The sequence below is a fragment of the Camelus bactrianus genome, chromosome 1 (assembly GCF_048773025.1).
Source record: "Camelus bactrianus isolate YW-2024 breed Bactrian camel chromosome 1, ASM4877302v1, whole genome shotgun sequence".
In the NCBI taxonomy this organism is placed as follows: Eukaryota; Metazoa; Chordata; class Mammalia; order Artiodactyla; family Camelidae; genus Camelus; species Camelus bactrianus.
This window is the reverse complement of record NC_133539.1, coordinates 96,013,820-96,157,998: the sequence shown is the minus strand read 5'-3', so window position 1 is coordinate 96,157,998 and position 144,179 is coordinate 96,013,820. Positions and strand designations below refer to the sequence as shown.

General features: G+C 35.2%; 1 protein-coding gene, 1 non-coding gene and 1 pseudogene across 5 annotated transcripts; 1 reads left to right on the top strand and 2 right to left on the bottom strand.

Moving 5' to 3' along the window:
* Positions 1-4,162: 4,162 nt before the first annotated feature.
* On the bottom strand, positions 4,163-4,234 carry TRNAC-ACA (transfer RNA cysteine (anticodon ACA)). Its single transcript has one exon. It is a non-coding gene; the product is annotated as a tRNA-Cys (tRNA).
* Positions 4,235-31,887: 27,653 nt separating this feature from the next.
* On the top strand, positions 31,888-91,057 carry AADACL2 (arylacetamide deacetylase like 2). 4 transcript variants are annotated; one of them, XM_074369412.1, is made up of 10 exons: positions 31,889-31,998; positions 38,549-38,739; positions 64,932-65,032; positions 67,180-67,418; positions 68,273-68,534; positions 68,733-68,797; positions 80,463-80,685; positions 83,767-83,836; positions 85,819-85,990; positions 87,513-91,054. In XM_074369412.1, exons 7-10 carry the CDS (start codon positions 80,466-80,468, stop codon positions 88,113-88,115), a joined length of 1,065 nt encoding a protein of 354 aa, XP_074225513.1. In that variant the 5' UTR covers positions 31,889-31,998; positions 38,549-38,739; positions 64,932-65,032; positions 67,180-67,418; positions 68,273-68,534; positions 68,733-68,797; positions 80,463-80,465; the 3' UTR covers positions 88,116-91,054. The 4 variants fall into 4 exon arrangements, with proteins under 4 accessions (XP_045370419.1, XP_074225513.1, XP_074225522.1 ...); XM_074369421.1 differs by lacking the exon at positions 64,932-65,032; XM_045514463.2 differs by lacking the exons at positions 64,932-65,032; positions 67,180-67,418; positions 68,273-68,534 and having other exon boundaries at positions 31,888-31,998; positions 87,513-91,057.
* Positions 91,058-126,407: 35,350 nt separating this feature from the next.
* Positions 126,408-128,166, bottom strand: LOC105066615 (HAUS augmin-like complex subunit 2 pseudogene; annotated as a pseudogene).
* Between the last annotated feature and the right edge of the window lie 16,013 nt (positions 128,167-144,179).

Genomic DNA, 144,179 nt, shown 5'->3' with positions numbered 1-144,179 from the left:
CCCAACTACCCCAAGGCCACATCCACGACATCCAGTAGATGCAGTTTTGAAATGGCATAATAGTTGAGAGATGACACATTTCATTCTGACTTTGACCTCAGAAACCTTTGTTTAATTTTACTCTTAAGAATTTTATTTTCTATTAAAGTAATGAAACATATTTGGAATTCTAAAATCTAAAGTAACAAAATATGTTTAGATTTCAAAATGGTTGCTTTACCATTGGTGCATTTTACAACTATTTATCCTCTAATGCCTGAGCTTTGGTGTCCAAATTCAAATGCATTATTCTCTTGGCTGATGTGGTCCATGTAAATAAAAATTACATGATAGATGTTTTTGACTATTTTGGATGGATTGAACAAGTAAGATCAATGTAATAATAGTTTGAATTGAATTAATAATTTAGTAGAACAAAGTCTAGAAAGTCACTGATTTATGAAAATGTTTTGTTGGCTTGATTAAAATGTCATAACTAGTTTTGGGGTTGGTGTGTTCAGAAAGGAAATAACATAACATGATGGTAAAGGGTAGAAATTTTAGGGTCAGCCCTGATCATGTTTCTAGTTATTAGTTCTATGACCTTGTGAAGTCTCTTAATGTCTACTAAGCCTTAATATTCTCATTTCTAAATGGGGTAACAGCATTGTATATAAAGAGCTTGGCATAATGCTTGTCAAATTATAAGGGCACAGTAAGTGTTACACTACATGACAGTCACAATGTATTTGAAAATGGGTGGCAAGCAATAAAGCACTACACAGATGGGAGGTGCTGTTGCTACATAATTTTCATGAGAAATATGTAGATCTCCTGCACAGAGTTGAGATGGGGAGACTGTCAACCAAACATTGTTTATATTGCCAGTGGCTCAATAAAAGGGAGAAAGGCTTAGTTACAAGTAACAAAATTTAAAATGTGGGATATCAAAGATGAGTTCAATACAAGGGTTTTTTGGTTTTGCTTTGTTTTACCTGAAAGCATGAGCGAGCAACCAAGAAACAATGTTCTGAAAATGCCTCAAGGGGTAAATGAATCCTGTAGAGTATGATCTTCCCGAAGCAATTCTAGTATAGCGAAGATCTGGCTACTGTTGGAGCATGTATGTGGGGCAGAGGAGTGTGAATGCAAACTCCTGGGTATGATATGCAAGGCCTTCACAATCTGGTCCCTGACACCTTTCCAGTTTTTTCTTTGCATTATATTCTTCCATATTTTGTATAATCTTCATCATCTCTGATCAAGTCATACATTTGCAAACATCTTTGCTTTTGTTTAACCTAAAATATCTTCTTTCTCTCCCTCACAATTGTACTTGACATAATCAGCACTAAAAAAATCTTGAGAGTTTTTCTAGTCTCACTTTTAGAAATCATAGTCTCTCTCCCTGTGTCTCCCTATCATATTTCTTTTGTCTCCATTTGCACAAATACGTCTAATTTTATTTTATTCTTTTACTTGAAGGCCAGCTCCTTGAGGGTAAGTTCCTTGAGAGTATTCTCTATGCTTTCTAGGCTCTGTAGCCCCTCAGTGCCTGGTCCAAAGCCTTGCATAAAATGAGGATTGAGAAATGATCGTTGGATTGAGTTGAAATCGGAATTCCTTGAATAAAGTCCATTACCTATGGGAGTATTCCTTCTGAGGTTTTGGGACATAGTTTTCCAAATGGCCTTAATAGTTGGAAGTAGACTCTCTAAATCATGGTAAACTTTGCTTGTTCCAGAGAAAGGGGACTTTGTAAAAAACTTTGCTCTTATTACTGAAAATGATCAGGCTGACATCAGGTATTAGAAGACCTTGAACCGAATAATTTTGGTCAGATCACTGGAAAAGGAGCTTCTTACTAAAAACAGCACAGCTGTTCCCTTAATGATATATTACCCCAGAAGCCTGTGGCCTTCTGAAATCTGTTAACATATGCTGAAGGCAGAAAATTTTAATACCACAATTTTTGGTAAGTTTGTTTAGATACAGCTGAAGAAACATGCGTACTGAGCCTCTACTAAGGGCCACACAGTTCAGTGTTCTAGTCTCTAATGTGGCATTTGATCAAGACATATAACTAAAACCCACTGTGTTTAGAAGACTGGATGTCAGATTTTGTCTTGTGATTTAAAGCAATAAAAATTAGTTCACCTAAATGGAATCTTTCATATGTCTTTAATGTCTGTATCACCTTCTTATTTAGTAGTTTTCCTTAAAAAGTTTTATATTTATTTCATCTATATAAATATAGACTTAATTTCCTTTTAAAATTTCTTACCTATTACCAGCAGTATCTAAAAATAATACTTTTTTCTTACTGTTTCATACTGTGTTTTAATTATTCCACCTTCTTTTTTTTAACTTAAAAAAGTAAACTCCAAGGAAATTAAGAAATTTGCACCAAGGGGTAAATAAGAGGACAAAGTTGTGCTAAGCATATGAAATAAGCTTAATGAGAACCTAGCAATGCGGAATTCATTAAAAAAAAAAAAAAAGCTTTCTTTATAAGCTCTTTATGGATCAAATAAACTACAAAGGGAAGCAAATAAGTAATGCTGAAAGGAAATGAAAAAGGAAAATGGAAAATAAAACAATTAAAAATAGTGATTAAAATAGCACACAGAGGTGGAGATGAGTCTTTTGAAGGACAAAAGAGAAATACTGGCAGACAGTAATTCTTAAAATGTCAAAATATTCATTTAAATACTTAACAGTCAACCTTGGCTTCCTGAAATTGCATCAATTTATAACCACTTATCCATTTACCACACACTTATTTTGTTAATGTTCTTTCATTTTTGTTTCATTCATCCAACATAGATTACAGGTTTCAGAGATAGATGGTTTTAACTTGATGCAGTAAAGCAATGGAAATATATAAAATTTCTGTAAACATAATAGAATGGTGGCAGTATGTTTTCTTTTTCACGGACATTCATTAGGTTAAAATATTTTAAAAAGGAGGCAGTGATTTTATATCCTGGGAAAATTCTTTCATAGGAAATGTACATTTCCTGTAATAAATACTTAGAGCCTAATAAAGCTTTTAAAAATAAAATAAATGGTTATTTTTAAGGTGATACCTGTCAATAAAGTTAAGAGTATGAAGATACGAGGAAATATTCTTACCAGAGGAAACAAGTGAAAAGATTCATAACTTTAACTGTCATTTAAAAAATGAATAAAATATTTTGTGTTTTTATAAATTAGCTCATGTCTTCTCATATTTGGGAAAAAGAATAAAATAAATAACCCAAAAGTAGCTTTCCTACCTCAGATATACTGTCCTTCAAAGCTGAGTATAAGTCAAATTCCTTTTAAGGCTACTTTTGGCCTTTAACTCCACCAAAAGACTGCTAGAAACACATACTGATCAAGCAAATCTGGGTTTGTCAGACTCAGTACAGTAAGGGAGAACAGCAGTGTGACAGATTTTTAGCCAGGTCTCTAAAGGGAGAGTCCCCAGGAGGAAGTACACCAGGCCTTATGTGATTTTAAGGCAGATGTTTGCAAGGAAGGAAACTGGGATTGGCAGAATTCGTAACAAAATAGCTTTGGTCTGGTGGATATGGTAAGGAGGTTGTCTTGAAGTGGCCTATTAGACTTTAAAAGTAAGCTGTTTTGGTTGGTGCATAGATTTATCTTCCAAAGTATTTCTTATAGCAAGCAGCTAAGTTGCTTTTGCTCAGTCTGAGTTTTGTTTAGCACAGGAACAGTAAAATACATTAGGTCTTGAAACTTTTTAGCCCAGGAACAGTATTATTTCCTCACTGCAAATAACTTAAAATTAATTCAAAGACTGCACACAGATATTTTTCTTTTAGGATAAGCATGCTTCTAGATCTAGTTCATTCCTTCACCATGAAGAAATCTTAAATGACCACTGTGCCTCTCTAATGCTTTTGGTTCATAAAATATTATATTCCATCTCCTTTTTAAACAGTCAAACTCCTGTTGTTTAATTCACTTGTTTTGTTGACTTCTGTTTGCAGTGTTGTGCTAGCTGTCAGGTACATAAAATTGAATGAGTGGAATCTTGGATGTGACAAACATGTAAACAAATACATGCAAGAACTGATGACTTGTGCTGTTGAAACATTTTGCAGAGGGTACACAAAGAGGGTGTGGGCGATGTGACAAAGTTTTATGCAGGAGCTAACACTTTTTTTTTTTTTAATGGAGGTACTGGGGATTGAACCCAGGATCTCATGCATTGTAGGCATGAGCTCTACCACTGAGCTCTACCCCCACCCCAGGAGCTAACACTTGATCTGAGTTTCAAAGAATAAGGAGGAGAGGGAGAGAAAGGAAGGGAATTGTAGGCTAAAGGAACAGGTGTGAAAGTTTGGGAAACTGACAACTAAACAGAATGACAATTTTAAATAAGTATTACTTTATATTAAAATATTTCATTTTTGCTCACATTTTCTTTGGAATATAGATCTTATTCCCTCAATAAAACTGAAAGGATCTTGTACATGGGAAATCTTTTTATATCCCTCATGTCATCTAAATCTGTATCTAGAGAACATGCAATAAATACTTTGATTTATTTGTAAGTGGTAACTGAGAAGACTAGGAGGAAAAGTATTGTGGGTTGGACTATTTACTTTAACTAGTTTAGCAGAATACTATTATTTTAACAGGATTTTCAATGGGTAGAAAACACTTGGGTGATTCCTATAGTAACTCAAATGTGTAGCTCTCCTCAGCTCTACAATTATGTTTTCAACATTCAAGGTCAGATTATTAATAACATCAATTATTAATAATAATAACTCATAAGAAGAGTATTTGCCTGATACTTAGGTGCAGTAATTTTGTGTGGAATGAATGGATGCATGTGTGTATCACATTAATATTACTAAGCGTGAAAGGAAGTCAGCTAGGGGTTTGGGGAAAGCTTTTCTTCATGCACTAAAAAGACAGCCCTGTGAGATTTACTCTCCTTCTTTCTTGTCATCTGTGATGCTGATGTGATACAGTCATGCCTAAAGCTCTGATAGCTGAGTTGTTTCAATGAGGTTACAAGAGCATAAACACCAAAAAGCCCCCAAACTGAAGATGGCTGAGCAAGAGGCTATAAATAGGCTCGGGTTTTGACGAGTTTGAGTTGAGGAGCCAATTCTGGGCTTCCTAGTTTCTGACTTCTCCTTATGGAAGATTATTAAATTGCTTAAAGAACTGTTTGTCAGGTCCTAAAAGTTTTGTAGGGATAAGCATTCCTTACAGAAGTAATCCCAGTATATGTCTCTTACTAGCTTTTCAATGGCTATTTGTGTAATGAATGTTACTGAATTCAGCGGGGCTTGTGGACACCTGGTGGGCTAAACTAAATTGTGTGAGTCTGCCAGGGCTTCCATAACAAAAGATCACAGAGTGGGTAGCTTACGCAACAAATTTATTTTCCAACAATTCCAGACACTAGAAGTTGAAAATCAAGGTGTGTACTGGTTTGGTTTCTCCTGAGGCTTCTCTCCTCACCTTGCAGATGATCACCTTCTTGCTTTGTCCTTACATGTTCTTTTGTCTGTGCATGAACATCCTTGGTGTCTCTCTAAGTGTCCTAATATCTTTGTATAAGGACACTAGTCAGATTGAATTAGGGCCCATCCTAATGGCCTCACTGTAGCTTAATTACTACTTTGAAGGCCCTGCCTTCAAATACAGCCACGTTCTAAGGTACTGCAGGAACAGACTTCAACCCAGTGATCGTGAATTTGGGAGGACACAGTTAATTCCATAACATAAATATTGTGATTTAGAGACTATTACTGCTTATTTCTTCATATGAACTTTTGAATCAGCTCGTTTTATTCCAAAGAAAATAAATTCTTATTTTTGTTGGGATGCGTTAGATTTGCTGACTATTTTGGGAAAAATTAGTAACCTTATGCTATAAATCTTGTATAAGGACAGGTAGGTTTTTCTTCTGATCAAGTGCTTTTCTGTCTCTTAGGAGAATTCTAAAGTTTTCTTCTTAGAAGTTCTTCATTTTTCTTGCTAATCATTGTGTAGCTAGATTGTCTTTGTTTAAACATACTGTATATATTTTCTTTATTATGCTTTTTAAGTGGTTGTGTTTTTATTGAAATCTGATTATATTTGTACACAAATCCTTCATATAGCTTTTAACAGTTTTGATTTTGAATCTCTTGGCTTTTCAAGTACTACAGTGTTATTATTTGCAAGTGATATTAATTTTGCATTTGTCCTCTAAGTTTTACAACAGGTATTTCTTTCTTTTTTTCTTTTCTTTGTTCTTTGTCTAGGTGTTTTAGCTAGAAGCCAGTTTTCATCTTTCAGTGTTTTCTGATTAAGTTTGATGATGGATTTTGTATTTATAAATAACTAGAAAATATCCATCTGTTGTTATTTTATGAATGTTTTTAACCCAGAATAGATATTAAATTTCATCAAATGTTGCTTCAGCAACTTTGGCACTTATGCATCAGTATGGGTGCAGATCTCATGCAGTCTTTCGGTACTCAGATGAAACGTCTCTAGTTGTTAACTGTGTGAGTGGATAGAGCTATTTCACCTCTTATAATAGGCAGGCAGTATGGTCCTGCTTTCTGGGCTCACATGGGGAGCCATTTCCTGTTCCCTGCTATGTGTGTGGCAGATTTGACTTCCATACCTACGGTCCCTGAGGTACCATCTCTAGTACATGTATATGGTTACAGCTCCGTCTGGCTTTAATACTGTAATCTCTGCTATTGCTCTGGGCTCCTTCTGCTTCTGAAGCATGAAGATTTCCACACTTTTTGAGTGTGGTCCTGTACCTTTTAATATTTTAAAAATATTTTATTTCTGTTTTGGTGTGGAAAGAGAGATATCTGAATGAGGAACTCCTCCATCTTGACCCAGACATTCTATTCTCTCTGTGCATTGTCATGTCATTGAGATACTGAACAGCTTTTATCCAAAGATGGGTAACTCTAGTCTACCCAAAAATTATGAAGCAAAATGTTCTCTTCGGTCAGGCCATGTGGAATAGTGAAAAGTCCCTAAGCTTTGAGGCCAGTAAGACTTGATATTGAATCCCAGCTTTGCTATTCACTTGCTTGGGAAACTATTTTAGGACAAATTATTTAACTCCCTTGATACTGAATTTGCAAAATAGAACTGATGATAGTTACTACTGATTAAAGGACTAAATAAAATAATAATTATAAAATGCTTCCCAAATAGGAGAGGTTCAATACATTTGTCATCAACACTTGCTCCCCAGGAAGAATACATATGACATACAATTTTATTTTAATATATCCCCATTTCACATTCTTAGGCAAGAAGGAAGGAATTGAGGGCAGGGCCAGAGGGCTGGAAAAGAGAAGAGGAATAATGGAAAGACTTTAGAAGGGCAGTAAGGTAAATTTTCAAGGCCCTAATTTGCTGAACGTACCTCAGATATTAAGAACAGGGTAGTGTGGATAATTGAATCACACTGGAGTTTTTGGTGGAACTATTAATTTGATAAAATTACTCTGTTTGTCAACACTGAATTCACTGAGAATGCCCATTATGATTTTAGATGGTGGGTCCCAATTTGGATTCATGTGCTACAGTTTACAAAAAATATCTTTAAAGAGCACTAAGACCTTAAAGAATACCAAAAACATTTTGATATTTGGGGGCAATTGCTAGCAAAGGGAATCAAAGAACATATGGTGAAAAGCTGTGCTTTTTTTGCACAAACTCTGAGTAGGACTGGACTGGGAGAAATATGAGATAAAAGAAAGTGGCCTGAAGACTTCTCTTAATTCCACCAAACCCAGCAGCCCAGACAGCTCCCCCATCCTTTTTATCTCCCATCCTCTACTTACCCCTCTATCACCGTCACCAATGTCTTTTGGTTTCAGAAACAGATCTGACAAATCTCTTCACTTTGAGGTATTCTTTGTTAGGTCATGATATATAAACACTATTAGAGACTCTTAAATAAACAAAGTTTACAAAAGTTTTAAGCCAACAAATGAACATCTAACTATGGAATGCAGGCCATGAAGGAGCTGACTGAAGGAGAATTTTAGACAGTATCAGGCTTCCTACCAAAGTTTGCCTTGACCCTGGAAGATGATGATCTGAACTTCTCTGAATATACAATTTAGAAGAAAATTCAGAGAGCATGAAACCTACATGGGAAAAGTTCCAGTTGTTCTAAGTTTTTCGTGTTTCTTTTTGGTTTAGTATTCTTTTTTCCTTGACAGTTACCTGGGGAATGTTTTCTTTAGAAGGGATCTTCATTTTTAGGATACCTAAAACCAAAATTCTCTTCAGTTAAAATGGCTGCTGTGAAGGGAATGGACTGGAAGGGAGTAATGAGCTGCTTGCTTAGGGAGAGGGAACCGGAAGCTATGCTAGGAGTTCTCAGATCAGGGTAAGGAAGGCCGACAGGAGGAAGAGTCACAGGGGAATCAAATTATTCTCTCCACTTACTGTGGCTCCTCCAGTGCCTCCATCATTATCTGATTTCCACAGACTACTGTACCTCTGGGGTTTAACCAAAAGTGCTCTCAACAAAGGAATCCTATTCCTGCTCACATTACTTTGAAGGAATTAACTAGAATGTTTCACAAATAGCCCAAATGAACAGGTTGAAAGGGCAGATGTTAAGTTTAAATGCCACATATGTCTTGGTTTGGTTCTTGGAAGACCCAATGCTAAATGACATCAGATATATATTTTTTGCCTTACTTATAACATAACAACATTTCACCAACTCCTTATTGTTAATGTTACTTCCAAAGGATTAAAGAAGGAAGATCTAACCCTGCATTAAAGCTCCTTAGACTTTGAACACAGCACATGTTTTCCAAAAAGAAATCAGTAAAATTTACGGGTAGATTCAAATAACATTTTTTGCTCTGAAGCATTATTTAGGTGATTTGAAGTTCTTCATTTTAAAACTTTGCAAAAAAAAAAAAAAATCATTCAGGTCTGTGTTCTTGGTTTTCTTATTGATTAATTCAACAAATATTTATTAAGTACTTAGCATAGGCCAAATATGGTGATAAATTGTTGAAGATATAAAGACAATTCTGAAGAACTTCATAGTTTAAAGGGGAAGACTATGTCATGAAGTAACAATTAGAAATACAGTGTCATGGTTACTACCAAAAGAGGTAGAGGCAAAGTGTGACCCCAAAGGAGACCAGAATTCTGGAGGGAAAGTTAGGAGGAGCCAGGGAAGGCTTTCCTGCCCAGTCTGATGAGGAGGGCACAGAAATTAGACAACACGAGCACAAAAGACATTCAGGCTACAGGACAACATGTGCACAAACTTCAAGTTGCAGCATAACAGCAAATGCACACAACTGTATTCAGCACAGTCCTACGGCTCACTTTGTACCATCAGCTGGAGCAATGCTGGATAGTTGTGGGGCTTCTGCGTTTGATGTTATAAAGTGTTCTAAAGTTCGACAACACTGGTAGGTTTTTTGCTGTTGTCGTGGTTAAGTTGGTGATCTTGAGTGCTAGCACATGAGAGAATCAACCTGAGCTGATTAAAAATATGAAACCTGGGCCATTTTCCCAAAGGGACTGACTCAGTAGGACTGGGTGGGGCCTAGAAATCTGTATTTTTAAAATCCCTGTAATGATTTTCAGTAAAGTATTAGGAAGGTTACACTGTAAGAAACACTAGGTTAGGGCAGTTAGGAAGTAATGAATTTTCTGTTTCTTATTTAGCTTTTTATTTGCAGAAGGAAAAAGTGAAAAAGAGAAAAGATTGCTAAACAGTGTAGAAAACAGGAAAATGGAGATAGTTTGGGGGAGGAACTGAGCTTTTGGCCAGCAGGGATCTAAGAACCAGGAGATAAGTAGATGATTATTTGAGGCTGGGAGGGGGGTTTACAGACAAAGGCACATAGTGGAAGAAAACAGCGATCACACTATTCATTGTTGCAAAAATCGCAAGAGAGAAACAGGCTACAGTAATACTAAGATAAAAATAGCCTTTTTAACAAATACATTAAAAAGGGTGACCAATGATAAAGAAGAGGGTCGCTCTTTTATTTTTATTTAATATTTGGATATTAAATAAAAGGTTGGCCCCAGAAGGTTTTTTTGTGTTCAGGCACCATTTCTGCTTGCTTGCTCAGTGCTGGGAGGCATCTCTTTATGTCTGTTCTCTCACCATGAGAAGAAGGTAGCAAAGCTATTGTTACAATGCCACAACTCTTTGGGACATGTCTGCATTGAAACAATAGAGATTTTGCTTTGAAGTTTCCTAATATCATTTATTTAATTACTGGTTAAGTCACTGAATGATGTATCATCGTGAGTATTGTGACTGCCATAAATATTGGTTTTCAGTGACTCTCAAACATTATTATTCTGGTCTGTTCAGTGCCACGTATGTATTTGTGACACATACAAATACAAGTCTTGCCCACAGTGTGCAGAAAAATATGAAAACAATAATTCATCTTCTGCTCATGGTAAGTTTAGTGATTGGAACTGTACAGCATAAACTAAAGCAACATATCACTCAACCACGTCTTTAACTTTTATTTGCAAGGACTGCATTCTGAGAATGATTCTTTTCAGTGTGGACCCTGCCTGTGTCTTCCATATGCTGCCACCACTAGGGAGAGACATGCACATCCCAAGGGCAGGACAGGAAGAGCAGTCCCATTTGCATAAGAAACATCCATTCCTTATCTGGCATGGATTAAAACTGACCTAGGAGAGAACAGTATCACCACGTCGATCAGAGTCAAGCACGGGCAGTGATGACAAGGCCAGTGGGCACAGTCTCTAGAGCCCCCAAAGGGCAGCTGGATGCAGGACGCAGACAGAGAAAGGGGTGGGCTGACCACTCTGAGTGCCAGTGATGGGGCACACGGGGTAAAAGACCACTGCCCCGCCATCCTCAGGTGCTGCAAATAGTTAAGTGACACCACGGTTGAAACAGACAGGCAAGTGATGATGCAAGGACTCGTACATGTGGCTCAAGGCCAAGTATCATCAGTGACCCACAGTAGCCCTAAGCCTGGTACTTGGCCTGTGAGTAAGGAAGGAGTCAGCCATCCTATGGCCCACTCTCAGATCCCGTGAAAGAAATACTGCTCTAAGTCAGCAGGAATGACCCCCTGTCAGGTCACTGTCCTGGAACCCATTCTCTTGTTACCCAGAAGTGTGAGTTCTGAAGCTTCTCAGGATCTAGTTGATACCAAAGCAGAGCAGAGTTGAAGAGCATTTGGGAGAGAAGAAATAGGTCCAGGATCCACATGGTTCTTTATCCAGCCTCAGGGCATTTTTCCCAGATAGTACTGATCGGTCTCAGGCACTTGAGGGGAAGTTAGAACATTTTGAAGTAGCCATGCCACGGCACAGAGCCTCAAGCATGGGCCCTCCTTACCCAGATCTGTCCAGGCTCATAATCCCAATTCCACTGTTTGTAAACCCTTAGACAAGTTACTTAGCTGAGCCTCAGTTTTCTCATAGGTAAAATGGGGATAATGCCTTACAATGATGTGAAAATTATATGAGCTAATTTATAAAGTGCCCAACATGTGGAAAATGCTTGGTAAGGTTGACTATTACTAGCAATTCTTACCTCAGCCAGGGACCTGGTTGGGGTCAGATAGAATTGTTTGAGTATATAAACAACTTGCTACATTCAGGAAACTCTTCTACATAGAAAGTAATTTTTTTCTGATTATAAAAATGGTTATTTTAGAAAATTTGAAAAAATATACAAAAACACTAATTTATTCAACAAATATTAAGCATCTACTGTGAGTGGTAGTGTTGGTTTTGAACACTGGTGATCCACAGTGAACAAAATAATGACACTCTCCTCTTAGAGGAGGGATATATAATAAAATAGACATACAAGTTACATACACACATGCATATACACATAGACACATAAATTATATATAATATGTCATGATATGTCAGATGGCAATAAGTGCAAAGTAAAAACAATAAAGCTGGGAAGGGAAATATGGAATGCCAGGAGGTCCAGAGGCAGCAGTTACAAATATAGTGGTCAGGAAAGGCCTCACAGAGAAGACAAAATTTGAGCAAGGTCCTGAAAATACCTGGAGGAAGAGCACTCCAGGCAGAGGAGCAGTAAGTCCACGAGTCCTGAGCAGGATTTTACCTGGCATGTGTGAGGAACAACAAGGAAGCTGGTATGACCAAAGTAGGGTGAGTGCTTAGTAGAGAGACAGGAGTTTGTAAAGACGGAAAGACAGAGGGGTGGAAGAATGCAGACAGCGTAGGTCTTGTATGTTATTATAAAGACCTCGGCTTTTATTCTGATTTAAATGGGAAGCTATTGTTGGGAGAAACTGTCTTCTAGGATCTCTGGCACTCCGATATGTCTTGCTAAGTATGCCAAGAATGCAAGGTCCTGACCACTCTTTATCCAGGCCATTTTTCAAGGTTGTGTTTATAATAAGCAACCTTGAGGGGTGAAGCAATCTCTTTCTTCAGGACAAAGAGCAGGCTTGCTTAGTGCCTTCTACAAAATGATGGGCTTCCCCACCTCAGTGTTCCTCTCCTACAATGAGACCCATTGTCTGTGCACATATTCATTTAGGCCCATTGTGTTGCCCTCTTGGAACCTGGAGGATATGAGGAACTGATGCAAATATGCTGGTGCTCATGCTGCTTGCCAGGCTGTGAGTAATAAAATCCTTGTTTTGGACCCAGGAGTCTTTAGTCTTTTGCCAGCATCCATGAAACAGTAGCAGGCTAGTTTATTTACTTGTAAATAGGATAAAATCAGATCTCAGATGCTTCATGGTTCTTGGCAGCCATTGCAAAGTTTTGATCAGTAGAATGACATGATCTGACTCATGTTTTAAAGGGACTGCTCTGACTACCCTGTGGACTATAGACTTATGGAGCCAGGATGAAAATGGAGACCACCAAGGAGACAGCACAATTATCCAGATGAGAAAAGGTGGTGGGTACAATCAGGGTGCTTTTGTGGTATTAATGAAAAGTGGTCCCATTCTGGATATACTTGGCCAAAAAGGATTTCAGATAGACTGGCAAAGAGTTTGTGAAAGAAAGCGAATGAAAATGAACACAAGATTTGGTCCAAGCATTTGCCATTTGTAAGATGGTTTTTTGCTTTGTTTTTCTAACTAAGTGGGGAAGAATGGTGAAGGATTTTATTGAGAAGGCCTAGAAATTGAGTGTTTTGTTTTTTTTTTTACATGCTACATTTGAGTTGCTTATCAGACATTTAAATAGATATTGAGTGGACAGTTCGATATCTGAATCTGGAGTTCAGAACACAGGTCAAGACATGAGATATAAAAGTGTAAGAAGAAAAATTACTCCCATAATTCCACTTGCTGGTTTACCTCCTCCCAGTCTTTTTATGCAGAGACATTATTTGAGCAAAAAGAGTATTTAAAAAAAATAGGCCCTTAGCCAGAGGCAATGACATTTTATCTCTTAATTTGATTTGGAAAGACATTGCTGAAACTCTAAAAACAACAGTCACTTATTTATAGTGATAGAAATGCAAAATTTGCAATGATCTGTCAGGGTGTCGCCTGGGCTTACAATGCAGATATTCTGCCAGATGGATTTGCCTCTCTAAAAAGTTGGGTAACTTTTTACCTGGACCAGACTCTGTGATTTACAGCACACTGCTTGTTAGCCAAAACCATTCCAGTTGAAATTGAAAATGGGCAGATGTGGAAACCATGCTGGACAAGAAGGAAGTGTATTTTTCTCCTCTAAGCCACATACTGACAGTTTATGCCATGAACATTACCCTATTGTGGGTTTTTAAGTGAATTCCTTTCAGTAGAATCCAGGGCCTCAGGGTAAAAATTAAATCCAGAAATTCTGAAACAAGTTATCCTGAGCCCCCCAGCATGGGGATGAAATCTAACAGCACGACCTTTGTGATCTATGCATGTTTGTTACCACACTGGTGCTTCTGAGCAGGGTGGTGTGTTGCTGTATCTCTCAAACTGAGCCTGCATCAGGGTCCCCTGAAGACCTTGTTAAAACACAAATTCCTATGCTCCACCTCCTAATTTTCTGATTCAGTAGATCCGATGTGGTGTCCAGGAATTTAAATTTCTATCAAGTTCCCAGAGGATGCTGCATTGCTGGTCTGGGGACCACTCTATGAAGACCATTGGTTTAGTGGTTAAGAATAGGAACCCTGAAGCCAGACTGTCCACATTCAAATCAAGGCTTCAGTTGGGTAAATTACTTAACTTCTCCATGCTTGGTTTCCACGTGGATATAATGAAAGTAGTGATTATATCTATTTCATAAGTTAACGATGAGAATTAGAATAAATTGTGTTTGGCACACAGTAAATATGTTTGCTACTCTTATTAAGAAAAACTTCTTTAAAAATTACAGGGATTCTCAGTTTCTGGAAAAATTCCTCTTTTAATGTCTACAATTTTGGGTTAATGCTTACTGAGGGCATAATGAGAGATACGAACAAATTGCATGAAATAAGGTAAGTGGTACAAAACTTGAGAACAATCAGCTACTCAGACATTCAGGAATGACCAGACTGAAAAGGTGAAAGATCCAACTTTAAATAAAGTGAATCTGCTTCTCTTCCCACCCCCAACTCATGTTGACGATTTTAGAGCTACAACAACCACAGCATATACACACAAGATGGTACTTCTGCCTTCTGCTTCTAATCTATTCATATTGTGATCATTTAGTCACTTTTTCCATAAACTTCCCTTTATCCTGTGGCTGAAGTGACTGGCTTCACTTCAAGATCAGGTTTGTTGATATTTAAGCAGTTAAGTAATTCTTGGCTTCCTATCCTTGAGGCCTTTGCTCAACCAACCTAAAGCCAGGAAATCTTGCACACTGAGTTGCAGTAATTACTTCAGCATTTGATGTTTAATGCAGTTTTTCTGAGCCCTGCATATAGTAATAGGTAGGTTAAAATTGCCCCCAAATTTAGGTTCCCAGTGTGTATTTTTTTTTACACCCCTAACGCAAAACAAAGAGTTGCTCTAATAAGAATTTCAGTGTGAGCCACATGGAGAATTTGTGACAAGGATAGAACTGTTTTGATGGTTCACCAAATCCCCTGGAGTTTTTCATGGCTCAGTGTGCTTCCTGACATAATTCTGGGCAAAATTCAGCATCCACATTGACCCATCCTAATCCCTTAGGAATTCCGCCAGTCGCCTACTTCAAGGACATTTTTCTTCACTCAATTTTTGCAAGGCCCTTTCATGCCAATACTCTGAACCTTTTATCAGTTGTAACTTTTATCTTTGAAATCTGGAACTTTGACATTCCATCCTTTAACCAAAACTTTCCACCCCCTTAACTTGTTCTTCCATCACGTGGTGGTCTTGATTGTTACCTGCACTCTCATTTTCTCGTGTCCTCATGTCCTTCCCTCCCCAGCCTGGACCCTACAATTGATCATTTTAATCTACTTCCCAGTAATTCCTCAAGCCCTTTCTTACCACCACTGCAATCCTCAACTCACAGCCCATCAAACAATCCTTTCTCCTTGAATTGACATGAGCTGAAGAAAGCATGTATTTGGGCTTAACTGGTGTCATCACAAATTTGTGGTTTACAATTTTGGCTGAACTCCTAATAGTGCATAAACGCAAGCATGAGCTGTCAGTCACGTGAGCTGCTCCACCTCATGTGTTACACGGGAAGAGCAAAGGGCTTTACTTATTTAATGATGACTAACACTTCTCCAGAGAAGAGTTCTAGGAAGGCAGCTAATGGAACAATAAAATTAGTCACACAAGGCACAGTATTTTTGGACATGTTAATAAAATTCACTGCTTTCACTGCCAAAATTTCCTCTGCTATACAGGGACGTGGCAGCTGCCTTTTTGGAATCTGATCTGACAATGACAGTACTCTCTGCTTCCTCATGTCTTCCTTACTACTTTTCAGCAACAGGATTATACTTCAAAAACTACTTAGAAATCAACTAATCATTTTACCACAAGCATGAGACTTTGCAGGGCCCAAACCGCCTATCAGAGTAAACTGAAGGGCACAGTGTGGTGACAGATTCCGGCAAACTTAATGTTTCCTGTCATTTACCTAAGTCCTATCTCTTCCCAACTCATATTTTTGATTTATTCCTCCCTCCTAATGCAATTTCCAAACTAAAGTCAGAATATTGCCTTTAGGATCCCCTTCACCAAGGAATCTTGGAGGATTTTGGTTACTTCCTTGGCTGACAAACCATCCTTATTTGCCCAGCACTGAGGGGTTTCTCAGGGTCTGGATTCTCAGTGCTGAAACCTGGATAGACCTGGGGAAATCAGAATGTCTTGGCCCCTATATATGTCTTGTTCCTCACTGTTACCTGAAACTCACTTATATCAGAAAAAATACTCTTATAGCCTTAAAAAGCAGCCCCCTCCAGGGGTTTAACACAAGTTACCCTGTTCTCCAAGCAGTTAATTCTAAAACTAAATCTTTTTATGCTTTTTGTAAAAACCAGCTCCTGGTTACTAGTTTGATGTATGGTAGCAAACACCCTTTCATCAAATATTTCACTTCCTTTATGCTGGGGTACAGCTCCCCACTTAGGAGACTGGTGTTCTCACAACAAAAGTTGCATGCTCTTTGTATGTCCTCTTACCTCCACTCCACTCCACTCCACCGTGCCTTCTTTCTACCCATCTCCTCAGCTGAGAGGCCTTCTAGAAAGAACAAAAATGGTGGGTCAACATGGTTTCTCTTTCATGGTTTCTGCTTTGTGTCCTGTAATATCAACCTGTGACCGTCCAGTCCCCATGGCCTAATCATGCCTTTACCACTTATTTTCCTATGACAGAATTACTGGATACGTCCATACGTCCTATGAGGCCATGATACTCATTTTGAGAGAGAACTGTATCTTGCACCAAGTCTGATGTAGCACATATTTTCTTTCATTATCCTTCAAAATTTAGCAGATGTCTCCCAAATCATACACTGAAAACATGGCCGTTTCCTCGACTTATTGAAGATTATGTTTCCTTCTCTATTTTTCATTGTTTTGACCTACTCAGTGGGCCTCAAAGAGAGGAGTGGAGAAAAACACCTTTATTTGCTGTCTTCACTAGAAGAAAAAAATTTACTGATTACATTTTTCTATTTCTCCATAAATAGTATTTTCTTTCTCTTTTCTTGGGCACATATGGTATACTGAGAACCCACACAGACATAGGGTTCTTGAGGACTCTGCTGGGGCTCTCATCTCAACCTGACAACCTGGAGATGGGCTAAGCACAGATTCAGTCTGGTTGTTTTCATTACTTTTTTTCCATTCTGTCACTTCCCTTTGCCCCATGTCAAAGAAAAAAGGTATCAAATTTATCAAAATATAAATGACACTTGGAAATTCTTTACACATTGGTGGAGAAAGCCTTTTGCAAAACTCCTAGTGGTCCTGCATTAGACATTTTTTTTCCATCTCTTTTTAGAAGACAGGTTAAAAACCTAAGCTTTCCCTGACCCTAATGAAAACATTTTGTGGAAAATCAATAAAATGTTTCTGTACTTAAAAAACATAAGAAATGGCATTCTCTGAAAGACCCGAAATTTATGTTTAAAGAAGAGTGTATTAATATATACTTATTTCTTTGGTTTCTAAATAATTGTAAAAAAGAAATGTTTCTTTCTATGTAATTGAATACATGTCTGGAATTTAATGAAGCTGTTATAATTAAAAATCCACATGTTCCCCTTGTAAATCTGACATTTAACAGTTCTATGTACTAGGTTTCTAAATGTCAAACATTACTACACATTTATTACTACATGATGTAGTAGTGTAACTCTTTCAAAGATTGACCTCTGCTCTGTAAATAAGACCTAAATCCCTAGTTCAAGCTGTGTTGGAACTGAAGTATTTTTTAATTGACTGGTATGGCCCTGGGCAAAAGCAAGGGAAGAAAACTGTGAAACTACTCTAACTCTGAGACCTCAAACTTTGCAAGTCTAATGACATTAAAAATAAAAGGAAAATAGTATTTTTTCCTCAAAATTACTTATCTTCTAAATGAATCTTTTTGTGTTATGTTCAATGTTAGTAAACTCTTTTTTAGTGTCTACTGTGTTCCAGGTCCTGGGAATAAAAAGGAAACTCCTTCTTTGAAGGAGCCTACATTCGTTATTACCTGTGTGATGATGGCCACTGTGCTTTGGGGTTTTTGGAATACTCTTCAATTCAGTTGTCCCATAAATTCAAACATATTTTGGAAACCATGGTTACTAGATCTATGCTAGAAATACGGCTTTTCATCTGGAAAATGACTCTGACTTATTACTTGAGACTTAAAGATTCCACCCCTTGCTCCCCCCATATTATTACACGCGTATTTGATTTGATTACATTTTATGCATTTCTTTCCTTTGTCTTTCTTCTTCTTTTTCATTTTCCAGAACCTTTAAACAAAGCTGACCATTCTAAACACACAATGACATTGAAGAGGGTGGCAGGGTACCAAATCTCTGAGTTTTCCTCCCACCTTTCTGGTCTTTCTTCCTTAGTCACCTTTTCTGAATCCTCCTTTTCTAATTGACCTCAGAACATCAACTTTCCATAGGACTTGAATTCTCCTTTAATGACATGCTCTCCTTAAACTGTGTCATCCATTTTCATGGCTATAAATACCATTTATTGACTGACTGCACCACAGATTTCTCTGTCTCAAGATCTTTTCTCTGAGCTCAGTTTAGGAACTACCCAAATTTAAATCCTGGGCTCTGCCCCTCATCAGCTGTATTGACTTGGGCACATTTCTTAACCTCTATACACTTCAATTTTTTCATGTGAAAAGTGTGTTTAAAAATAGCATAAAACTCGTAAGTTTGTTATGAGGATTAAATGAGTTAATACATAAAAATGAGCTTAATAATAATATAAAATGCCAGGGGTTGTTATGTGGCCTGAATTACTTATGTCTTAGATTGGACTGCTGTAACACACTATCATAGAATGAGTACCTTAAACAACAAAATTTATTTCTTATAGTATTGGTATGTCTTCTGGAGGTTGTAAAGTCCAAAATCAAGGTGACGGTAAATCCACTGTCTCATGAGGTACCCCTTACTGGTTTACAGATGCTGTCGTCTTCCTGTATCGTCCAGATCAGTAAGGGAAGTTAAGCTCTTGTGTCTGTTGTCAGGTTACTAATTCCATTTGTGATAACTCCATCCTCATGGTCTAACTCTCAAAGGCTTTGCCTTTGTTAATACCATTTATTCAGGATTAGGACTTCAGCATATGAATTTTGGGGAGACATAAACATTTAGTCCATAACAGTATATAAAGCTCTTAGATCTGGAGTGCAGTCGAGTCATCAGTAACCACTGGCTATTATACCCAAATACCTACCCTACTTCTCTGCCAAGTTATATCAAAGCATCTTAAACTCCTGTTGTCCCTCTACCCTTTTGTGTCTTATTTTTCCCATATCAGGAAAGCATTAACTTTCACGTAGTTATCAAGCCAGAAGTCAAGAATTATATTGTCCTTCATGCTTGCCTCTGGTATTCTAGATGTCACTGAATTCTCTTAGTCTCAAAAATTTTTTTTAATTCACTCACTTTTCTTCATTTTAACTCTCAATTCTCTGACCAAGTACTTGTTTGTTGTTCTCTGGACTTTTGTAGAGGACTTCTAACTGCCCTGACCACCTCCTCTTCTACCTCCCACCCCTGCCCTTTTTGAACCATTGTCCATACTGCACATACCAGTACATATTATCATTGCTCTGCATGAAATTCTCCTTTGAACTGAGAAATGGGCATCTGCACCTAGGGAAGAGGAAGCTGAAGCAGGGCTAGTAACTAAAGGGGGGGTTGGGGGTGGTGAGGAGGGGAATGCCCCCTAGGTGTGCTGAACTAATCTGTAGATGTGGGTGGAGTAGGAGTAGCCAGTGGGAAACTGCGCTGGGGCTGGGTCAAAGGGACTGTGATGAGAAATCCAAAGCAGATGGTGGGATAAAGTACTGCTTGTGTCCTTAGTGGATGTAGATGAGAATAAAGCTATCTTTGGAGGGAGTAAACAGGCTGATTTAGGGATCCCAGAGATGCCTGCTTAAAGCAATCAAGAAGCCAGGCGCAATGGAAGTCATTTCAACCAGGAGAGCAGAAAGGCGGCCAGCCAATAATAGAGCCAGTCAGGCACAGTAGCTGAGAGTGTGTAATTTAAGACTACTGTTTTAACAAGCCAATTTGGCATTTCCTGGGAAGCTCTACCTTGGGTGTTGTCCCTCCTTTTTTTTTTAAAGGGGCTGTGTCTGAAAAAGAAACTGTTAAACCCTCAGGCAGGAGTAGGGCGTTGATTTTTAGAGTTCTGATTCATTTTTTTAAGTTGAATAAATGTTATAAAAATAAAAATTCAAAACCATATACAATGAACAGTAAACCTTCCTCCCACTCTTCCTCTGTAGCCACCTAATCCTCCTCCCAAGAGGAAATCACTAGTACCAGTTTTGTGTATATTTTGGAGATAAGCCATTTCACAAACTAACTATATATGCCATGTGAAAATACGTTAGGAGAATAAACACAATGCTTGATGCCTTGATTTTTCACTGTAACAGTCTACATAGATACATCTTATTCTTGTAATCAGAGGCTGATTATTCCATTGCATAGATGTGCACCACAATTTATTTAGCTAGACTCTTAGTAATAGACATTAAGGTTGTTTTCAACCTTCTGATCTTATAAACAATACTAAAATGAATAACTTCTGCATATGTTAGTTCCCAATACAAATCAGGTTGTATTTATAAAAGTGGCTTTTCTGGGTCAAAGGATATGCACATTTTTTATTTGAGTTGCCACTGTTAAATCACCCTTCTCAGTGGCTGTTTGAATTCATACACCCACTAGTAATGGATGAAAACGTCTTTTTCCACACCTTAGCAAGTAATTTTTGTTTTTTGAAAATAGTACTTTGTGATCTTTGCTAGCTTGACAAGAGGAAAATATCTGTAGCTGCATGTGATTAAGAGCTATTTGAGGTTTTATTTTGTTAATTTATTTGCCTATTGTTCATGGCTTTTGCTGAGATTCCAGTTGGGTGTTTAACACTTTATTACTCATTTGTACCAGTTCATTATCTATTAATGAAGTTAGAGCATTGTCTATGATATGTGTTGTAGATTTGTTTCCCAATTTTATTTCACCTTCTGTAGATTATTTTTCTTGGCCCTGATCATTTTTTTTTTGGTAGTTGAATTTATCAATCCTTTAATCTTGCTTCTGAGTTTTGGGTTAACACCTAGAAAGAAAATTTTTACTCCAAGTTTATTTTAAATGTTCCTTCCATATTTTCATCTTGTAGGTTTAAATTTTTTATTGTTGATGACAGCATTTACTGAATAAACTATTTTCTTCATTGATTTGAAACGCCACTTTTATTATATACCAAATCTCTTTATATGTTTCATCTATTATTATATTTCCTTTTCCCATTATCAGTTTTCATTATCATATCTAATTATATGCTTTTCATTCTGGGTTTATAACATTTATGTACTGGCTTAATTATTATAGTTTTTGTAATATGTTTGACTTTTAAAAAACTGATGATCCCTCAGTACTATTCTCTTTCAGAATTTCCCTAGTGATTTTTCTTTGTTTTCTATATGAACTTTAGAATAAGCTTGTTTCGTTTTGAAACAGACTGCTGGATGTTTTCATGGTGCTGAATCTTTCTTCCTGAGGACCTGTACTTTCCATTTGCCTCTTTCTTCCCTTGTGTCCCGCAGAATTTTAAAATTTCTTTCAGAGAGACCTTGAAGGCCTCTATTTAATTTTATTCCTATATGTTCTATATTTTTATAGATAATTTCATTTGGGACTAATTTATAACAGTGTATCTTCTTTACAGGTTGTTTTTATACGTGGGTTTAAAAATTTCTGTGCATTAATTTTATATTCACTTACTTTGCTGAATTGTCTTACAAGTTATCCTTTTTTCATTTGGTTCTCTTTGGATTTTTAGTAGCAATGGGTTTTTAATTAGGATGTATATATGAATCCCCTGTGGTTTTCTTTTTTCTTTTTAAAAATACATACAAATTCTTGTTTCCTATCTTTGGAGATTCAGTAATCCTGGGATGGGTTCTGAACATCAGCATTTTATATAGTTTTCTAGGTAATTCTCAGTCCTGCGCAGGACAAGGACTATTTTTTTAAACTATTTTTTAAATTGAAGTAAAGCTAACTTATGGTATTATCTAGTTTCAGATGTACAGTATAGTAATTTAACATTGTTACAGATGACACTTTATACAAAGTTATTATAAAATACTGACCATATTCCCTGTGCTGTACATTACATCCTTACAATTTATTTTATAACTGGTAGTTTTTATCTCTTAATCTCCTTCACCTATTTTGGCCCCCAACCCCTCTCGCCTTTGTTAACCAACAGTTTGTTCTCTGTATCTGTGAGTTTGTAAGATGTGTTATTTTAAACTAAGAAAGATGACCTAAAAATACTAAATCCCAGCTGGTTGATATTAGGGATAGCTGCAAAATAGAGAATCTACGGTTCTCTGAACATTGAATGTGTGCACAAAATTCTGAATTACAATCACAACAGTTCTTTCTTTCCTTCTTTCTTTCTTAATTCCTTGCTTCCTTCCTTCCTCCCTCTGGTAAAAGGGAAAGACTGATATTGTAACCTGGAAGTATGTATATAAATGAGGGCTAGGGCACATATATCTGTTAACTTTCTCTTCCTCAGAGTTTGTTTTTCATTAATACATTGGTTTTATGTTCTGAGAATTTGTTTTCACTTTTTTATAATAATGATTATGGTGTAGTTTTTTAATTGACAAGCAAATTTTCTGTGAAAAGGAAAAGGAAATCCAGGTTACTCAACTGGCTTTGGTATAGGTTCTGCTGTAATAGAACATCTTTTTAAAAAATTCTCTTTACACAAAATTTTTTTGATCAACTGCACAATTCCCCATTCAAGGAATAAATGTTCTGGTATCTGTACCTATTTTCCCTAAAGTCCTGAAAAATTATTACTCTTACTTTCAAGGGGAGAGACTGACAAGTACATTTGCAATTCTATATAAGATGCTATAAAAAGAGTAACTTCAGGGCACTCAGGATTTTTAACTCAGGCCAGAAGTCAGGAATATATTCTTGAATCCTTAGTAACATGTCTCAAAGAACAAACTACTGAAAACAGGAAGGCAAAACTAAGAGAGACCCACAGAAAATAAACACACATGTATTTTGCATTCCTGGGATAGTCCTGTTGTACTGTCTCGAAATGTTAATGATTTTTATTTTCCTTGAGATATATTATCCTTTCACAGTGATGTTTTGGAAAATATTATTTGCATATGGGAGATGAGCAATTTTGTCAAAGTGAAGCAGGTCTTTTGTGTTTTGGGTTGAGTGACTTTTTCTTGGATATTGAGGGAGGTTAGACCAAAGAGGGCTGAAGTTAATCTGGGTTTTTTCAAGCATGCCTTATTTACAAAGATACAGGAAAACTGTTTCCAGACTCTCTTGAGTGTTTTTTTATCTCTGTCTTTTGATTTCCAGTCTCAGAAGCTTCTTTTTCAGTCTTCTGTGTAAAGAGTGAGATTGGTGCACACAGCTCAGGTGTTTTAGGTTCTTAAAGCACTTTAGTGTCATTTGAAAAGTCCTAGAGAGCCTCTATGTCAGGCCCCTAAATGTACTGATACAACCTTGGAATACTTTGCTGAGTAACGTAACATTCATACTGCCTTTCTCTAAAACCACCCAGTCCTGGGTTACTTTGTCGTTATCCTCAAAGTATCGTTTTAAGAAACAAATGAAAGTCAACTCTTTTTCTAATTATTAAGGATCAGAGTCGTATGTCATCCTTAGAAGGAGGGGCAGGAAAGTAGAGACCAAGAAAGAAAAAAAGAAAGCTCAGCAGGATGCTAACCACTTTAGCTTGAAATTTCTAACTAAAGCCAAACTAAATCAACTTGGATTTAGTGTTCTGAGCCCTGAAAGTGGTATTAAAAAAAAAAAAAAAAAAGTGGGATCAAGCCCTGAAAATCACACATAGGAAGGGGATAAGTAGGAAATTCACTTCATAAAACAGCCCCGAGAAAGCCATTTTCAAGTAAATTTTGAAGAATCAAATTGACTTCTTATGTGTGCTTCTCTTCTTTCTTAATTTTTCTTTCATTTTTTTCTTAGAGTATTAATACTCCATAATCATCCATTTGAAAAAACATGGTATATATGTAAAAGTTAAATGGATGAAAATCAATTTAAAACAGAAAATGTATGTAAACACAATTAAAATTAGTGAATTCCAGAGTTGAGTAATTATTTTTGACTTCTTAATAAATGTTTTCTTCTTCTTCTTGGTCAAATTGTATTATGAAAATTTCCAAACATAGATGATTAAAAATAACACAATGAACACCTATACCCATTATTAAATTCAACAAAGATTATTTTGCTTTCTCTATCTTTATTATATATTTTTAACTTTTTATTTTGAAATATTCATAGGAAATTGCAAAGATAGTACAGAGACATCTAGTGTACCCTTCCCCTTGTAGAAACTATTATTTTTAAAATCCTATTTGCCTTTAATTAATTTGAAAGGGCAAAATTTTTCTCACAAGTAATTGAGTCTTTTAGTGAAAAAAAATGCATTTCTTTTTTTCCCCAACTTTACTGAGATATAATTGACATACAACATTGTGTAAGTTTAAGGTGTACAATGTGATGACTTGACACACCTACATACTGTGATTACCACAATAATCTTAGTTAACACATCCATAACCTTCCATAATTACCTTCTTGTGTGTGTATGTGTGTGTGATAAAGACATTTAAGATCTATTCTCTTAGCAACTTTCAAGTATATAATACTTTTCTCCCTCTTTTTTAGTTTAGCTAAATGTCTGTCAATTTTATTCACCTTCTAAAAAAATCAGCTTAGTTTTGTTGATATTTTGTTATTTTTCTAGTCTCCATTTCATTTATTTATGCTCTGATCTTTGTTATTTTCCTTCTCTTTAATTAGTAGGTTTTCCTGTTTTTTGAAGTCTTTCTTTTTTCTTAACGAAGATGATTATCACTATAGACTTCCTTCCCTCTTAGAACCGTTTTTTTCCCTGCTTCCCATAAGTTTTGGTATGCTATTTTCATTTGTTTCAAGATATTTTTTAATTTCCCTTTGAGTTCTTTGATACATTGGTTGATCAACAGTATGTTGTTTAATTTCTACATATTTGAGAATTTTTACAGTGTTCTTCCTTATTAATTTTCTGTCTGGATAATCTGTCTGTTGCTAGAAGTCAGGTATTGAAGTCCCCTACTATTACTGTCTGTTTCTCCCTTCAGATCTGTTACTATTTGCTTAATATATTTAGGTGTTCCAATGTTGGGTGCATATATATTTTGAATTGTTATATTCTCATTATAAATTGACCCCTTTATCATTATATAATGACCTTTTTTGTCTCTTGTTACAATTTTTGACTTAAAATCTATTTTGTCTGATATAAGACTGGCTACCCCTGTTTTCTTTGGTTTCTATTTGCATGAAATACTATTTTTCATTCTCCCACTTTGAAACTGTGTGTCCTTAAAACAGAAATGAGTCTATTACAAGCAGAATATAGTTGTGTCTTATTTTTTTAATCCATTTAGCCACTCTGTACCTTTTGATTAGACAGTTTAACCCATTTACTTACTAATGGCATTTTATTAATTATTTTTGACTGTTAGTAGTCACCTTGTTTCTTCTTCTCTTGCTGTCTTTTGTAACTTCATGATTTTCTGTAACAGTATGCTTTGATTCTCTAACCTTTATCTTTTGAGTATCTGCTGCAGGTTTTTGCTTTTTGGTTACCGTGAGGCTTACATAAAACATCTTATAGATAAAACAGTCTATTGTAGGTTGATAGCAACTTATTTTTGATCTCATATAAAAATTTTACTTTTTTACTTCCCTATTAAAGATTCTGAGGCTTTCTCAGATCTTTTACATGAATATGTCCACTTTATATTTCTTGTGCCTTCTTGAGGAGGAATTCTCAAAATTGTATGCCTTCTCTGGGTCCTGCAAAGCCAGGCCAGGTGCTCATAGTCTCTTGCTTGCTTTCCCTAGGCTGGTGCTAAATGCTCACGTTTGTGTATTCTTCCCTAAACCTGCAGAGGTGAGCCTCTTTCTGAACACATTCACTAGCTGTCTGCAAAGGCTTGCTCTTACTGCTGTTAGGAGCACACAGAGGAAGCTGGCCATGGGGTGTGTGGAGGGGTGAAGTGTTGGAGAAGCCCATGGGCCAGATGGGGTGATGTGCAGGTGAGGCAACCCCAGAGGCTCATGGGTGGACTTCCTGTTGGAGTCTGCAAAGCAGTTAGTAGGATCTGCATTTCTTTGATATGTTTCATTCGTAGCCCAAGCTGCTATTCTCCCAGCAGCTCACTGACCCCTAGTTGTGCAGTTCATGACTCAGTATTGTGGGTGGGGCAAGAAAGAAATGGCAATGATCAACACAGCTGGGGAAATTAGGTGCTTATTCACATGTTCTCAGTTTCCGCTGTGGCAGAAATCATGGGCTGAGAAGGTCTCTCTTGGCATTGAGTTGTGTCACCCTGGGGGAAGTGACACAGGTAAGGTAAAACTGTTCCTCTTACCCTCTTCAATGTGTCCAACCTTAGACTTTTTTGTTCCATTGATATGCTGGATCTTCTCTGCTAAACTTTGAAAACCCACAAAGGCTCTCTCATTTGTGGATGAGTGTCAAAAATCTATTTTCCTTGGGGAGGAAGATAGTAGAAAATTCCTATATAGCCATTTTGATGATGCCACATTATTTTTATTCGGTAATTTTTCTTATGACTAATACAATTGGCTTCATAAAAACCCAAATAACATTTGCAGTTGACCTTAGCATGGACAAAAGAAAATTAATTTAATAGCTGTGAAATCCATTTTATTATCATTAAACTTTTCTAAGCCTCATTTTTCTCCTCTCCCTATTAACTCAAACATTTGTAGGTGGAAATGGAAAATGAACGCTACAAGGAGGAACAATAAACAGAACGTAAAAGAAAGTTGTTTTGAAGATAAAGGGAGAATGTACTTTTGGAACAATTTGGGGAATAGAATTAAAATGATCAAAAACAAAATGAAAACACACACCATCATTTACTCCTTTTTTCCTCCATAACCTCCACAGTCATCTTGGCACTGAAACATAAACTTGTTAACAACCAAAATAAACTTTAGATCAAGCCTCGGTTGTTTTCTGACTTTAACTTTTTAGTCTTCATTTCTGCTGGTGATAATTTGTATGATCTGTTTGTGGATGTTCCAAAGATGGGTTAAACTAGTGTAGTGCTAGAAAGAAAAATATCTTCAATCATAAAGGTGAAATAAATACACCTACAATGCTTTGTCCTATTTCATTACATAGGAGCAATATAAATACCAAGAAAAGCTTTTGCAGAACTATGGAAGAACTTCATTTAAAATTTTTCCTGCAAAACAGGAGCAGTAAACGTATGTAAAGCTTGTATTTTGGCATCTGGCCTTTATTCAGTAAGCCCTCAACAAATTATGGAACAAAAGCCTTCAGTAAATCATAGAATAAGAGCACTCAACAGATTAAAGAACAAAAGAAGGGTTTCCATATTCAGTGGTGATCAGGTCCAGGCCAAGGGGGTGTTATTTGTCCTTTATGGAAATTTTGGAAAAGCTATTCTTGATTCTTATTGGAGCTTGGCTCCAACGCTCTGAAAAGCTATAAGCAGGCTCGCTGATGTGGATGTCAAATATCTACTAAAGTTTCCTTAGATTTTCTTTCTGGCAGATCATTTTGTTCTAAGGCTATTTATAGACAAATGAAAAATTACAGAAGGGGCTTTAAGTGATAATTTAGATTTCTCATTGTCCCCATGATGGGAATAAAGAAGACAGGAGGCAGTATAGTGGGATGGATGCATTACTCCTTTTTGGCTTTGGGTTCTTAGAGAGGTAACTGAAAAACGAATGCTGTAGGATGACTAGACAAGTCTAAGGGGCTTCCTGGAACCTTTCAGGGGGTGATCCTCCAAGAATTCTGAAGTGAAAGGGGTCCATATAAAGCTGCTTCATCTTAAGGCAGGTATGGCTGAGAGTTGTAGGTGGTGATCAATGTCTGATCTCCTCAACTCAGAGTTGCCTCCCATATCTGTTCCAGCTGTAGGAGCCTTCCCAGTAGACGAGTCTTCTCTTCTCTGCTTGTCCATGGAGTCTCCTCAAAAAACATTCTTTCTTCAACTCTGGACCGACTTTTGTTTTACTTCCTTATAAGCATTATCTCAACTCTCACTTTCTCCTTGACATCGAGGGATGAATTTATGAGTTAAATATGTAATGCATATGTGTGTATATATATTATATATTACTAATAATTCAAGTAACATTTTATAGCTTTCACATGTAACAATTTCTTCTTATAAAAAATAATTTCATAGTGTTCATCTGTCAGAGAAGGAGTTACTACAGAGTCTTTCTTTATGGAAAAGGCACTCTGGTGAGTAAGGATTTCTTCTCAAATCCTGTCTGTTATATAAGGGATTGTAAACAGGAATTAACAGATATATTGAATTTTATTCAATCACAAATAATCAGCAGACCTATTTAACAAACATTTATCCACCACCTACCACACGCCAGACACTATTATCTCCTTTTGCTCATAACCCTACAAATAACCCTTTCTCCTTTGCTGAAAGAACATTCTGACTTACTATTAAAGGAATGTGTCCTGTTTAAAATCAAACCTTGGACTCTTCAGAGCAAAACTTATGTGTACCCAGATTCTAAATACTTCTTATTACCCACTGATTTGTGATGGATGAGCAGTTAGAGTTACTTTTGGGCAAGCACTGGCATCCTGATCTAAAGCTTAGCGGAGTGTGTTTGGTCTAGAAATTGGTCAGGCTATTTTAGTATTTAGACCATAAAATGGTACAATGAGACTTCCACTTCAGTTCCAAGATGAGAAGAGAAGAAATTTAGAAAAATAAGCAATAGAAGTCATAACCAAGATTTCTGACTTTGAAAAATGTGTTTTAGTCCTACATTTGGAAAAAATTAGTCTTTTTTTTTTTTTTTTTTTTTTGGTAAGAGAAATATCTCCTTTTCCTGTTTGCTTTTATTTCTTTCTATTGATGTCATTCTCCTTATTGTAATTAGTTCTAGGTTTTTGGAGTATTTTTCAAAAATCCTAGGCTTGGAAGTTTATTGATCATGGAATTATTTTTCATTTCTTGAAAGTGCAGCAAACCTATGTTAATAATTGGAATATTTCCAAATATCCTAATAGGCACTAGATATACTATAATGATGTATGTTGTAAATCTCCCGTATCAAATTTCTTATAGTTTGATTCATATTTTTATTCCTTTATTCTGTAAAAAATCATGTGTTGTACCCCTTCTATGTTACTACTTGCTAGTCTCTATGCCAAACTTCAGGAATGTATGAGTTGGTTGAAATACTAACATAAAGCCTATTAAGAAAGAATAGATGTAAACAAATATAATCCCTTGTTCCTACATGGAATAGCATCACCATGATAAAGTATAATGGTACCAGGGAGGAGGAATTGACTTACTCTATTCGGAAGGAAGGGGTGAGTGAAGACTATTGGAGGAAGTGACACTTGAACTGGGTATGGAAGGACAAATAGGTAAATGTTAGAGATAGTGGAGAGCAGCAGTGTGGTGTGGGGTGTAATGTTTTTCTAAACTTGTGCAAAAGACTTTAGGAGCACAAAATAATACTATTTGTTAAGGAAAACATTCATTCTTTATTCTTTTACTTGGAAAACATTTATTAAGTGCCTGCTTTTATAGAACATTGTATTAGGAGAAACAAAGGTAATTAAAAAGTTTCCTCTCCTTAAGGGGGAAGGTAGTAAGAGATAAGTCTGGAAAAGTAAACAGTATCATACTAAGAAATACAGATTTTTACCCTGATAGTAATGAAAAGTCATTGATGACACCAAGGTGAGAAACAAGAACAGACCAGTATTTTAAAAAGATAGTGCTAGGAGCAGTTTGGAGGATAGGCTATGGGAAGGGAGGAGAAATGAAAGACATCAAGCCCCCTGAGGAAGCATTTCAGGAACTCAGGAGAGATAATTAGGGCTGAGTGAGAGCTGAAATGAAGAGAAGTTACTGATGTAAAATTAGATGAGGAATCAACCAGGTTTGGGGAAGGAAAAGAGAAAGAGTTTTAAACTTGTAAAATAGACTTGGATGAGGTACTAAAATCAAGATAGAGAAAATAGGTCTAAGAATAAATTGAGGGATAAATCAATTATTTGGGGACCTACTGAGCTTAAAGTTTATTTAAAGTTTATTTCTAGTCCAGTCTACTCCTCTGATAATGACATCTAACTGCTTATTAAATGTCCCACAGATACTTTATACTTTGTCTCTATGATTTTTTGAGTCCTGTACATATCTCATATAAGTGGAATCCACAGTATGTTTTTGTGTGTGTGTATGTGACTAGCTTATTTAACTCAGCACAATGTCTTCAAGTTTCATCCACATTGTAGCATGTCAGAATTTTCTCCTTTTTGAGGGCCAAATAACAGTCCATTGTATGCATATGCACATTTTGCATATCCATTCATCTCTCTATGGACTCTTGAGTTGCTTCCATGTGAATAGCTATTAGCTATTGTGAATAATGCTGCTATGAAAATGGTTGTATGTGTTCTTTGAGACTCTACTTTCAATTCTTCTGCGTATATATATATCCAGAGGTGGAACTGTGGGATCATATAATTCTATTTTTTATTTTTTGCCATACTGTTTTCCGCAGTAGCTGCAACATTTTACATTCCCATCAAGAGTACACAGGATTCCAGTTTCTCCACCTCCTTGCCAACACTTGATATTTTCTGTTTTTGTTTTGTTTTTGTCCTGTAGTAGCCATCCTAATGGGTGTAATATGGTTATCTCATTAAAGTTTTGATTTGCATTTCCCTAATAATTAGTGATGTTGAACATCTATTCATGTGCTTACTGGTCATTTGTGTATCTTCTCTGGAGAAATGTCTATTCAAGTCCTTTCCCTATTTTTGAATAAGGTTCTTTTGTTAAGTTTTGAATTACAGGAATTCTCTATATATTCTGGATATTAATCTCTTATCAGATATGTAATTTCCAAATATTTTCTCCCATTCTGTGGACTGCCCTTTTACTCTGTTGATATTGTCTTTTGGTGCACAAATTTTAAAATTTTCATGAGGTCCAATTTGTTTCTTTCTCTTGTGGCCTGTGCCTATGGTGTCCTATTGAAGAAAAGATAAACCAATGATTTTTATCTTTTCATGAAGCTATTATCCAGAAGTCATCTCACAGTTGAGCAGATAATACAAATATAACATTGTGTTTCAAATTCAAGAAATACTTTATTTTATTAGATGTAAAATATGACTTTGATTTTTTTTTTGAGAACTTTAAAAATATCTTTTAATACAATCTTTCCTGAAGAGACATTATACTATATCTGGATTTCTGAGAAATCTCACATGATCAGAAAATAAGCATTTTTATTCCAATTCCCAATTTTGGGTAATATTATGTAGTATCATTTGAAAATTATCTGCAGTAGCTTAGGTGAAGTTTCCCCTTACATAAGCAAATAACTCTCAAATATTTAGTGGTGGTGGTTTTTAACATGTGTTGAATATTAGCTTTTATTTCTTTTCCATGTTTTTTTTCCCTCCTTTCAACAAGCAGTCTATTAAAAATGGTATTGTTTCAACAACTTTAAAAACAATTGGGAAATAAAAAGCTAAAGCCCATTTAGAGACTTTACATAATTTTGTGTGTAATTTTGGAATGTGGAGGGCATCAAGGTCAGTCTGAAGAGCAGGGTCCAAAACTGACTAGCTGTTACATCCCACAGATCTAAAGCAAAGGTCAACTTCACGAGGTGGACAGAGGGACAAATAGACAAGAGGTCCAGAAAAGTGGAGGCTCAACAGCAGACAGTATTGACAAAAAGGAAACACCAAGAGTGAGTCGTATTATGTATGACAGGTTAATTGCTATTGATTTATTTTATAGTCTTTGTTGTGTGTGGAAAAGCACGTGATGGTGGAAGTCTAGGCTTCCATTTGCCCTTTTTTGGCATGGGTTGGGGTGAGACACGCTTTTTTTTTTTTCCTGTTTTGTTTGACTGGAATAGAGTAGTTATTATCTATTCATTTATGTCTTGCTAAGCTGCCCCTTTTCTAGTCCTTTGCTAGAGAGAGCAGTTTTTTTGTGTGTTTTTGTCTATGCTCCTTGGATTTCCTAGGCTGCTGTTTTTTCAGATCCAAGTCTGGGATTTATGAGCCAAAAAAGAAAACCCAAGGAATGCACCACCATTTGTTCCTTAGGTCCAGAGCTCCCTAGCTGGTCTGCCTTCTTTCCACCTTTCAGAGACTTCTTACTTCTCTTTTATACATAATGTTCAGAACTTTTAGTTGTACTTAATGGGAGAAATAGAAAAAAGTGTGTCTCTCCCACCTTCCTGGAAGCAGAAGTCCATTTCTATTTGTTAGCCTCTCTGAGTTACTTTGATTAGAGTTGTCTCTTGTATACAGTGTATATTTGGGTCTTGTTTTGTGAGTCAAAATGAAATTTTTAAAAAATAAGTGAGTTAAATCCATTCACATTTATTGATATGACTGATATGTTTGATTTCAATTGTCATATTTTGTAATTATACATTTTTTTTAGTATTTATGCATATATTATAGTATGCTATGTGTCTTTTTGAGATGTATATTATTTATGTTGCTTGCTCATTATGTGTGTTTAGGAAGGTTTGGATTTTTGTTCTTGTAGTTACTTTTGTATTTATTCCTTTTAAAAATATATTTAGTTTTCTGTTTTCTTATCTAAACTTTTACTAACTGGTTTATTCTATTTTTTCATCATTTTTTAATGCTCATCTATTGCCTATACAGCAATGAGCCTTTTCTGTTTTCCTTTTTCCTTCTGGTTGTTCTACTTTATTTTGTCAGTTGCTTAACTTCTACTATGTCACAGTATGTAACATTTGTACATTAGTCTTCCACTTTTATCCCATACTGTTTTAGTCTTATATGTGTATTTATATATTTTAATACTTATTATTGATCTTTTTGATGAAGGTTTCCCAATCATTGCTTGAAGTTTATTTGCTTGTGAATTACTCAAGAAGGGCTGAATGCAGAATCTCTTATGTTTTTATATGTTAGAAATAATTTTACTATGATTGGTATTTGAAGGACAGATTTTTGGACATAAAATCCTTTTTTCCTATTTTCTTTTATTGAATATTTTTATAAAAGTTGACTCATAGTTGTTCTGTATTTGGTTTTGAAAAGGCTGTCAATCTAATTATTTTGACTTTGTAAACTATTTGAATTTTTTCCTTGGACATCTTGAGGATTTTATATTTATCTTTGAAATCTAATTATTTTTTACTAGGAAAATGCCTTCATCTTTTTTGCCAGCTACTCAGTGAAACTTTTCAGTGTGTAGATTTAGGTGATTTTTTTTTTTAATTTCTGGAACTTTGTCTTGGACTATAGTTTTACATATTATTTCTGTTCTACAGTCTTGCTTTTTCAGTGACTGCTGATATGTTCTCTGTGGCTCTTTCTACTTCTTCATGTCATTTTCACCCTCTTGGTCATTTTCCTGCCTTTCTTCAATGACCTTTATTACATTTTCATTTGACATGATTCTGCCTTAAGCATCTTATATTCTTCATTTCTGAGATAATTGTCTTTTTCTTCCATATCTTCCCTTAGTTCAAGCAACTCTTTTATTTCTCCCTCTTTTTTCCCCTATATCTTTTTCTATTTCTGATTCAAGGTAGCTTTCTTATCTTCAAATGTTTGAGTATATTTACTCCTCTTTCTATATATTTATATCTATTTATATAGAATTTTTTTCTGGGTGCCTATAGTCTTCTGATCACAGTAATCATGTTTTTGAGGCTATTGAACTTCTTTCTTTTAATACTTTCTACCACATTTAGCATATGTTACGCTTACCCAAGAATTTCAATAAATACAAAGCTTCTCTATAGTTTTATATCTATAGATTTAGTAACTTGAATAATGAAATATTGTTAGACTCCTGTAAATTATAGCTTAAGGAAACAAAATATTGATCACCTTGCTCAAAACTTTTGAGACTAAAATATTCCTTAGCTTTTAACTATATGATTCCATATATCTATGCATTAAATAAGGTGAAGGAGTATCTCTCTAGCAGAGCATTTCTCAAACATTAGTGTGTCTATGAATTAATTGGTGTTCTTGTTAAAACGCATAATCTTATACAGGAGGACTGGGATGGCCTGTAATCTGGAATCTATAATCTCCCAGGTTATGTCCATCTTGGTCTAAAATCCACATTTTGAATAGCAACGTATTCATGCTGTATGATTCAGGCTTTTCTCATGCAACTGAAATGGTCACTTGTATTATTTATTTGGTTTTATGATGTATCTGTTACCTCTGTACCTCTGTAATGTTTTTGGCAAAGGAAGACCCCCTTGAAGGGGCAACATCTGAACTGAGATGTGAGAAGTCCACCAAATTCTCCTGTATCTCTTGATGCTTTCTTCTTTATTTAAATTTATGGAACCCTGCCTAAGCCTTTATGTGTAGGGTCATTCTTTGGCATTTCCTGGAGCTCCACTGGTCTTGGAAGGTGCCAAGACCTCTATTTCAGTCTACTTCAATTACTTTCTTATCACATTATTCTATGGTCTCTTCACCTTGTCTTCTTGGAAGCCTTGGATCCTGTAGTACTTATTGCCTTTCCAGCTATTAAACTAGCTGATTAAAAGAGTCTGAGTACTGCTTTCAATGTCTGTGTTGGTCAGGAAGCTTTACTGCCTGAAAGTCTTCTGCACCATGGGTGAAAAGTGCAACTTCCTTGGAGCCAGGTACCCTGAGTTAAAGGTTTACATGTAATTAAATTTTACATGTAGTTCTAGAGATATTCTGACAGTGTAAAAGAAGATGACCTTCATCATGTTTGTGTCCATATGGACCATACTACACTTCTCATATGTTGAATAAATGTTTTTATAAATCTCCTAAGTATATTTAGAATAGTACAATTATATCATACTATAAATTTTTATGTTAAGTGTAAACATTTAAATAAAATTCAGTTTTTATAGACTTCTTTGGGTACATCTTCGTTTATCAAAATATTGGTAGCCTCAATAAAAAAAGAAAAAGCTGTGCCTCTTTCAAGCTGAGTGACTGAGCAAAATGCAGTTGCTGTATATTTATCTTTTATAATATAAATCAACCAATATAACAGTGTAGTATTTCAACTCTTTTTGTACTTTGATCTTTGCCTTTCCTTTTTCATTGAGATAATCAAGATTGAATAATGAAAACTATGTTTTGAGCGGGGATTACTCAGCCATAAATTAAATTCTTTGTAATCATGAGACAGCATGCAGAGTGTTAATTTGAGATATTACAATAATACTGAAGAAAATATAAGCTCATGAAATATACTTAAATGCTTCTAAATTACTAAATCTCCCTTAAAAGTGAATTCAGTTATTTGATGATGTAAGTGTCAATGAATCAGTAACATTTGGATTAGATTTTTTTTAATTGCATGTGATTACTGAATAATGGAATTCTGCCTAAAATACATTTTAAATTTTAGTAATCATTTCTGGAATTATGCCTAAGAATTGTGCACATTCCTTTAATGGTCATATGTGGTAAAGAAAGTTTATTTCCTTATGGTCTCAGAATTATAAGCTAAAGGTCACTTTGAGCATAAAGTTAAGGAGATTAACTTGGAAAAAAAAATCCCTGGACATCAAGTAACAAGTCAGCCAATAAACAGTCAAGCAAATTTAATTTTAAAAAGTACTATGTCTGTTTTTTTCATTTAGCAGGTTATTTTTCATGTCATTTGTTTTCCTTAAAATCCTGTGTATGTGTGTGTTTCTTTATAGTTAGTATATATTAATTATATAAAAGCATTTATGTTGGAAAGAAGAAAAATGATCACATGGATTTCTTTTCATCAAAGGTAACCATTATTAACACTAACATTTTTCTGCGCTTTTTTTATGCATATTTTTATCACTGAGATTCTGTAAAGATATTTTCATCCTAACTATTTTCACTTAACATTTAATCTAAATATTTTTCCGCATTACTAAACATTCTTTGAAGTATTTTTTTAGTGGCTATGTAGTACTATATCACATAGCTGTACCATATTTTGCTTTTGCATTCCCCTATTATTGAACTGTTAGGAGAATTGGAAACAGTTCAATAATAATTCTCCTATCTCATAAATATGGCTATGATGAACATTACACACAAAATAGTTTTCTTTGTATATAAAAGCCTAATTTATTACTGGATCAAAAATAAAAATATTTGTCAACATCTTGATGCAATCATTTTCTCCAAAAATATTGTACTAACTTAAACTCATATTAGCAATGGGAATTCTTAAGTCTTCCTTAATAACAGGCAAAAGTTTTACCTCATTTAAATTTTTATCTACTTGCTTATAAATCTACTGGGATCTTAGAGCCTTCATTTTTATTTGTAGGAGCTGTTATGAGGAATGAACTCTTTTTATTTACTCTCCTATATTAGAAGATGTTCACAAAGATAGGATAGGACTTTGCACTTTCTTGACTGAGCTATGAGGGAGAAAAGATGTATGAACAGAGGATGTCTTTCTATTTATTTGGATATTCTTTAATTTTTTTCAATAATGTTTCATAGTTTTCAAAGAATATGTTTTGTACTTCTTTTGGTAATTTATTCCTAACTATTTCATTCTTTTTTATGTTGTTGTACATAGAACTGTTGTTACCTTAATTTTATTTTTGAATTGTTCATGCTAGTGTACAGAAATAGAACTGATTTTTATATTTCCATCTTGCACCCTTATAATTTAGTTCAACATGGTTCTCCATCTCCTGTATTTCCTGCAAATTGGCAGCTAGATTGAAAGTCCTGATCAAACTTGGGTTCTGTCTCTTTGGCCATTCTGTAGGTGAGGTTGTGTTCTTACATCAGAACACACATGCTGTCTAGTTTTTGCTCTTTTTTGTGGTGAGTAACCACTGATGCTTAGTGCCGAGGCGGTGAACCCCAATTGGGTTTGAGTAAAGGTGATATTCCAATTGTATTACTTCTTTTTCATTTATTAGATAAAATTTTAATGAAGAGACTTTTCCTCTTGCCTAGTCCTAGGTTGACCAGTAGTACAGTTTATATGGGAAAGTCAAGATAAATTCTTGTTTCTTTCCCTTTATGTGGAGTTTTCAAGATGACAAACTGCTTCACTGTCATTCTCAGAAGGTATCTAGTTTATTGTTTTCTTTTTAAATACTATAATGAAAGTACAGATTTGAATACTTTTGATGGAATTCACTCAACTGCATTTCTTCTCCATATTAAACTGGTCCATATTTGGTCAGTGGGAACCCCTTCAAGTTGGCCTCAGTGTCCTTTCAACATGACCCTTGTAATATTTGATAGCTTCCTTATTATCTGGTAGGATACGGTGTTCTTGGCTCAACTAGTACATTTCTTACACTGGAATCAGTAATTTTTCAAGATGTTCTGGCTTCTTTCACTTTGAATTGTTATTTCAAGATCACAGTCTGGATACTTAAAATGCTTAATGCTCATGGGTTGGTTACTGTAGCTCATTCTATGCTGTTTTAGTTGACAAAGGTAGAAAATGTTTTGTGTGTATGCACACACAGAATTATTTATACACAAGGATGAAATACATTGTGGTCTTACAATGACAGTTCTACTTAGTATGATTTTATAGGTGTTTTTCCTCCCAAGAGTAGGCTAGTTTATTTCCCATGATGAGCATCTCATCATCTGAGCCTCCTCTGACCTGCTATTTTTATTCATGCTCCTCAAAGTCTCATCCTGTTTTTTCTCAGGCTCCCAACTAGCTTAATGTGAAATAATGAAACATGAGAAAGATGTTTTCAGGAAGTGTCCCATCCGTACAAAAGCAAAACTGTTTTCACTTAAATTAGAATTAAAAATATTACAAATTAATATTGCTTGGAATCTGGATACTTTGTGATAAACTTATTTTACTATTGAATGTTTGTTTTATTCAACGGATTCTAAATTTATTTCCTATATAGTGCCTCTGATTTAGGAGTGTCTCAAAAATAGCAATATAGTCTTTGAAAACATGATTTTATAAGTGTACAATAATGTCATATATAAAGGAATAGTTTTTTTGAGCAACACAGATGATTCTCATCTGTAGGGTATATGATTTTTTTCTTTTTTATGTAATGTTCTTCTCATGTATTGTTTTCCTGATTTCATTTGGTTGTCTACATTCTCTTATAGCTCACTGAACTTAAGACACTTATTTTGCATTTGTTGTCAGGTAATAAGATCTCTACTTCTTTAGGGCAGTTACTAGTGCTTTATTTTAGTTCCTTTGGTGGTTTCATGTTTCTCTGAGTCTATGATCTTTGTAGCCTTGTGTTGGTGTCTGTGCATCTAAAGAAAAAACATTTCTTCCATTCTTTGCAGGCTAGCTTTGGCAAGGAAAGCCCTTCACTAGTCAGCCCAGCCAAAGATTCTGAGTGGGCTGGCTGATGGAGTCCACAGTGTTCCAGGGTGTGCAGCAAAATCCCTTGGTCACTTCACTCTCCCTTTCCCCATGGGAGAACTTGGAAGCCAAGGGGATTTCTTTTGGCATTGCATTCTGATGGGTGATGCAGGTAAAGTGAAACTATTCTTACCCTTCTCAATGCATCTTGTTTGTTTGTTTGTTTCTGTGCTCTTCCCCATTACTGTTATCTTTCACCTGGATTTCAGAACTCTTGTGAAGGTATTTTCTTCTGTAAACGGTTATAATATTGGTGTTTCTATATTAGGTCTATAGGGTTTCTCTATAGGAACCTCCTATTCCACCATTTTCCTGATGTCATTCAGCAATTTTTTTTTTTTTTTTTTGGTTCTTCTTTTGGTGAAAGATACTTTGGCCCAGGCCTGCCTCAAATATTTGAGATATCTAAGCTGAATACCTCTTTTTTGGAGTTATTTATTCAAAAGATGGTTCATGAAATCAAGTTACTTGTCTCCATTTGTGCAAGTCCTAATCTGGTAATTAATATCAGATGAGAAAGAAAGCCATTCTCTTTTGCATTAAAAAATTTCAAATAGTTTTTTAAATATTTTGGTCCCACTTACAGATTCCTTATTAAAACAAGTGACATTAAATGGACTCCTCTACAGAACAATTATCCTTGCAAAAAAAAAAAAAATCTATGGTTAAGCCTCCACTCCCTCATCTTTTCCCCCAAGGAATGTTAAGATCCTAAAAATGACCATAAACTGGTGATGTGTGTATTTTATGACACAACTTGGGCTACTTTCAATGATTTGTTGAAACTACCAGGCATATTTTTATAGTAAAATATATACCTGTATTGTTGTGAGATAAACAGAAATCAAAATGTATAGGTCATATCCAACTGCATCGAATTAATTAAATACCACCCTCGCCCCGCTCCCAACCTTTTAAAAACTCTAACAGCATTATGGGATGTTTTAAAGATAAATTATGGTTAGTAACAAAGTATAGAATCTGCAAATAACAAGTCTGAAACTTCCACTTCCAAAATTCTTTTTAACCCTTCTTAAACATATTTGCCAATTTCAGTGTATTTCACCTGTTATGATTTTCAAAGGACATATCTGTATGTGATTTGGTGCATAAAACTTGAACCAAATGAATGTTCTTGATCTTTCCCTGGTGATATTTAAGGCAGATCATTTTCCTTAACTGTTAGCTTGTTAAACAACAGGATGTCACTAGACATTTATGTAGAACCTCTATTCTCAACTATTTTAAAACAGGATGAGTAGTCAAGAAATTTGGCCTAGGTGGCACTTATCTTTTTTAGTTCATCGTTTTCTTCATCTGCCAAATTAATAGAAATGTAAGTCTCCTATTTTCATTTTCGAAAGGGAAGGTAAATTTTACTCAGGAGATTGTGCGTGTGATCTGTCCTGGACAAAAAAGTATACTGGACTTCTCCTGTCCAGTCCTTTCTTCCTTGTGTACCAGGTGAGAGGAAAAGTTGACTCATTGTTCTTGGCCATTCTGAACAAGCCTATTACTTGCCATGAAGAGTTGGGGGAAGCAGTTTGCATCCTGAGATATTCTAACAAACAGCCTTTAAATGTGCATTTGTATATGTCTAAAATAAAAATATGAAGGCGTTAAAATGGTTAAACAGAGGAAGCTTACAGATAATAGAGGAAAAAAAAAATACCTGAACAGTTCAAAGGAAAATTGATCTCTGAATCTACTGACTACTCTTGACAAGCAGCACTACATTTTTCTATTCTTGGACAGCAAAGTTTCTTATAATTATCACACAAGAGCCTACTAATTTTGTGTGTGTGTGCTTTTTTCACATTTTGAATAAATTTTTAACAAGATTTCACTCTTGAAAAACTAGGTTTTTAAATATATTTTGTTACTTGCTGCTGTGTTTTTTTTGGTCTAAATCAAGATTATAACTATTTCCTATAACTATTATCTTTAAAATCTCATTACATAGATTGTCTCCTTTCGAGAGTAACAAATTCAGCCCTCAAAGCCAGAATAATAAAACTATCAAGTTGTCTTTATACCCAGAAGACTACTAGATCAATCAATAATTAAACATCAGTAACTTTCACTTTTACTTTATAAAAGGAGGGATGCTAAAAATAATTGTGTGTGTGTATATATATATATATAAAATCATATCATAATTTTAATTACTTCAACACTCCTCTCAAAACTACTCTCGTCCTGTTTACCAAGCCCAAGACATAAGAAGAGATGACAAGTCAAAAAGAGCAGCTTTTTTCCTACAATGATTATATGCAAAATAAATGTTTTAGTACATTTGTACTTTTTTAGGATGAATAGAAAGTTAAGTCACTGTGCAAAGACAGCTATATTGTACAAAGACAGCCAGTGTAACTATCAATAAGCTTTGATTATAAAGATTTTCTGTGTTCAAAATAGCTTGCCAATTGGTGAGAATTATAACATACATTTTATGGGATACATTAAAAGACTCTGGAGACTTGTCAGTGACCTCACTGTTATTAATATGTTCTTATTCTCAGCGTAATCATTTACAGAATTGTTAAAAAATTTGTATGAAACTTCAATAGGAGACTTCCTCATTCTTATTTTGTTCATTATTATAATTAAATAAAGAGAGTCTTTCGATCCTATAATCAAAAAGTGGTTTCTACTTTTCATTCACACTGGCCTAAAGGCCCCTAGTACAAGGTTCAGGGTGTACTGGAAGAAACATCAAAAGAATGATGACTTCAGTAAAGAACTTGACCACATACTCTTAACTACTGATTCTATGTGGAACAGCCTTCAGCATACAGGTCCTAGGAACAACTTCCTATCAGACAGTATTTCTAGCACTCCTAGTATAGGTGCAGATGACTCTGTGATAGTGGACTCCCCTAAAACCCAGGATCAAATGAGTAAGAAGTAAATACCTCAGACTGAATGACACTAAAGAGAAAATTTAATTGTGTTTAATTATTTTTACTAAATATGAGAATACTTTTCTTCTTGATCTATCCATTTTAACAGGCTACCCTATTACAAACTAGAAAAGTTCTTTAAATGATATCTTATTTGACTTCTTAGGATGCAGTAAGAGTCCTGAAAACAAAACCCTTAACAAACAAAATAACACAGTTGGAAAAATTTAAGAAAGATGATTTTGTTTAAATCAAAGATATATTATTGGTTTCTGTTGACAGAATTGCTCAGAATAATGATTAAATATTGGCCAAAATGCTTTAATGTGTCCTGTGGCTTTTTATTAGAATATAATTATTTGCAGAGTTTCACTAAAATCTTAAGGCATAATAAATCTATTGAGGAACAAACAATATTCTTTTCACATAGAAATAATACCACAATATACTCCCTGGTGCCTGCTCTATGATTTATAGATTCCAAGACTTACAGATAGGAAAGAACGCCACTTTCTTGCAGGACAGGAATTTTGGAGATCTTACAGAAAGAGAAATACCTCTGCATTTATAAGTACTGCAGTCAAAACCAAAGATGCGCTGGCTGTTTTATGAACCCAAGCCTTGCAATACACAGTTATAAGGGCAATAAAAGTACTTCTAGCAGATAAGAGTGATTAACGTATAGACCTCAGACCTTTACAAAGCCTCTGAAGAGAAATTAAATGTCCAGCTCTAGTTCATATCGCTCTTGTTATGTTAACCATATTAACAAGGACATTTCTGTTTATTAATTACAATAAGATAAATAAAATCAGCCAAATAAAACATCAAATTATTGACAATGAACTAGAAAATAGCTATACAAACATATGTGGTCAAAGCTCCACTTTATGTGGTAATGAAATTTGACCAGAAACAGGGACTAAGAGAGGAAAATGGACTGCTTGCTCTGCTGTCTTTTTGACTAAGCACCTCCCATAACAGAAAAAAAAGCAAGCTGTATCCACAGATTAAGCAGAAACATAATTTTAGAGCACTAGTTTCTAAGTAAGTTAAGCCTTGAGCCCTTTTGCTAAATTAACTCCCTGACTTTTGATAACTGAAAATATACAATGACCTTTGACCCTTGCACATATGAAAATCAAGAGAGTAAACTGCTATTTTCCCACTTTGAACAGACTAACTAGAAATGTGGTGATATTTTTAGTTTTTTTGGTCTTTACTTTAAGTACTTTTTGTGTTTGTTCTGATAGCTAATTATTCTGAAGTCATTTGTGCAAAACATTGCCAAGAGGAAAAAAAAAATTTTTTTAATGGTTGGGTCCCTCTGAGTTTTTCTTTGATGGAGACCATGTGGTAAGTGGCACAGTATCACCCCGCAGATGCAGCAGGAACCAAAAAAGTTCTCTTCATTGCTTCAACTAAAATGTTTTACTCTGGGTTTGTCTTGTTTAGTTTTATAAATGTCTTATACCTTCACAGTGGATCATTTAATCCTTACTTCTGGGTTTTTCCATTGCATTAGTTTTAGTAAAATTCCTTGCTGAAAATAGATGCTTGGCTCAAATAAGATCCTTAACAAATGTTGGATCTATCCCAGTTCTAATGATGATAAATATTCATTTTGTGATCTTGCTGGGAAACCATTTTTCTTAGCAGTTTTCAGTTTTCCAGGACATGTTTCTAAAATTTTAAGCTTGATTTTTGGTTCTACAGAAAAAGAGTCTGTAAGAAGAATGAGATTGCAGATGATTTCCTCATTCTTTATGTGCACTAAAATCTTCAAGAGTAACATTAGTATGCTCTGGATCCAAAAAGAAAATTAAAACCATCTTTTCATTGGAAAAAAGGATAATCTGGGGGACTAGACTGCCTCTCAGTGGTTCATTTAACATTTACTTCAATTATAAAATGTTTTACAAAATAAAAAAACTAAAATTTGTAGTAAGAGATTTTTCCAGTACTTTGACTTCAGTGATTTCCTAAGAGTAATAGTAATGTAAATTATCTTGTGTTATGTGTGAGCATATTCTCATTGAAACCATGATATGTTATAAAAAGAGTTTCATAGTCTTCTTTCCCTGAAGCAGGAATGAATGAGGCTACATGCCAAAGAGGCATTGGTATACTGTGAAGATGGTCAAGCGAGGCTGAGAGGAGGGCACTATTAGGGAAAATCTCACTTCTCTGAACATTTTTTGTTCTGGGTCCAGACACTACTAAGATTTTTTTAATATATATGTTTTGGTATCCTGACAGTAAACCACAAATCAGCTAAAAGTTTACTTTGAGAGTCCCACCTATTAAGTTGGCTTAATTCAATTTTGAGGGTGTGTATGTCTAGAAGCCAGAAACTTCTAGAAAGACAGAGACAAAAAAAATTTGTTTTCAGTCATCAAAGAATTCATTATAACAGAGAATTTTTACTTTACTTTGGTCCCCTTAATATTAACAAGCATTTCTTGACTCACTGAATAATCAAAATTGTCAACTATTTCTCCTTTTTGTGTGTGAATCTACAATTTGCTGAAAGATGTTATGTAATAAAGTGGAAAAAACAGGTTTCAAAACCTGGGGTTGCTTTATATTGGGTGAGGACTCACAGTGTGATGTTTGACTGAGGTTTTGAAAACATGCCCTAAACTGATTTATGATCTTAGAGGCATAATTTATTCAAGACTGTCAATGGTTAGAAGTTCCAAGATAGACTTAAGTGAACTGGAAGGAAGCAACAGTGTTGAAAAGATAATCTTATTTAAGCCTTTACAATTTCACTATAATAAAAGTTCTAGAATTTGAACAAAAAAGGTGTTGTATAAAAGGGCTAGGAAAAAAGAAATGCAGTGAGTAATTATTTACCAGGTACACTTTTTGGCACTGAGAATCAGTAGATTAGAAACAGGTAAATATTGGCAGAAGGCAGCCGGAGATCAATTATTGCTGCCTCTGACATCTAACATGGAACAAGGAATACCACATGGTGATGAGGGAAGGAAAAGTCAGAGAGGGAGAATCCTAATTTGACTGAGCAGTTTCCCAAGAGAAAATGAATTTTAAACTGTAAGTAACTGAGTTTACCCTGAATTAACAAGACTAAAATTCTCCCTTATGGGCAATTATGCATGAATAAGAGCTAAATAAAGTTTTATTACAGCAAACAGAGTTACATTTTTGAATATTGAGCCTTGTGCAATAAATTTACTTCTGCTACAAAATATCTGGATTTTTGGAAGAGGAATCAGCATATAGTTCATCAGAAAGGGCAAAGAGCTAGATGACATCACACAGAAAGTTCAAAATAGAAGACAATTGAATAGGAAAATAGAATCTTGGGGTTCCAAATGAAGGAATCAGGATAAGCTAACCCAAAATACACCACTGGGGTATAAGGTTTATTTTGAGCTGAAGGTAACTGAGAAACGGCAGATGTTTCTCTGTGCTCCTCCACCTGCCTATAATCAGGACAGACATGTCCCCTAAGAAAAGTGCCCTCTTTGTACCAGGAAGAGGAGAGCATTCTTACACTGGAGATGAGTCTACACAGAGATGAGTCTGTATAAACAACCTTACTAAAGTATCTTTATCCTTCATTATTTCTCCTCCAATATAATTTCCAGTCATTTCCTCACAATTTATAAGCCTTAGAAGCTTAATTATTTGGGAACACAGCACAATTATGAAAAATCTTAAATTGTCATAGAAATGTGATGACATGCATATGATTGAAACTCAGGAGAAATTTATTGGGCTTTACAAGGAAACCATCTAATTACCAATTTAGACTATAGGTCTTCAGAGTTAAGATACTCTTTAGGCTTGGATTGGGTAAGACTTCATAAGGAACTGCCAAATGCTTAGATAGTTGATTATTTGAAAGTACAAGCAAAAAAGATGTCATGGTTTGTAAAATTCATGTATGACCAAGAAAAAATTGTGTGCATTACTAACAGAGACTCTGATTTAACTATTTACTGTTGGTATGTTCCCAAATAGTTTTGCCTGGATGGGAAACAAAGACAACCATGGCCATCATCAAGTATCAAAATCTCATTATGAGGCACCCACTGAACAGTACATATTGAACTTCCCATGTTTAATCTATATGACTCTGATTAAGACTTGAAAAACCCACCCTATAGGTCACATTTTTTTGGCTGCACTGTGTCTAAATAAATAATTATACTCTTTTAATAGTCAACTGTATCTGCATTATAACAGGCATTCACTTTAGTCTATCTAGATATACTGGAACTGGAGGGAACTTGCATCCCAAAGTTAATTGAATGAAGTTGACTTTTTTTGAAGTTCTATCTATAAATGCCATATTTGTTTGTCTATTAATTCAATGATTTTCTTTTCTACATCATCCTTCTAATCAAAGCCAGTTAACAAAACATTTTGCATCAAATTTATAGCTTGAGTACCTGGGTGCATATTGGTTACTTTTACTTATAAAAAATTACTTACAAAGAACATTCTACTTTATCAATAATCAGATTGTTGAATTTCTAAATCCAGACTTCGTTTATACTGGAAATTTAGAGCTGACTGAGATGGTGGGCATCATTATGGAGAGTACCAAAGAAAAAGTAATGTAACAAATAGCATGTCTGTTTCCTAGGAAATGTGATTTTAAAGTATCTGAAATAACCCTTCTGTGAATAGGTCAGCAAGGTAGTCTATCAGAATAATATTAAGTTTGCTAGAATACCTCCTTTCAGTTGAGTTCAGTGCCAATATCAGCCTAAAAACTTAAGTTTGAAAGTTGTTTACAGGAATGCATCCCTTGAGAAGCGCAAATCCAGCTGAGTTTTTCTCTTACCTTGATAGCCACGGGTGATCAGCATCAATTTGAGTGGGTCCTTCTCAGGGCAGTCAGTGACAGCCCATCTTTCCTCTGGAATACTTTCATGCAAGTGAGATCTCCTGGTCAACAGCGTGGCCGACTTTTTCTGGTGGGTCGTTCCAGGTCCTTATGACTCTATGTCTCAGGGTTTCTAGGAAAGACAGAAGCTCTTTTAAGTACTGGATGATTATGAGAGAATTAAGTTAAATCAGGCACAGGTCATAGTCTCAGACCCAAATTCATAGGTACAACAATTATAAATTTAAGAGAATCTGCGCTTGCATGTAGGGGTCCCTCTAATTTTTAACAAAGCTAGCAGTAAAACTCTAAGCCTTTTTTATATAAGAGGTTGCAGAATCTTTGCCAATGAGTTTTTTTTTTTCAAGTTTGACTCATTCACTCTACTTGTCCAGAGGAATGAGGCCTATAGGAATCTGCAAACATTTGTATAATTCCTGGACAACAGCAGAAATAAACGACTTCTAATGTGCTCTGATGTGCCCAAAGTAGGAATTATGTGTACTGAGAGGCTTTACTGCTCCCTGGGTCACTCAGACACCACACCCATCATAACTAGACATAATCTTTTACCTTTTTCAGGCCTTAATTCAATGAAATTCAACTGACACCAGGTTCCTGGACAGTTGATTAGAGAAAATTTCCTGCACTTACTTTGGAAGTGGCCTCAAAGAATTCTGATACATAGCACATTTCTTTAATATTTTAAATAATTTCATCTTTTTTACTAGGCATAGTAAAAGTCTAGTTCCTTTAAAATCCCTCTTATTCGGATGACTTTGGCACAATATTATTAACCAAATAGGGTATAGGAATTACTCTGTTGGGTCATTCCCATAGTCCAAATTTCTTTTAGCTCTTTTTATGGTCCATTTGTCCCTTTCATTTTGTGAAGCATATTTTTCAAAATGAACAAAAGCTTCTTCCAGTGGGTCTTCTAAGTTTGGAGCCTGCCGGAAATGAACAGCAGCTTGCGAAACTCCGTCAGCAGGATTACTGCCTTTAGAAATTTTGTCCTTCTGCCCTGTGTGAACTCTGCAATAAATCACTAATACTTGAGGAGGCAGTTGTAAAGCCTCTGACAAAGCAGCTATCAATTTCCTATGGAATACCTAAGCTCAGTTGATATAAAAAAATTGTCTTAAAAAAAATTTACCCTGGACCTTGGAACAAGACGGCGCAGCAGCGGCGTCTGTGAGGCGTGGGGGTCGTGGTCAGCGAGGTGTGTGGGGCGGGGCTGTGAGGCGCAGGGGACGGGGTTGGTGAGGCGAGGACGACAGCGGCAGCAATGGTGAAGCCTGTGAGGGGTTTGGGTTTGGGCGGCTTCGGGGGCCCCAACACACGACGGACCAGGCTAAGCTCCACAGCCTTTTTCTGGGCCACCGACTGCCCCTATGGGACTGGGGCACCCTAGGAACCCTTAAAAAAATTTTTTTTACCCTGTTGGGTGACCAATACTACGCATATATTTGGTAATATACAGACTCATTGTGAGTGAATAAACCAAGAATTACAGCTCTCGGAACTGCTATTAACTTACCTGCTTGTGTAGACTTAATTCCAGATCAAAAAGAAAATAAGTAAAACCCCACCAAATCCCTCCAAACTTCCAAATTTCATAAGAAGTCACCGCAGCATAGCACCACTGCCAGTCTTACTTGCTCAGTGCCTCATATCAGCTGGCGAGAAAGTCACGTGAACTACCCTGGGTAGCATCTCAGTGACATCAGCTTTGCTGGTGATCCGAATAGGAAGGTCTTGTTTTCTTCATATTAAGACAAGAAAAATGTAAATTAGATGGCACTTTGGTTTCCTTCCTGTGTTGACGTTTATCAACCTAACACCTTGTTCTTTTGCCTTTTGGCAAGTGACTATGCAGCAACTTCCCAATGTATTGCCTTCACTTAGGGCCACAGGTTTCTCCAAGTTCTCAACCATCAGGCCTCTTCATTATGTCTGCTTTCCTAGCTACATGGCTTCTGGCTGAGAAGGGACTTGCAGAGGTAGATCTGAGCTAAGACGCAGACCTAAGTAACCAGGTGCACAAACTTGTGTCCTCAAACAGGGAACATAATTGATTACCAGTTGGAGAAGTTGTGACCTTCTGTCCCTCTCTACAGGGACATTGCCTAACAAAGGCAACTGCTGTCGTAAAGATCATTGCCTCCCCGTTCCCTGGAGTCAGTTTGAGGCTGGGACAATAAAGTGACACAGGAGGAGCAGAGGGAGAACAGACAGTAAGGAAGGAGGAGGCTTTTTATGAAATGACCAGTGCCTTGAAATCTCACATTTCTTCTTCCATTTTCCTCAATTTTTTTTTCTTCTGGCTATCTAAATCATTTTTTAGGTTTTTTTTTTTTCCTTAGAATGATTTTTATCCCATAAATACCAATGATTCATTTACTTGAGATAAAGACTGTCTTAAAAACCCCAGCAAATATGTTAATTTATTCAAATCAAAGGAAGCATCTTCAGGCAACTGCAAAACTGGATTCTCACACACACATTTCAAATGTGACAAAGATACTAACTTTTTAAGAGAAAGACCTATAGGCAGTATTCATGGCTGTAGGGGAGAAAAATTAACTTCCTCTCTATCCTTCTAGATTCTTAGCTGAGACCTCATGTGTAATAAAAGATTAACAGAGAAAATCAAATAGAAGTTTAATAACATGTGTACCTCTCTATCACGAGAGTCACCCAGGAAAATGAGTAAATCCCTTAAATGGCTCAAGCCTTTGCTTTAAGTACCCTCTCCAGATGCGGGGTGGAGGAGTAGACAGCCAGTTATGTTAGGTTACCAGAAAAAGTACAGTGAACAGGGTATGGCTGTTAAGCAGATTTAAGATAAGAGTTTCTAGAGATTTAGTCATCTGCCTCTTCCTGGTACAGAGAGGGAGATACCATTACAAGTGGAGATTTTTCTTGTAAATATTTCATACAAGAGGGGAACTTCTACTCAGTTTTCAGAGCATAATCAGCCTAAAATAATCCTTATGCCAAAAAGGCGTATTTTGGGGTGGCATGTTCTGCTCCCCTTCAAGACATTTCATAATTTCCAACCACATGGTAAGCCTGGCAGGATTTCAGAGCCCATGCTACCCATGCTTATTCCATAGTAAAGTCTTGAATTTGGAGCATCTGATTATCATTCCAAAAGAGCAAGAGCTAGAACAGAGACTTTTCTAATTCAGAATATCTTCCCTGACTATTGTGTGGCCAGAAACCTTCAGTGAGTACATTTAATTTAGGAACTCCTAGACATCCTGTTCTAGTCACCGGAATTGGTAGAGAAATATAACTCAAAACAAAATCTCCTAACTCAGAAAACCTCTCCACAACAGTAAAAGAGAAGTTTTATTACTGACTAAGCATTAAAAAAGAACAAGGCATGTATTATAGATAGACAATCTGATAGAGGGATTGTAAAGAAAAAAGAAATCTCACCCAGAATCAACACAGTATATACATATTTTCAAGATAAATAGTAACACTTTCCATGACGTTTTCTGTTATTTCACACCAAAAATATGGATAGACTTGTGATAAGGACTCCCTCCCCCTCCCTAAATGAACAAAATTACCATGTAATGCTCTGATAGGAGAGGATATCAAAAAAGTGCATGAAAACTCACTAATATTATTAGCTATTAGGCAAATACAAATTGAACAGATACTACTATACACCTATTAAAATGTCTAAAGTATCTAGAATTTTTAAAACACGACCATATTGGATTCCATAGTATCAGTGGGTGTGCAATAATAGAAGCCAGGTGGCAGCACTTCATCAGCATAGAAAAGGACGTATCTACTCTGATGAACAGCAATGCCAAACTGGTCACTAGGGGGCTTTGACCCACAGAAATTAGTAATAATGGCCAAGAGACCAAGGAGTTCTGAGGGACAAGATTTGTGGGTAGCTCACAGGGTTTTTCTTGAATACCTATCTAGTTTCAGAAAAATAAAGATGAAGTAAACAGATAAAGACTGATGTTAGCTTCTCTAATAGGACATCATAATCCCTGATATATTGCTAGCTTAATTAACTACCTTTTAGATTCAAAACTATATATTGAAAGAGAGACTGAGTGATCTTTAGGAAGGACCCTGGGGTGCCACAGCTAGTGTTTGTATTGAGTAACGAATCTCCCAGTCCTTGCCCAAAGGGACATACAATTATTTGCTTGAATAGCTACACTGAGGAAAGGGAAATATCCAAATATTCTATGGGATGTTTGATATAGATTCTGAGCTGACACTCATATCGGGGGACCCAAAGCACCGTCATGGCATCGCCTTCCCCTGCTCACCACCCATTTACAGCAGGAAAACATAGGGATTAGGTAATAATCGGTGTTTTGTCTATCTTACAATGAGTTCAGTGGATTCATTTATACTCTCATTACTTATTCCTTCTTTCTTGGATCATCATATAAATGAACATTCTTAACCAGAAGAACTCTCACTTTGATTCTCTGACCTATAGGGTAAAAAGTGATTGTCATAGGAAATTCACATCTTTGAGACAATGGGAAAAGAAGAGTTTAGCTGCCTACCTGGGGAAAAGATCAGGGCCAATGAGGAAAAGGAAATGCTGAGTGAGGCAGGGAAAATGGGAAGCATACCAAGTTATAATTTTACTTTTACTTATTCCTACTTCTATGCTTTTACTTTATGTAGATGTGAGTTCCTGACCTTATCTTTAAAGAACTTTTTAGCATTTCTTACAAGGCAGGTCTATTGGCAACAAATTCTCTCAATTTCTGTTTGAAAAGATATTTCTCCTTCACTATTGAATAATTTCAGGGTGCAGAATTCCAGGTTGGTGTTTTTTTTTTTCTCTCTCTCAATATTTTAAATATCTCACTTCATTCTTTTCTTATTAACGTGGTTTCTTCTTATTTACATCAGAAGAGAAGTCAGAAATAAATCTTTTTTCCTCTATAAGTGAATTTTACTTTTTTCTTTCCCCTGACTTCTTTCAGATTTTTTTTTTTTTTAATGCTTGATTTTCTGTAGTTTGAAAATTATATGCCTAAAGTGTAGTTTTTTGGGCATTGTTCTTGACCAGTGCTTTCTGGATTTATTATTTGGTGTCTGACATTAGTTGAGGGAAATTCTCAGTCATTATTGTTTAAAATATTTCCTGATGTTTATTTCATTGTCAATATTAGACAGTCTCAGAACATACAAATCTAAATTTCCACTTTTACTTTCTTAACTAAAAATATCTTGAACTTTCCTTTTAGAATTAAATTACTTACTTTTTATGCTTCTGTGTATGCACAGACCTTTCTAAAAGTAAAAACAAGAAAAGGGGAGAAATTAATTTAAAGATTGGTTTAGTAATTGAGTGGCTTTTGCTTATTTGGGACAAAATACATTTTTTTTTTCTGACTGGATGGAATTATTGCAGCACCATTATGTTTCTAAAAGAGAAATTAAATCTTTTCGTATGTCAAGAAGTCAGAAGTAATCATAGTTCTTGGTAAAGCTGTTTGAAAAAATATTCATGAAGATGCAATGATATGTTTAATTTATATATTGTGTTTGTCAGAAGAAACAGTATGGACTTTGGATCTGGTCAGCAGGAACTACTTAATCTCTGTGGTTCAGTCTCTTTACCTTGGAAGAAAACAGGAAATATAGTCTACATGTTCCCACCCCACATATGGATTGTATCTAGTAGATTGTATTGAAAGCCAGCAAAAGAACCTGACTATGGCTAGATTTATGGGAAAAACAAAAAACAAAAAACACACTACTATATTTTGGTAAGACTTTGGGAATAGTATTGAAGTAAAAGGAAATCCATGGTATGACACTTTAAAATATATGGGAGCTGGAGCAGTTCTAGGGAAGAAAATAGTAGTAATTAGAGTTGTAAGAGGGAAGAATAAATCTGACTCCATATTAGATCTGTTCCTTTAGCTCTAACCCTGTGCTCTGTTGCCTGTGCTTAGTCATGCTGGTTCTGCACCTTTGGTAAAAAAATGTTGTGTATAGCCTGGAATATACAGAATAGCCCATTCTTAAAGCTCTGATCTGTAAAGGTATGATACTTTCCATTCACATAGAGATAAAAATCTGCAGAACAAAGAATAACATTTGTCTTGTTGGTGGTTTACTGACCTAAAGAGACAGCTGCAAGAACAAAGGATTCTGACACCAAGAACTTTGAAAAAACCAACCACAGCCCCTACCCTTTTAGTATAAAATTGGCCTGAATTCTGACTTGGGTAAGATAATTCTCTAGGACATTAGTCCACCATCTTCTCAGTCTGCTGCCTTTCCAAAAGTTGTTATTCCTTGCCCCAAAACCTCGTTTCCTCATGTACTGGCTTGTCATGCAGTGAGCAGAACGAGTTTGCACTCAGTAGCAGGGTGACTGCCAGGGTTTATTTAGCTGCAGGAATAAATCCTTCCAACTATTCTCATACTTTTTTTTTCCTTAACTTTTTTTTATTGAGTTATAGTTATTTTACAATGTTGTGTCAATTTCCAGTGTAGAGCACAATTTTTCAGTTATACATGAACATACATATATTCCTTGTCACATTTTTTTCACTGTGAGCTACCACAAGATCTTATATATACTTCCCTGTGCTATACAGTATAATCTTGTTTATCTATTTTGCATATGCCTGTCAGTATCTACAAATTTTGAATTCCCCATCTGTCCCTTCCCACCACCCACCCTCTTGGCAACCACAAGTTTGTATTCAATGTCTATGAGTCTGTTTCTGTTTTGTATGTATGTATGTATGTATGTATGTATGTATGTATGTATTTATTTATTTATTTATTTATTTATTTATTTATTTATTTATTTATTTATTTATTTTTTAGATTCCACATATGAGTGATCTCATATGGTATTTTTCTTTCTCTTTCTGGCTTACTTCACTTAGGATGACATTCTCCAGGAACATCCATGTTGCTGCAAATGGCGTTATGTTGTCGGTTTTTGTGGCTGAATAGTATTCCATCGTGTAACTATACCACATCTTCTTTATGCAGTCATCTGTTGATGGACATTTAGGCTGTTTCCATGTCTTGGCTATTGTGAATATTGCTGCTATGAACATTGGCGTGCAGCTGTCTTTTTGAAGTAGGTTTGCCTCTGGATATATGCCCAGGAGTGGGATTCCTGGGTCATATGGTAAGTCTATTCCTAGTCTTTTGAGGAATCTCCATATTGTTTTCCACAGTGGCTTCCCTTGCTTCCCTCTCCCACTCTTAATGATTTAGTTGTCTTCTTCTACAATTTTGTGTTTATTATTTTTGTAATTCATGGCAGTTATCTCCTTTCCAGTTATGAGTTTCTCATTTTTGTAGCATCCTGCTTCTTTTCTATTTAGAGTAGACCTGTCAATATTTCTTTCAGCATTGGTTTAGTGTTGCTAAACTCTTTTAGTTTTTGCTTGTCTGTGAGGTTCTTTATCTCTCCTTCTATTCTGAAAGATAGCCTTGCTGGAAAGAGTATCCTAGGCTGCATCTTTTTTCATTCAGGACTTTGAATATATCTTGCCACTCCCTTCTGGCCTGTAGTGTTTGTGTACAGAAATCCGCTGAGAGCCTTATGGGGCTTCTCTTGTAACTCACTCTTTGTTTTTTTCTTGCTGCCTTTAGGATCATTTCTTTCTCCTTGACTCTGGCCATCTTGATTATGATATGTCTTGGTGTGGGTCTGTTTGGGTTCTTCCTGTTTGGGACCCTCTGAGCTTCCGGTACTTGGATATCTGATTCCTTCTCTAGGTTTGGGAAGTTTTCAGTCATGATTTCTTCAAATACCTTTTCAATTCCCTTTGTTCTTCCTTCCCCTTCTGGAACCACTATTATGTGTAGATTGGCACGCTTTATATTATCCCATAGGTCCCTTATATTGTTTTCACTGTTTTTTATTTGTTTTTCTCTCTGCTGTTCTGATTGGGTGCTTTCTGTTGTCCTGTCTTCTAGGTCACTTATTCATTCCTCTGCATTATCTAGCCTGCTTTGTACAGCCTTTAGGTCAGCTCTCATCTCAGCAAATGAGTTTACTAATTCTACTTGGTTCTTCTTTATAGCTTCTATTTCATTTTTGACATATTTTATATCTCTAAACACTATCTCTTTTAGTTCCTTCAGTACACTGATCACTCCTTTTTGAAATCTTGATCTAGTAGGCCATCAATGTCTATTTCCTTGATCGTGCTTTCAGGGGATTTCTCTTGATCTTTTAATTGGGAGTGGTTCCTCTGCTTCTTCATATTGCTCATATCTCTCTGGCACTGTGGCTCAAGGAGTATCAGTTATCTAGTTCTCCTGGAGATGGTGTGCTCTTAATGATTTTTATAAAGAGGTCTTTGTGTCTTCGCCCTGTTTTGCAATCTCAGCTTGCTGTTTCCAGAGGCCCTCTGTTGGCACCCTCTTCTGTGCTGCTCCCAGTGTCTGTCGGCTACCAGATCATGCCCCCTCCTAACACTGGGTCAGGTGCTGAGCTCTTTCCCAGTGAGCGGGCGGGTCACTCCCCCTCCCAGCACCGTGGTCAGGTGCTGCACTCCTGCCAGGAAGGCGGGTGGCCACTGCCCTCTCCCAGCGCTGATCGCTTCTTTGCTCTGTGCAGCTGCATGCTCCGTCAGCCTCAGGGAAGTTGGCAGAACAACCCCACCCCTGCTCTGTGCCAAAACTCAGCTCCTTGTTTGTCTTGGCAGTGCAAGTTCTCTGAGGTACCAGGGCAGAAAGATCTTATCTGGCCTTTGAGGCTGCTAAGCCCTTAGGTACAGATTCAGGTTTTGACACTGCCCCCACCTGGGTGCTAAGCGCTGGAGGATATGGCAACTGTGGCTAAGCCCCACCTCTCTTCTCCCGAAAACCTTTGGCGGGTTTTTAGAGATGAGGGTATGGCACCCTTCCCCCCAGGGTACATCAGCCGTGTTGTTTTATGGAGGGCCCGGGTTGTTTTGCCCTGTGTACCCATTCATCCATGGCACGCTGCACTCTGCAGTCCTCCAGGGTTGCCTCTGTGCAGCTGCCCCAGTCCTCCGCCCAGCTTGGGCAGCCTGTCCCATCCCCTACCTGCCGCTTTGCCTCTAGGGCTGGGAGTTGCAGAGACCCTCTGTGCCCGTTTAACTTAGTTCTGTCAGTCAAGGGGTGCTCCGTACAGATCCAAGCCTTGGAGGTTCCCCCTCCAGCCCACTGACCTTTCTGCTGGAGAGGGGGAGATTCAGCAAATGAGCGCTATTCCTCCTTTGCCATTCTCTCCCTGCAGGACTGGTCCCGCACTGTTTTGCTTTTTCTTCTTTCTTTTCTCTTTTTCTCCTTCTAGATTTGTGGTGTCTGTCTTTTGAAGAGGGAAATATTCTGTCAGAATTCAGCAGGTGCTCTTGTTGCCTGGGTAGGCCCATGGATGTGAATTTTGGTGTATTTGTGGGAAACGATGAGCTACAAGAACCCTTCTACTCTGCCATCTTGACCCCTGACCCTCATACTTTGCATTGCTAATTCAGATTGAAACCCCAGTAAGTGAGCACCTGATTGGACACTTGGGTTACCTTCTCATCTACTGACTGAAAGAGGTCAATCTCTTTATCAGTAGCCCTGTCAAAGGTTTTATCCAAGCAAAAAGTGGGAGTATCCTATATCAAACCAGGGCAATGTTACCGTAAGAATGTTCCCATGAGAAAATCCTCTTCTGCAAGTGCCATTGTGACACATAGTCCCTTGGAGGCCACCCAGCATGTCTTTCACATTCATTATGCTTCATTTACCTTTGATAATCCAGGCATTCTTCAAAGTAAAAGTCAATCTTTTTTGTTTTCTCTGAAAAGCCTTTTCTGATTTCTCTGATCTTCATTAATCTCTTTTTCCTTTGAATTCCTATAGGTTCTTTCACAGAATTGAGTAATTAATTATACATTTTTAAAAGCAGATCACACACTGACCTAAAAACCTGGGTTAGATCCAGCCTTGCCATTTTCTAAGCTGTGCAAATTTGCTCAATAAGACTTTCTGGGCTTCAGTTTCCTTATCTCTAAAGTGGAGGGATTATATAATTTCTAATACTCTATAAAATCTTAACAGGGTAATATACAATAATAATAATGAAAGTACTCTGCAATGACATACTACAAAAATGTTTAAAAGCCTGGACAGAAATAATGTAGAGGGACTTTGCATCAGTGACAAAAAGTATACAAAAAAAAAAAAAAATCATCTTTTTTCTAATTTTTTTAGAAAAAAGATAATGAACATAAAGTAGAAAATACAGCTTTTTAGTAGTTTGGTAAAAATGATTTTTAAACATTTGAATGAAATTGAATGAATAAATAATGAAAGGAAAGGAAATTATTGGAAATAAGACTACCAAGACAATAAAGCAGAATTATAAAATCTGTTATTTTCAAGTAATACAATAAAAAATACTTAGGCCAAGTATAAAAGAAGCTGCCATTATTGGGATGGCTTTTGGATAAAGTTACTCTTATTCTGAAACTCTGACTGTCTGAGATTCCTCCAAAGATAACAGTCATGCACTATTTTATGCAGTGATGTCTATACTGCTTTATTTGGAATTAATGTTTATAAAATGTATTTCTTTACATCCTTTGCTTTTAAAATTTATTTCTTTTTCATATGCATTTGTGATTTTTATTTTTGGTTTATCTCTGGTAGGTTATCTATTTTTGTGTGCGAAAACCTAAGTCTTATAATTGAGTGTTGAGATAACAGACAATATAATGAAGTCAGAAAACAATGAAGCATTTTGGGAAAAGAAAGTTATTACATTTAGCTTCCCAGAAAGGAAGGTTAGAGCCAGATATTAGATGCTTACAAATGTTAAAGGCCGTTTTCTAGAACTGTTAAGGGGATTTGGTGATTAGGGTTGCTCCCTCTGACTGAAAGACCTTCTCCTTGTCAGCACTCCTCCCCCATGAGGGGGTTCCCAGGGCCATGAGTGCTGCTTTACAAGATACATTAGTGTCATTAATCTGTGACCACACTAAAGTGTCACTGCTGCCTCTGCATGCTTCCCCTGATCTTCCATCCTGGTTGCTGTTAATGGGAAAAAAACTTTGATGTTCTTCCTGTGGTGCCTAGAAGATTTAAAACTACTTTTAATCAATGAAATGGCCTCTGTAGGCTCATCTTCATATTGTTCTTTCTTTTCAGGTTCTACAAAATTTACTTTGAAGGAAATAATAGTTCAGTTGTTCATTAGCAACTGGAGTTTTCTTTCAAGGCTCCGATACCAGAGCTGGTCTTGGACAAAGTGTTCCCTGAAACAGGAGTTTAATTATGGTACCAGTTAGAAACAGCACAACTGCTTCCTCTCCAAATGGCTGTCAGATGTGAGATGTTCTAGAAATACATCAGATTTCACAGGAAGCTCCCCTTGACTAACACACTAGACACTATCATATGATCCTAGCTATTTTCTATGTCAGCAGTGGTCTGACTTGCACTATGGTGGTAACTTCCATTGTTCCTCAAGTTACCAATGTCTCAGGTTCATTCAGGCAATTTGAAGACTCCTCATATAGCCCTCCCATTTAACAATAGCTGCTTATAGCTCCCCAAGTATCTCTGAAGAGGTATTCATACTCAGGTAACTCCGCACCCCAGGCAGTACTTTTTGCGGACTGTCATTAACAAGTGTGCTTTGTGTGTGTGTCCAGAGGAAAGGAATTCTCACCATCTCAGTAAACTAGCTTCAGTAGTTTGGCACAGGAAGGGACAACAGTGGTCTAAAACACCATGATAACATGGGCATTTTGGCTTGCTCTTTTCCTATCCCACTAGCTTTTTATAATTGTATAGCCTAATGTTGTTTCTAGGTTTCTTTGGTTTAAAGTTTAAGGTTTGCTTCAACCCCTAACACAATAAAAGTCTACTCACCTTTTTCCCAACACTTCCAAGGATTAGATCAAATACCTAACTTCTATCTTTATTCCAGTTTCATTTGACAGAAGAAACTGACCACATGGGCTTTATATACCCCTGAATCAGCAATACCTGCCTGAAAAATGGTGTGTAAGGAATCTCTTTGGCAGTTCCCAGTTATGTATTCACTGTGATTTTCTTCCCAATAGCTTCTGAATTGAAGTTGATGACTTATCCTCTTTCAGGAAATCATCTGCCTGAGCACCCTGGGGAGAGATGTGGGGCTTGGAGAGAACTTCTGTCAGAAAACTTTGTCTTTACTATTTTTCATTTTAACTTGTGGAACCTCTGTCACCTTGAGAGAGCATTGCAGAGGTGGTTGGATTCCATTTACTCTTCTGAGGTGCCTCTTGGATTTCACTTTATTCCTTCCTTTACAATCAGCCAGCAACTATGGTGACAGTTTGACTTAGAGACACATCCCCCAGACGCTGAACTTTTTACAGCAGCAGGTATTTGTTCAGAATCTGTTGTTACAGATGCCAGTCTGTACCTGAGACTATTGGTCCTGGGAAGTTAATTTCAGGTTCTCCCCTGCAGTTTCCAGGACTAGAGGAAAAGAAAAGATCTCTCCTTGCCCAATAGTTAAGGATAAACTTTTCTTCTCTGGAAGGATTAAGAGGCTCTGAATAGAATCTCCTGCCTTTAAAACTCATGGATATTAGAAAATGTTTTTTCATAATTTCTTCCACTTACTTCCTACCACACTGTAGCCTTTCAAGAAGGGAAGTTATTATCTATTAATGTTACCTATTTTGTGTGAAATTCAGTTTGCATTTGGACAATATATGAAATTGGAAAGTTTTCCTTAGCTTCCATGATCATGATATCTCATTATTATATACATTTATATTATTAATATATATACTTTTAAATGTTCCTTATTACACATACATATGTGTATATGGATATATTCATAATTTTAGTTTAAAATACATCTATAAATTTAGCTAAGCATTGAAGTTATAATTTTTCATGTACTTGAAAGACATTATTAAACTTGTTAAAATATTAATAAGTACTATACTAATTTTTATAGATTTATACCTTGTCTTACCTGTATCTATGCTTGAAATGAAGTTTCTTAATCATGTATTTTTGGCAGCCTCTGACTTACATATACTTATAATTCTGACAGGTGCATTGCAGTTCTGAAATAAAAAAACAAAATTGAGAAACAAGCTTTAATTTAGTCTGGCTTAAATACAATTTATACTTCCTTGCCATCTATCCTATAAAGTTAGAATTTCAATTTATGACAAGTTATTTGGCAATACAATGAACTGACTAAGGAGGAAAGATTTCCCAAACAATAGGGAAAAACCCAACTTATGTCTATGGAATCAATATCTGTTTACTGGAGTAACTTACTTTCTGAGAAATACAGAAGGGATTAGAATTACGATAAACCAACTCTTGGAAGATATAGTTATTCACTTCTAGGACTTATTGATAAGAGAATATCACCCTTGTTGGCCAATGATTCTGTTACAAAATTTTACATCAATCGACATTCTCACTTGTCAGTATGATTTAAAATAATTTATGACCTTATGTTTGTTAAAAGTTTTCAGAATGTAGGAGTTTAAGTTAATTATGACCATATAGAAGATGGATTCCATGGAACTTTAATATTCATAGAATCTTTTTCATTTATGCCTAAGCACAGGATAAGAGATAAGCATATTAGTAGGCTGAATAAAAACTTATAAATATATAATATGTACATATAGCCCATCATTTAGTAGATATAATCCAAAGGTTAAGTTATGATATTTTAGAGTAAAATGGAAAGAATTATGGAATTAATGTTGGCCAAACTAGGTTTGAATTAGAGCTAAAACAATTATTGTATGCCTTGGGAAACTTTATTGTTTTTTCTGATCTTATATCCTGCATCTGTAAAATGAAGAAAATTGCACCTATTCTTTACTTGAACTATAATTCATTCTGATGGAGCAGCTCTTAAAATAGGCCAGTTGTATTAAGAGAATAAGTGAAGTGATTGTACTTTTCAGGAAATGTCAAGAATGATATTGAGTAGGGAGGTTTAAGATAATAAATAAAAATTATAAGGGCATTTGTATGTAGGTAGAAGAGACTACATTCTCTTGTGAAATTTTATGTCAATTTGTATTCATAGACTAGTGACTTTTTTTTATCATCTTTAATGCAAAAAAGATTTGATTTCAAGTATATTGGTTGGCTTCTTTTTTGTAGAAGGAAATGCTTAATAGCTAGAGTCTAATTCCCTTTTGCAACATCAAACTGCCATGCATAGATTTTATTATTTTAATAATGTTCCTTAACCAACTGCACATGACTGTCTTATTTTTATTACATTACTTAGAATTTTTGGACTGTGGTATTACTCAAGAATGGAAGCTCATCACCGATCCTTACAGGGGCTACAATGACATCTTAATAATATTGAGTATTTTAGTAAATGAACATATCTCTCCATTTATTTAGGTATTACTGGATTATTTTCATCAGTGTTTACTTTTCAGTAGAGTTTCAGTATATATGTCTGAATACATTTTGTTAAATTTATACTTGTTACAGTTTTTGCTGTTGTAATTTTTTTTTCAAATTTCAATTGTTTATTGCTAGTAAGTGGAAGATTGATTTCGTAGTCTCTGATTGTGCTAGACTCACTTAATATGCTGGGAGATTTTTCTTTTATAGATACTTTGCAATTTTCTATGTAGACAATAAGGCTGTCCATGAATAGAGACAGTTTCACTTTTCCTTTTCCAAACTGATGCCTTTTATTTCTTTTTCTTGTCTTGACTAAAACTCCCAAGTATAATGATGAACAGGAATTATTAAAGAAGACATTTTGGTCTAGTTCCCATTCTTAGTTGGAAAGCCTTTCCCTGTTAAGTTAGCTGTATAAATTTGTAGATGCCTTTCATCAAATTAAGGAAGTTCCCTTCAGTTCCTTGTTCACTGAGTGTTTTTATTATAATCGACCTTGAATTCTGTCAAATGTATTTTCTGCACCTATTTAGATAACCAACTGTTCTTCTTTATTATTTATTAATATAACTAATTCCTTTGATTTTTAAATGTTGACCCAGGCTTGAATTCTTGGAATGAAACCCCTTGGTGAAGATATATTATATAATGAACCTCTTTAAAGTATTACAGTTAATTAAAAACTTAATATAAAATATAATCAAAATACCAAATCGAGATGTTAGTGTGTAAATGCAGCAGTGATCAAGTAGACAAGTGCTAAGTTAATTTATTTACTTGTTAGGTAAAGAAACACTTGCTAGAACACTGAGGAGAAAAATCCAGAAATTTTACGTCAGGAAGATAATTTATCTTATGGTTACAGTAATTAAGCTCTGATATTTGCACCCTGGATATAGTAACATGAGTCTAGAAATCTGTCTTTGATTGGTTAAAGTGAGTTTCTTGTTTATTGTTCAGTGTAAAACCTTCCATTAAGTTCTGGGGTTGGTAGTGAGCTGAGTTTATCAGCCTGGCTGGTTAGACTCAGTTATAGTGAAATACAGTGTCCTATTTAGATATAGTTCAAGCTCTAAGTAGAAACCCTTTCTTTAACATTGGTATAAAGAAACATAAAAATAGGGAATTGTAATACTTTTATGACTTAGCTAGAATGAGATGGCTGAAGGTGTGCTCCAGTGGGAATCAACAGTGGTACTTAATGGAGGCAAAGTCCTCCTAAACCAGTTTTTAAGTGTACCTCTTATGCAGAGATTGTAGACAGAGGTGTGTACTATTTCAAAGGTAAGATATCATGTTTTTGAGGCTTAACAATCTGATATTTAGAAGGGTGAGAGATGTGCAAAGTGATGATTGTGATAACTTTAATCAGAATATACCAGTTTGCCTGATATATGTACATGTATAGTCCATTTTAGTTTGTTGTTGCTGTTATTATTAATGATACCATAACAAATCAAATCAGCTCCCTTAGAGGAAAGTAGGTTTTGACTAGAAGGAGACAACTAGAGGTGATTTAAGTAGCATCTAGGCACTGTAGGAAGATCTGAGAGGGGTGGTCAGTGGGGGAATTCAGACCTATGAAAGTGAGTGGGAATAGGGTGCAGAAAATGGGATGGAAGACACCTGAAGAATCTGACCCACTGAAATGAAGGTTCAGCCCTGGGTACTATTCTGGTCCCTTAGGTAGCCAATGCCAAATTTAGAGAAAAACAGAGATCTGACACCTGCTCATACTGGACACACTAGATACGAGTGTTCTTCCCATGGGCACGAGATGTCAGCCACTTTGCTTTGTGTTAGGCTTGAGTTTTATTGTTTCTTCTTCTTGCTGAAATATCAGGGTATGAGTCTACAGTTCAAGAAAAAGTCAGGGTTTGCGGATCTGGGAGATTACTTTGTGAATTTCTCCCTTCTTGTTCTAAGTTGATGAGACAACAGGAAAGTGCTGCACATTGCACTTCCTGCCAGGGGCTCCCTCACACACAATTCAGTGTCATCAGATTTTCTGTGGGTGACTGGGTGTCTTTCCAATACCTTTTTTCTGTCAGTCTAATTATGCAAGGTCAGATATGTGGTTACCCTAACCACCTTTATAGATGGGCAACCAGATAATTTATTGTATAAACAAGATAATTGTGAAGATGAAGTAGGCGTTATTAACACTTACACAAGTACAGCATGAATAAATTGTGATGACCTCACGGAAAGAGAACCATATGGTTCCCCAGTTCCCTCAGGATAAAGCCCTAACTCCTACATATGGCCTATAAAATTTCTTTATCTCAGGCCAACTTATCTATCTCTCTGTCCATAATTGCACTCTGTAATTGCCTAGAATTAAGAAAATACACTAAACTCTCATTATTCAGGGCCTTTCTTCTACGAAAAAGATGTTACCTCTTACCCTCTCTCCACACAAGCACCAACTCAACTTTCATTTCCTGTCTTAAGATGTACTCACTTACCCTATGATGCATTTTTGTGACCCTTTCTAGGTAGAATTAACCATTTCCTTCTGTTGTTCTACCACTGGAATAAAGAGGGGATGGGGAGTATACATATGCACAAACTCATGTATTTATATTCATAGACTTTGTTTCTTTATATCTGTGTTTTGTTAATTGCCTCAATGCGAGGGACAAGGATGAAAGGTAAGTGTATCATTTACCCTTTTTTTATCTTTCAAAGTGTATTGCATGTGAATTAACACCCCCTGCAGATATGAGTATTTTTTAGATACCTGAATTATGCTCAAGATATTTTCAAGGGTCCTGAAAATTTTCATATATCTAGCCAACTAGTAAAACATTATGACCGTGATTCAACTATTCTGCACATTTTATTTATCTTGATTTGAATTGCTAACAGTTTCATGTTTTTGTATCTATGTTCATGAGTGATAATTTCCTATAATATTTCTTCGAATGTCCTTGCCATGCTTTGATATTAAGGCCATACTGAACCCTCTAAGTGAATTGGGAAGTATTTCTTACTGTTACATTTTGTGGAAGAGTTGGGCTAAAATTGTTCTTTCTTACTTAAATGTTGGTTGTAGTCTCACATATCATAGGTAGTATTCCCCAGAAGCAGATTCTTAGACAAAGGGACATGTGCCAGTAATTTCTTAAGGAAAGCTCTCAGAAAATCTGTAAGGTAACATAGGAAATAGGAAGATGAAAGTGATGAGGTCATGTGAGTATATGGAGTCAGGCAAGGAGCCTCAGAATATAGATTCAGTCTGATTGGAGTGTAGGTCACACATCAGAGCCGTCTGGACCCCAGCCAGCAGGGCTAGGGGTTCTATATTACTTTATTTGACAAAATACAGTTACAGCCTGGGTGGTGGTGGTTGTGGTATGAATTTTAGGGCACTCTGTTTATATACAATGTGTGGACAAAGTGTGCTGGTGTAGTATCCAGGAAAGTTTTCAAAATGAGTCACAGGTGGATGGATGTCTGAAATAAAGTATACCAAAGCCAGGATACACAAAAAAATAGTTTAAAAGATATCTAAGAAGACTTACATTATCCACTACTATCCACGTATTGCACTGCACTGTACAGCTCACTTATATCTCATATTAAATTTATTCTCTTCAGTCATGGATTATTCAAAATGGTAGTTGGTGTGGCCAACTAGTGTGTCCACCAATTATACTTGCCTCATGTTATTTCTGCATTGTGGAGTCCTTTTTTAAATTGAGTACAGGCTGGCCTATGTTACAACAGAATACAATTGAAGTGACAGTGCATAACTTATGAGGCTAGGTCACAAAATTTTAAAAATACCATAGGTTACTTGAGGGACCAAGACCATGCGCAGGGCTAAGTAGAGCAGTACTGCAAAGTGGATCAAATTCTTCAGAGGTCCCCCAACTCATTTTCTGTACTTTCTCCCCTGCTTACTTCTAAGGGTCTGAATTTCCTCAGTGACCACCATTTTCTTTGTTACGGATACTTTTGGTGTCATATCTAAGAATTCTCTGCCAAATACGAATTTATAAAGATCTACTTCTGTTTTCTACTAAGAGTTGTACAGTTATGGCTTTTACATTTAGGTCTTTGATCCATTTGGGGTAACTTTTTGTATATTGTGTGAGTTAAAGAATCAAATTTATTCTTTTGCAGGTGGCTATCCAGTTGTCCCAGCACCATATGTTGAAAAGATTATTTTCCCCACCATTGAATGGTCTTGGCATCCTTCCCCAAAATCAGTTAACTATAGACATGTAGGTTTATTTCCAGACACTCAATTCTATTCTGTTGATTTATATGAGTATCCATATGCCTGTACTACACCAACTTGATTACTGTTACTTTGTAGTAAGCCTTGAATTTGGGAAATTTGAGTCCTTCAATTGTGTTTGTCTTTTTCAAGATTCTTGGTTATTCTGGGTTTCTTGTAGTTTCATATGAATTTGAAAATTAGCTTGCCACTTTCAACAAAGAAGTAAATTGGTATTCTAATAGGAATTTCATTGAATCTGCAGATCAATTTGAGGAATAGTGCCATCTTAACAATATTAAGTCTTTCAATTCATAAATACACAATGTCTTTCCATTTATTTAGGACTTCTTTAATTTCCCTTAACAATGTTTTGTAGTTTTCAGAGCACAAGTTTTGCAATTACTTTTATTCCTAAATATTTTATTATATCTGATGCCATTGTAGATGGAATTGTTTTCTTAATTTCAGTTTGGACTGTTCATTGGAATAGTGTAAAATAGATTTGACTTTATATAATGATCTTGTTTCTATAATATTGTTTAAATTGTTTATTAGATCTAAAGGTTTTTATTAGAATCCTTAGGGTTTCCTGTAAACAAGAGTGTGTTATCTATGGGCAGAGATGATAATTTTATTTCTTCCTTTCCGAAGTATATGCCTTTTTTCTTCTTTTGCCCAATTATCCTGGCTAGAAGTTGTAACAATATTGTAACGTACAGAACATTTGTATACAGTTATGAATACTGTTTTAACGTCTTATTCTGCTAATTCTGACATTTGTGCCAGTCTGAACAGACTGTCTGTTGCTTGGTATGTAATATCATCCATCCTCTTCCTGTTGTTTCCTTCAATAATATAATGTGCCCCCCACTCCAATGGTTTCTTTTAACATTTGTATTAGTTTCTATTGCTGTATAATAAGTTACCACAAGCTTAATGGCATAAGACAATGCAAACATTATTTCAAAATTCTGCGGGTCAGTAGTCTTGCATGGTATGGACGGGTTCAGCCCTTAAGGGTTTTGTACTGCCTAAGTCAAGATGTTGGTGAGAGCTATTAGCTTCTCTGAGCTCAGAGTCTTCTTCCAAGCTCTTTTAGGTTATGCTAGAATTTAGTTCTTTATGGTTGTAGGATTTAGGTGCCCATTTTTTGGCAGGCTGTTGCCTGGGAGCCACTCAACTTTCAGGGTCTGCCCACATTCCTTGACATTTGGACCTCAGGATTTTCAAGCTGGCATTTGAACTTTTGAGGTCAGCTGCTTGAAACCTTAATTACATCTATAAAATTCCTTCATAGCAATACTTGGATTAGTATTTGATTAAATAACGAGGATATGGTGTTTGTCCACAGTGACTGAAAATCTTGGGTGGTCATCTTAGAATTCCAATTACAAGATTTTTTGTCTTTATCTTTGATTTTCAGCAGTTATAACTATGATGTGCCAATGTGTGGTTTCCTTTGTATTTACACTATTTTCAGTTCACTGAGCTGTTTGAATTGTGGGCTCATGTTTTTCATCAATTTTAGAAATTTCTCATCAAATGTCTCTTCCAATACACTTCTTCCCCATTTTTTCTTTCCTGTCCTTTTGGGAATGTTATCAAACATACATTAGACCATTTGATATTGTACACATGCATAATTTCTATTGGTATATCTTCAAGTTCATGTCTTCTAAGTCCACTCAATGAATCCTTAATTTCTGACATTATATCTTTTAATAGTAGGACAGTTTATATTCTTAGAATTTACTTTTCTATGATGAATTCAACATTTTTATACATTTCCCCATCTTTTCTAATTTCTTTAACATATTCAAAATAGTTATTTGAACATCTTTTTACTGTTGTTGTTAATTCCAATATCTGAGTTATCTATGTATGGGTATGCTTTATTGCATTGTGTGTGTGTATGTATATGTATACTAGACATCATGGTTAGAAGCATCTTTGAAACTGAAGTAATTTTTATTTTTTACAAGGAAAGGAAACATCCTTACCTATATTTTGTAGCAAGTGTGAGGACTGATTATTTCAAACCAATTAGGGATTTATCTGAGTTGTGGCTATGTAGCATTATTAATTAGTTTTAATTCACATCTGATTTCTACAATTTTGAGATTAAGCTCTGTCCTATGTGCTTGGCAGACAATTCCCTCCAGCAGAAATTTGGTATATAAGCACTGGAAATATTGGGAAAGATTTGTCTGCTTTCAACCTGGTTACCAGCCTCCCTCACCAGCACACCCATTAGGAGAAAAATAATCAACCAAGGAAAAATATTTCTGCATTTGAAGCTCTTCCAGATCTCAATCAAGTGTATAAACTCATGTCTTCATCAAGAGTCCTTTTGTTAACATAAGAACTTAGATTTCAAAATGCAGAAGGTAGGAAGAATTTGTCATTTTTTCTATTTTCTGACAGTATATTCCCTCCTTGAGAAATTAAGAGAAAAAGAGCTAGCCATCTAGATGGGGAGAAGGGCAGGGCCGGTGAGATTCCACGTAAGGCAGACAAGATGGGGAAGAAAGAACATGCAAAACTAGACTGATATTTCAAAAATGTTGATTTTCCCATTATGCTTTTCCACTTGTTGGACTGTTCATATTTAGCTTATTTTCAACCTTCTTATCCTCTCACCCACATAGTTCTTATTCATGTCCTTGATTCCTGTCAGTCTGGCGCTTACATAATAAAACAAGGTTGTAGTAAGAAATTATGGCATAGGGATAATATATCAATTACAGTAATGGTAATAACTTCTGTTGCAAAATGAATAGAGAAACAGGAGAGGCCCCAAATAAACTATTCTATGACAAAATTTCCAAAAATGGTCTTAAGGAAAATGGAAATTGGAAAGATAGCTAGAAAAAGCTCCATGAAGGAAAGAACAAATGCCAGGTTTTGCTCAATTTTGTTACTATCTTGCCCAAAACTGAGTTCAGCATATGTAAGGCATGCAATAAATATTTGCTTAATGAATACATAGTTTTTGCACTACTCAACTATATAGATTGAATATTTGCACATTTAACATAAGTAAACACTTTATAAATATTTCTGGGCTGGATGAATTAACTCTGGAAAACTTGGACAAGAATACCAGGTTCCTTTCTCCTTATCTGAAGTTCAGATGATGACAGTGGATTTTAATTTTGTTAATAATCTATGCTAAAGGCATTAGGCTTGAGGCTGATTAACTATTACCTGACAGGGTTTTGTTTTTTTTTTTTTTTTTTAGCCTCTTCACACTAATATTTGCAAAATACTGATGTGAGAAACAGACTCCATGGTTTGTCTCGTGCTCTGCTTAGACTCCTAATAAAATTTATTGTGCTGAGATAATGACAAGTGTCACAGGGTGAAAGAACTTCTACCAGCATTTTAAATCATCTGCTATTCTGTCAGCATATCTGATGAGATATATGGTGAATTGTATTTCAGATAGAGTGTGTAGTTGTTGAACTAGTTGCTACAGTCACTGTTAATCTTGGAACTGAAAGGTCAGTATTGCTAAAATGGCCCTATTATTTGAGTTTGTCATCTACCTTTGTCCTACTACTTAGCATTTCAATATATATTGGGTGCCATTAAATCATCACTATACAGAGGTTGTAAAAAGAATATCATGGGGTACAAAACTCTGTGCTTTGGACTGACTTGTATTCTCTTTGCTTATTTTATTTATGTACCAATACCAGAAAATGTTGATGAACCGTGGAAAGTAAGGATCGTGGATGCTGTTGTAAAAACAACTTCACTTACGGTAATTTTTTCTTCCAGGGAATTGGGATGCCTTGTTACAAGTACATGTAAACTTTCTTTCAATTAGCATTTTGAAAGATTTTTTGATTTTCTTTTAGGGTAAATCGGACAAATATTTTTAACTGTTTAAATTAATAAATCATCATGAAACCTATTTGAATCTGCATAAAGTAGGGGGAAATAAAATTTTTGCTGATAAGATAAATACAAATTATGTTGTGACAAGAATAAAAGGAATGGTATTGTTTAAGTGGAAAATTTGGAGGATTTTTAAATAACTTATATTTGACATTCTGAGAAAACCTAGTCTCATACATTCTCTTAAAACTTACAAATGTATATTGATTATATTTTTATATTTTGATGTATATTTAGCACCTATATTTTAAAAATAGTAAACTATTTTTATTGTATTGTTATTATAGTTAAAATTAAGTAGATGCTTGTTTGTGCCACTACAGCAAGCACTTTTGATGTTCATGTTCTCATTTAACCTTTTTTTCATTCTTATATTTTATTGAAGAGTAGTCGATTTACAGTGTTAGTTTCAGGTGTACAGCAAAGGGATTCTGTTATACATATACATATGTATTTTTTCTTTTCAGATTCTTTTCCAATATATGTTATTATAAGAAATTGAATATTGTTACCTCTGCTATACAGTAAATCCTTTTTGTTTATCTATTTTATATATAGTAACATATATCTGTTAATCCCAAACTCCTAATCTATCTCTCCCCTGCCCCACTTTCCCCTCTGGTAACCAGTTTGTTTTCTGTATCTGAGAGACTATTTCAGGTTTGTAAATAAAATTTGTATTTTTTTCTAGATTCCACATATAATTGAGATCATATATATATATCTTTCTCTGTCTGACTCATTTCGCTTAATGTGATAGTCTCTAGGTCTATCCATATTGCTGCAAATGGCATTATTTCATTCTTTTTTTGGCTGAGTAATATTCCATTTTGTGTGTGTGTGTGTGTGTGTGTATGTGTATACACATATACACACATCTTCTTTATCCAGTCATTTGTGAATGGACATTTAGGTTGCTTCCATGTTTTGGCTATTGTAAATAGTGCTGCTATGAACATTGGGGTGCATGTGTCTTTTTGAATTACAGTTTTCTCTGGGTGTATACCCAGGAGTAAGATTGCTGGATCATATGATAAGTCTATTTTTAGTTTTTTAAGGAACCTCCATAGTGTTCTCCATAGTGGCTGCCCCAATTTACATTCCTATCAACAGTGTAGTAGGGTTTCTTTTTCTCCACACTCTCTCCAGCATTTATTATTTATAGACTTTTTAATGATGGTCATCCTGGCTGGTAAGAGGTGATAACCTCATTGTAGTTTATTTGCATTGCTCTAATAATTAGCAAAATCGAGCATCTTTTTAATGTGCCTGTTGGCCATCTGGATGTCTTTTTTGAAGAAATGTCTATTTAGGTCTTCTGCTCACTTTTTGGTTGCTTGCTTGCTTGTTTGTTTGTTTGTTTGTTTGTTTGTTTGATATTAAGCTGTATAAGCTGTTTGTATACTTTGGAAATTAGTCCCTTGTCAGTCACATCATTCACAAATATTTTGTCATGTTCTGTCTTTTTGTTTTGTTGATGGTATTCTTAGCTGTGCAAACTCTTTTAAGATTAATTAGGTCCTATTTGTTTATTTTTGCTTTTGTTTCTATTACTTGAGGAGTTGGTTCAAAAAAAATATTGCTGCAATTTATGTCAAAGTGTGTTCTGCCTATGTTTTCCTCTAGGAGTTTTATAGTATCCAGTCTTACATTTAGGTTGTCCTTTTTGTTGGCATGTAGTTGTTCATAGTAGCCTCTTATGATCCCTTGTATTTCTGTGGTGTCAATTGTAACTTCTCCTTTTTCACTTCTGATTTTATTAATTTGGGCCCTCTCCCTTTTTTCTTGATGAGTCTGGCTAAAGGTTTATCAACTTTGTTTATTTTTTCAAAGAACCAGCTTTTAGTTTCATTGATCTTTTTAAAATTATTTTTTAGTCTCTATTTCATTTATTTCTGCCCTAATCTGATTTCTTCTACAAACTTTGAGTTTTGTTTGTTCTTTCTCTAATTGCTTTAGTATAGGGTTAGGGTGCTTGTTCGAGATTGTTTCCTGAGGTAAGCTTGTATTGTTGTAAACTTCCCTGTTAGAGCTGCTTTTGCAGTGTCCCAGAGGTTTTGGATCATTGTGTTTTCATTTTCATTTATCTCTAAGTATTTTTTGGTTTCCTTTTTGATTTCTTTGGTGATCCATTGATTGTTTAGTGGCACATTGTTTAGCCTCTACATGTTTGTGGTTTTTGCAGTTTTTTCTTGTAGTTGATTTCTAATCTCATAACATTGTGGTCAGAAAAGACACTTGATATGATTTCAATTTTCTTAAATTTACTGAGACTTGCTTTGTGGGTCAGCATGTGGTCTATCCAGGAGAATGTTCCATGTGCCTTTGAGAAGAGTATGTATTCTGCTGCTTTTTGATAGAATGTTCTATAAATATCAATTAAAACCATCTGTTCCAATGGCTCATTTAAGGCCTTTATTGCCTTACTGATTTTCTCTGTGGATGATCTGTCCACTGATGTAAGCGAAGTGTTAAGATCCCCCACTATTATTGTGTTATTGTCAATTTCTCCTTTTATGTCTGTTAATAGTTGCCTTATACATTGAGCTGCTGCTATACTGGGTGCATATATATTTACAGTTGTTACATCTTCTTGGATTGATCCCTTGAGCATCATGTAATGTCCTTCTTTGTCTCTTCATCCCCTCACTTTCAGTCTATATGTGTCCCTAGCTCTGAAGTGGGTCCCATGGAGACAGCAAATATATGGGTCTTGTTTTTGTATCACCAGTTTATGTCTTTTGGTTGGAGCATTTAATTCATTTACATTTAAGGTAATTATCAATACATTTAGCAGTCACCTGTAGTTTTGTTGTGATTATGAGAGGAGAAGAGTTTGTGGTCCTACTACTAGACCATCTTGACTGGAAATTCCTCAGTACCTACACAGTTTTAATGCCTTTCTCTTTCTTGATGATTTTCAAACTTTTGGGTCTCAGGAACTCTTTATACTCTTTAAATTATTGAGACCTCAAAGAGCTTTTCTATGTGGACTATATTTATTAATATTTACTGCATTAGATACTGACCTTATTAGAAAATAATTCACTTAATGATGATGATAAACCTATTAAAAGTTAACATAAATAAGATCGTGGCAGTTTTCCATTTTTGCAAATCTCTTTTATGTCTCACTTTATGAAAGATAGCTGGATTCTCTTATCTGCTTTTGCATTTAATCTGTTGCAATATCATTTGTCCTGTAGCCTCTGGAAAACTCCAGTGCATACTCATGAGGGAATTAGAGTGAAAAAAGGAGGCAGGAAGTGTCACAGTATTATGCATACTCCCTGACTATGTCTCAGAGACTCACAAGAATTCCAAGATCATACTTAGAAAACCACTGCTTCTGTCTTCAATCCTAAATCACTGAATTTTAGAATTTTTTTCTGTGACAATGCCAGAATTTGAACAAAGATCTACCTCACTGAAAATATCATGCTCTCCTGTCAGAACCTGCTGCTATCTGGAGGCCTTATGGATGATATGGACAGTAGAAAGTTTTAGGGAGAATACATCAACAGGCAATAAATGATCAGAGAATAGAGGGCAATGCACAGTGTATGGTAAGTGGCTGCCTAGTGTGCTACCCAGAAGAGATGACAGATCTGTCAAACTAGACATCCAGGTTATCTCCTGCCCAAAGTCCAATGTTTGCCAAATCACTGCTTGCCCCTAGTTTTTCCTTTTATTGTCAGTGCTTTACATTTTCATTCACTGGACTGTAGATGAGCAAAAAAAAAAAAAAGCAAGTGCAGCCCTACAGAGGAACTGCTGTGTTATTTCATTCTTCTGAAGGTAATTATCCAGTTTTCCCAGCACCATTTGTTTATTTATTTGTTTGTTTATTTGTTTATAGTATATACCTAGGATAAACTCTTCCACAGGTGCACAAGGAACCACATATTGGCATGTTCATTGTGGCTTCTTTTTTAATTATTATTGTATAATTTAATTATTTAATTTTGTTTTATTTGGGGGGGTAATTAGGTTTATTTATTTTTAGAGGACATACTGGGGATTGAACCTAGGACTTCATGCATGCTAAACATGCACTCTACCATTTGAGCTATACCCTCTCCTACTCCAGCACAATTTATTGAAGGGACTATTCTTTCCCATTGCATCTCTTGGCTCGCTTATCAAATGCATGTTGAACATTTATGAGTGGGATTATTTCTGAGCCCTTGGTTTGGTTCCATTGGTCTATGCCTCTATATTTTGCCGGTATCATACTGATTTGTTACTATATCTTTGTAATAAAGTTTGAACCTGGGAATTGTGATGCCTACAGATTTTTTTCTTTGTTCTTTAGATTGATTTGGCTATTAGGGGTGTTTGTGGTTTCACACAAATTTTAGGATGTTTCTTCTCCTTTTCTGTGCAAAAACCACTGGACTTTTGATAGGGGTTGCACTGAATCTATAGATGATTTGGATAGGATGGCATTTTAACAACATTAATTCTTCTAATCCATGACCGTGAGAACTCTTTCCATTTATTTGTATCTTCTTCAGTTTCTTTCATGAATGGCTTGTAGTTTTATAGATCTTTCACCTACTTGGTTTTATTTATTCCTAAGCATTTAATTCATTTTGATGCCATAGTAAATATCCTTGAAATTCAGAGTAACAAATGCTTATTTTTCACTCTGCTTCATCAATGTTAGTACATTCTGAAAAAATGCAACTGTAGAACTCAACTTCTACTTTATCAAATGCAAAATAGAATTAAAATGCTGCACTTTACCTATTTGCTTATATATGGATTATATATATGCAAATTATGCTAATAATCGATCAGTTTCTACGTGTTCAAGTGATAATCATTTTGTTACTGTCATGAGGGATTTTTTTAAACTTTTTTTTTACTGAGTTACAGTCATTTTACAATGAGTGACTTTTTAAATGTATGTCATGAAAGTAAACACAGTTTTTGATAAAATGGTGTGGAGAAATTCATGTTACTGACAGCATAAACTAGAAGAAATAGCATGCACTTTAAAAGCCAGTCAGATCTTACAGAAACTACTTAACCCTTCTGTGGCTCAGTTTCTTCAACTGAAAAGTGAGAAGTCTATAAACACATTGCAGCATTACTATGAGAATAGGAGGGCAAGTGTTCCAGAGTGGCACATAGTCTAAGACAGCAGCTGGTTTTCATTCAATAGAGTGTTAGTCAGCAACTACTCCGTGATAGGAGCTATGAGAGATGAGGGGCTAAAATTCTACAAAAGTTAATTTTAAAATGATTTATTTACTAAATTGAAATGATCTTCACTATGATTATCTTCAACCAGCAAAGAAAATATTTAAGAACATTTTCTATATATACTAATAATGAAAAAAGGTAAAGCTTATTGAACACTTATAATGCACCCTGCCTACATTAATTTCCTTTAAAGTATTTTTTAACATTTACAACTGCACTTTGAAGACATCACTATTATTACCCTCATTTTATAGATGAGAAAAATGAGGCACAGGGAATAAGTAAACCAAAGACACACAGTTAATAATTTGTAGAATTGGGAATCAAACCTAGATAGTCTAGATTCAGACTTCAATGTTTTTATCATTGTACCAAATTTTAAATTTAACTTTAACTTTGCATACAGTAAACTTCATTCTTATGGTTATACAGTTCTATGAAGTTTAACATAGGTATAGATTCACGTAACCATCACTATAATCAAGATACGGAAACATAACCCCTCAAAATCACCTTTTGCCACACTTTTTGGTAGACACTTCCCCATCCTAAACTCCTGATAACCATAATAAATCTGCTAACTAATTCATTTATAGGCTTTGTGTAAATAAAAATTCAATTTCTTTTGGATAAATACCTAGAACTAGATGTGTTGGGTCATATTATAAGCATATATTTAACTTTCTAGAAAACTGCTGAATTGTTTTCCAAAGAAGCTATATCATTTTGCATCATACCAGCAATATATGAAAGTTTTAGTTGTTCTGTGTCCTTACCAACACAGTATTTTCAGTTTTTCTTTAAAAAACATTCTAATAAGTGTGTAGAACTATCTCATTGTGGTATACATTTGCATTTCCTTAATGACTACAAATGTTGAGTATCTTTTCACCTACTTACTTGCTCCTCCATATTTTTTTTTTCTGGTGGTAATACGTGTGCTGAGATCTTTTCTCCTTTTGAAAAAATTGGTTCTTTGTTCTCTGTTTTGCTGTTGTTGACTATTCAGAGTTCTTCCTATTCAGAATACAAGTCATTTAGCAGATACTTGATTTGCAAATATAGTGTGTGGCTTCTCTTTTCCCTGTCTTAAGTTACACAGCAAAAACTTTTACATTTAGCTGAAATCCAATTTATCTTTTTTTTTAAATAAAACTTTTAGATTATGTTTTGATACTGTATCTAAGAACTTTTAACCTAACCTAAGATCACAAAGATTTTCTCCTATGTTGTCTTCTGGAAAGTTTTACATTTTACATTTTACATTTAGACATTGGATCCATTTAAATTAATTTCTGTATAAGGTGTGAGGAACTGGTCAAAGTACATTTTCTTCCACAAGTATGTCCAACTGTTCCCTCACCATTTATTGAAACACTTACTTTTCTTCATTGAATTGCTTTATATATATGTCAAAAATAAATTGGTCATGTTTTTATTGGTTTATTTCTGAACTGACTCTGTTCTCTACCCTTGATCTGTGAGTCCAGCATTTCACCAATACTACACTGTATTGACTACTATAGCTTCTTAGTAAGTCTTGAAACCAGACTTGTATGCGTCTTCCAATCTTGTTCTTCATGATCAGAATTGCTTTGGCTATTATAAGTAATCTACCATTCCATATAAAAGTTTAAATGCTGTGACTATAATAAGACTTAGCAGTGACTAAAAATTATGATGAGATTTTTGCCTGATATTAGATTGACTATAAACCAATTTCAAAAGAAATGACATTTTAACAAAATTAAGTCTTCTGATCAGTTTACATATATTTATCAATTTAATTAAGTCTTTGATTTCTTCCATCAGTGTTTTATAGTATTCAGCACACAAATACTGAATATATTTTGTTATATTTATAACTAAGTATTTCAATTTTTGGTGCTGTTTTAATTGGTACTCTTAAAATTTTGGTTTCATTTGTTCATTGCTATACTTGAAATAATTTTTTAAAAAATATATTGACTCTATATCCTTTATTCTGGGGCAGAGCTTACTTATTTGTTTCATGAGGGTTTTTTTGTAAATGCCATAACGTTTTCTACTTAGATAATCATGTTGGAAACAAAGACTGTTACTCTTTTCTTTCCAATCTGTGTGACTTTCTCTTCCCCTGATTTATTATATTAACTGGGACTTCCAGAATTATGTTGAATAGAGAGCAGACATTCATGCCTTTTCCTGCTTTTAGGAGAAAGCATTCAGTCTTTCACCATTAAAAATGACATTTTAATCTTTTTGTAGCTGCCTTTTATCAGATTAAGAAAGTTTCTTTTTATTCTCAGTTTGCAGATAATTTTTATCATGGAAAAGCATTGAGTTAAGCCAAATTCTTTTTCTGAATCTATTAAGATGAACACATAATTTTTCTTTCTCAGTATCATGAATTACATTGATTTTCAAATATTTTACTAATCTTGCATTCTGTGGACAACACTCAATTGACAATAACGCATTACCTTTTTGTATCATTGAATTTGATTTAGTATTTTGTTAAGGATTTTTGCTTCTATATTGGTCGACAGCTTTCTTTTCTTGTAATATTTTTCCTATTTTGGTAACAGGATAATCTCAGCACAATAAAATGAATTGTGAAGTATTCTCTTGTGTTTTATTTTCTGGTAACTATTTCATAAAATTGGTATAATTTTTTCTTAATGTTTAGTATAATTTGCTAGTGTAACAAATTGGGCTTCAAGTTTTCTTTTTTTTGAAATTTTTCAATTGCAAATTCAATTTTTTAAGTAGATATAGACAATTCAAGTTATCTATTTTTGAGTAATTTGTGGAAGATTGTGTCCTTTAAGAAATTTGTAGATTTCATCTAAATGATAGAATTTATGGACATACAATTTTTTTTTAGTATTCCTCTGTTATCTTTTTAATGTTTATAGAGTCTACAGTAATATCCCTTCCTTCAATCTTTATATTGGTAATTTGGATCTTCTCTTTTTTCTTGGTCAGTATGTATACTCTTTGTAAAGAATGGACTTTTGTGTCAATTTTTCCTCTATTTTTATCTTGTTTTAATTTTACTGAGTTCTGATCTGATTATTATTTCTTCTGTTATGCTTTCTTAGCATTTTCTTTTTTTGCTCTTCTCTTTTAGTTTAAGATGGAAGCTTTAAATATTGATTTGAGACCTTTCTTAATTTCTAATATGATAATTTTATAAATTTCCCTCTAAGCAGTTATTTAGGTACATACCACAAATTTGGATATTTGCATTTTTATTTTTATTCAGGTCAAAATATCCTCAAATTTCTCCAGAGAATTTGTCTGTGACACATCAGTTAGAATTTTTTATACTGAAAACCATAAAACACTGATGAAAGAAATTGAAAGCAAAAATAAATGGAAAGATACCTTGTGTTAATGGATTGGAAAAAATCAATATTTTCAAATTGCCCATATTATTTAAAGCAATATATTGACTCGATGCAATCACTATCAAAATTCCAATGAAATTTTTCATGGAAATAGAACAAACATTTCTAAAATTCATAAGGAACCACAAAAGATCCTGAATAGCCAAAGGAATCTTGAAAAAGAATAGAGCTGCAGGCCTCACACACCCTGGTTTCAAATTATATTACAAAGCTATCAGAAGCAAAACAGTATGGTATTGGCATAAAAACAGACAGATAGACCAATGGAACAAAATAGAAAGCCTAAAAATAATCCCAAGCATATATGGTATACCAATTTTTACATGAGTGCCAAATACACAGTGGGAAAAGGACAGTCCCTTCAATAAATGGTATTGGGAAAACTGGATAGTTGTATACGAAAGAATGAAACTAGACCCCTATATTATACTGTACACAAAAGTCAACTCAAAGTAGATCAGAGATTTATTATATTTATGTAAGACCTGAAACCAGAAAAACTTCTAGAAGAAAACATAAGGTAAAATTTCCTTGACATTGGCCTTGGTGACGACTTTTTGGAAATGCCACAAAAAGCACAAGCAGCAAAAGCAAAAATAGACAATTGGGACTATATCAAACTAAAAAGCTTTGGCTCAGCAAAAGAAACAAGAAAATAAAAATGAAAAGGCAGTCTACGGGATGGGAAACAATATTTGCAAACCATTTATCTACTAAGGGGTTAATATCCACAATATATAACGAATTCACACAACTCAGTAGCAAAGAAACAAACAACTCAATTTAAAAATGGGCAAATGGGCAAGGGGCCTAAATAGATGTTTTTCTGAAGACATATAGATGCCAACAAGTATATGAAAAGATGCTACATTATTTGTAAAATAAGACATTTTGAATGACAGTTCTTTTTGATAATGTTTTAACCTATTGGCAGCAATATCCTAGATAAAACATAAGAGCACTTTTCTTTTGAAATGATAATCTTTTATTACTCAGTAATGTGCAAAATGGCTCTCCTCTGTCTACAACTGAGCCTCTGTCTAAGTCTCAGTCTTTCCCCAGACCTAACTGTAACATGTGGAGTTGTTTTTTGCTTTGTTTTGTTTTAGTAGTAGGTAAACAAAAGAAAGGTATGTGACTATGGCTAATTTAAAGAAATGCTAATAATCACTATGATAATAATAATAATCAAATGAGAAATTTTTGTAAGATGTTGGAAGCTCATAGATTTGGGAGAAAATCGAAATTCTAATCTTCAGTGAAGTCAGCAGCACCAGAGGAGTCAGAATCCAAGAATAAATCTCTGCAGAATGCCACTGTGGTGATAATTCATCGCTAACTGTTCCCATTCTTTTTGTCTCTGTTTAAGAATCAATTTCCAGGGAGAGTACACTAAGTCTACCTTAAATTTACTTATATCTTGACTAATGAGTGATTGTTCCCTTGATCAACTTGCCAGTCAAAGATTTCAACTAATGAGAGGTGATATTTCCCTAAAGTAAACTAGGAAACTGTTACCGAAAGAAGAGTTTTCATGTCTGCTTAGCTTCTAAAGGCAACAGATATCTACAGCCCAGAATTTTATATTCTCTCTCTGATTGAGCTTATTTTCAAGGTTCAAAGATAAGTGTATTTTAGGGGTTGGATGTGGCTATGTGCTTTACAAATTTTGCATACAAATGCTTTATATATGTTTGTTTTAAGTTGATATTTCTATAAAGATACATAATTTTTTCCTATGTATGTGTGTTTTTAGTTGAAGTTTTTTTTTAATGGAAGTACTGGGGATTGGACCCAGGACCACATGTATGCTAAGCATGCACCCTACCACTGAGCTATTTCCCTGCCCCCTTTAGTTAAAATCTTAATGGTACCTTAAAGCTACTTAACAGTGTTTATGTGTCAAAATGGCTGCTTTGAGGCTGTACCATGTCAATCAGCATGTCACTTATCATTCATTCATTATTCCCTATGTAACTGTCATTTTTTAAGTTTAAAGCCCAGCTCTTCCTATCACAGAACCTTTTCTGATTGTGCTAGCTCTTAATAACCTTGCTTTCCTTCTATTTCTTATATGTTGTTTTAAAAAACATAATTTAGTAATTAATTATATGTAGAGGAGCATATGTAGTACCTGCAACATTAGCCAAGAAAAATGGGTTTACATCTTCCCAACTGCTCGCTGTCTAACTTTGGTCAGTAACTTCTACTTCCCAGGTCTCTGTATACTCATCATTAAAGCAGATGGGTTATATTGTAAAATTTTAAAATTTTGTAAAACCTTGTAAAATTTTAGCAACCTCAGATGGCTATAATAATAAATTTTTTAGAATGTTCCTTTCCCTCACAAGATTTCAAGATTCCTTTACTGTGAACCATTCAGTGAAATGTTACAAAGATTTTAGAAAACTTACCAAAAATACTGAAGAGAGCTTTATTTCAATGGCACAAAATTTTAAAATAATGGGTTTTTTCCCCAAGTGTTTTTAACAAAAAAGGAACATATTTGTAGTTCAAAAAATGGGAAAAGCTTTATTAGTAATGTGATAACTATATGCTTTCTGAAATTTTAAATAAATTGAATGACCAATAAAACAAAATGAAATAGAGAATATGCATATAAAGAAGTATAGAACCTTATTAGATACTTTTTCACATAAAAGTTTACAATTAAGAAATAAGAAGACCAATGTAAAATAAGCTGCCAGGAAATTGATGCCATTTAAATAAGATTTTTCTTATTTTAAAACACTGAATACTTGAGGTTTATTTAGAAGCAGGAATAATATCTATGTTAGGATGTACAGAAAGACATCTAGATTGTCATTATATTATTTATTCTTTTTGGTTGCATATTTATATGCATTTGATGTTACTAAAAATTGAAATGTTTAATTTTTAATTTTTTTTGTTTTGTTTGGACAGGCTATGTTATTCGAAAATATAGGTCTTATGGGATATGAAAAATTGTTTTCCACATTAGTAAAACTGGACTACACACAGCCAATTTCAGATGAAAACGTTACAGTGATGGATACAACCTTTACTGATATTCCAGTACGTCTGTACTTGCCAAAGAGGAAGTCAGAAAGACAGAGGCCAGCTGTAATTTTTATCCATGGTGGTGCCTTTGTTTTGGGAAGCTGTAGTAAGTGCATTTTATATAAGCAAATGTTCATGTGTATATGTGTTTGTGTGTATTGCATATTATATGTATTTATGTTAAAATATAGTATATATAATCGGTAGAATGTTGGTATTTATGTTTCTTAAGTATGTGTATGTATCTTAGCAGAGAGATAGATTATTTATTTGAGATAAATATGTATGATTCATACATAAATATTTATTTAAATAAATCATAAAAATATTAGGTGAGATTTTTGATTTTTAAAAAGTCTTATTATCAAATAAAGTTACATTGACAGTGTAAATAAAATGGGAGGTTCAAGTAGTAAACTTAAAAGTTAAGTTTAAAATTACCAAATGACCTGAATTTAGGTTCAGAAAAACAGAAGTGAATAAGATGATTTAAATGTTGAATTAGAAGTGATATTATTTGCAGCTTCTAAGTTCCATATACATGTTCATATTGCAGACAGTGAGGCATCAATACTTACCATGTTGAGGCTTAGAATCCAATGCATAAGTTCGAACTTAAAATGAAAAAATAAAATAGAACTATCAGCTCCTCCCTTAAAGTCTGTTCCCGTGTTATTTTGGAGATCATTCTAAGAAATGCAATGGTGTAGCTAAGATACTTACACACTTACATACATTCACACACACACATTCAAACATACACACACACTCACATACACATATACACAATTGACTTTAGACTTCATATTATTGACTCACCACAAAGCACCGAGTACAAGGGATATTATAGGTACTCAGATGATGTAAGAAGCAAATGAGGACTCCTTTCCTCAAAGAACCTATAGCTCAAATCATTATATCCAGAATTTTGACTCCATGATCTGTTAACGTTTCAAAACAACCACAAATGCCACTATAGTCAGCTGAGTGGTCGCCTTTCATTTTGATAGGTAAGCACATTCTTAGGATGGGTGTTATTATCACAATTTTAAGGATAAAAAGGTAGATGCAGAATGGTTCAGTAACTTGTTCAAAGTCCTATATTAGTAAGTGGTGGAACGAGTAGCCAAACCTAAGCCTGTCAACAAGATCCACAGGCTTAACCCTCACACCACTGGAGAGCAGTCCTATCCTACTCTCAAGGTGGCTGGAAGACGCTGTTCCTTGTTTGTGTGTAGTTTCTCTCCTTCACGTCAATGACACTTTCAAACCTTCAGAGCTCTTTCAAGTCTCTCAGCTCATCCTTCCTCAGCTACCAAGGATGTCTGTCCATAATTCAGCACCACTTCACTCCTCCCCCACACAGCCCGGCCGCCACCCCTCGCCTGCCTCGTGCGTCCTTAAAAATCCTTAACACTATTTTAATCCTTAATTTTACTTCTTTCTAATATGTCCTAGAAAAATGCATTTTTGTCTTATGGCAGAGTTCAATCTCTGCTTTGCCTGCGACCGTATTTACTCCTATGGTTTGGTTCTGTCATTATTTCTCATTCATTCATCTATCTACAAATGTGCCCTCTCTATTGACACCTAAACATGTTACAACTTTTTCAGCCTTGATCTCCCTTGTTCCAAATCACTCTCTCTAGGTAGTCCTCTTTCTCAGGCTCATTTTCATACACAGTGAAATCTTTTCCCATTTTGAATAATTCTTTAAACTCTGTAACTGGAAAATGACCACTTCCCTCTGCTTCACTGAAACTCTGTTCCCTTGATTTCTTTGAAACAAATTTCTTTCAACTTTCTTTTGCCTCTCCCTCTTACCTTCCTGTGTTTTTCCCTCTTTACAGCAAAACAATACAAACACAGAAAAACAGGTCTGTCTTTACACTTTATAAGTGTTCATGTTTCACAGTTTTCCTTTCTTTAGTTTTTGACTCTGCATGCTCTTTTATTTAGTCCCTTATACTTTTCAACCTTACCCATCCCCCACAACACTCTGCTGCTGACTTCCAAAGCTGTATTTCCAGCTATAGCAATAGTCCTAAATTACAGATCAATATATACAAATGCAGCATATGCCAGTACATCTGGAGGAACCACAGATAATTCAAGTTTAACATGACCAAATACAACTTACCCCATCTACCTTCCAACAGTTTGAGAAAAAAAGAAACCCAAATAAACAATAACAACTTCAACAAAACAAGGAAAGCAAATGCTCCTCATGTGTGTTCTATCAGTAAATACAGTAAATGTCTCTCAGCATCTGCATTTAATTACCAGTTCTGTCTACCTTTCTAAACATTTTTTTCTTTCTGTCCACATTTAACAAAATTATTTGCCATTAGATTTCCTTCTGCTTACTAAAAATTGGCACGTGCCATCTGCCTCTACAAGGATTGGATCACGCTGGCACTTGCCATCTAACTCTACTTGGATTAAATCACCAGCAGCTGCGGCGCCTGATCTCCAGCACTCCCTGAAAGGAGTACAGAGTGGAGGTCAGGAAGGAGGTGTTCTGTGCTATGGGAAAACTGGCTGAACAGGACTTCAGATGGCTAGATATTTTTAGAAGATTTAATGACCCCAATTCTTGCGTCTCCTCATATCTAGAAAAGCACTAAAATCATTAATGGTGACGTCTGCTCCTCATGACTAGCAGCAAGCCTCTGCCTAAATGTGTGCTTGACTGCACGTCCCCCTCTTCACTGAAATCATGTATAATACAGAGTTTTCCTCCTGCCTCTTTGAAACAGTTTCTCAGAGCTTTCTGGGATGCTGTCTCCTTGGCTGTAGTCCTCATTTTGCCCCAAATAAAACTTAGCCCACAACTCTCAACATTGTGTGATTTTTATTTCAGTCGACACTTCTATGGCTTTTTCTTTGCTTGTTCACCACCATTTCCTTGTCTATGTCAGCCTTTTTCTGCCCTTTTGTTGTATGCAAATCTGGTCATATGACATAACTAAATTCTTTGGTAACCTCTGCCACCTGTTTACAAAGAAATCCCTAGTGTAGTACCTAAGTACTGACACCTGTATTCCTATTTTCCTACGTGGTTCCACTTTATACCCTATTCGTCTCTCAATTCTTATTTCAGGTGTATTACATTTCACACCTGTAAGTGGTTTTCCATTGCTCTTTATTCATAAGGTACACTTTGATATTAACTTTTTCATTTCAGGGCAGTCACCATTGGACCTCCTGAACAGATTGACGGCAAACAAACTTGATGCTGTTGTTGTGGGAGTGGAGTAAGAGAATGACCTTTTGTATTTTTCGTATTATGATTCTTGCCCTTGTAACACAGAAGTCTGATTTCCAAAGAAGGTGCCCAAGCCTCCCAGAGGACTGGGATTCTAGAGTTTGGGATTTTTGACATTAGCATCTTTTATTCGTATCATATTATTCACTCCTCCTCAAAGGGGCCTAGCTTCTCTTTAACCTCAGTCATTATAGAGACCTCTGAGAGGCATCACAGAACATCTTTGGAAACATAGCTGTGGTAATTCTAGGAGAGCCTAGGTGCTCAGTTACCTGTTACACATTTGGGATGTTGAGTTTTGTTTGAGCTGGTAATAAAAGATTAATTTGATAGATACTTTTAAAAAAAATTGAACTATAGTCAATTTATAATATTGTGTTAGTTTCAGGGGTACAGCAAAGTGGTTCAGTTATACATAGATATATACATTCCTTTTCAGATTCTTTCTCATTGTAGGTTATTACATGCTATGAATATATAGCTGTTCTTAATTGGAGGAACATCAGCTGCAAATGTTGGGACCATCTAAGAATTTTAAGTCATTCTCAAAATGAAAGAACTTACTTGCTCATGATCTCTGCCCAAATTTCCGTCAGTATACCAGAATGGCTAACAAATGGCCAGTACTTTCTGACCTATTCAGGGGTTCTCTGTACTTCATCCGCAGGATGAAGATTTTTTTCCCACTTCTCCTATCAGTTATGTAGTACAGAAACGTACTCAGAGACTCCTAGCCCAAAGCTGAAGCAAGAACATTAGTGGAATTTCCTGGTGAGAACCTAAGAGGTGTAAACAGAACACACAGGTGGAACTAAGTGCTGTCCTCCCCGTTGTTTCTACCGTAGAGCAACCAGAAGACTGTGTGTTTTCAGAGATATTTCTAATTCATAATAACTAGGATGCTCTCCCTTTCCCTCTATAATATTTTTAACCTAACATACCACTTTGCTATTTTAAATATACTTTTTAAATGGTGATATGTGCTGTACCTAGTTTAAGAATTCCATCAGTTACTTATAGTATTTGTTGTTTTTTTCTACTCTGAAGAACATTTAAAGTAACAGTTACATTTTGATATAGTATTTTGTTTAGTTATACTATATTTCAGATATTTTAGATACAGATTATAATATGACAGAATTGCAAGGGCCATCTGGCCAGCATTTAATGGTTAGTTTTGACCTTATTAATTCACCAATTCTTATGGATAGTGAGATTACTAGTATAGGTAGAAATAAAAAATAAGACAACCCAATAGTGTGCTCCCACATTAGAAGAAAAAATATAGAGGTATATACATATTATACACATCAATGGATGTTGTAATAATTTGCTTTACAAATGACTTTACAGCTGTTAAGCAATATCACTTACTATACTTAAAATATTTGTTTCAAAGCTTCTCTTTTGAATTGTTTTCAGGTCGTATGTAAACTCATCTTTATGTATTCATTCAGGTTATGATATAAAACAGGACATGCTATCTTATGGAATTTTTACCTAAATAAATTTCTAATATAAGAAACCTACAAGTCATTTGCTCTCAGATTTGCTGCTTTTAAAATTTCTTGTGCACTCCCAACAATAGTTGTGAAAATATCTGTCACTGACTACATTGAGAACCTGATAAATGCTACAGTGCATCTCCCCAACTGATTGCACTTTTGCTGACAAATTTACATACAGTTTTACGAAGATGAAGACATAATCCTTATCTTTTGCATCTCCCCATAGAACCCAGTATTTAAAAAACTTTACACCAGAATCTATTTTTTATTTTAAAAAGATATGTTAGTAGTAAGTCCAGGTATGATTGGTGAAATTAAAGATTGAAAGTAAGGCCAATTTTGTTCTCTGGACCTGCTGGTTAAATTGAGAGATAGTTGGATATATGCAACTGAAGTTTAATCATATGTGCTTTGTTGCTTTCTTTCTCTCTCTCTCTCTCTTTCTTTTTTTTTTTCCCTGAAGCTACAGACTAGCTCCTCAATATCAGTTTCCTACTCCCTATGAAGATGTCATTTCTGTGGTCAAATTCTTTCTAGAGGATAAAACTCTTGCAGAATATGGAGTGGATCCCACCCGAATCTGTATTTCAGGTGATAGTTCTGGGGGTACACTGGCAGCAGGAGTGGTTCAACAGGTATGTTTTATGTATTATATGTGTTTATAACACATACACACATGCTGTAATTCTAACAGAAAAGAATAATTTTATTTGTTAGAATATTTTTATTGGCCTTATATTTCAAACTGTTCAATGGCAAAAACAAACCAAAAACAAACCTCTTCTGTCCTTTTACATAATTTTATCTTTAGACAGAAGTGGTTTTAGAGGCATGGGGAGAAACAAAATATCATGTTAAATAAGGCTCTTATTTTGCCACCAATTTTGAGAAAAATAGAAGAGTGTCTAGGAGCTACTATTTAACATGACAAGGGATTTGTCGTTCTCCTTGGGTAAAGCATAAAGTCTGCCAAGTACTTGGGATTACTGGAGTTCATGTTTTCAATCAAGGAGAGTGTCAGCAGATACCGTTCGGGCCATATGTCATGCTTACATGGGGGAATCACTATTGTAATAAAAAAGAAAAATGGCCTACATTAAAACCCTTGTTGTGTGCAGTTAAATAATAACTGCCCAATTAATTATTATATTTGAAAAATGAACTCAGTCCAATAGAAAATTCTTACCCCCCAAACCATTTTTTATGGAGCAAATGTATCATAAGCAGAGGGATACATACCTTTACAACTAGCAGGATCTGCTAACTCATCTTGTGGGATCACTTCTGCTGCTAGCCTGAGAAGGTACTGGTTGATTCTCTCTGCCTCTTTTTGTTTATGTGGTGACTGCTGTTTCTTCCACCCAGTCTGTGAGGTGATCCAGTTGGTTTAGCCTGTCTGAGGGCACTGGGGAGTAATCAAGGAGTGGCAGCAGGTATATTGACTTGTCCAGATGTCACTGTTGCAGATGTTGGTCTGCGGCTCAGGGAATTGCTCCTCAGGGATTTAATCAAAGGTTTTCTCCTGTAGAGTGGAAGTGTAAAAGAATAGGAAAGGGAAATGTATGGCGGCTCTTTTCACCCCATACCTTAGATCTTAGGTTATCTCTAGTAAGAAAGAGAAGCTCCAGCTACAACGCTCCATGTCTTTTCTTGCCCTTCGCATTTTCATAAACTGCTATTACTGTTATATTTCCCATCATATTACACTATTTTCTCCAGAAGGTGAGTTGTATATTAGGAATACTTCCTTTAACTTGGCTCAGTTCCTGTTGAGTCTAGTTAATATGTGAGTTTGGGCATTGGTATTTTATTATTATACTCATTCTTTCTCCTTACTAACATTACTTTAGTTCAAAAATGATTTAATACAGAGAGCTTGTCATCTTCCCTAGGAATCTGGTAACTGTATTTTTATTTGGTGGTCATATGTGAATAAACATGTGTGTGTAGGTATGTGTGAATCATTACTGATGAAAAGTAGGATGACACATTTCAATGCCCTTAAAGTACAAATACTGTCAAAATAAACATTAAGTACTATATCATTTTTATAATTATTTACATCATAACTGCTGATATGATTATTGGAGTAAAGCCTCCCCCTCTTGCAGTTTGGAAGCCTTTGACTCATTCATACTTTATTATACATTTTTTCAGATACAAAATGATCCAGAATTCAAAAATAAATTTAAGGCACAAGCTTTAATTTACCCTGGTTTACAGCTAGTTGATATCTCTATGCCATCTCACCAAGAATATGAGCATGGACCAGTTCTGTCAAGGAACATGGCAATTGAACTCGGATGCCTCTATTTGACCAACGATAAAGCACTGACCCAGGCAATGAGAAAAAACCAACACATGCCTCATGGATCAGGACATCTGTTCAAGTTGGTTAACTGGAGTACCTTCCTTCCTGAGAAATACAGAAAGCAGCATGTATATACTGAACCAGTTTTGGGGAGACTTAACACTTCGTTTTCAATACTTTTGGATAATAGGTTATCACCTTTGGCAACCAATGATTCCCAGTTACAAAATTTGCCATTAACTTATGTTGTCACCTGTCAACATGATATCCTAAGAGATGATGGACTTATATATGTCTCACGACTTCGAAATGCCGGAGTTAAAGTTTCTCATGACCATATGGAGGATGGAGTCCATGGAGCTTTATCATTCATGACATTACCAGTTTATTTACAACTAGGTATTAGAATAAAAGATAAGTATATTAATTGGCTAGAAGAAAATCTATAAATCATACATGCAGCTAGCTAGTCACTTAGTATTGTAGTCCAAAGGTTATTTTGAAATTTGTGAGTTTAAGGGACAGAATAGTGATTTTAGTTTTGGATAAACCTAAGTTTAAATCAGAGCAAAGGTTACTGTGCATCTTTGAACAAATTAATTTCCCTAATCTTAGATCTTGCTTAAATGAAGAACTTTCACTGTATTAATCCCACTAAATTTCACTTATTCTGTTTGATAAATTTTAAATATTCACCAATAATAGTAAAGTATAAAGGGAAGCATGATTATAAGCAAAATAGGCACTATCCTTTTCAGGCAGTGACAGGAATGGTAATGCTGAGCAAAAATTTTAAGACAGGAAAATTGCAATGGCATTTAGATGGGGCCAGGGAACCCAACTTATAGTCAAGCCTTTTTTTTCTTTTTTTCAATTTGTGGTCCAAAAATTAATTTTATCCACTCTATGTAAGTTATCACATTTTTCCTGATTCACTTAATATACAAAGTCTTCTTTCAGACGTATTGGTAGACTTCTTTGCCTGTAGAAGGAAAGACTAACATCTGAACTGCAAATCCTTCCAAAAGCCTAAGTGTTTGACCCTTAATCAAACTTTTAGAAATATCAGCCCCGATGGTAGATGAGTTACTGCTTTGATTTCTATGTACTGATTATTTATCCAAGAAGTTCCCTCACCAATTGTACATGGCAGTGAGAATTATTTATTTTATTACTTTGAATTTCTGGAGTGAATCATTTATCCTCACAAGAGTGACATAACTAAAAAGATATTTAAGCTGATGGTCTCTGGATCTGTTGACTTTCCTATGATGATAGGGCCCAAGCTCACATTAGTCCACATGAACCTCATGACTAAAATGTATTCCTGTTAAAGGACATCATAAGCTGTATCTAATTTACTGAGGCCCCTGTGATGTTGCTTTTTTCATGGTGCTGTTTTCCCTGTTCTGTGTATTTCCTAAAGCTGAGTAAATGTGTTGCTATATAAATCTAATTGTGTTTTGTTAGTTTGATTGATAATCTGATCCCAAAACACATTTTTGGGGTCATTTTGGTAGCTTGATTAGTTGCTTTTGGGTTCTCTGGATACATAATTTGTTCACTAATCTTTCAGCACATTTCACCACATTAGGCTCTTCTCTGAAATTCAAACACTGAGCTATTACATTCCAAAAGTGTTGATGAATATGTTTTCTTTGCTATTAGTTGCCCCATTGTATGTAATGTGAGAATATAACGTCCTATTTAACAGTTTTCTAGATTCATTTATAAAAGAGAAAGACATTAGTCAAAGATGTCATCTTAAACCAGGCTTGGCAAAAATTTATTTGCATGAATTAATCATTAATCACTCAAATCAAATGAGAAGGCAGTTTATGTTCAAGATTTGTTTTATAAACATTATCCACTAAGAAAATTCTTTAAACTAATTGCAGCATTATTGCATATAATTTTTCATTGATTCATTCACAAAACTTTGAAGGATAAAAAATTAGATATGAAGGTATTAAATGTTCTTGAATAGAAAGAAACTATTGTAAAAAGTTTATTCTTCCAGATTAATATGTATGTACTGAAATTTATGTTCAATCCATAGTATTGCTTTTTTGTTTTTGTCGTTTTAGTGTTCAATAAGAGAGTCTTAAAGCTTATAGGGAAAAGTAAATGTTCAAAATAACTCCTCCGAAAAAAACTGTGGAAGAACAGTGAGAATGGAACTTTATGAGGACTCCAGCATCCAAGATGATTAGAAAAGAACTAAACACATTCAAAAACTAAACTCTTCTGTAACTAGATTATATATAAACATGCATGTACCAAATTGTGCATTTTTCTAAATTTGTTTGTGTAAATGCACTGTTACAGTTTTTACATAAGTTGTGTTTGACATTTTCTATGTTGGTATAAACAGATGGGCCAGAAAAAGTAGGTCTCTCAAAGACAAAGCACAAGACTGCCATGCATGGCTGAGAAAGTTGTGAATTACATTTATGTTAACATTCAGTGAAATCCCAGGAAGTGTACAGATAGAACAAGCTGTGGTCTATGTGCATTCTTCATATGCCTAGAGATGTAATGTCACTACTTTTACTAGTTCTTAGCTTTGAGGGAAGCAAATAATATGAACTAACACAATTTTAGAGTCATAAGGGAAATGAAGATGGCTTTGCAGGTGACCTCATGTTCAGCATGAGGCTAAATGGAAAAGTAAATCTTTATAATACCCACTTCTGGAGCACTGTGAAATCAACCTCCTCCAATTAAACATGTAAGCGAATGTGAAATTTCACACCTTTCGCTACATTATGCACACTAGTTTTTGGTACATGATTTTATTCAGATATGATTTTGTTCAGATATGCAAAACACAATGATGGACATATATCTGGACATGTTGATGGAGTGGTTTGTCCCTACAGCTGCAGGATATTCTTGCAACTTCATTTTCTAATAGGATATAGATGCCCCTCACACCATCTCTTGGTCACTATCTTTATCAATGACTATCTTCCACGACCAGGATTTGGCATTCTGTACAATGTTGCCCAGTTTTGAAACAGTGTTATCCAAATTACCCAATATTATTATAAAATTATAGGTATAACTTTGATAGTTTCTCACAAATTGGGTTTGACTACATGTTAACATATAACAGCTGCTGAGTAATAAATTTCTGAAACTAATGCTTTTTAGAATTGTTCTACACTACAAAGTCACATAATCAAATCAGTTTTGGTTCAGTCTGGAATTGACAATGGTAAGCAGTGAAACTAGAGAATACAGAACTTCAGTCTTCATGGTGAATTGTTAAAGGCATTGTGTAGGCATTAAATTTCTATGCAGAAGAAATAAAAGTGGAACCCAATTTTATATGATAAATGAAAAGTAAGTTCTATTAGTCTAACGATATGAATAATAAATCAAGAATAAATTAAACTTTGCAAGAAATTTTAGGTATTCACTATATGTCTGACTTACTCTATGGCAAGAAACAGGTAATAATTTTCATTGCTGTCCATAAAGTTATCAGTGTTCTCGCAATGTGAAGCCTCCTACTATCGACCTCATGGGAAGTTGTCATCTTCCAAGCATCTCTGAAGGGGCTGGCATATAACTGACTCAGAGCCCTTTGTGCACTAGGCAGCACCTTTTTGGGGTTGTACTAAAGGATGGGGATTTTAGTGTATGGTAGTAAGGAGAGAGATTCTCACAGTCTCAGCATGATGCTTTAGAACAGCGGGCACTGGCAGAAGAGTCACTAGGGCCCAGGACAACATGGCAGATGTGGTACTTGTAAGCTGCCTTCATCCTGTCTGTGCTTTCTCCCTCTTGCTCCTTTTCCCTTTATGCTAACATCTTAATATCTTGGCATTGCTTCTAGCTTCCTTTGATTCAAAATAGGGTTGTTGTTTTTTTGCAACTCCTACTAGAAAAACCAGTGTTGTTGCTTTTAAAAATAAGACCAAATAATGCTATAAATTTAACTTCTATGTTTCTTCTGTATTTCAATATAATTTGGCAAGGGAAGAGATTGGATGATGGGTTCTGCATGCCTCTAGAACAAGCAGCACCTGCTAGCTCATCTTTTGGAACAGGTATGTCTATTTCTGGTATTACTCGAGAAAGATGTGGTAAAATCTCCTTCCCCCTTTCTGTTTATAGGGATTTATGTGGTCAACTGTTGTCTGCTTCTTTACTTGACTGAGGCTGGCATGTTCATGAACTGCATATTTGGTTTAGTAAATTATCTGTCCTAGGCCACTGCAGGGGAACTCAGGGCCTGGGAAAGAGACTGCAGGCTAAAAGTGTTCATCTGTTGGGGCTTGTCACTGTGAGACCAATTCTCTAAATACATACTAGAATTTCCAGCCCTAAATGGCACCAGCAATGACAAATACTAGAAATCTGAGTGACAGAAGCTTTTATATAAGAAACTAAAAATCATGACATGGATGCTATAGGGAGTGAATGGTGGTTGGTTGTTTGCTGACTAAATTTTAGAATGTATCTAAGATGAACATCTCTTTCCATACTAAGGTCATTGAACCTTTCCAATGAATAATACAATGTCTATTACAAAGATACAGGACACCTTCAGAAGGGAATCTGATTAAGAACTTTGGCTGGAGGGAGGGGACACTCTGGGCAATGATGACCCTGAAAGTCATCAACTCAGCAGTACTAAGCAAATTCTCACTCTCTTATTTAGGAGTGAGGGAGCAGAGAAGGCTGACTCTGAACTAAGGAAAACTGCAAATAGAAAATGAATGTTAGGAAAAGGGATTCAGTCTTTTTTTTCCCCCCAAGGACCTTAAAAGACATATTGCTGAACGCTTGGAGCCAATGAGAAATCATTCATGTGGTGCTGTATTGCATCCAGAGGGCTCAGAACAAGAGTGGCAGAAACAGATGGAGTTCTGGAATGTACTACATGCTGACTGTCCCTCTGGGCTAGAGATAAAACTTTAAAACTAATACATCACTTGATGTTGATGTAAGATGGCAGATGACATCATGTCTTAATCCAAGACTTGTTCTTTCTGGAACCAGAGAGAAAGAGATGCTTCCTCCAGAGCTGCTTCTCAGAATCTCTTCAGATCCCATAGCCACTAGTCAAATCCTATCCTTACGGACTGAGTTTTAGAAGCTTGGAAATTTATTCATTGGCCCATCATTTTCAAGCTTATAGTATTATGAGTAATAATGCAATAATATCTATCTGAGAGGTAATATTCAGCAATATGAACCTACTGGTAGGGTCAGATTTAAAAAAAAATTTTTAACCTAATTATGATATGGCCTGAGAATATGGTATTATAAGAATGTAATAAACCTCTTTAAAACATCAGATTTAATTACAAAGCTTAATATTAAACAAAATCAAAACATTGTAGCTGTTAATATTACAAACATCAAGTTGATGTATAAATACTACAATGATTAATGAGGACTTGGAAAGGTCTGTGCCATTAAAGATCATTTTCAGACTATCAAAAAATTATGACTCACATGCAGATATAAAAATGAACACATGTTAAAGACTGTATTAATTCATTCAGTGAGGAGACCAACCGGATGTTGTAACTCCTTCAAAAGAGAATTCAAAGGACCAATATAATAAAAAAAAAGCTCAAAGACAATGGGCAGTGGAGGTTGTGCTTAATGTAGGCAATGCATTGTTATAAAATATTTCAAAGACCATCAAAGACTAGAGCCAGATAACCTAGAGACAGATACAGATGACCTAGAGAGTGATCTTTTAGGCAACATACAGTTTTTTGTTGAAGTACATTTTTTTCTATAGTGAAAAGAAAAGCAAGATGAAGATAAAGTTCTCTACTCTTTAAACCACAAGAACAATTTTGTAGGTGAACTATATCTGTAGGTATGTAGAGATGGATGGATAAGTCAACTGGAGAACTTTAGGAGGTGTGGTTAAAGCAACAATAGCAATCAGAAGTGAGACTACTGCAAAAATAAGACACTAGTTTTGAGGCTTAATCATCTGTTATTTAAAAGGACATGAGATGTGTGAAGTGATGATAATGATTATTTTCATCTGCATATGCCTATATGTTCAATCAGTTTTACTTGGTAGTTACTTTTATTATTAATGTTATCATAACAGATCAAATCAGCTGCTCTAAAGGCAAGGAGGTTTTGATTAAGTAAGGTGACAGCCTTTCAGCACTGCAGGAAGGGAATGATCTGAGAGGTGTGGTCACTGGGGAAATTCAGAACTCTGAAGGCCCGTGAAGGAGAGTGCAGAAAATGGGATGGAAGGCACTTGAAGAATGTGACGCACTTTTAACTCTGGCTCAGCCCTGCATGCCATCCTGGTCCCTCAGGCAGCCTATGCTAATTTTAGAGAAAGTCTTAGAGCTCCTCATTCTAGACTCGGTAGACATGAGTGAGCATTCTTCCTACCAGCACCAGCTGTGGGCTTCGGATTTTATCGTTTCTCCTTCTTGCTGAAGTATCAGGGTATGAGTCTACAGTTCCAGTAAGAGGTCAGGGCTTATGGATCTGGGAGCTTAGTTTGTGAATTTCTGCCCTCTGGTTTCAAGGTGATGAAGCAACAGGAAGATAGTACACACTGCACTTTCTGCCAGGGGTTCCCTCACACACAATTCAGTGTCATCAGATCTTATGTGGATGACTGGGTGTCTTTCCAATACCACTTCCCTGTCAACCTAACTAATCGAGGTCAGACACAGTTACCCTGAATAACTTTTATAGATGGATGAGCAAATAATTTATTGTACAAACTGAGATAATTGTAAATATGAGGTGGGGAATAAGCTGGGATGGCCTCAGGCAGGAGGAGTACAAGGTCTCCTGACAAAGTGTGTAACATTTCCCCAGCTCCCTCAGCATAAAGCTCAGATTCCTGTGTGACTTGTGGAGCCTGAATTTATCTCCAGGCTTATCTCTGTGTTCTTGGCTGTTCCCTATAGTTAGGCAACCAAACCCAAACTTTTCAGGTGACTCCTGACCTTTCTTTCTGCAAGGAAGGTGCTACCTCTTACCCACAAGCGCCACAAACACCTGAGGATTATCTATTCAAATAGCTCTAATTCACTTCTTAAGAGATTCTTACCTCCTCTATGATAGCTTTTGCTGACCCTTTCTCAGGTCACCTGAGAATTTCTCAGAATTCACTACTAAAATAAAAGGGGGAAAAAGTGTACGCAAACACACATGCACATCAATTCATATGTATAGACTCTATCTCTTTACAGCTGTTTCTTCAGTTACTGCCTCCGTGGTTAGTGGCAAGGAAAAAAGGAGAGTCTACCACAGATGCATAAGTCATATATTTTGAGATGTTTTTCATTTTGATAATAAAAATTTTGAATATACATTTTTGTCTGAGTGCTGTTTGAAAGGCTTTCTGCACTTTTTGATATCTACTTATTCTAAATATTTTCTATTTCAATTGAGTCTTACTTGATATTTGAATTTAGACATTAAAAAAAATTTTTTTAACCTAAATATAATATTATTACCCGACTCTGAATCCCTAGGAAATCTAGTTTATTCTCGCACAATTTAAAACATGGTGTATCTTTTCAAATCTCTTTTAATCTACAGGTACACTTGATTCCTAATTTACCTGTTGAAGAACCTGGGCCATTAGACTTTCAGGGCTTCCTGAAGTCGGGATTTCACTGATTGCACACTCCTTTGCAGTTTACCATGTTTTTCCGTCTTCTATATTTCCTGTGAATTAATCAGTTGGAATACAGAGGCTTGATCAGATTCAGGTTCAATCTTTTTGACAAGAATATACATGGTGGAGTTTTCTTTTATTAAGAACAGAATTGTCTCTTTTCTCATGTTAGAAGCCACCGAGGCTCAAAGTACAGATTGATTAATTCACTGGAGATTGCAAAATGATGTTTTAATTTGATTATTTTACTTTTACACATTGTATCTGGAAATTTTTATACAAGATGATCAGGCTGATGTATTATTTAGTTATCAATGGCTCATTTCATATAAGAAAGGTAGGAAAATTGTTGATTATTTCCTTTTACCTGTCTACTTTTCAAGATTATGAATTGATTCCCTGTTATCTTCAGAATTCAACCAATTAATTAAAAATAATATATCAGTATGGACCCAAGGATTTAACACTATTTTATTGATTAATTACTTATTAAAGTAGCTCACATTTTCCCATTTGGGGCCAGTGGAAGCTCTTTTCAGTCCACTCAATATGACTTTGGAAGTCATTGAGATCTTCCTTGCAGTCTGGTATGCCAATATTTTTCAGGCTCATCTTATATATTCCTTAAAACTGATTTAGAATTAGCCATTTATCCAGAAATCCCTGGTTTCCTGTTAATATCTGATTTATGTCAATGGTGATATTTCAATACCACAATCTGAGCACTAAGTTTTTTTCAGTGAACAAAACTAGGAATTTTACACAAAGGCACACTTTAAAAGATAAAGTAATTCTTGATTTCTTTCTGGTATTTCCAGCTCAAATTCAAGGGTTGTTACTTAATCTCTTTTATATCACAACTCGTTTTTCCACACTGTTACATCTATTCTTTGTCATGTGTGGCCACTGAAGTCTCTGCTTAGTTAGCTTAGTGGTCAGATAATAATTGGACAGAGATCTCCTTAAATGCCTAGAACCAATAAGGCTCCAAGCCTTTTCTGAGAATCTGTGTGTGTACTGGGGCATACTTTCAGTGCTCAAGGAAGGCAGTTTATTACCCTTCCTTAGCTATCACTTCCAGCTTGTGAGGAGTTTTGAAGTGAGCCAGAGATTAGAACTTAGAGCTTTCTCAGATTTTTCCAAGGCATTTGCACAGCTCTTTACATGCACGTGGCCTTTTAGATCCCCGCTTTATTAGGCAAAAATAATCTACTGGAAAGTAGATCAATGCTAGTACGAAAACAGAGTTCAGATGATATTAACTGCAAAGGGGCTTAAGGAAACTTTCAAGTGATAGAATTGTCATATATTCTTTATTCTGATAGAGAGTTATACAGGTGTATATGTTTAGAAAAACTATTATAATTTATACTTAAGTGGGTAAATTTTACCTAAATCTTTAACTAAAAATGAAGGCTGATAACTTTCAAAACTGATGAAATCCATAAAACAGGGTATATAAGGATGCTCTATGCTATACACATCATGATATAACCACTGAAAACTAAAGTCAGAAATAACAAAACACAGAGACATAAAGGTAGATAATCTTCAAATCAAAGAAGCAATAACTAGATGAAAGCTGGCCTCACAACAGAAACAGTAACAGCCACAAGTAATAAAATAAGTGCTGAAAAAAAGTAACTGTCAACACAGAATTCCACTCTCCACGATACAGAGGTGTGGGAAAGGGCATCCAAAACTCCACAGATATTAGTCAGCTGATGTGTGATGCAAATCTGTGGGGGAACGAAAAAGAACAGTTTATTCTGAACTGTGTGCGTGGTGTTTCATAACCTCACAAACCAAAAGCCATGCCTAGGGCATTCAGGAAAGACTGCACCACACATCAATAAAAAATAAGCATTTTAATAATTAAGTTAATGATAGGCTTTGAAATTAATATGTACATTTTCAAGAGGTCAAACATATACTTATGTTGATTGACCCCTGATTGGATTGAATTCTATCTCTAAAAATTACTTTCCCCTAAGTACTGATCCCTGATCGATAAGCCTGAGAATTGTGGGTTTACTGATCTGTGACTGTTCATCTATTTACTAGGTCCTGACACATCAAACAGAAAATCTCCAGTTCCTCACATCTCTAAAGAACCTCCTGGTGACCAGCTTTATGGGCAGGTCTCTCTCAGGCCCTCAGGATGCAGCAGGTATGAGTCCAATATCTGTACGTGATGTTTCCTGCCACTCTAGGCTAAATCCTTGGTTAGATTAATTTTAAATACCACTTAACCATATGAACAAAGTCACTATATAACCCTTGAGAAAAAAAAGAAAACCTGTTTGGTTTCTGAGATGCTTTTATTGAGACTTGTGGTACTTCAGTCTAATAAAAAGTTCCAGCTTAATGAATGGTAGAGCTTGGACAAGACCCTACACCCCCTATCTTTTGGCCCAAAGCTTGGTCCATTACAAGCAGGTTTTGTTTACATGGTTTGTAACCCATGCTAACAGCATTACCCTGGATTTTGACTAGATAACAGCTTTTTTTTTTTTTAACTTCTTACAAAATGTTGCAACAAACCAATCACAAAGTGTACTTCGTGATTTATTTAGAGATGTCATTTAGGCACTGATTAGGATCTTGATAACAAATCTGTTTTGGACTGATGATAGCATCACAGGGTGAAGAAACACTGTGGGAACTTTTAACCGTCTGCTAATAATATAAATAGGAATTGACGTGTTACGTATATCTCAGAGTCTATGTATTCACAAGTTTCTACTGATGCTGTACTGTTTACATTAAAAATTAGCCTCTTGTTTTTCAGATGATAATATTACCTGAAAGCATTCTTAGTCTTTGTTCGTTCTGCTACTTATTATTCAGTAATTACGAAAAAATTTTAATCTCAGCACTGTGAAGAGACTGGAAAAAGGGACAGTATGGGATTCAAAGCTCTCTGTTTGGGGTTACTGTGTGTTCTCTTTGCCTCTCATATTTATATACCCACATCGGGCAACATGGAAGAGCACTGGGAAGTAATAGCCTTGGATATAATTACTAAAACCTGTACATTTATGGTAAGATTAACATTTTTTTTCTCCTGGTTATTGGGATGCCTTGTTGACTAAAACTCAGTGCTTATGAACTTTCTATTAATTACTGTTTTAAAATTGCTTGTTTATTAGAATAAATGGATGACATAAAATTAAGTAAATAAAAGTTGCTACATCTTTGCAAAAGAGAGAGAATTCTTGCAAGGATTTTATGTCTAAATGTAAAGACATCATATATTGTGACATACATAAATAAATGCTTTGAAATTTATTTGATAACTTGAATTACAATTGAGTTTTTAGGGACAGTCTAGTTCCATAATTATCTTATAGGTTATAGATACAGATCACTGATGTTTGTACCTGTTTGATGTCAATTTAGAGCTCTTACTATCTCAATAGCTTCCATTTACCATCTTCATTTCTAAACTGCTGGATTTCAGGGATTCCACAGGGAGGACTGAGTTCAAGCTCCTTGGCAAGGGGGAGATGTGGTTTGAAGCTGACATTTTTGAGCTCTTACAATGTATAAACTTTCTATAATATTAACTCCACTCATCCTCATTATCCTCCAGTTATTTTACCAGTTTCTAGAGGAGGAAAAATATGCTCAGAAAAGCTCATGCAGCTATAAGGTGACAACTTCAGAATTTAAACCCAGGTCTACCCCATTTCAAAATGAGTATTCTTTCTGGGCAACCAGAAAGATTCTTTAATGAGAATAACCAATAGGAAGCTGAAGGAGAAAATAAAAACAGCAGAAGATGATCAGGGAAGAGAGAGTAATCCACATTATAAGAGGGAGAGGCTGTTCCACGGTGCTTTGTACAGCAGACTACAGTCCTGTGAAACCACAGCCAATTCCTACCTGTGTCTGTTAAATTCTTATATTTTTCTCTCTGATCACTTTTAGAGACTTACGTTTGCCATTACTGTCTCTTTCTCCAATGCTTTTACTCCTTGATTTAATAAAATGAAAGAATATGTGGGTAAGCAAGTGTCAGCTCCAACAAACTGTGAAATTATCTTTTTTGATTAGTTATGTCTTAAAACTCAGTGACTGACACTGATATTATCATCAAAATTACAATAATAGCAGAACATCCAACTCTAAAATTTGACTTTCACTTTCTCAGCTAAAAACTATCCTCACATTGTTCATCTATAATAAAATTATTCACTTTATGTATCTGATATTGTAGATGGGTTACCCTTTATTTAAAAAAAATAAGAAAAGCATCCACATAATTACTTTAAAGATTATTCTAGTAAAAGTAACAATCATTGGCTTTTCTTAAATAAAATAAATAAAATAAAATAAAATAAAAACGATTTTATTCTTGTCAGTACTGAATTTTGTAACTCAAAGTTGTTATACCATTAAGAAAGATTAACTTTTTAATATATAAAGGGGATATAAAAATTTAAGTTTTTGATAAAGTGGCCTTTGAAAAATAAATGCATTACCATGTATTTATATGTTAAATTGGAAGGCAGAGTTTTATAGAAGAAAACATTCCCAACCCTGAAAATTTTCCTTAACTCATGTATATTTTTTACCTATAAAATGGCAATACTAATAATAAACACTTAACAGAACTGCTCTGAGAATTAAAGATTATGAATGCTAAAGCTTCTAGTAAAATAATCTCTAAAGTGGCAGCTTTTGTTATTGTTCAAAAATACTTAAGTATCTGTTCAAAACCAGAAAATATCTGAGAAATGAGAAACAAGGCAATTTGCCAAAAATCTAACTTTTAAATACCAATTCAACAAAATGAAAAATTAGCTTCATTTACCCATTTACCAAAAACTTACATTAAGGGATATTCTACTTGATTATGTTCAATTAGCATGAAAACACTTAAGAATTCTTCTTAGTGAAGAATTATAAAATAAGACAAGGTTCATTGAATACTTCGGTGTGCCAGGCACACTTTTTGTGTGCATAAGAAGTTCTAACTCACCTACTACAACCCATTGAGGGATTTATTATTAGAACTGTACAGACAAGGAAACTGAAGTACAGAGAGTAATTTGTTTAAGATCATATAGCCAGTAAGTGGTGGTAAAAAAGCATGGTCTAGAAAAATGGGGGCAATTCTGGCTTTGACATTTACTGGCTGCAACTTAAGAGTTTAGGCATACTTCCTCATCATTAAAGTATGAGGGTTAAATGTTCTCCAAGACCCTGTAATACCTTAAACTCTCTGGAATAACCGTAGTAATAAAGGCTGCTTAGTGTACTATTGACCATGTCATTTTTAAGGTTTTTCCTTTGAGTAAACTGTATAGTGACATGTCACAAAGGTCCTAGAGAAGCTGGTTAGAAATATTAAAAGAGCTTTTTTTAAATGATATCAAATAGGGGATTGTGGGAGTAGGGGTGGAGGACAAAGAACAGGAGTCTATTTGGAGAGGAAAACCAGGACATTTGAATCATTAGCAGTGTGGTCATAAAATTTTGGATTAAGTGAAATGCACAATAAAAAAATAAAAATATGACAGCATGCCTACAAAAAAAAAAGAAAAGAAAAGAAAAAAATGATAGTTGTAAGACCTGGACATTTTTCAGACAAAAATTTATAATTAAGAAATAATTACAACAGGTATTTAAAAAAAGCTACCAGTAAATTGACAGCTTTTGAATGACTTAATTATTAATCTAAAATATAGAATACTTGAGATATTTGAAGGCAATAAGTTTATGCAATAAATCAATACAATGTTATTTTGGAATAATTTTTAGAAACATCCTATTTCTGTTTATTTTGCTAAAGTTTTCTTCTTTTATTTCCTCTTTAGATGCATTTAACGTTTATTTGAAGATGAAAATATTTATAATTTTGTTTTGCTCTTACAGGCTAAGTGTTTTGAAAATATAGGTATTATGAGATATGAAGAGTTTATTTCCATGATGTTTAGGCTGGATTATACCCATCCACTTTCAGATGAAAACCTCACCATGACTGATACAAAATTTAATGACATTCCAGTACATTTGTACTTGCCAAAGAGAAAGTCAGAAATCCCAAGATGAGCTGTAATCAATATTCACAGTGATGCTTTTTGTTTTGGAAGTTTCAGTAAGTTCATCATATAAGGAAAAAGTCTAACTGGCTATCTGATTTTGATATAGGAACTATTCAATATTGAATATAAATATACCTAATTATGTATCCATGCATATATGCAAACTTATATGTATAATATATATACATATAGCTATAAATATTAGATATTCAATAGAGAGTTAGACATATGTTTGATTAAAATATCATGGAGGTTGTGACTTCTGTTTTTGTTTTGTTTTACTTTTTGGTAAGTATTTTCTTCTCAGTTTTTATACTGAATGAACTTATAGCAAATGAAAGTAGGATGTGAACACAAATCAAATCGTAAAACTTTTTATCTTTGGGATCAGAATATATTCAGGAGCAGAAACACTGAAGTGATACAGATGTTTTACATGCAAATCAGAAGCATATGTTGTTGGTTGCTAGAAGATCAAGTTTGTAGGTACTCCTAAATAATGCTAACAGTGGTAAAGCTTAGAATGGTCACTAGTCTCTATTCAAAAAGGAAAGCACAAAATAGACCTAAGTTAGAATAAGCTCTTCCCTAGTCTAGTTTGCCTACTTATCTCTGGTAATGATTCTAAGAAGCATATACAGCAGATTCAAAATAAAAACATGTAGAAATTTACCTTTATGAAAATTCTGGAAAGCTATCATAGATTGGTGCTGTATAGGGAGACCCAAATAATAAAATTAAATAAATGAATAGAATTGAGCAAAGATACACAGGTAATAAATTACTTTTTAAATGCATTTAATTGTTTTCTTTCATTTTTTTCTGTTTAATTTGGTTCTAAATAGTTTGAGAACCTTATGAAGATATATGAAATATAGCAAGCTACACTTAAACAAATATTAGCATTGAAGATTAGTCAAAGAGACAATAAGCATGGAAAATTAAGAAGGCACGAAGACTCATTAATACACAGAACGCTGAAATGATTAGGCTGCAATTCTGGCTTTCTAGTTTTCTCCTCCCCAGTTTTCTGACAACTAACATATTGCGGAAAAAAACATATTATCAGCTACAAATTTCACAGTGACTTGTCCAAAGAAAATGATTGGGTGACTCAAATAGAGGTTAAAGATTTTATTCAGTGGATGGGCCTGAGGGGCACTTGAAGACCACAGGACTCCTCAATTGAAGAAGGATGATGGTTTTATCATTTTTTTTTCTTTTACAGGTTGGGGAAAATTGAGTGTATGTCCTTTTAGGTTCAGCTCAAGCAGCATATTCAACTTAAAAAAATGGGTTTTTTTAGGTTTTTTTTTTTCAATGGGGCAGGCTAGGAGGTAATTAGGTTTACTTATTTATTTTTAGAAGAGGTACTGGGGATTGAACCCAGGGCCTTGTGCATACTAAGCATGCACCTTACCAGTTCAGCTATACCCACCCCCTTTAGTACATTCAACTTTAATGAAAACTCATGGGTGGAGATGGGTCCTGTGTTGATGATCCTTGCCTGATTTGACTGGTAGAATCCTGAAAACCATCACAATATTACTGCTTTTGCAAGCCTTATGTCTTGCCAGCTACTCAAAATTCAGAGGGTAGGGAAGGTAGGTAGTAATATAGTAAAACTAAGGGGGCAAATGTAGAAGGCCAAGGGAAACAGGGCCCCCCTATCATGTTTGTTTTATTCTTTTTAGTCTATAAAGTGAAAAATGAACAAGGTATAAAACACGAAACGACAATTTCCAAAGCTGAAATGAGACTCTGGCCATAGGAAAAGATTTTCTATTATACGATGAACATCTTAAAACTCCTTACAGTCAGCTATTGATTTTTATAAACATCCTTATACATTTAGGCAGATAGTATGACTCCAAGCATATAATTAGTAAAAGCAATTCTAGAAGCATGTAACATGATGCAGTAAAAGTAAACACTCCTGAGGGATGTGATTCAGAGGTGAATTTTATAATATCTAGGGAAGCAGGTGTTCTGCATATGCTTCAGAAATCCTTATAAAAATTGTTTTCCTTCTCAAAGCTTTTGAAAGAACCTGAAAAAGTGAATTCCAAAGCACACACTAGGACAAGGAAGAGAAGAATCGTTGTTTTCTACTGCCAGTAAGGTATAAAGTCTTTAAGATAATGCTTCTCAAGTTTTAGTGCCTCAGAATCAGCATAGAAGACTTGTTAAAAGATTGTTTGACTCAGTAAGTCTATGGTGGGGCCTGATAATTTGCATTTCAAGTTATAAATTAGGCTCCAGTTACTGTTGGTGCTGCTGATCCAGACATCACACTGTGCTAGACTCTGGTGATCAATGCCGCCTGTAGCCGTGTTCTGGCTCAAAAACTGTTCAGAGTGTCTAGTCAGCTCTGTCTCTCATTTTTCTCCATAAAGATTCCAAGTCTGTGTCACTCCAGGTTCCTAGTGCCTCCCAGTCAACCAGATCAATCTTATTGCTATTTGACAGGAAACAGAAGATACGAGGGATTGTGTGCCCTCAAATTTTTGAATCTTTCATCCTTAGCTCAATCCTCCTTTCTATAAATTTGTTACCAGCTATACCTACCTCTAGCTTCCTTCTTTCTAATACTCACAGAGGAAGAGGCATTTCTTCTTTTGACAAAATTAGTCTTTCTACTTTTTTTTTGCTATCATACAGCTCTTATCCTATTATTTGACTTCATCAGAGTATCTCTATAAATCCTCTGTCTTAATATTTTTTGTTTTTTAGTTCTGAAATGATTCCTCCTAAGCATGTTATTGTATCCTAAACATTCTTATCTCAAAAAAACTTTCCCTACTTGACCATGAATTCCTCTCCCTGATTAGTCCCTTATCGTTTTGCTTTCCTTCCCAGATTCATTTCTATACACAGAGGCTCTAGTCCTTCCCTATTTCCTTGTTTTCCCACCTTTAATTAATTCCTGAAGCTCCATAATCCACTGCATTTGATGAACACCACTCTTTTCTCCTCTTTGACATCCACTGCCCTTCCCTTTGTTTTTTATGACAAAATATCCCCTAGATTTCCTCTGCCAGTCGTTTTCCCAGTCAGTCCCTCTTTCTCTCTCTTCCCCGACTTAAAAACAAAACAAAATGAACAAAATAACAGATTTTCCATATCTACTCTTCATGAATATTCTTGTCCCCCAGAACTCTTTCCTGACCTTCCAATTATGACTCTATGTACTCTGTTTTCCAGTCCCTCATCTTCTCCAAATTCCCACGTGCTACTAACATCCAGTTCTGAATCTCCTTCTCTTATGTGATTCCTGAGTTCTGGATCCATAGATACAACTATCAATTAGACATTTATGACTGGATTAACCACAGACATTTCAACCTCAATATGACCAAACACAATTCATTATCTTATATCCAAACAGCCTTAGACAACAAACAAATTAAAAAACCACCACCCATCCAAATCAACATCTCATCCTCTTGAATGCTTTCAGTAAGTAACAATTATGGTCAACTAGTTACTGTTGCTTAACACCCACATTAAATTACCATGTCCCATTCATTCCACTTCTGAACATCTTGACCTCATTAACACATTTGTGTTACTTCATGATCCTTTGCAGATACTCCTTTCTGATGTCTCTACCTATTCCCTGCTCAACTTTATTTTATTTTCTACATTTAGTGCTCTGGATCATTCTGACATGCAGGTCTGGTCATATGACCAGACCAGAAGGCTTTGTCTAAATTCTTCCGTGATTCTCATCACTGTATAAAATAAATGTCTAAATCCTTTACAATAGTGTTCACATTTCCAGGTTCTCACATTCTTTAACTTTTTCTTGCCAGTACTGTTCCCTGTAATTTTGTTTCTACCATATTAAGCTGCTGGTCGTTCCCCAAACACATGTATTCTCATAAATCTTTCTCTGTGCTCTAGAATGCCCTTCCCACTTACTTCAAGAAAACTCTTACTCACACTTTTATGTTTAGGTAAAGTACTATTGTGTGTGTGTGCACGTGTGCGTTTGTCTATGCTGGAGGGAAAGTCTATGGCTGGTGTGCCAGGCATTTCAAAATGGGTATGTACATCCAAGTCCACACACTGACTTGCCAGAACCTCTCTCAAAATCTAGTTGCTTTTCTTTAGACTCTGTCTTAAATGTCAAAGAATATGGAGGTTTTGAGGAACCATAGTATTTAGTGTTATGGTTTTAGAGAGTCAATACGTCTATTATTTTCTTTCTCCCCTGAATTATGAACTAATTGAAAAGTTATAAACAAAATTCAGGTAAATGTAAGTCAAAACATAATCATTATTTCTAAAGGTTTTGGAGAATGTGTATTTAGGTATTATTTAGGTATTGTTGATACATCACTTGAGTTAGATTATCCCATCTGTGGTGTCTAGTAAACTTGCTGCCTGGAGAAGCAGAGCACAGTAGAATGCAACAGGCCACAAAAGGCTCTTGAGAGGATTCTTATGTACAGACAGTAGGTGGCAGATGTTCCTCAGAACACCAATTAGCATAGTCATCTTTTTACCCTTGAAGAGACTGACTAAAGAGATTCTACTGCAGAATGTGTCCTGCTGATTCAAGTCCCTCTGCATAGAAACAGAGGTAGGAAATAAAGGTTCCTATGTTACACTCAAATCACGTATCCTTCCAAGTTCAGGGCAATATTGCTTTTTAACTACAGGGAGTACTTTGACATTTATTTCTTCATTTCAGAGCATATGGCTTTTGACTTCCTGAACAGATGGATGGCAGACAAACTTGATGCTGTTGTTGTGGGATTGGAGTAAGAGAATGCTTTTCTTTGGCTACTGTGATTTTTGTCTTTATCAAGTAGAGATTTGACTTCCAAGTCAAGTCAGCTATGCCTCAAATATAATTTTTTTAAAAATTAATGTATTTTATTTATCACCATTGCAACACAGAACATTCCTCAAAGGGGTTCAGTATCTCATTACTCTCCTATGATTGTGGGAAATTCTGAGTGACAACCTAGGGTGAGCATTTTTGGAAAAAACTGTTGCTCTAGACACATAAAACTCAGGTCCTATAAGGCCCTAATTATGCCCCAAGTAACATAGCTAGATAGGAGGGGAAAAAAATAAACAAAACATATTTGTGATGTTAGGCTGTATTGGGCTAATAATAAAATTTTTTATATTAGAATAATTCTTATTTGGAAGTAATAAAGGAGGTAAAGGTTGGGATCTGCTGAGAATTTTAAGTCACTCTCAAAAAAGTGATCTTAAGATTCTTGCACTTTGCCACAGCATACCAGAATGCCTTAAAACAGGTCAATATGTTCTAACTCGTGCTGGTATATAGTCTGGATTTCTGAAGTGGCTATTCTCAGGAGGAATTTTTTCTTCCCCCTCTTCCCTAGTCTGTAGTAACAAAAACTATCTTAAAGACTTCTAATCCAATTTTAGAGGACATAGTGACATAATTGTGTTTTGGTGGTGGTGGTGGTGGTTTTTTAGTTTTTAGGAAACTAAAGTGAAAATTTGATCATCTAAACAGTGATTGCAATCATTGTCATTACAGTTACTAATTAGTACAAAGAAGAACTTCCTGTTTTCAGGCATATTTCTAATTTATAACATTGAGATATTCTTTTTACCTCCATAGCTCTTCAAGTAATCTAAATCTTACCAATTTAAAATCTATTTTAATATAGCGATATTTTTCTGTCTGGCTTAGTCTATCAAATCCTAATGACTGGTGGTGTTCTTTGCTCTAAAAAGACTGAATGTACTGCATTTAAAGTAATAGATACCAACGTCTTTTTGGTATATACGTATGTTTAAATTATACTTTGTTTAGGATTTTCTAAATACAATTCATAATAAATATTTAAGAATCATCTCACCAACATTTAATGTTAAGTACAGATATTCACAAATTTTAGCCTTCTGAAGAACAAAAAGAAAAAGGTAGCCCTGAAAACAGGCCAAAAGAAGTATTCTCCTGTTATTATAGGTCCCTGTATATGGGGGGGGGGGGGGAGTCCATTTGTATCCATTGAAGGAATGGTGTGACAGTTTATTTACAAATGAATTTTACCAGAAACAAGAAAGCTGCCTAGCATATTTAAATACTATTTATATTTCAAAATTTTTATCTAGAATCAACTCCTGGACATTATCCATGATAAGGTATGTGCATTGCTAGAGTGTAGAATTTTTATCTAATGACCTTGAAAAAATAGGACACTTGCCTAGAGTACGGTCTCAGATCTGCTCCCTTCAAAAAATCCATGGTACTTAAAAAAAAAAGTTTGGATTGCTAGTTACATTGAGAATATGATATAAGCAATAGAGCATCTCTAGGGCAAAATGTACTTGGACTAATATTTATGCTTATATTCTCAGGGAGTTTATAACACTCTCCTTACTACTTACATGTGATGCCATCCACAGACTTTAGATATAAGGTTGAAAACATTAATACCAATTTTTAGTTTTTCGTATATTAAAAAGTTAGTAGAACACTCAGGTTTGATTTTAGGAAGATTAAACAATAAAGCCTGGGGTTAAATTGTGTCTGTTTGGTATTTGAAAGCTACATGGACAGATATAGCCATAAATGGTACTTTTAAAAATTGTTTACATAAATTGTTCTTTTTTAAAGCTATAGACTAGCTCCTCAACACCACTTTCCTGCTCAGCTTGAAGATAGCATCACTGCTATCAAGTTTTTCCTTCAGGATAAAATTCTTACAAATATGGAGTGGATCTCACTTGAATCTGTATTGCAGGAGACAGTGCTGGGGCACTTTAACAGCAGCGGTGACTCAGTCGGTACATTAGTTTTGTCTTTAAACTGGGAGGTAGAGGTCAAAGCTCACTATTTTTCCCATGCACATACCCAGTTCTTCCAACACCATTTGTTGAAAAGACGATCCTTATCTCATTGGATTACAGTGATGCTTAAGTCTAAAATCAACTGACCATAATGTTACTGTTTCTGACTTCTCTCTTCTGTTCCATGGGTCTACATGTCTATCCTTATGCTAATACCATGCTGACTTCAGCTTCTTTTTTTTTTTCCAAAATTGTTTCTAGTACTCCATATCTTTTCCATCAAATATTAGGATATTTTGTCAATTCCTAAAGGCTACTAGAATTTTGATTTGTATTGCATTAAATCTATAAATCTGGGGAGGACTGACATCTTAATAATATTGATACTTCCAATTAATGCATATAGTCCTCTTTAATTTCCTCACTAATATTTTACTATTTTCAGTGTAGAAGTCTTGCAAATCTTTTCTCAGATTTATTCTTGAGTTATTTTGAATAAATTTCATCTAAAATAATATTTTCCAAATGTTTACTGACAGTACATAGAAATACATTTGATTTTTACTTTGGCCTTTCCAATCATATCCTTGAAAGTTTCAAGTATAAATTCTAGTTTGATACAATAAATCTCCTAGAAGAAAATATAGGCAAAACAATATCTCACATACATCTCAAAAATGTTCTCCTAGGCCAGTCTACCCAAGCAATAGAAATAAAAGAAAGACTAAACAAATGAGACCTAATTAAATTTACAAGCTTCTGCACAGCAAAGGAAACCATAAACAAAACAAAATACAACCTACGGAATGTGAGAAAATTTTTGCAAAAGATGAAACTGACAAAGGCTTCATCTCCAGAATATATAAGCAACTCATACAACTTAATAAAAAAAACAAACAACCCAATCCAAAAATGGGCAGAAGACCTAAACAAGCAATTATCCAAGACATACAAATGATCAATAGGCACATGAAAAAATGCTCAATATCACTAATTATTAGAGAAATGCAAATCAAAACTACAATGAGGTATCACCTAACACCAGTCAGAATGGCCATCATTCCAAAGTCCACAAATGACAGATGCTGGAAAGGCTGTGGAGAAAGGTGAACCCTCCTACACTGCTGGTGGGAATGTAGTTTGGTGCAGCCACTGTGGAAAACAGTATGGAAATTCATCAAAGACTAGGAATAGACTTACCATATGACCCAGGAATCCTGCTCCTGGACATATATCCACAAGGAACCCTACTTCAAAAAGACAGCTGCACCCCAATGTTCATAGCAGCACTATTTACAACATCCAAGACATGGAAAAAGCCTAAATATCCATCAACAGATGACTGGATAAAGCAGAAGTGGTATATTTATACAATGGAATACTATTTGGCCATAAAAATGACAACATAATGCCATTTGCAGCAACATGGATATCCCTAGAGAATGTCATTCTAAGTGAAGTAAGCCAGAAAGAGAAAGAAAAATACCATATGAGATCGCTTATATGTGGAATCTAAAAAAAAAAAAGAAGAAAGAACATAAATACAAAACAGAAACAGACTCACAGACATAGAATATAAACTTGTAGTTGCCAAGGGGGTGGGTGGTGGGAAGGGACAGACTGGGAGTTCAAAATTTGTAGATACTGACAGGCATATTCAGAATAAATAAACAAAATTATACTGTATAGCACAGGGAAATATATACAAGATCTTGTGGTAGATCACAGCAAAAAAGAATGTGACAAGGAATATATGTATGTCCATGTATAACTGAAAAATTGTGCTCTACACTGGAAATTGACACAACATTGTAAACTGACTATAACTCAATTTTAAAAAGTTTAAAAAAATAAATTCTAGTTTATCTATTTTTTTTTTTAACATTTTCTAGGATTTCCTACACAATCATCTCTTCTGTAACTGGAGACAGTTTTAATTCTTCCTTTTCAATCTTTATGCTTTTATTTTCCCTTCTTGATTAGTGCACTGACGAGGGCTTCTAGGACAATATTGAAAAAAGTTATTTTGCTCTGGATCTTAGGAGGAAATTGTTTAATACTTCACTAATAAACATCTGAAGACTTTTCATAGTTGGCTTTTTTGAGATTGAAAGTCCCTTCTATTCCTAGTTTGCTGATAGTTTTTGCATAAATGGATATTTGCTAAATGTTTTTACTGCATCTATTGAGATGACTGTGTGATTTTTCTCCTTTATGCTTTTAATGGGTAATTTATGCCAACTGACTTTCAGATCTTAAATTATGCTTGCATTCCAGGCATGAGCCTTACTTGTTTATAATGAATTGAAATTTTAATATATTGTTGGTTTTCATTTCCTAAAATTAAAGATTTTGTTTTTGAGGGATTTATTTCTATTTATTAAACATTCTTTGTCAGGTTTTGACGTAAGGGTTACATTGGCGTCATTAAATCATTTGGGAAGCAATCCAATTCTTCTTTTAAAAGAAAAATCCTTTCCTCTTAAGTTTGAAAATAAAATACTGAGGGTTGGAGCACTTAGAGGAAGATTATACATACATGCATATATATTTTTATATATACATGGACACATGCAAATATATACACACACACACACACACATACACATACATATACAAATACATAAACCTACATGTTTATATCGATCTGTAACATCACATACACCTACACATACAAAGCCCTATTGTGGAGCCAGAATGGCACAGCTTCACCTTTGGCTGTGCACCCCAGAACCTTCCTTCAACCCAAGATAATCCACTTTAATCCCCATTTCATATTTATAGTTCTATATAAATTTTCTTAGGGGAAAAAAATAAAAGAAAATTTCATTATCCAAAAGCAGGTGTGCAAACCATTAAACTTATTGACTCCTGAGGTCTCTTCCAACCTGAACTAATTTGCAGCATGTTTGAATAATATGTCACTTATTGGAAAGATCTTGCTGAGGTGGGGTGGAAAGTGTGGTAGAGAATGAAAGTTGAAGACTGACTCCTCTTTCAGATTATTATACCAATTGCTATGCCAAGTCATATAGCAATCTGATGTTGAACTTTATCCAAAATGGGTATTGTGGCTGTAGAGATTCTGAAAACTGTCCTACAATTACCCAAGAATCATCAAGCAACACCTTGACACATCTATAATTTCTGTTTGCACATTGAAATATTTGCTTGGCTGTGTAAGTAATGAAAGTTTTTGAATGATAATTAGGTGTAGCCACAGAGATTTATGAAAATTTGAAGACCTGCCTTTCAGCTTTCTAGCAGGACAATCCCAAATATTAACACAGCCACCTAAACCAGATGCAATTGTAATATCTGTAGGGCAGCACAAATTTTTCTTTTGAAGTGAATTAAAATTTGACATTATTCCAATCTTTGAATTAATTAATTATACAAGAAGATAGTATCTCTTTAACATTCTGATCTGTTCAAAGAGATTCCTACAGTTGAAAATAGTGCATCAGAACTCAGTATGCTTAAGTAACATAAAAAGATTATTTCCTTTACCTTTTCCTGTTTATTTTTATGACCATACTTTAAGTTACTTGTTCTTCACGGTCTGCTAAACTTTCTACTGGCGTTATATTTTAATCAAAAAGTTTTACTCCCTGTAATAGGTTTATTCTAATTTTGTTTTTTCCAATTTGGGTTGTCTCTTTCTTTATCAGTGGGAACAATAGTTCACAATTACAATGTAATTAATTTGCTACTTGCATGCTTGCCTCATAAAGGATGAATGAACTATAGCTGTTTCAGGGTCACAGAATTTTAGATTCTAGTTTGTGCATGATTATGCTGAGGATGCATTTAATGAGGCATTATTTTCCTTAAGTAGCCAGGTTTTTTGTTTTTGTTTTTGTTTTTTACATGGAAGTTTAAGGGTAAGGGACACTTAACATTAGTCAGGTAAAGAATAATATGTAAGGAATTTCTATTTCTCTGTCTCTGTCTCTCTTTCCCTGGTCTCCTCTCTTCCAAGAGACCTCTATCTGGAAATCAGTTTTGATTCACATGTTTATTTTTAAGTCTATTGTCTATGAATATATGAAATATATTTTCTTAAAGAGATAATGGACAGTGGGTACTAGATATGCACTTCTTTTAAATCCTGTATTATTTCCGAAACCAACAGACAAATCAACCAACCAACCATCAAACACAATCCCTCTGTGTATATTTATGTGTTTACTCTCTTCTCCTGTTTCTTTTACCTCTGCTGGGTTACTTCCCTCTCACCTCCCACCTCTTCAGGGATCTTTTCCTAAGAGTTATTTTCTTTCTTTCCAATATCTTTAAAAATCTCTTACTTTATTTGTTCTTCTACCTTAGCACATAATCATATCTTGGTTTTCTCATCTTAAAGTTAAAACAAAAAGAAAGACAATCTTAATAAACCTTTCTTAACCATTTATCCAATCTTCTGTCCATCACTCGCCTTTCCTTTTGTACCCAACTTCAATTAAAAATAAATTATACTCTTTTTCTACATACTCATAATGTATACCCTCCTCAATCTATCACTTCATGTTTTGCCCTGGCCATTCATTTTAACTTGCTGTGGCTAAGTTTGTCAACTATCTACCATCTTTTTTTTTTCCCCCTAAATCTAAGGGTATTTTTTGTGCTTGTTCTTTCTATACAACTTCTTTTCCTCATTTAAAACTCCTGCCAACTTTTGTCTTAGAGAACCCTTTCTTCCAATGAGGTCTATAAAAGAACTGTCTCTCTGTCCTCTCCTTACTTCTCTTCCATCCAGTTTTATGTGAGATAAAGTCCTTCTCTGAACACCCCTTTAAATCTGGTATCTCCAGGGCTCAACCCTTGGTCATTCTATCTTTTCTCCCATTTACTGCCTAGTCTCCTAGGTTCAGCTCTGATTCATCTGTGGAACACTCTCTAATCTATGCCTTCTACTGAGACCATTGTTATTAGTTCAAAACCCATAAATCCAAAAAGATTTCCCCATCTGCATGTTCCAAAGCTCCAGAAACTCCTACAGACAAATCTCTTCTATATCACCTCTATATTACCTGAAGCAGTTTATACACAGTTACCATCTAGTGATCATCTTAGTATTTGCTGCATGTGCATATCCCCAATTAGACTCTAAGGGTTTTGGAATCTGGGACAGTAATTTTTATTAACCTTTATATTTCAAAACCCTGGCAGCATACCTATACTTCTGCCTTCTTCCTCCACCCTTCAGAATATCCCAGGTCCTCCTCTCTTACATCTGTTTCACCTGATTAGCTACTTTTTTTAACCTGTCCCACTGTGTAACAGAATGCAGTCTCACAGATTATCCTCAATGGGTCTTTGTAGGAAAAAATTAGAGATTAAAGAAAGACACTACCCTGTACACTGCTGGAACAGGCAGTAACTAATTGCTCACTTTTAGAAGTAGGTTGGTTTTGCTTTTTTCCTGAGAAGAGTGTGGGTGGATTCATTTTGTCTCCTCCTTGCTTATCCAATCAGTTTCTTTCTTTCTTTGGCTCTTGGTCCAAAAAAATACAGGAAAAGTCCATAAATGTTATATCAGAAGAATGTATAGTGAGCAATGAGGTTACAAAGGTTAGTGGGGCAAATCATGGAAGGGCCCTGTGAGATTTGTTTCCTTGACTCCAAGGGCATTGTGAAGTTATTGAAAAGTCTCAATCACACTTGTACTTTTAAAACATACTGTTGTTACAAAACGGAGAATAGGCTGGAAGGTGAGAAAGAGTGGAAAGAGAGCATAAGGGAAAGAACTACAATACTTGGAGCAATAGAGTGCTGTGAATTTAAGACTGTGGCAATAGGAATGGAGAAAAGAAGATGGATTAGTGAAATAAACTCACAACATCACTTGCCTTCTAGACATAACTCCTTTGTAATCTAGCTCAGATCAATTCAGAACAGTATTCCATTTGGATTACATGCACTAGTACTGTTAGTTTTCTCACATAACTCTCTAGAGGTCTTTTCTAAAAGTTTCTCATTGATTTCAATAACTGGGACAACTTTTTCAAGCCCGTGCCTATGTGGAGGAGAGTTCACAGAAGTGTGCTCCAAGCCTCATTTCGAGACACAATCACCAACTTTGTTCCAGGAAGATTATCTGAATGTATCTTTGTTTAACGCCCTCTCCAGAAGGAAGTACTCTCTTCTTTTTTCATCACATTTGTTGTATTCACTGAAGTTAAAGCAGCACGTACCCAAACCAAGAATATGGCTGGCTCCACCTTGCAATATGCAAATTTTCTCATGGCACTTTTTCAAACGTTATATATATATATATATATATATATATATATATATATATATATATATATATATATATATATATATATATATATATATATATATATGAAAAAAATTAATATACAAGTATCGTCATCGAAACTTACTTCAATTCACTTGCATCAGAAATCACCTTCACCACCTAGGATTTGCACGTAGCAGCAGCGGTAGCGTTGGACACACGTAAAGCCACCATCAGCAATGCCACCACCGGCACCGCTCTGGGCTCCGGAGGCCCAGGTGGGTGAGCCCGGCCTCAGCCCTGCTTCCGCCGTGCCTGTGCTGCCTTCGCGTCAGACCTTCGTGTGCTTCCGCGAGCCGAGTTGCGCCGTGCAGCGTGCGTGCGTGCAGATGAGCGTGCGTGCGCGCGCGCGACTCCAACGCGGTGACGTCATCGTGGTGCCCAGTGGCCTGTGAGATTGCTGCTGAGGCGCTTTTCTTCCCCTGCCCACCACGGTAATTGCAAGGGCGGGGGCGTTTTGCCACATAGCAGTCTTTTTATGAATCGGAAGCATTCACATCAACTGCTGTCCGTGTGATGTATCTTCGGCTTTTATGTAAACTTACTGAGAACATCTGCTTTCAATTTTATGTGCTTTTTGCCTGTTTTGCCTCATCTCAAATCATTCTGTTCACTGACCTCCCTGCAGCTTGCACCCGATAAGAGGCCTGAACTACTGCCTCACTTCAAAAAGGCGCCGGTTGACGTATGTTGTTGTTCCTGTTTTCACAAGGTATGGCTTGCACAGTAGGGTCAAATGTATATGCTTTTGTATTCCACCACCTTTGTGCTATTTATTGTTACACCTTTTCCCAATAATGTGAATATTTGGACATTAATTCCGTCATAAAATAAGCGTGTAAAATATTACCAAAGAGACAAAGGGAAGTATTTAACCAAATCGCTGGTGTCACAGTAATTTTATGAATATAGATGTGTATATGTTTAGATGTGTGTATGCGTGGGGTGTGTTTGTGTGTATAACATTTTGGGTAAACAAAGATGTAAATGTACATTAGAATGTTTCTCTAAGATTAAAAAAGGCTTATGCTTTAACCACTTATGAAAAACAAAAATGAGAGGTAAGTAAATCAAAAGCTTATAATGTTTGATGACCAATAAGACAAATAACCCTCATCTAGGTTCACAGAATTTAAAAAATACAATATTAGGAATGAAAAAGGGCATAGGAAATATTAAAATAATTATAAGCGACTGCTGTAGGCCAATGAGGGTAAAATATTTAAAAACCTAAAAAGCATGGGTAAGATACAAGTAGCTGAAAAAGAAAATGAAGGGTGGGAGGGGATAAATTTGGGAGTTTGAGATTTACAAATGAAAATTTACAAATTTACAGTTGAAATTGTAAGTAGGAAGTGATGCCTGTTATCACTAATATTTATTCCTTGGATAAAATACCTGAAATTGATATTGATATTTCATTTCAAAGCCAGGACAACAGAGTGCTTATCAACATTTCTAGCTAACATCTCTATCTCCTTTTCTTCATTCTGAGAGTCCTTGTTCTCATGTACACTGGAGATGATAGAGTTATAATATATAATTGTTCACCTGCTTTATCCTGTATTATACAGAAATTGTTTCCAGAATAATGCTATCACCAGCAGTGTGGTTTTTTTTTTTTAAGGCTTTAGAGTTATTTGCATGGGCTCTCCCTATTTGCTTCCCATTTTTTAAAATAAATCTTATATTTTGATTTTTAGATTTTCAGAAAGTTCAGAGTACAGAGAAATCCTATATACCTCTCAGCCATTTTTGACATCTTACATAACCATAATATATTTCTCAAAACTAAGAAACCAACATTAGAATATTACTCTTGACTAAACTCCAGACTATTTAGAGTTCACAAGTTTTTTTTTCCAATAATGTCCTTTTTCTATTCCAGGAGCTAATCCAGGATACCATCTTATGTTTAGTTGTCATGTCTGTTCAGTCTCCTCTGGTCTGTCATAGTGTTAGTTTGAAACCCAGGAGCTTCCTGTAATTTGAAACTGGGTCTAATCTGAAACCTGCCCCAAACATGGATGGCAGGGAGAGATCAAAAAAATAGTCAGATCACTTCAGATTCCTGGGTAGCAGGTTTAATAAGCAAGAAAACTTAACTTTTTGAGGCTTGTTTTGTGCAGTCACATGACGAGTAGATTTCTGCACCTGCCAGCCAGAATCATGAAAGGCTTACATTAGAGGCTTTTCATAGAGGCCTTAACTGAATTAAGTCACACCCACAGTCCAGACAAGTCTCATCAACACATTACGATCTCTAGTCTGTGCTTGCAGCAGCTTCTAGAAGCAGCAAAAGCAAATGGGAAGCATATACCAAAGACAGGAGTGGGTGTGAGGAGCCGCCAACTATCAGGACCCAGCTCACCATGAAACCAGCAGTCACATTTTCTTGATGACCACCTCTAGCAGATAGTTTCTCAGACTTTGTTTTTCATGACCTTGAGAGTTCTGAGGCGTACTGGTTAAGTATTTTGTAGAATGTTCCTCAATTTGGATTTATCTTATGTTTTCTCATCATCATACTGTACTATGAGCTTTTGGAAGGAAGACTGCAGTCTTCATATTATCATATCAGGGGATACAATGCTGTCAACATAACTTGTAACTGAGGATATTAACCTTATTCATTTGGCCAAAGTAGCTTTTGTAAGTGTCTACACTGTAAAGTTACTTTTCCCTCCATTTTTCCATACTCCTGTTCTTTAGAAGCAAGTCATTAAGTCCAGCCACACCCAAGGAGTAGGGAGAATTAAACTCTACCTCTTGCAGGGAAAGATATACATCATTTATTTGGAATTCTTTGGTGGGGAAAATTTGTCTCTTCTCTCCCATTTGTTTATTTAGTCAATCATATACTTGTGTCAGTAGGGGCTTACATACATTTGTTTTGTATTTAGGTTATAAACTAGTACTATATTATTTATTTCGATGCTCAAATTGTTCCAGCTTTGGTCACTGACAGCTTTTTCAGTTTGGCTCTTGTGTGCCTTTGACATGCTCTATTCTTCTGATTTTTGAGCACTCTTATTTCTGGCACCACAAGAAGCTTCAGGCTTATTTTGTATTTATCCTGCCTTGTCCAAGCACAAGCCAGTTCTTCAGTGAGCCCAGGTTTCTTTTATTGGATAATGATATTTAGAAATAAACATCTGGGGATATGTATTCTCACTGCTACATTTTTTTCTTAATAGTTGTACTCTAGCTACATATTCCTAGCATGTAGACCTTGTATGCTATACTCTGTCATGGCCACATTTGTTCCTACTCATGTTACCAACTCACTGTGAGGCCAAACAAACCAAAACATCAGATTTTTGGAGCAGAGAAAGGTTTATTACAGGGCCACGCAAAGAAGACAGGCAGCTCGCACTCGAAAAAACCTGAACTCCACAATAGTTTCCGGGGAAAAGGTTTTATAGGCAAAATTTGGCATGAGGGTTGCAGAGTGTGTGATTTTCTTCTGATTGGTTTGCGGTGAGGTAACAGGGTGGTGCCAGGGATCTTGTGCTGCACCTGAAGTTGCCATCCTCCACCTGGGTAGGCGCCTTAGTTCCTCTAGAAGAAGTCAGAGATGTGGTTATGTATATGTATTCCTTGAGGAGGAACCAGAACCCTGCCCCAAGGCTGTGCAATTATTTCTTGACTATTCCCCCTTGTCTCTGCATCCCCTCCCTTCTCTGGTTAGCAACTGTTTGAATCTGCCCTTTGGAACTTGGGGAAGGTCAAGGAGGTTGAGTGAAGCCTATTTCTTACAAACGAGAAGCAGAGGACACAGAAAGGATTTGTACCAGGGAGGACCCCACTCCTGCTCCATTTCAGTTGTACATGTAAATGTATACTAAATGCTCACCATTAGTTTTTATTTGCTGTCTCTCTAATAATTTGGCTGTTCAATCCTTTCTCAGTGTTTTTTGATGCTGTCACATTAACATTCCAAAGGAGGAACTCACAGGGATGAAATTTCTTGAGTTCTTGGATATTGATGGTAGTTCTCTTCAACCATTATATTTGAAATTTATTTTAACTGGATAGAAAAATCATTGACGTATTATCTGTATCTATATATATGTATATATGAAATTTTCTTTTGGCCTTAAAGTTGCTATAAAATATCTGAAAATTTTTGATTTTTCTTTCTCCTGTAAGTTACTTGGTCATTTTTCCTTAATGTGCAAGAGATTATTATTTTTTTCTTTAACGTCTAGTAATTTTTACTAAACTATGTCTCAGTGTTATTCTGGTTTGATTTTTTTCCTCCATATGTCATTTACCTTATCAGTATCTAGTTTCAAACACACATGTATATATATATTATATATATATGAATATATATTTATATATATTTAATTTTAGGGAAATACATATACATATATATATATATATATATATATATGTATAACCAGGGAGAAGGATATATATATTCTTCTGAATATATATATATATATATATATATATATATATGTGTGTGTGTGTGTGTGTATATATATATATAATTTCAGGGAAATCTTGAATTATAGTTTTTAGTAATTGTTCCATTCTCTTGCTTTAGTTTTTCTTTATTTCATAATATCTGTTGGATGTTCTTTCCCTGTGTTCTTTTTTTTGTTGTTGGTTTTAAAACATCATTTTAATCTTGTTCCTAATCTCTTCTTCATATTTACCTTTAACATTTACATTATCACCCCAAAACATTTCCTCCTGTTTCCCTTAGCTTCTCACAACTACTGATCTATTCTCTAGCTCTGTGAGTTTTCCTTCCCTAGAATATCGTATACATTTAGAATCATATAGTATGTAGCCATTAAATTCCTTTTTATTTTGAACTTTTTCCTAATTTTTTTTTTAAATGGAGATACTGGGGATTGAGCCCAGGACTTTGTGCATACTAGGCATGCACTCAACCACTGAGCTGTACCTTCCCCACCTTTCCTAATTTTCAAGCTATATTTCCCCTATGACATTATTTGTATTCTTTGTTCTCCTTTGTGTTCATTCTGATCTAGTCTTCATTTTTGAAATGTCTTGTTTTATGTTGTTTTCTGAATTATTTCTTGATGTTATTAATTGATTTTTGAGTTTTTATTAATTTGGGTTATGTTATTCTTTCACATTGTAGATTGTTGTCTTAATAATTTGGGGTAATTTTAAAACATTAGGATATAGTTTCCTCTGCTTTGTGAGTAAGTTTTTCTGTTATGCTTTCATTGCCTGTAGAGAGGTTAATCTGCTTCTTATTATGCTTGCTCTTATATTAAATCTGAGTAACATTTAACTCTAGTCATTTTCTGATGCTCATTTTTACATGAAATTAGTTATCTTAAGGTTTAGAAGGGAAGAAATGATTTTGTTTTCTAACTTTGACTCTTGAGCTCCCTCTTCTGTTGTTCTTGTGAAACATTCCATTTTTCCCCAACCATTTAATCTGCATCATCTTTTTCTCTGTCCTGCTCAATTAGGGTTTTATTCCCAGCAGTTTCTTCTCAGTGTGGAGCTCTGTCCTGGAAGAGGCCTTGATTGGTTATTGTTAGGGCTAGTAGGATTCAGCCTATTCTAGCTACTTCAGGTCAAACTGCAGATAGCTTGTACTCACCTACCAATAGGATGTGCAAATCCCTGCCAGTTTCAACTGCTCTCCAAATTTCTTACCAAGATTTTCGGTGAATCTTTGTTGGTGAGTCCTTAGTCTATCAGATGCTCTGTTGCTCCCCTCTGCTTCCTCCCACACAGATGCTGATGCCACACAGGCCTTGGGGTTGTTGGTGGATTATACCGTGTTCATACTTGGAGAATTGTATGCATATATTCTGGCTCATATTTTGCTTCACATTATGTTGTCCATAAATTTTTTATTTTATTGCATAAATTTCTCTGTGGTTTCTCAGAGAGAGATTTGGGGATTTTCAAAAGTTATGGATCATTAGTGGAAGATTTTAATTCAATTTTTTTCAGTAACTGATAGTGTTGCCAAAAGATCAGCCCTGTCTCTGATGAGCCAAACTGAAACTCAGAGACAGGGTCTTGGAGTTTAGAAGAAAAAGACCACTTTATTACTTTGCCGGGCAAAGGAGACTCGCAGCAGGCTAGTGCCTTCAAAACTATGAACCCACCTTGGGGGTGGGGTGGGGTGGTTATCTAGCCATAGCTCAAACAATAAAACATCTATAACAATCAACAGAACCATTTTCTCATCATAAGACTTAAAAGTGGTGTCATGATGCCTCCAGGTGACCAATTCTGTAGCGGCCAGTGATTGTCACTTTTTTGATCTCTTTGTCTTGTAAGCCCCCAAGATGTGGTCTTCTTGGTAATTCAGGCTGTTCTGTAAGTTTACAGTTCTATGAACTTCTCCCTGGAGAACAACTCAGAAACCAAGTATGATTATTACTTTCAATTACTGGAATAAAGTAAAAACAGTAAAATTAATAGCTTTATTTTAACAACAGGCCTGGAGCTATGAGTTGCAGCTAGTCAGTCAGGTTAGTTGACCGTTTTAAGGTCAAGCGTAAGAATAAGCAGTCTGTTCCTAAATGCGGCCATCTTATTAATTCTCCTTCAATAGAAGAAAAATAGAAATTAGTAAGCAGAGAAGATTTCAACAAGTTAACTAAAATGATTTAAATTACAAATATTAATCCTAGTAACAAATAATGGCATAATACACATTCTTTTCAAGTACATATGGAACATTAAAAAATATTAATGGCCATAAAGCAATTATTATCAAATTTAAAATGATGGAAACCATATAAGAGAATATTTTCTGATTACAGTGGTTAGGCTAGAAGATAATAACATGATAATTAGAAAATCCCATATGTTTTTAGGTAACAAACATGTTACTAAATAACTTATGATCAAAAAGATAATTCACTATAAAAATTAGAAACACCTTGAATTGAATGATACTGAAAAACATATATATCAAGACTTGTGGGATGCTCGCCAGTGGAGGCTTAAGGGAGGAGTAAGGGGTAAAGCTGATAAAGCTGATCACCTAGTGCTCAGAGGGCCCAGGGCAGTTTCTGCCAGAGGGAGAAGCTGAGACATGTAAGGGAGTCAAACCCACCCAAAAGTAAGTTCTTGGGGAGCTAAGAAGCAACACACATCCAATCCATCACATTGCCCTCAGAAAGTTGTTCAGATCTTGTCTGGGTTAGGCTACCAAATTAACAAAGGGAAACTATGCCTTAAAGTCCAAATAGCTCCCAGATGGACAGCCGCTCAACTGGAACTCTAGCTGGCTTCATGTACAATTGGAATGAAGCCAGTGCTTGCAGGCACTTACCCCTTAAATGGCCAGGATGGAGCTTTTTTGACCTTCTAAAACTATAGAGGAGTTGGCTTGATAAAGTATTTTCAAAATTCTGGTCGTGAGAGAACAAAAGTATTCCCAGAAGAAAGCTTGAAGTTATAACTTTTATCGTATCCTTGAAATATAAACACAGCCCTCATCTCCTGGGACTACAACCTTGGCTCAATTAGTAGATCTGAAAACTAAAAGAAAAAAAAGGAGAAAGAGACTTTTTAAACTCAAGCAGGAAAACTATGAGGTCTCTGTCTGTGTCTATCTGGATGTATGTATGTCTGTGTATACTTTATAGATACGCAATGTCCCTACCTCCAGATGGTGTCATCAAAATTTATTTTTAAAAGCTTTACTTAATTGACTAAAAGTAAGCATTTAACGTATGAAATATTTCTAAATGTAACTTAAATTAGTCCAAATTTTAAAAGGATCACCTGATGTAGGATTAATCATTAATGAATGAAAAAAGTTTAAATTGATGGTTTAATTAATATACACACATCTTTAGAGTCATCGGCAGTAAGTATGATTCTTTTATTATACCTAGGTTTATTGAGCTCATGTTATCTCTGTTACAGACTTTGTCAGTGAGAAAATTAACTTGGTATGATTATATTTTCATAAGTTATAAAATAAAGATAAATGAGATAAAAGCTTTAGGGTAAAGTCTTTAAAAATAATCATTTTTTTTTTGGTATGTCTACTTAAAAACAGTTTCTCCAGTTTTTTGTAAATTGAAACTTTCGAGTTCTGCTAAATTAAATGATGGAAATTCACTGAATATCTAGATTATCTTTAATACAAAACATTGATTGTTAAAGAAGTCTATGTTTACCTATTTTTGACCTTATTACAGAGAAACTAAATATGTTTGAGACTATTAATAAATATGTTTTGTGCTTTATTGAAAGCTTGTACTATGAAATGTCATGTATTTCTAGAAATTAATTTTAAAAACAGAACCCTGAGAAAACAGTTTCATGCAAGGTTAGGTCTACTTAAGACTAGATTCAATTTAATTAAATGAATGATTTTAACACTAAACATGAAATGGTGCAAAACTAGAGTTTGTTTTTTCTCTGTTAAGGGGACAAAGTGTTTTTTGAAATATTTGTCTGCTTTTAATAACAAATTGTAAAGTTTCTTTACTTCTTAGGCAATCTGTTTCAAAGATTGCCTTTGCAATCTTTTATTGTCATTTTGATTAAGTGAATAAATATTGCTTCACAGTGACTTGTGAATGTGTTGCCGAAAGACTGGCACCGTCTGTAACAAGCCAAATAACCCAGAGACAAGGTCTTGGGGCTTAGAAGAAAAGAGGCAATTTTATTGCTTTGCTGGGCAAAGGGGACTCACAGGAGGCTAGTGCCTTCAAACCTGTGAGCCCACCTTGGGGGTGGGGTGGGGTTGTTATATAGCTCAAACAATAAAGTATTGATAACAAGCAACAGAATCATTTTCTCATCAGAAGACTTAGAATGGTGACATGATGCTATAGAGGCCAGTGGTTAGATCTCTTTATCTCGTAAGCACTCAAGGTGTGGTCTTCTTGGTAATTCAGGCTATTTTGTAAGGTTACAGTCCTGTAACCTTCTCCTTGGAGAAGAACTCAGAGACCAAGCTTGATTATTTCTTTCAATTACTGGAATAAAGTAGAAACAGTAAGATCAATAGCTTTAGTTTTAACAATGGGCCTGGAGCCATGAGTAGCAACCAGTCAGTCAGGTCAGTTGACCGTTTTAAGAGCAAGCATAAGAATAAGCAATCTGTTAGCCTAAGTGCGGCCATTTTATTAATCCCCCTTCAGTCCTGCTTGGCCAAATGTTTAAAAACTTTTGGTGTCTTTGACAAACTTCCTCAGGTCAAGTTCTTTTTTTTTTTTAATTAGAAATTTCAGGTTTATTTTTTTTTTATTTTGAAAAAGACAGAAAATAAAATAAAACCCAAAACAACCAGACATACCAACATTTATGACATTGAGACAGGAAGGAGGCAGGGTACAGCCATTCAAGGAATGCCACAACAATTGGTGGAAGATTCAACCCCCAGTAGGCCTTGAGGCTCAGGATGATGAGAGATTTAACTTCTAGCAGATCTTGAGCTTCATTATATGCCCATTGTAATATATTAACATGGTGAGTAACACGCCCACAGGCACCATGGCCGTCCCAAGGCTAGCCTCAAAAGGTCAAAGGGTGGAAAATGGCCAACTTCCTGGGAATCCCAGCCCTTTCCCCTTAGACTGGTCCTTCCACTTATTAGCATATGAAGCCTCCAAGCCCATAAAAACCAGCAACACAGCGCCTCATGGCCGCCCCTCTCTCTTTGGAGACAGCCTGCATTCTGTCTATGGAATGTGTACCTACTTCTAATCTGAACACCCAATCCCCACATCTCATGGCCTTTCTCTTGCCTTTCAATGTATCTCTCTGAATAAATCTATCTTTACTCAGCTGTGGCTCGCTCTTAAATTCTTTCCTGTGTGAAACCAAGGACCCACGCTTGGCAGGGCACGTCCCAGGGGCTCAACTGAAGCCTGGGACACAGCCCTTCTCTTGCCCCATATCTGTTTTCTTGCATCAATATGATATGAAATCATGAAGAAAATCATGAAATCACATGAAGAAAAAGCTTAGTAGGATGTCTGAAACCAAGGCTGGGCTTGAACAGTTTCTTATGACTATAACTAAAAGTGTCTAGGCAATCTTCAGGAAATTAGGACTACTCTTCTATATCCCATTTATAAAGATCAGCAAAATAGGCTTCAAAACTTAGTGTTTTAGCGGGATAGTTTTTGGAAATTATCCTGTTCCATTTTGAACAATGTCTTAACTCATCCACTATGTTGAGGTCTTCGTGTGTTAAAGAGTGTGATGAATGCAAGTGTTAGGTAGTTAGCTATGTGGGGGCACCAGGCAGATAGGTGGAGGAAAGGGAAGATAGTCTGGAAGATGATGTTATGCATAAAGAGACTTGACTTCTTCTGAGTGAGTGACAGCAAGAAACTGACAGCCACGATTGCGCAGTAGCAGAAAGGACTTAACTGGACATGACCCAATGTTCATTGTATTATAATTAACATTGTGGTTCAGGCTCCCCTCCCCCATGGCTTTTTCTGTATACATCATGAGTAAGGTCATGTGCAAAGGGGCCAGACATGACTAAGTATTCCAGAGGCAAGAGCTGTTAATCAAGAGACCACCTCTAAGTGAGAATATAAGAAAAAGGGGAGACAAGAACCTCCGCTTTTCCTTCCTTGGGTCAGCTTGCCTCTTGTTCTTGGAGCTGTACTTTTTTATTTTTAAAGGAAGAGGAAAGAGTTATTATTACTTGCAGCAAGTAAGGAGAACACCAGGAACTTTTTCCAAAGCAGTGTCTCCACAACAGCAAAGCTGGGGAAGTTTTAAGCAAAGGGTACATGCATATTCATGAAGGGACTTGAGCAGAGGAGAATTCAGCATAGAACTGGGGCAAAGGTTGACAGAGTCCAAGCTTTAGTTGATTGAAGTCACGAGGGTCATAGAAGGTCAGCATCAGTTCATCCCCCACCTGGGTGCGTGCCTTGGTTCCTGCAGATCTCAAAGATCTGTATCAGACTGTTATGTATATTCCTTGAGGAGCTAGGACTCTTTTATCAAGGAACTATTGGGGTTTTTTTCTTTTTTCTTTTTCTTTCGATTTCTGGTGTATAGCATAATGCTTCAGTCATACATAAACATACATATATTTATTTTCATATTCTTTTTCACTGTAAGGTACTACAAGATACTGAATATAGCTCCCTGTGGTATACAGTTTAAACTTGTTTATGTTATGTATATTAGTTAGTATCTGCAAATCTTGAACTCCCAACTTGTCCCTTCCCCCTCAACCATAAATTTGTTTATTGTCTGTGAGTCTGTTTCTGTTTTGTAAATAAGCTCATTTGTCTTCTTCTACTTCTTTTATTTTTTTTAGATTCCACATATAAATGATATCATATGGTATTTTTCTTTCTCTTTCTGGCTTTCTTCACTTAGAATGACAATCTCCAGACCCATCTGTGTTGCTGCATGTACTTTTCCTTTTTTAAATAAATCTTTTAAAATCTTTTGCTACACAACACACTGTCTTCCTACTGTAAACTTATCTTTCAGGTATGACAAGAACTGAGATCTTTACCTTTTGGGTAACACAAGATGAGGGGAACCCAGGTGATACAGAAAATGCAATGGTATAAAAATACTGAAGCATACATTTTAAAGCAAAAGAGAACCCCAAGACTGAAAAGAAGCCAAGCATCGTCGTACTACTGATACAAAAGAACATAACCTGAGATTAAGTATTAGTATTCTACTCCCTTTTATACGCACGACAACCTCAGGTAGGTAAAATATCAGAGCGCTTTATAAGGTAATACCTCTAAAAGTTTTACCATCATGTGCCTTTTTTGTTGTTGTTCTGCTTTTCTTCTTTGCCTGCTCCTAAAGCTGCCAGTGAACATGCTCAGGAAATGCTTTAGTGTGTCAGGGTCCCCAAGACTCCCCTCTCCCCCAACCCCAGGTTTGATGACATACTTGGAGGATTCAGAGGACTCAGTATATCATTGTATTCATAGTTATGATTTATTACAGCAAAAGCATACAAAGCAAAAGAGCAAAGGGAAAAGAGGTGTATAAGGGCAAAGTCTGGGGGAAACCAGGTACAAGCTTCTAGAATCCTCTGCTAGTGGAATCCCATAGGATGTGCTTAATTTCCCCAGCAGCTGAGTTATGACATGTATGAAATGTCTACCACAAAAGCTCATTAAAGTTGCAGTATCAGGTTTATTACTGCAGGCTAGTCACATAGGTACCTTCTACCTAACATGTACCAAACTTCTGGATTCCCAGGAAAAAAGCAGATGTTCAGCACAAACCACACTGTACAACCACCTTAGTCACAGCAAGCAACTCTTATCAGTGAGAGTGGAGGGAGCCCTCTTAAAATCTAACTTCCTAGATGCCGGCCAAGCCGGCTTTTCAAAGGATAGCAGCCAGGTCTGCTATGTTACACTTTTTCTGCATACTTAGTGACAATCCCACAGAAATAATCAACATTACTTTCAGATTCAAGACTCTTCTAATTCAGAAATAAACATTTCTTAAAAATGACATAAAGTCTGCTGCCTAAGGTGGTTAATGTGCTCATTAATAAATTGTCACAGCTGTATTTGAATTTTACTGAAAAATGGAATGAAAATATATGAAAAACAAAGGAAAATCCAGTTTGGTCCTAATGAACTTGGAATCTTAGTATTTCAATATAAAGAAGGCTCTTTCAGTATTGCTAGCAGCAAAGTCTATAAACACCCAGGTTACAACTGACTAAAAATGAACTTCACAAGCCTACATATAATTTAAAAATATATACAGTTGATAATCACTTGGCATTAACAGTTTGGACACTAACTTTAGAAGTAAAAAGTAAAGGAGGTACTATAACATCATAATTATGAAGAAAATTTTCTTCAGCTAATATTTTGGGGATATTAGAGGAGACCTCCTTCTGTTGTTCTCACCAGTTGAGTATATTCTCTGCCAGTTCTTCTGTCTCAGTCACCAAAATAACCATCTTTGCTAAAGCCACGCTCATTTTCTTCATTTTGCATCTAAATGAAGGATATTTCTAATTGTTTCAAGATGATTTTCTAATCTCTCAGTGAACATGCCAACTCCAACAAATATACCATGTATCTGTGATAAATAACTTCAATAGGCAAGTTTTCTTGGCACACGGGTTTCAATAGTCTTTGCCTGAGGGACCGCTTCTCTTTGGGCACTGCTTCTGAATGATTATTCATGCTTTGCAGAGTATGACACTTTTGAGCCAAAAAGGAGGATGGACAATATCTGCTGTATCTTTTTCTAGTCTAAGGAGTTCAGAGTTTTTCTGGTAGATTTCAGCTTGGATATCTGTGATCTGCTGTGGTCTGGAGAAGTTTACAAAACGGGAAGCTAATTTCTTAGATATGTTAAACATCTCCTGAGTGATCACCCCTGAAACCACGAAATGGCCCAGCAGTAGCCTGGCAGCATTAGGCATGGACGCCTGGTCCCAGGGGTTTGCCACAGCCATGGCTGGGAGCCACCATGCCCGGTGGCATGGAGAGTAAATTCTAAGTGAAGTTCTTTGACCTCTAGCTAAATTGGGGATGCTTCACGGGGCCCCTGACCATCTCAAGGAGAGATAATAAACTAATTAGGCTTATTTGGTCTGTTAAATTATATGGGAAACATTGTTAAATGAGTAATAATAAACCTCCTTAAGTTATATTGTATGGTAAATATTATTAATATGAATATTCTAGAAATTATATGAAGTTCCTAAAATTAGAAATGTCTTATGTTGTCATTCATAATTCATCATTATCTTAAAATGTTGTATGTTACAGAAATAGCTAGACTTCCAAGACAATTACAATGTAGTCATGTCTTTAACCATGCTTTTTAAGTCTTTTGTCATTTATAGAGTTACTGTCTTATTCTGGTGCTTTTATAAAAATGCTTGGAGATGACTTGCTTTTATGTTCCAAAATGAAATTAGACCTGGTAGCAAAAGGACTTCCACCTTGTGTGAGGGTTATTTCAGCAACAGCCCCTAATATTTAAGGCTACTGAAGAACCAGCAGTAGGATCTCCTTTAACTACTGATGTCTCACACTCATTGAGTTTCTTCTAAACTCTCAGTACACTCGGCACTGTTCTGTAAGCCAGATAACTTGTTAAGAAGTATTGTTGCTTCTATTACTACCTTGGTTAGGTGTAATAACCTTAACCTTGCAACTTTGCTCCCAGTGCCACAGAAAGAAAACAGTCAATACAAGAAGCTCCTATTGATAGGGCTGATCTAATTTAATTTACAGGTAGGTCCTACTTAAGGGCTGAGCAAGGACATTACCTAGCTGGATGTGCAGTAATGTCCACAGTGAACATAACTTAAAGCTTTTATTTACCAGAAACAAAATCAACACAAGCCAAATTAAGTAGCTTAACCTGAGTTTGTCAACTAGCTAAATACAGATAGCAAATATTTATACTGAAAGTCACTATGCTTTTGGAGTGGCAGACAACTTTGGAATGCTATAGAAGCAGTAAGATTTTTACCCTCTTCAGGACAACCTATTAAAAAAAAAGGAAAACAGGTTGTAGAATTATTGTTATACAACTGCCAAAACAGTTAGCAGTTATTAAAACACCAAATCTGACACTATGGAAGCCAAAGGAGATCAGCTTGCTGATGCTGCAGCCATAGAGACAGTTTTAACTACTCATCCTGTCCAGCCTTGAGAATGTCCACTACCCATTAACTCTGCTAACCCAAAAAGATTTCTTTTTACCAGGGCTCAAGAAATATCCACTATAAATGGCAACAAATTGGACAATCTAGAAGAAACGGACAAGTTTCTAGAAACATATAGTGTACCAAAATGGAATCAAGAAGAAATAGATAATTTGAACAGAGTAATCACTAGAAGTGAAGTAGAATCAGTAATTAAAAAGCAAAACAAACAAACAAAAAGCTTCCTGCAAACAAAAATCCAAGACTGGATGGCTTCACTGGAGAATTCTACAAAACATACAAAGAGGAACTTATACCAGTTCTTCTCAAACTCTTCCAAAAGATTGAAGAGGAGGGAATACTCCCAAACTCATTCTAGGAAGCCACCGTTATCCCAGTACCAAAACCAGACAAAGACACTACCAAAAAAGAAAATTACAGGCCAATGTCTTTGATGAACGTAGATGCAAAAATTCTCAACAAAATATCAGCAAACCAAATCCAACAACACATAAAAAAGATAATAAACTAAGGTCAAGTTGGGTTCATCCTGGACACAGGGATGGTCAAACACACAAATCAATATGTACACTACATCAACAAAAGAAAGGAAAAAAAATCACATGATCATCTCAAAAGAAAAAGCATTTGATAAAATTCAGCATCCATTTATGATAAAAACTCTCACCAAAATGGGTATAGAGGGAACTTATCTTGACATAATGAAGCTGAAGGAGTAACCATTCCAGACTTCAGACAATATTACAGAGCTATAGGAATCAAAACAGTGTGGTATTGGCACAGAAAAAGACATACAGCTCAATGGATCAGAATAGAGAGCCTAGAAATAAACTCACAGACCTATGGTCAATTAATCTTCGACAAAGGAGGGAAGAATATACAGTGGAGAAAAGACAGCCTCTTCAGCAAGTGGTGTTGGGAAAGTTGAGCAGCCACATGTAAATCATAAATCGCTGAAGTTAGAACACTCCCTGACATCATACACAAAATTGAACTCAAAATGGCTTAAAGACTTAAACATAAAACAAGACACTATAAATATCCTAGAAGAAAACATAGGCAAAACGTTCTCTGACATAAATCTTAGCAATGTTCTCCTAGAGCAGTCTACCCTGGTGATAGAAATAAGAGCAAAAATAAACAAATGGGACCTAATTAAACTTATAAGCTTTTGCACAGCAAAGGAAACCATAAGCAAAATGAAAAGAAAGCCTATGGGATGGGAGAAAATATTTGCAAATGATGTGACTGACAAGGGCTTAATTTCCAGAATATACTGACAGCTCATACAAATCAATAACAACAAAAAAAAAAATCAAAAAAGGGCAGAAGACCTAAACAAATATTTCTCCAGTGAAGACATACATGTGGCCAATAGGCACATGAAAAAGTGCTCAATATCGCTAACTATTAGAGAAATGCAAATCAACAGGACAATGAAGTATCACCTCACACCAGTCAGAATGGCCATTATTAAAAAGTCCACAAATGATAAATGCTGAAGAGAGTAAAGAGAAAAGAGAACCCTTCTACACTGTGGGAATGTATTTTGGTGCAGCCATTGTGGAAAATAGTATGGAGATTCATTAAAAAACTAAAAATAGACATGCTTGCTTTGGCAGCACATATACTGAAACTAAAAATAGACTTACCATATGACCCAGCAACCCAACTCCTGGGCATATACCAGATAAAACTATAATTCAAAAAGATACATGCACCCCAATGTTCATAGCAACAATAGTCAAGGCATGGAAGCAACCTAAATGTCCACTGACAGATTGACTGGATAATGATGTTGTGTGTGTGTGTGTGTGTGTGTGTGTGTGTGTGTGTGTGTGTGTGTGTATGCAATGGAATACTACTTGGCTATAAAAAAAGAATAAAATAATGCCATTCGCAGCAACATGAATGGCCCTGGAGATTATCATACTAAGTGAAGTGAAGTAAGCCAGAAAGAGAAGGAAAAATACCATATGATATCACTTACATGTGGAATCTAAAAAATGAGACCAATGAAATTTTGGAGAGGATTTTCCTTTATTAGTTCAAAGTTAATCTGTTTATAGCAAATTTGCTTAAATTACGCTGTCTTTTTGTCATCTTTTCAAGTGAACTAGATATTGCATATAAACAGACTTCACCCAGTACCAGGAAAATTAACCAACAAATGGTAGCTGTTAATGTTCTATTCACTTCTGAATGCTCTGGTTTCTGCTCCCACTAATTTAATGAAAGTATTCTTTAGATGTGATACATTGTAACTTTCAAGTTCAAGGGTTTTTTTAAAGACTTATTCTATATTGGTTTTGCCATTTACTGATTGTGTGAGTTTGTACATGCAGCTGTTTCCTCACCAGGTAAAATGGACATTATAATGCCTATATCACAGGATTAACTAAACAGCAAATGTGTTAAATAAGGTGTTGGATATGAAATAATTTTGTAAAGTACACAGAACCATAAAAGCACAGGCAATTACTCTGAACTTTTAGAAATAAAGGATTTCGTATTACACCATGTACAGGGACAGATATTAACTAGACTTATTTTGGTGACCACTTAGCAAAATATACAAATATCAAATCATTATTTTGTTTACTTGAAACTAAAATGTTATATGTCAATTATATCTCAATTAAAAAATTACAGTAGGAAATTTCAACACTCTTTTCTATAATTGATTGAATAATTAAACAAAAACATAAGTAATAATACAGAAGACTTGAAGAACAATATCAACCACTTTGCCCTAATCTCCATTTTGAGAAGACCCCAGCTGACACCACCAGAATACACATACCTTTCAGCTGTATTACATAATTTGCCAATATAGGCAATATTCTTGGCTATAGAATGTTTCATAAATTATTTAGATGGAAGTAAGAGAGACTGGATTTACACAAGTGCCTGAAATTAAAAAAAAAAAAAAAAAAAACTTGACCGATTATATGAAACAACAATTTCTAAGAAACTGGAAGTCAGAAAATGAAGGACAGTGATCCCTGAGAGGCACTAAAAAAAAAAAAAAAAATTAGCCCTGTACTTTTCCCAGCTTACCCCCTTGAAAGAGCTTTGGTGAAGGAAGGGAAACCGGAGAAACCCAGGAAGATGCTAGTGCTTTTCCTGCTTTGAGAGGCTGTGATGGAACCAAAGCAACCAGAGGTTACAGGACAAAGTACCAGTTTTGCCAGAACAATTTCAGACTCTAAACTGTTAGCACATCATAAATTAATGGTTCTTTAGATAGTCCTCATATCTTGGCCAAGAGTCAGCACCAGACTTTCCAAAATCCTTTGAGGCAAACAGAACTATCCCAGTCCAGTTGTAAAATAACTCTATCACCCATATCTTCATAACTCATTTTATAATGCCCATATAACCAAGTAAAAAAAAACAGAAGGAAGAAAATTACAGATTAATATTTTTTATGAATATAGACATAAAAATACATAACAAAATTTTAACTAGTTAAATCAGTATATAAAACCAGTAATACATCTTGATCAAGTGGTGTTTATTTCAGGAATACAAGATTTAACATTCAAAATTTGATAAAATATATTCATCATTCTAATAGACTAAAGTAGAAAGCTATGCATCATCTCCTTGAATTCAGGGAAAAAACGGACTGACTTTAAAATAAATTCATAATAAAAAGTTCTCAGACTTTCTTTGATTTTATAAAGGTTATCTATGGAGAACTTTGAGCCAACATTATATGTAATGGTGAAAGATTGGATATTTTCCCCTAAGACAGAAAACAATAAAGCTGTCTGCCATCATCTCTTCCATTCAACATTATATTGAGAAATAGTTAATGCAAGAAGATAAGAGAAATGTAAAAAGCATTACAAACTGAAAGGAAAAGGTGAAACTGTCTTTTTAAAATGGAACATGGTAATTTATTTTAAAAAATTTCAAGGCCAGTAATACTAATGAATGAGATTTGAGAATACCAGAACTATATGCAAATATCAATTGTTTTTTATATACTAGGAAGAAATCTAATTAAAACATGTAAACAACTCAGGGATAAATTTAACAAAATGTGTACATGAATTATATGCTGAAAACTTGAAAACATTTCTCAGAGAAATTAAAGATCTAAATGATCTGATACGCTCAATCAGAAGACTTGATATGTTTCTAAGTAAATTCTAGATTCAATGCAATCTTAATCAAAACTCTAGCAGGCTTTTTTTTTCCCCCTTAAGAAATCAACAAGCGGATTCTAAAACTGATACAGAGTTTAAAAGAATAGAGAGTAGCATGAAGTTTTTAATTAAAGTAAATTAAAGAATTAACATTACCTTATTCAACATTTTCTGCAACATTTTCTGCTCCATTAATAAAATGTAGCATTGGCATAAGAGCATACATGTAGATCGATAGAACTAAAAAGAGAATCCAGATATAGATGCTGTAAATATAAGTTCAATTTAATTTTGGCAACATTGCCAGGATAAATCAGTGGGCAAAGAATAGTCTTTTTACAAATGATGTTAGAACTCTTGGATGACTACATGTTTTTTAGAGTTTCAAAACTATTCACACAATATATATAAAAATAAAGTTGAAATGAATCATTGACCTCAATTTAAGAGCTTAAACTATAAAACTTCCAAAAGAAAATAAGAGAAAATCTTTGTGGCCATACAACAGGAAAAATGTCTTGAGACACAAAAAGCATGAACTAAATGAAGAAAACAAATTAAACTTCATTAAAATTTTTATCCTCAAGAACCAGTGTTAAAAAGAGCCAAGCCACAAAGGTAAAATATTAGATAAACACATACCTGAAAAAGAACAGTATTCAGTCTATATAAAAACTCTTCAACTCAATGAAGACAAATAGTCTGGTAAGATAATAAGGAAAATATTTGAAGACATCTTTCACTAAAGAAAATATTTGAATGGCCAGAAAGTACAGGAAAAATTATTTAACAACTGGAGAAAAAAGCATATGTCCATTATCATGAGTGGATAAGTGAATTGTATCTGTTCATGTAACAGAACAATATTCAACAATAGAAAAAAACCTGATACATGCAACATCATGGATGAATCTCAGTTGCCTTTTGCTTAGTGAAAGCCAGACACAAAAGAGTACATTCCACTTGCATGTTTTCAGTTACGTAAAATTCTTGAAAAGCAAAACTGTAGTAACAGCAATTCACTGGTTACCAACAGCTAGAGGAGAGAGGAGATTATTAACTGTGGTGTTGGTAACAGGACCATATATGTTTGTCCAAACTTATTTAACTGTTCACTTAAAATTTGTGAATTTTATTGTATATAAAATACACCTCAATTAAACTGATTTTAAAAGAGAGAGAGAATTGAGAAGAAAAAACGAAAATATGATGTTAACACATTTGAGGAGATGTGAAGGAAAGGGAAGCAAAGTATTAGACTACTGCAAAATTCTAAGTGCCAAACTTATTTAAAGCTTTAGGCTCACAGTTCCAACACAGTCAAAATGATAGACTATTTAATCATTATTAGACTTTATCTAACTGAAGAGCCAAAGCATTTATTCTTAATTAGAATAATATTATTAATGATAATAACTAATCATATGAATATAAAGTCACTGGACCATTAAATTTCAGTTTTATAATTGATATCTTTCAGATTCTGTTTTGGCAGAATACTTCCTTTTAACATAGCATTTTATCAAACATTTTGGCAGAGTTTAGATTAAATTTTTTTAATTAAAATTTTTGACAAATGGGGAAGAAAACCTTACAAGTGAACTAGATTTTTCTTAACTTTTATTTATTGTAATTCATTAGGAAGTTTCTTTAAGCATTTTAAATTTTTATTATTTCATTAGTTATAAATAATGAGTACTATATCTTTTGTTGGCAGGTATGTGGGGGATTTTTAGCGAATTATTTACCTTTAGAAAGGGAGAGACCTTTGGTGAATGTGTAAAATATAACCTTACATGTTTAGAAACCTCTTATATGCAGTTAAAACTTTTTGGAAGAGGTGCTGAAAAAGTAACTAGGCATTAAAAAACAAAGAGAATTAAAATCTTTTTCAGTGAGAAATGAATGAATGCTGTCACCTTTAAAGAAAAAATCATTTATTCAAACAATGAGTACTGAATGCCTGGGTCAAGGGTTAGGCAAATAGCAATGAAAGAAGCTCTTAAGGTAAGACTTTAAGATGAGAGCTTAAGAGTCATTATTAGGATGACTGACAGCCCTGGTTTTCTCAAGGCTAAGAGGTTCCTCGGGTGCTAAATCTGAGATAGTTTAGACAGAAAAAGACAGAGAAATAATTACAATGAAACATGATACACGTGCTTAGAGCTTTAATAGGAATAAATCTGTGGGTGTTGGGTGCGTGGAACAGGGTCTAGCTTATTTAATGCTGTTATCTAGGGGATGGTCAAATGAGCAGCCAAAATGCCTCCTTTCTAGTCTGCAGTGCTCCTCTGCTTTCTTTTGCACAATTTGTGGTTCTGCAGTGAGGAGTGCAGGGATAAATGTTAATTGTCTTACTCTTGAATGTCTGTAGTGATGAACTACATGTTTTACATCAGACTTAGTCCTTGGTCTTTCTGCAACAACAGTGATTAATTTTATTGGTAGCCTCTTTTATCCCCAATATCTAATAAGAGCTGGTTGAAAATTAGACTGTTGAGGATCAAAACACAAGTTAGCAATTAAATATTAGCAACTAGTGGAGTCAAAGAAAATAAACTTCCATATTTTAGCCAGTATTTACATTTCAAAAGCATTTTCAAGAAAGTTTTGGAACTTTATGAACAGTTACAAGAGTGGCAGATGTAGATATCACTCTGACTGAGAGATAAAATATTGTAAAAATGTTCAGGTTCACAAATGGGTTTGTTTGGTATTTTCCTAGGGTTGTCACATGTGGTATTGTGACATAACAAATTTCATTATTGGCCTTCTGTTTAAGAGATTCAGTCAAAAGTGTGTGCTGCTTTTTAAACTGGATTCTTTATTTTGTTGTTGCTGTTATTATTGAGTTCCTTATATATTTTGGATACTAGCTACTCTCTTATCAGATACATGGTTTACAAATACTTTCTTTCATTCTGTAAGTTGCCTTTTTACACTGTTGATTGTTCCCTTTGCTGTGGAGAAGGTATTTAGTTTGATGTAGTCCTTCCTGTCTATTTTTGCTTTTGCTGCCTGTGCTCTTGGTTTCAAATCAAAGAAAAAAAAATTCATTGTAAAGATCAATGTCATGGAGTTTTTCTCTTGTATTTTCTTCTAGGTGTTTTACAGTTTCAGGTCTTATGTTTAAGTTTTTAGTCCATTTTGAGTTGATTTTTTGTATATGTTGTAAGATAGGAGTCCAGGTTCATCCTTTTGCATGTGGAAATCTAATTTTTAGCAGCACCATTTGTTGAAGAGACTATCCTTTTCCCACTGTGTAGTCATAACACCCTTGTTAAAGATTAGTTGACTCTACATGCATGGGTTTATTTCTGCACTCTCTCTTCTGTTTCACTGGTTTATGTGTTTGTCTTTATGCAAGTACCATAATTGTTTTAATTATTATAGTTTTGTAATATATTTTGAAATCAAGACATATGATGCTTTCACCTTTTTTCTTTTTTCTCAAGATTGCTTTGGCTATTCTGGGTCTTTTATTGTTCCATGTGAATTTTAATATTGTTTTTCTATTTCTGTTAGAAATGCCATTGGGATTTTGATGGGAATAGCATTGAATATATAGATCATTTTGGGTAGTGTGGACATTTTAACAATATTAAGTCTTCAATATATTCATGTAGAACTGAAAAATTGTGCTCTACACTAGAATTTGACACAACATTGTAAAATGACTATAATTCAATAATAAAAATTTTTTTTAAAAAACCAATATTAAGTCTTCCAATCCATGGACATAAGGATATCTTCCCATTTATTTGGATCTTTTTTAATTTCTTTCATGAAGGTATCGCAGTTTCAGTGTACAAGTCTTTTATCGTCTTAAGTTTTTATGTAAATATTTTATCCTTTTTGATGCTATTGTAAATGGGATTGTTTTCTTCTTTTTCTTTGCAGTTCATTGTTACTATATAGAAACATAACTGATCTTTGTATGGTGATTTTGTATCCTACAACATTATTGAATTTGTTTATTCCAAGAGTTTTTTTTGGTAGAGTCTTCAGGGTTTGCTAAGAAGATAATCATATGGCCAACAGATATATCAAAAGATGTTCAACATTGGCTAATCATCAAAGAAATACAAATCAAAACCACAATGAAATATCACCTCACACCTAGTAGGATAGCTGTTATCAGAAAAAAAAAATACAAGTGTTGGCAAGGATGTGGAAAAACTGGAACCCACATACACTGTTAGAATCCAAAATGGTGTAGCTGCTGTTGAAAACAGTATAGAAGTTTCTCAAAAAAAGTTAAAAATAGAACTAGCATATGATCCAGCATACTACTCCTGCGTATATATTAAGATGCTTGAAACCAGGATCTTGGAGAGATATCTACATTCCCATGTTCATTTCAGCATTATTCACAATAGTTATGATATGAAACAACCCAGATGTCCATCTATGGATGAATGGATAAAGAAAACGTGATATATACATAAAATAGGATGTTACTCAGCCTTCAAAATCTTACTGTTTGCAACAATATGAGTGGACCTGAGAGACATTATGCTAAGTGAAATAAATCAGTGACAGTAGGACAAATATTGCATGAATCCACTTACATGAATAATTATAACATAGTCAAACTTACGGAAGCAGAGAATAGAATGACAGTTGCTAGAAGAAGGAGGCAGAGGAAATGGGGAGGTGTTTTTCAGTGGGGATAAAGTCACATTTATACAAGATGGATTGAGTTCTAGAGATCTGTTGTACAACATAGTGCCTATAGTTAAAAATATACTGTTAAGCACTTAAAAATTGTTTAAAAGGGTGGATTTCATGTTAAGCATTCTTACCACACATAACACACAAAAAACAAAGGGACACAAAAAACTTTTGGTGGTAATGATTATGTTTATCACCTTGAGTGTGGTGATGGTATCACAGGTGTATGAATATGTCCAAACTCATCAAATTGTATAAATATGTGCAGCTTTTTTTTGGTATATCAACTATACCTCAGTAAAGCTGTTTAAAAAACGTGTGCTACTTTACCACTGAATACTCTTCTTTCTCCCAGGCCCTTACACTCCCCACAATACTATCTCTACTTGATATTTCCTCATAGAAAAGAAAGGAGGTGTTTCTCCTCAGCACCTTTTGGAGGCCTGGTTTGCATAAATCTTTTATGCTACCTGTTTCCCAGTAAGAAGAATATGACCAGTGGACATTGGGCAGAGTTAGACCACACAATTCTTCATGTTTATGTGCAATCTGCACATCTTTAAATCTTAAAGTTCTGCTTTGAAGGACTAATTGTGCATTATCTCTTTGTCCATTTGCAAAATTATAAAAAGACTGTTTCATAAGTAACAAAGGAAATAAGGCTTTACCACTCATTATTCATATGTCTTTCTCCCATTTCCCTTTCTATACTGTATAAATATGGCCTTTCCCATTCTTGTACCACATTCTGAATGGCCTTATGATATCCTTAAATGACTTACATTAAATGCTGAATTTCTGGGTACCTCAGTTACTCCATTTAGGCAGCAGTATAGGGAAATGAAATACACCGTGTGGGTACAGATGTACCTGAGCTTGAATCTTGATTATGTCCTTTTCTTACTTTAATAACAGTGATACTAATAAAATGAACAGTAGTAATATCTATGATATTACCATTTATTTGGCTATATGTCAAAACCTATGCTAAGCTCTTTTTTTCCTGATAGATATTTTTTACTGAAGTACAGTGATTTACACTATTATGTTAGTTTCTGGTGTACAACATAGTGATTCAATTATACATATGTATATTCTTTTTCATAATAGGTTTTTATAAGATATTGAATATAGTTCCCTGTGCTATATGGTAAATCCTTGTTGTTTATCTATTTTATACATAATGATGTACATCTGTTAATCCCATACTCTTAATTTATCCCTAACCCTCATTCCCCTTTGGTAATCATAAACTTGTTTTCTGTGTCTGTGAGTCTGGTTTTTTTGTAAATAAATTCATTTGTATAATTTTTTAGATTCCTCATGTAAGTGATATATAATATTTGTCTTTGTCTGACTTACTTCACTCAGTATGATAATCTGTAGGTCCACCCATATTGCTGCAAATGACAATATTTCATTCTTTTTAATGGCTGAGTAACATTCCATTGTGTATATATACCACATCTTTATCCATTCATCTGTTGATGGACACTGACGTTGCTTCCATGTCTTGGCTATTATAAATAGTGCAGCTATGAACACTGGGGTGCGTGTATCTTTTTGAACTAGAGTTTTTGTCTTTTCCAGTTATATGCCCAGGAGTAGGACTGCTGGATCATATGGTAGCTCTATTTTTAGTTTTTTAAGGAAACTTCATACTGTTTTCCATAGTGGCTATACCAATTTACATTCCCACCTAAACAGTGTAGGAGGGTTCCCTTTTCTCCACACCCTCTCCAGCATTTATTATTTGTAGACTTTATTAACAACTTAAAAAAATGACTTGAAGCTATGTTCTAGAAAAACTGACCCAAATTCAACAACATAAGTGCTAATAAAATTACTAAAAATGATCAAATCACTAATGAGAAAATGAAAATAAGACATGCATTGTACTTTTTCAGAGCTTCATTAAATGCCTGTGGTATTTTTTGTGATCATGATAGGAGGTGAGCATAAGGTCCTACTACTCCACCATTTTGACAAGATCCAGAGTATATTTTAAATATTAACTTACATATTTAGAAATATCCCAGTATACATTTTACTATCCTGTTTATAATTGAATGTTTCATTATATGTGTACTTATAACTCATTATGAGAGGAAATACTAAAAAGAAAGCAAACTTTTTTATTAGCTTTTCTTTTTTATTATTAAAAAACTTTTTTAAAGAAAGCAAACATTTAAGAAGAGATTTAAATTCTTTGCGAGAGAGGTATTGTAATTCCCTCACAGTTAAAGAAAAAGTTATTTATCAAACAAACCTGTAATGGAAGGTTACTACACACTAGCCTCTGAGTTTGAGAATGGACATATAGCCTTGAAACAAGCTCTCAATGTTAAGCCTCTGTTGAGAGAGAGAAAAAGAGAATAATTAGAACATGCCATGTACTTTGATAGAGATGAATCTGTAAAGGTGAGGATGTGCAGATAAGATTTCAGCCTGTTTTGATGCTCTCTTCAGAGAAGCATGGATGCTAACTCATATTGTAAACCCCACTGCACTTATTATGTTTCCTAAGCCACAAAACTTGCACAGAACTGAGAGAACTACAAGGAACAGTGATGACATCAGCTATTTCTTTTGTTTCATGCAACCATTCAGGGTCTTGGGACTCAAGTTGCAGCCTGATATAGTTGAAAATACTGACTGTAGGAAAGATGTTCCCCAAGATTTTTTTGTGTTCCCTGACCTACAGCCATGTGGACCAGTCCATGAAGGAAGTAGCCAATTTCTCCTCTTTGTAATCCACAGTTCTTTCCTGTCTCCCATCATACAACCCATGGCCCTGCCAGGTTGAGGCACTGCATTGCAGTATTGCCTTATTTCAAGTGGCTTATGTGCATGTGTCATGATATATGTCAGTGTTGGCCTGTGTCTTTCTGCAGCAGTAGGTATTGCTTTAGTTAAATCTCCAGTCCATCAACAACTAGCGAGCACCCATTTGATAAATTGCTTGAGGTCAAGCTATTTTTCCTAGATGGAGTGAGAAGATTGAGGGGAGTAAATGCAACCACTTTCTTACTAGTTTGCTCTCTCCCTGAGATGTTTTACAGTATCCACAATAATATTTCAAGTACATGAGCAGATTTCTGAATCCTAGGAAAGAAAGATTGGTATTGAAAACTTGAGATGAATTCAGTGAGAATCATATACAGGACTCACGAATCACAACTGTTTTCTAAGCATGTGAGAAAAGCCTTAATTTGCTATTGGAAACATATTTAAATTTTAACAATTAGGTAACAGAAAATAAGATCCTAGATTTTAGTTATTATTTAAATTCCAAAAGCATTTCCCAGAATATTTTGGAAATTTACTCATAGCTGCAAGATTAGAAGTCATCTACATCTCCTGTCTGGCTGAAAGTTTGTTTGAATATAAGTGAAACTGAATATGAGAAAAAAGTCAAAAATTGGGTTCAAAGACAAGCTCTTATATGAGTATTTTTATGGTGTTGTTGTGTATGGTGCTCTATTGTGCCATTATTTTTATTTCCATTTTTTGTTCTCTAGTGTACACATCCACGTAAGGGAAAAACGTCGTTTTCCTAGCATGCAGCATTGCTCCCAAACATACTTGCTTTGTGCATGGTGCTTCTCTATACTCAGTGTTTTCTCACAAATAAGGAGGAAGACTTTTCCCATCAGCTCACTCTTGGAAGCCTGACTTGCTTGACTCTTATATAGTGTATATTAACTAGAAGAAAGAGGGTGATCCCAGTGGACAGTGGGGAGAAAAGTGAACAAAAAATTCTTCATATTCATATAAAAGCTGCACTCCCTTAGTTTATAGAATTCTAATTAGAATGCATTCTTTTCTCCATTTTAAAATGGATTAATAATCCAGCAACAGTCAAGAAGAAGGTTTTGATTCCTTCTTATGCTACTACACTTTCTACACTGGACAAGGTTGACCTTTTCTACGTTGCTACCCAATTTGCAAGAACAGTACTTATGGTTCTTGCATTAAGTTGCTGCCCTTCATATTTCAGTCTAGCAATTTAGACAGCACCAAGGGGTAAATTTTTTAAAATGAAGAGTGGGTTAAGTCAGATTCATCTGGGCATGAATTTTGATTGTGTTCCTTTCTCACTGTAATTTTAATGATAATAATATGTACAGTGAAAATAATAGTAATTATAATATTACCATGTATTGAAGACCTCCTGGTTCCAAGTTCTTTGCCTAGTTCTTATATTTATTAGTAGTTTAATTCAAACAACAGCCCTATTAGATATGAATTAATAGGACTTTACTATAAGTGAAATTATTGCAACAAGAGTAATCTGAGGGGATGGGGTGAAAAAAGAATAATCTAAGAACCTGCCCTTTGATTATACAGCTAGTAATTATGCACATTTCAATTAGCTCATCTTTAAGATTGTAAGTATAATATACTTACTATCCTTTAAACAATAAACACCCTTATTACATAGGTTATGATTGAACAGAAGAGGGTTTATCTTTCTGTAACGTGTCGGCCTCTTGATCTCTAGCACATGGCAAACTTTTGATTACACTGAAATTGAACTGGCCTCAAAGTGATGAATGCAAGACTGCACCCCACTAGAATTTCAGCTGAAAGTATACTGATCTTAGCATTCTTACTTCATATTGATTTTGGGTTCCTCTCTTTCTTCTTGGGATTCTGTAAATAAAACCTAGAGATTGGTTAGATAGAATTTACTAAGGCTTCCAGCTTAAGCAGTAAAATTCATCAGGAAGATAACCTGTCAAAATTACATTATTTTGAAGAGAAATACATACACAAACACACAAACACAGGATTGGGGAGAATCCTGAAAAAGCTTCCCTGTGGTATAATCTTGGGAGGAGAAGAGCAGCAGCTGCAGAAGGTGACAGAAGCCTTTTATGCCCTCTCTCTCTGTCTCTCTGTCTCTGTCTCTTTCTCTCTCATGTGCACTTATGAAATAAAACCTTAAGAAGCAGGAGAGAAGGGCATCAAAAAATGTTGTCTTTTGAGCTGTCATAAGGAAACAAAAAACAGGAACAACGTTAGCAAAAAACCTATGTTGTATAGCGTAGCAGCATTTAAAATGGTAATATTTCAGTAAAGAAAGCCCCTGGAAACCACTTCTCTATTCTCTATTTCTATGAGTTTGACTTAAAAAAAAATTCTACGTGTAAGTATCTGTCTTTTTCTGTCTGGCTTATTTTACTCAACATAATGCCCTCCAGATTCATTCATGTTGTTGCAAGTGACAGTATTTCCATTTGTGAAGCCTGAATATATGTGTGTGGGGGGGTTCACATTTTTTTTTTGATCCACTTCTTTGTTGACCGACACAGGTTGTACAACCACAGAACCAGCCCAAACTGGCCTATCCTGTTTCTAACAAGATACTGACTTGTTTTTCAAAGACAACAAAACCAAAATACTAATCATGTAGTCAGAGCATTCACAGAGGAGAAAATTTTGACCTCAAATAACTCTTGGAACCAAACCCCACCCCCAGCCAAACTGGAGGACTGGGACATGTCCGGAACTGAATTCCGGAACCCTTTCAGAAGCAAAGGGTCCACTGTCCAGGAAGATCCAGTGCTGAAGCCCGTCTAGCATCCTTGCCATAAATGGACGAGTTCCAAAGCCCTTTTATCAAAACCTACCCCACCAGCGTTTCTGCATACCAGCTTGTTCCTCCTAGCCCCTTAAATTTTGCTCCAAATCCTGAATCATGGAGACAGATTTGAACTCTGCCTCTTGTCTCCTTGTCCTTCAACCTGGCAATAAAAGTCTTTCCTCAAACAGCAGTGCAATAGTATTATTGGCTTTTATGCATGTTAGTCATAAACTTGCTTGGTAGCAGTTTTTTCCATACCTGGCTACTGTGAATGATACTGCAGTAAACACGGGAGTACAGATATCTTGACATTGGTCTTGGTAATGATTTTTTGGATTTGGCACCAAAAGCAAATGCAGCAAGAGGAATAATAAACAAGTGGGACTATATCAAACTAAAAAGCTGCTGTGCAGCAAAAGAAGCCATTAATAAAATGAGAAGGCAGCCTATGGAATGGGAGAAAATATTTGCAAATGACATATCCAATAAAGGGTTAATATCCAAATATACAAATACTTCATACAACTCAAAAGCAAAAACAACAACAACAACAACAACACCCAAGTAACACTTTTAAAAATGGGCAAAGGATCTGAATAGACATTTTTCAAAGGAGACATACAAATTGTTGGAAATAATTAATATACAATCTATAGTAGGAGTAGAAGAGTTCTACTTGAG

Coding starts and splice junctions, on each gene's coding strand:
- AADACL2 (XM_010951992.3), top strand. CDS start 68,660: ATGGGGTACAAAACTCTGTGCTTTGGACTGACTTGTATTCTCTTTGCT. Junction 80,686..83,766: donor CTTTGTTTTGGGAAGCTGTA/GTAAGTGCATTT, acceptor TTTTCATTTCAG/GGCAGTCACCATTGGACCTC. Junction 85,991..87,512: donor CAGCAGGAGTGGTTCAACAG/GTATGTTTTATG, acceptor ACATTTTTTCAG/ATACAAAATGATCCAGAATT.